At 37.2% G+C, this 144,179-nt stretch overlaps 1 protein-coding gene across 1 annotated transcript; it reads right to left on the reverse strand.

The window, feature by feature from the left end:
* Positions 1-1,672: 1,672 nt before the first annotated feature.
* On the reverse strand, positions 1,673-78,239 carry LOC139725987 (uncharacterized). The gene is made up of 4 exons (XM_071637070.1): positions 77,842-78,239; positions 47,157-48,149; positions 9,310-9,473; positions 1,673-7,298 (listed from the first exon to the last, which is right to left on the reverse strand). Exons 2-4 carry the CDS (start codon positions 47,866-47,868, stop codon positions 6,981-6,983), a joined length of 1,194 nt encoding a protein of 397 aa, XP_071493171.1. The 5' UTR covers positions 47,869-48,149; positions 77,842-78,239; the 3' UTR covers positions 1,673-6,980.
* Positions 78,240-144,179: the final 65,940 nt, after the last annotated feature.

The raw sequence follows: 144,179 nt of genomic DNA on the forward strand, positions 1-144,179 counted from the left end.
TTTCGGTTGACTTGGGAGCAGGTCACGAACAAGTATTTCAGAGTCTGGTATGTCTGCCGAAAAGCTTATTTAAAGCTTGCCCGACATAGCAACAACTGATGCGTGCTGGCTGTAAAGTGATTGGACCGATGCAGATCAAATGTATGAATCTACCAACCATACATAAGTGAGGAAAAGAAAACACACAGTGAAATAGGGTTACATCAGTCATATTTCTATAATCTAAGACGAACTATCACGTCAGATGGTAAGAACATGATAAACTATCAACTCTGGTCTTACAAACAAATTAACAATCAACATGAAATCACATTGGTCTTTCATGTGCTTATATCATTGTGTATTATTCTACCATATCACAATGGAGTCTGCAATCAAGAAATATTACGTAAGTGCAAAGATACTGAACAACCTCTACAAACTGTTGAGTCATGAACATTCATGAACTCGAGCACCTTGAATATACATGACATCAAAATGGTTAAAGTTGCACACTGTGGTCCGGTGGGATATTACTTAGTGTAATTACACACAGCAGAGCAGATGTCGCCTCTTCTTTCTTTCCTTTCTAACATAATAGCCAGCCACACGAAGAAACGTGCAGATCTACTGCTGACATGAAAGAGCAGGAGACAGATGAGAGGTTTCCAGGTGTTAGACCGGATGATGGAAGAATGATGCAAATGTGCATCTACTTCAGCGGCTATCTCGTAGGCTCATGTCACCCCTGAGCTAACGACCCACTTGCTTTATGGATAGCAACACCCCTCTCTGTAATGTGTCGACAATGGCGACCATGTCTTCGTAAGAGCGCGCGGCTTGGCGCTCTTTATAACACTGCACTATGGCGATGGACGCTCGCTGTGTCACGGTGGGTATACATGCTGCCACATTGCATAGCAACGTAATTTTACTCCGATGCGATGGCGTCACGGAGCAAAAACGGAAAGGTCATGCCCTCACAAGCGTTATACTCTCCGAACAAGAAGTCGAGTCATGTCGAAAAGCAAACGAGACTTTATGACACGGCGGTTACGACTTGATTGGACATTCCACGACCCTTTTTCTGGCTCATTTTGTATCATGTAAACGCTAAACACCAAGTCGGAGCACTATGAGTAACACGGCCTTGTGGCGCTCCGATAGCTTCGACTAAAATGAGAACTGTCATACACAAAATACCACTCCTCCTTCCTCCCCCCCCCCTCCATCCCCGTCTCCTTCTCCCACCAGAATGACCGAACATTAGGTTGGGTTGAGTCAGTGGCCAATGTTTCGTGATGAGGCCTTGTGGCCGAGGGAATTCGCCTCCTTCACGACAAATCAAAGTTGAGGGGGGCTATTACAATGACATCAGGAGCAACAGAACATCGCAAATACAACATGTCCGCCTCTCCTTTGTTTCACTGTCACATGTGAGGGTATATTGCGAAAAGATAACACCACCCCTTAGCATCTAAGATGTCCTAATTTTGCTGAGCGCCAAACGTGCTTACAGGACCATGTCCTCTCTCATAAATGTAGCAAAGTTTTAATTCTTTCCATTGACTGATTTTATGGCAAATCTACTGTTGGGCTTTTGCTGAAGTAATATTTTGTTAAACAACAATTGATGAATGTTGGATTATCTAAATTAATTTTCCTCCATAAAAAGAAAAAAAGAAGTTCAGATAACATGAAAACAGATGTTCCTGTCAGCTATCGATTGAATTTACGAATTGATAAAAAGACAGATCACAAAAAAATCTAGACAATGTTATTTATCACATTTTCACGATCCTTTTGGTATCGACACTTCCAACTAACTTAATTGCAGACAAGAAAGTCAGATGATAGTTAAAAGCCAGTGATTAAAGCTATTTTATTTTTAAAACGAGGGCAAGAGCGGTGCCCCAAATGACCTAATGTTACACATTAAGCCAGCCTCTTTATCCCTTATTTCGCGCTGATATGTGTGCGCCCAGAATCGGTTAAGCCAGTGTTTGCATGACAAGACGCACACATAACACATACACGCACACACACACACTCACACACACACACACACACACACACACACACTCACACACACACATGCAAATCCCCGTCCGTTCGAAGTAAGATGAAAGGCGACGATGTCGGCAGACGTGGCGAAGCTGCAAATTTCATTATATTCATATCAATTTATGAGTCAACTTTGGCGGGCATTGACGCTTATTCTACGGTAGACCAGCAGTCTGCGTTGGACCGTGGAAGCGTTGACAGGTCGGCGACAAGCTGGCGGTGCGTATTCAACCAGTGTATAGAAAACGTCAATACCAAGGCCCGAAAATGAGGACGGGCCGACTGAAGGGCTGTTCACACAATCAAAAGTCTAATTCCACCAATACAATCATATCAATGTTCAAAATCACTGCTATAGAATTTGCTGTAAAATATGAAATTTCACAAAAAATAAAAGAAAGAACCTAAAGCCAGAATCACTGCACATCAGTGTCTCCCTGTGTGTGTGTGTGTAATTTTTCTGGTGTATGTTTACATACATTTTTTTTTTTTGTTAAAGGAAGCGGACAAAGCTTGTGCAGTACTGGGAGTTGTTTGGCTGTGGTGGGTTGAATCGTCTTGAACGAGGATACGAGGTGGTCAGTGACCCTCATTACTTGTTCATTTTCGCTCGTTCCTCTGTTTGCCGAGTGCAGCTGTAAGAAAACGAGGGGACAACACGGGAGCTCTCCCTCGCCTTGATTTCGCCCGTCGCCGACCCACTGAGGAGGTAAAGGCTGTCGTAACCCGGGCCTTCTTCCGTCAGATGTTGATTACCATCGACACGTCTGTTCACATTGTCCCGCGCTTAAGCAAATTGTGTTAGGCTCACGGATGGTGGTATGCATTGCCTGCTACGTGTTTATGCCTTGCCTGCAAATGGACCCAAATCGCCTTGCCTGGCATTTTTATTTTCTCTCTCCTTCCCTCTCTCTTTCTGTAACAAGCCTTAGAGAAAGCGATGAAGTCATCGCAATAAAAACCGAGTGTGTGCATGACCAGACATTACCCTCCACTCACCGGGGCGAAAAAGGGCACAAAAACCATAGCAGCACACTACAGTGCGTAGTGTCACGAATAAAACAAGACACTGTCATCTTGTAGTGTGGTGTCAGAAATTGCCTAGCTAGCCGTGACCGCCAAAGCAGACTCATGACCTCAGAATTAAAGGGTAACATATACCAAGAATTATGAGTACGATGCCCTCTGAAAAGTCAAGCAGTTCGGGTATTCCTATCTCAAATGCCCTTCAGCTGTTCAGCATTTGTGATAGGGCTTTCTCAATTCTCTTGTTTTCTTGTCTTTTCACACGTCAGCGTACTGGAGCAAGGCAAGACCGTGATGTTACGGAATTAGCTCAGCTGTGGTGGCGTGAACGAGTGCGCAGTTGTCCGTCCCCCTCTACGGCCAGTAGGATTTCACACCCTCACACCCACTTGAAAACAAACTTGCGTCGTCAGGCATACGCGACGGCATGCGAGGGTGACGGACGATAATTAGTGGGAGCGTTGAACGCGCTTCTTTTTCGTCTGCGGGAAAGGTATGATGCCTCCCGATATTCATATTGTTTTCTCTTCTTTCTTCCATTGTTTAGAGAAAAAGAATGCAAAGATACACTTAAGCAAATTTCGGTACTAGCCAGGTAGGACTAGTCATAATTTCATTGTGACAGTTTATGAAATCTATTTTGATCAGCTTGAAAATATCTCTAATAAAGTTGTCTTTGCAGGTTTAATTACGTTTTGCAGGAATACATAAATGAATGTAGGAATATGTGCATACGTGTAACCATATAGGTGTGTGTGGGCGTATAATTGACCACGTGTGTTTGCATATATATTTGTTTACAGTAGTTGTAAGTCTATTCAAAGTGTGATGATAAATCGATTATGAGTATTATCAACGTTACGTTGAAGCGTATGTTAACCGCTCACTTACGGGAAACTCCTAAAGCCGAACTGCACATAACTACACACACACAAATACATCACGTTTACTGCACAACGCTGGAAGCTATGCCTATACATCCACTGAGACTCGCCGTGGTCGAAACAGCTTCATTTTTGAATGGAGTAAGCATATTAAATGTATTATGCATGAACTCGTTGGCCCAGTGATACTCGCTTCACATACTAATGACTTAACACAATGACCGAAAAAATCTCAACCTTTTCTTTACATTCTGTCTTCATCACGCGACACACTGTGTAGCACAATACGGGTCATTGAGACCATACTATGCCCGAAAAGACAACGTGGGTAAGCATACTTGGCTCTAACATTTTTTTTTTTTTTGTGGTGGCGGGGCTAAAACAGTACACCCTCCCTTTTCACAGTTCATTATGTTTGTTTGTTTTGTGTTTCCCACCAGAAAGTAAATCTGTTAACCTACAAAAGGTACCAATTTGATTATTTCCTATCTTACACATCACATAATCTGAGGATAGGATGTTTTACAGCATGATTTTCTTGCGCTACCTGGAATGAAATACTGGCATGACAACGAAACATCGAAGATGTTGCACACACCGTTTCACATTTCTATTAAGTAAAGTCGCATTCTGCATAGGTAAAGTAATGCAACTTATCATGTGCTTCAACTAAGAACATGGATTATAAAAAGTAAAGTCTGAATCATAATAAACACACTGTTGAATCCGAGGAAATAAAGTATTATTGATATCATGGGGGAAATAGATCAATAATAATGAATTGAGTGATGTACAGTGTATGTTAAAGTATAGAGAGGAGTTACAGAAACTGCACTACAGAACTGCATATTAATTGGTTTGCCACTTTCACTTTGAGCTAACACTTAGGTCTCTCAGTGAACAAAGCTTGGTTTAAACAGGTAAAATACTCTGACGATATTTGGAGGTTAGTGGATATTTAAGAAGCCCAAGTGTAACAATCAATGTAAAATCTTTACAGATAGATTCTCCAAACATGGCAGATGTGTCATCTTAAGTGTATGTGTCTTAAAATGCACGAACAGACCACCATGTGAACACATACTACACTGGATTAAAACAGCTAGCTTTACCTACTTATCAATTGGCCAATCAACCAGAAGTAATCAATCGCTGTACACAATTGCCCAATCGGAATCTAGTTAAAAGGGCCTGCAATACATAGCAAAAATTAGAAATATTGACTTCTATTGTAAGTTTTGAATTACGGCATCCTTGGATAATATTCTCAGGCTTGTAGGAAGAGAATGGAATGTGATATTATCGGCGTATCAGTATCAAATCAATATTGTATCGACAATAAAGTCTGTAATGATAATCTTTTCGGAGAGTCAACCTTAAATCTGCTTTCATTTCTCCTTCATTCATTCCACACTGAATTTAAAAGATAAAAGACGTGCACGAATTTGAAGTCTCGTCACCAAGTTTGTGGCACGCGTTTCGGGTACACGTGCACGACCGCAGTACGAGGTATTTTGGGTCATCACGGTCGCCATACGTACGTTGCCTATAGCTTCACTACGCTCTGGCCGTCGTGAAACGAAATGTAACGATATTGAAAACTTGTGTTTGACCTGCACTGGAGTGGCAAATGTCAGAGACATGCTGGACGGGCAGTTTGCCATGGGTTTTCATTTAGCCCTCGGTTCTCGCCTGTATCACCTTCCCCATCGAAGCTCGGCTGTGACGGTACACGAAGGGGCCGTGAAGCCGGGAAGAACGCAAACAAGCGAGCACGAATTTATTTTCCCGCCATATTATTAAAACGACATTGACTGCCTGTTCAGCGCAGGTGTTTTTCTCCAATGCTTTTTTCTTTGGTTGTGTGGAAGGAGAGGGAGAGAGGGGTGGGAGAGGAGGAGGGTTTTTGATGTAAACGTCTATCGTTTGGGAAGCTGATACTGCTCTTTCATAGGAGATGCTACGCGGGAGATATTAAGAAATGATAATACAGGAGTCAGACAAGAGAATGGCTCTATCGTGCACTGTAGCCAATGTGCTGATGTGAATTGTACCAGCATTAAAAATTCACATCTGTATTCACCCAAGCACTGCCGTGTTCCCGCTTGTTCGGCTTATCATGATTGAAGTGATCCAAATTCTTCCGCAACACGCGCTGCCAATGTATTATTTAATTCTACGGTTCTAATATCTGCATTCATGAATCCGATCGGCATGAAGGAAAAATGTCTTTTTGTTTGTTCTTCTTTAGGAGGTGGGTGTTGGAGCTGACACAGAGTCGGTCTGTGTCTGCAATACAGTTATGAAAAGACAAAATGTACCACAACATTGTTGCTACATTAGACTACGATAATCTGTGCTAGTTTACATTGGTATCCATGCAATAGAAACGACTTAACATGTTAACGCCGAGTTCGCCTGGGGGCTCAACGAAAGATTCACAATCACGTGACCAAACGTCACATTCACGCACAGTGAAGTCCGTAGAGGGGGCGATATGCTCCATCAAGTTCCATATCCCGCTGATATCGTGTTTGAAAACGACGGCACATGGATCAGATTGTCATCTCGTCGCGAAAGTTGAATCCGGCCGAAACGACAGCTTACCGCTTTTGGTTCGACGTTGTTCCCCCGATAATGGCTGCTACGCCAGCGCTTGACTGACATACTTACTGGCTCTGCCCTGGTAGGAAACATCGATTTTAAAACGTGGAATAATCGCAGCATTCCAGTATGAATACACCCTCACTGTACGTGACGCTACGCCTCCGGATGTTCGTAGGCTTGAATGCCATTTCGTTGTTGCCAGGATTAAATGAAGTGGTTTAGCGTTATAGAAAGTCGTTGATATATATATTAAAATCATTATTCCTCATATTTGTACTGTCTGACAATCATAAATAACAACGATGTCTACTATATATAACGCTATCGGTGAGACTTTGCCTCGACATTTGCATTTTGCTTCCTCCACAATAATTGCCTTAAATCTCCAAAAAATGAGTCTCTGTCATCTGCTGTGTCTTCTTAAGTTCCATTTGTAATGACCATCGCCGATCCGCTGTGGCTAAGGTGCCCGTGCCCACAAAAACTACTCGATTTTAACTCGGAGTCGCTGAGAGGTGACCCGCCGGAAAGGATTGTCTGACCCGGAAGTGCTCCGGTGAAGTGTGGCAAGGGCGGCGACGCCTGGTGGTGGACAGATAGTGACGACGGCGTTGTCATGGTGACCGAGGAGTGCATATGGTGAAGGTGTGACATGGAGTGGGACGGATGAGGTGGGGGAATGCATTCCTTCATCTTCTTCTTCTCCTTCATCCGACGGTTTTGGAACCAGATCTTCACCTGAGTCAAGTACAACAGAACAGGACATGAACTGAAACAGTGTACAAAAATGTTAAACGAAAGTTTATCAGTAGCACCCATCCTCCATTTATCCGAACTCCATAAACATAAATGCCATCTGACAAAATAATGCCTGTACACTGGATAATACCTACGTGTCTTTAAAACATTATTATCCTCAGTTCCACACCAAATCTGATGTTTAATCGAAAACCATTTGGTGTTATTGAATACTTCCGATGAGCCTCCAAATACACACACACACACACACACACTAAACAAAAAAAAAAAAACAAAAAAACGCAAACAAACAAACAAACCTCCTATCTTCCAAAACAGTTCTTGTTCAAATTCAATTATGACAGGTGAAATTTCACCCAATTTATGCTTTGTTATTTGGATATTGCATAATTTTATTTTTTTCTGTGCCATTTTCGTGAGAAATATGAAAACAAAAATTGAAAACAAAATGAAATAAAACAGTGAGGTTACGTGTAAATATTAATGACAAAAAATAATTGTGCAATAATTACCATGTATAATGGGAAAAGAATACAAGAGATATAAGAGAATGAATACAAGATGATGATCATTGGAATTTGCTTTGCAACGGTTATACACAAATTTGGAGCACATTGGATATCCTATATCATGATACTATAGATCATTATGCTAAATATTCTACACTAAATAATATTGATATATACATTCATGTAGATTCTTCACAGCGATTTTCTTAAATTGGTGTAATATCGTCATACTTAGACATTGAAGTATTCGTCTATGTCGCCTCTTTGTATGTATATAGTTCAGTATTATACGTCAGCAAGCGTGCGCGTGATGTGTGCGTTTAAATACGTACAGAAATGTATGTATATGAGAACGCATTGGCATATGTGCATGCATATATGTTTCTATCTATCTATCTTCTATCTACCTTTTTATCTTTCAGCTGATTACTTTACTCACTATCTATCTATCTATCTATCTATCTATCTATCTATCTATCTATCTATCTATCTATCTATCTATCTATCTATCTATCTACCTTTTAATCTATATCAGCTGATTACTTTACTCATTAACTTATCCATCCATGTAATTTCTACTTTGAATTTTCATCTGTCTTTTTTTTTTCTGTGTATCTATATCTATCACCCTATACTTAGATATACACACATGTCCACCATTGCTTCGGAATATTGGAATCTGCTTGAAGGGAGACGTATATCCGGACAAAGATATAGAGGAAGAGGAAGAGGAAGAGAATAGAGTGAGGGAGAGACAGCCCGATAGATAAGTAGTGAGGGAGAGTGGAAGAGAGGGAAGGAGGGTTAGGGAGATAGATAGATGGATAGATAGATAGATAGATAGATAGATAGATAGATAGATGGATGGATAGATAGATAGATAGATAGATAGAGAGATAGATAACTAGAGGAAGAAATAGAAAAAGAAGAAGAGAGGGAATATTATAAGTGGATAGAGAAAGCGAAAGAAAGAGAGAGGAAGAGAGTGAGGGAGGAGATAGAAAGATAAATAGATAGATAGAACAGGGATATAGAAGGAGAAATAGAGGGTGGGATATATTATATATATATATATATATATATATATATATATATATATACATATATACATATATATATATATATATATACATATATACATATATATATATATACATATATACATATATATATATATATATATACATATATATATATATATATATATATATATATATATATATATATATACAGAATTATAAATAAGTAAAGAAAGATTTACAGAAATAAGAAGAGAGAAAGGAAGAGAGGGATAGAAAGATAGGTAGAGGAGAGCGAGAGAAGAGATAGAGAAAGAGAAAGAGAAAGAAAGGAACGGAGAGGTAGATGAAAATATAGATAAGAATCAGATAAGATAAGAAAAGAGATAAAGATGGACAGATAGGGTAAGATAGGGAGAGAGAGGAGAGAGAGGGAAGGGGAGAGAAGGAGATGTATCTAACCTGCGTTTCATTCAGCCCCAACATGGCAGCGATTTCTATTCTCCGCGCCCTGGTCAAATATTTATTAAAGTGGAATTCTTTCTCCAGCTCCGTCAGCTGTTTGTTGGTGAAGTTGGTTCGACCATTGTTGTTGGCCGCATTGCTGGCGAAATCACCGGCCTTCACTGCATGTCAAGAGAGAAAAATGCAGAGAGAAAGAGAGACAAAAAGAGCGATTAAATCACCATTTTGAGGCTAAGTCATCTCTTTAAAGGGGAAATCCAGTCGAAATATAAGTTAGTCTGATAAAAAAGAGTAAAATATTAGGAGTTCAACGGTAAAATTCTGATTGAAATCGGGTGAAAAATATGGAAGTTATGGCATTTCGAAGTTTTGCTAATTTTTCAGGAAACATTCAGTTCTTGAACGGTCAATATGAATATGCAAATGGCAAAGTGAGCATGTCATCCCCTCACAACTTACCATATAAATTTAGTTTGTACGTAAAATTTTGAAATTTCCAGTTTTTCATTCAAACGCAATTATGTCCGAAGCTCAAATCCTGGTATATCTAACTGATCACTATTCTGAAGTTATTCAACCAGGAATAACATCATGTTCCACACTTCAGTGACAGAAACATTGAATCTTCATTATTTTTTTGTTTTTTAACACGATCAATGGAAAATTGTGAGGGTATGATATGGTTAGCTCATTCATTTGCATATTCATATCCACTATATAAGAACTGTTTTATAGAAAGAACTAGTAAGATTTTACTCCTTTTTATCAGACTAACTTATATTTGGTATACGCAAACAAACAAACAAACAAACAAACAAACAAACAAACAAATAAACATACATACATACATACATACATACATACATACGTATATATACTATTATACAATCATGTTCCTACATTTTTTTTGTGAACAGTATCCACATATTTTATTTTCGTATAGGGAATAACTATGTAGCTGCAACTCATTTTCAGTACTTCCATGCATATTGCATGCAAATCAATACACACCCATATAAAAAAGAATCCGATATAATATGTTCATACGTCTATACATGAAAAAGGCAACCATTTCTTCAGCAATTCTTCAGAGGGTTCAATCGTACTTTCTTGCCCTTAATGCTTTCAAATCGAAATATTCCGAACACCTTATTTACAAGATCTGCTCGTGTAGTCAACACCGCTGCTCGCAGTGTGTGTGTGTGTGTGTGTGTGTGTGTGTGTGTGTGTGTGTGTGCTCGCAAAATATCCAAACGCGCGCCTCGCCTCCGTCGAAGATAAAAATAGACACCGGGCTTTACTGCAGATTTGATAAATCCATGAAGAAAGAAGACAAGAATGAGACCTGAATTCACCTTGTTTGAGAGAGTTTACGGCGCAACGCTCTCATTCACTGTTGACATTTCTGTCAGGAAGTTGAGTGAACTTTTTTGTTGTTGTCTCTGTTGTCATTGTTTCACTTTCACTTGAGGTCTACGAGCAGAAATCAAACATCTCTCAATGGCGAGATGGAATGGCAGAAAAATCTTGCAAGACGACTGGGAAGAAGACTATCACAAGATTGTATGTATGTTGTAAGAAGTTCGGTGGTACACTCATGAACACATCTAAGAGTTCATAGGAAGGTTCTGAGTTCAGTTCCTCGTTAGGACACTAATTCATCCAAGAGAACCTCCTCCCTATGATATGGATATTGCCACTCTATCTGAAATCTAGATGTAAAATCCATGTGACCTTTGACCCCAACAGCCTGATGGCCACAGGCAGGAAGTTCCCTACAAGATTATGAAGATGGCACACAAATCTGTGCAGGCTTCCAGCGTGTTCAATTATCAGACGTTAAGGTGTTCAGCTACAGGAATGGAGCAGTTTACCACACTTTAATGTACATTTCTTTTATAATGCATACCTATATTTCTTTTCCTGGTTATCTGTATGCATAATAATATACATAAATGCATCTCTCTTTCTTTATATATCTCTCTCTAATATACGTACAAACATACACGCGTATATACACACATACATACAAACATACAATCAAGCATTTGTGTACTCGCGTGCCCTGTAGACAAACAAAAGAAAATGTACAGAAAAACATATTCCTCCGACAGATAAATTACACAGGCTAGGAGAGTACATGCTGCTTTTGAGAAATGGATATGCGTCCGCTTATATTCATATCCAGCCATTAATGATGTGAAAAAGGTATCTATCGTGTCTAAATTACATTGAGCCTAACAGATGGTAAAGTACCACATCTCCCCTTTATGTTTTGTAATGATACTGTTGTAGAAGAGAGCAAGAGGAAGAGATAACTACTGTAATAGATAGACAGACAGATAAATAAAGAGAGAGAGAGAGAGAGAGAGAGAGAGAGAGAGAGAGAGAGAGAGAGGGAGAGACGGGGGGGGGTGAGGGATAAAGCAACACTGAAGAAAGGGGCCGTTTGGTAGGCTACTCAAGTAATGAAATAAGCACGAGTCGTGAAACTGAAGTACAACGTGTAGTCACGGAAGATTCTTACTTTAGATTTACTGATTCTCACGCAACGCGCATGCGCACGTACGGCTACACAAAATGACCCCCTCTCTTTGTGTATCACTGTCTACACGTCATTCCATGTACCCTCACTAATGCTCACTATGTAGCAAATCTGATACTGTGACTTAGCGTGATTAGCAAATTTGATACACTCGTCCTCGCAGGGTACCGTAAGGTGTGTTCTCGGATCTAGTGAAATCTAGTACAACGGTGCGGGATAGTGAGGGCTCAAGTTCCGCCCCAGCTTCGCCCAGTCTGCCCGATGGGAGTGGCCCCGGAATTCCCCGAGAAGGCCGTATACCCACAGTTCACATCTACCTACGACTTCCGGAGAAACATTGGACCATTTTTCTTTCGCACAGTGCATTGAATTTTCGGAGATGATTAAGATGCATGTGGTTTACGCTGACCAACTTTCATTAAAAATAATTAATGTCGTACATTTACTGTTAGAGTCTTGCTAAGATATATCAAATGCCAATATTGCTTACGTAAGAATGACATAAACTCACGTATTTGTGTGTATGTTTTCTTGTATCGATAATCTTGACAGATTTGATGAGCTCGGGAGTTCGAAACTATTTCACAGTTGAATGTTTTTCTTTGGCTGAAACACACAACTTTTCGACATTGTTTTTACACACCTTTGGTGAGGAGTACAGAACGTATTGTTTCATGAAGTGGACATTGATGTACATGTACCTACACTGGCTAGTAATCAGCAAATGTATGTCTCTCTTACCTGAAGTTTTAGTTCTTTTTTTTAACCGATGGGATTGCTTGCCGATGCATTTCAAAATTAAACAAAGATTTGCAATAATGGTCATGTTCGATATCCATGAAATACACACCTTAACTTAATTTGTTGGTAGCATTACTGATTATCATGTTCGAAGCATGCTGCAAACGAGCCATTTATAAATACTAGAAGATAAGAGTAACAACGAGAAGCATACTCTCTCATCAATGAAAGCCGATTATTTTCACCCTCTCTTTCTAGCCACCAAACATTTATTATAACTCTTTTTAGAATCTAAAAGAAGGATTACTACATACTGTGACACAATCCCCCCCCCCCGAAAAAGAAAAGAATTCAAAGCATCTTTGTTGTTCTTCATTAAGCGGAGATTCGAAGTGTCGTGTTATATGCTTTTTAGAATATAAGACCATAGTGAAAGAAAGAGTCCCCCATTCTCTTTAACTGTCTCACCTGCCTCTATGTTTCTACAACCTCTTTGTTTTGGCACATAAATGGTTTCCATTTCTTTTTGTACATCGTAAAGAGAACAAAACTGGAGTACGTGAGATGTTATCGAATTTTGTAAAGCTGTATCAGGCGTGCAAAATGTATGTAAAATGACTTTTATCCGAACAGAAGGGGAAAGAAACAGAAGATATGCTGATAGCTGAGTCTACAACATCTCCCTGAGTGTAATAAAAAGCCCTAAAACAGTGAAAGAAGATACATAGGAACTCGTTTTCCCTTCCTTTTGTTTTGATACGCTATTGAAGCAGCATTCTCTAGTATTCAAATAATCCGCACGATAGTAGCTTTGGATTAATTGTTCAAAAGTTACTGAGTGTGGATAATTTACTAACCCCCGAGCGAGCAATGTACATTATTTGTTTTATAGAATAGTGCCATGATTTGAATTCAGCTACAGCCATTTTAACAAGATCACCAGGCCAGTATCAGCTCCAAGCTATAGCTGCATGCACTCACAGTTAAAGCAAGACATTATTATCTCACAATCTGACTACCTGACTACTTTCCCTATAGGAATACATGTACCTACTGAATTGTAAACAATGTAAATATATGAAACAGTATAATAATGTACATGCACAAAATGGGGATCCATTTGAGTCAACCTATGCTTTTGATGACGGTCTCCTGTATTCTTTAATCCCTTGTTTGCGTATGATCGTTAGTGTACGTGTCACTGCTTTCCTGAGTGCAATATTATCAAGAAAGAGGAAATAACAATTCCTATAATGATTTTTATCTATTACTTTTTTGTCTGCATACATTATATCCGTTTGTTTCTGTACCTGAAGAAAATAAAAGAAGTACAGAAACCACAACAACCCGAACAAACTAAACTAAACCTTTCACACAGACAATGAATTCATCATACACATGCATTGCAGCTGAGCGCAGATGGGCGGTTGAAAGTACAAACTTTGCCAGTCATTAGTGTACTAACGCCCTGTGAAAAGTAAATTTCATTTTTCAAATTTCCATCCAATTATAAAACATAGTATGTAATTGCTCCTCCGTATCAATTCTTAAACATGAAAATGCGTGAGATATACAAAGACCGGCTTGACAATGCAGCAAAATCTATGAAAACGGTTTAAATCAAGTGACTTAAAAAAAAAATGTATGCTTTTTTTTTCAAAGAGAATTTACTTGCATCCGCGCATCAATAATGGAAATACTGGTAGCGTGAATAACTTTACGCCCAACGTCTGCTTATCGTTATTAATAGATTACTCGCCAATGAATATGTTCCTTCTCCTCTTCTACGTCTACCACGAAAAAGATAGAAAGAATACAATATATATACAGTGACGTTTCCACCTGTCTTCTTGTAACGCTTTCCATTGATGAGGCATTTAAACTACGCCGAAATTTAGCGGCAGAAATTAAAATGCTTCCAGCCATGTAGCTAGCATACATGCTCAGCTTTTGATCCGTCAGCTAATTTGGCTTGAGGCTATATATGTATACACCGGGGTAGTATTTTTCTGCTTCTCTCTTCTCTCCCATGTCATATATGTGTGTCTGTCTCCGTCTCTTTCTCTCTTCCTCTATGTTCTCCTCTGTATTTACGTCGGACGGACGCCAAGTACGATACAAAGAAGAGAAAGGAAGAGCGAGGGAGCGCTCGCTCTGGTGCGCAAGTGCGGTATCATCAATTAAGCACGGATATGCATCATTGATGAGCGACTGCTGTACGCCTAACACTTGGTGTGCGCGGACGAGCCACCGCGGCAACATCGTCGCGGGGAAAGAACGGGGGCAAGGAAGAGGAGCGGAGTCCGTGCATGGCCAAACGGGAAGTGCAAAATCGCTGGTGTTGCCGCCAGTATAGCAGGAAGTCTTCCTCTTGGTGGGAGGGACGGATGTGGAGAGAGAGATAGAAAGAAAGAGGGGGAGAGAAAGGAAGGGAGATAGATAGAAGAGACTGAAGGAATCACGCTACAAAACATTGTAAAGATAGGAAACGTTTTTTGTTTTTGTTTTCAAAAAATCGTAAATATTATTATCATATCTATTTACATATATATGTATATATCACATATATATGTGTAATTATATTCATATATACATAGATGCATACATATACGCATATTGTATATATATATATATATATATACGTGTATATACATATATATATATACATATATATATATATATATATATATATATATATATATACGTGTATATATATATATATATATATATATGTATATATATATATATATATATATATATATATATATATATATATATATATATATATATACCAGCACATATTTTTCATTCATGTACTTCATTATCTCTCAATATGTATTATCAGAGGAGGTGCGTCCTTACATCCAGATCGTCACAGGTAGGCCCATATACACACATAGCAAAAACGACAGAGAAAGGGACAGCAAGTGCAGCAAACTGACGAAAGTTATCAAAGACAAGCAAAGTCCATCACTATAGAGATATATGTTCGAGGCATGGGACTTACTCCAGCAGCGGGTATTTACCCTGTCTTTGATCTCTACGGAAGAAGACAGACGGAGAGAAAGACAGAGAGATACGAAGAAAGAGATATACGAAGAAATATAGGATTATAGTAGTAGATGACGGAACAAGAACGTGAGAGACTGCAGGAATAGAGATTAAAGGTACTGGTTACCATTGGGAGCAGTGATTCAAAAAATGTTCGAGTTATCACATTAATGCATATGTGTAGGTCAGTTGTATCACAAAACATCCTACCATATAAAAAATTTGCAATAAAGCCTAAAATATGAGGAGATATCACTATTTTTCTTACTAAACCATAACTGTAGACGGTTTAGTCTAAGAACAATTTTATTATAACTATTGTTCACATTTGTATATTCAACAATACTTAACATTGATCAAACTGATTAACTTTTTTTTTTTACACTGGTTGTTTCTATCATAGCTCACATTTTAGAACTGTTTTGAAGCACTACAGCTAGGGTTTTGTTTCATCTGCAAATGGTAAACAATGCCTTTAAAATAGGAGAGAAATATATCGTTTTGGATAGAAATAATACAGTATACATGAATGGGAAAGAGAGATAGATTAGGAGAGATACAGAGAGAGATAGATATATTTATACAGTTATATATATTTAGAGAGGGATATAGATAGATAGATAGATAGATAGATAGATAGATAGATAGATAGATAGGGGATGGATGGATAGAGAGAGGGAATGGTAGATGGAGGGAGAGAGATAGATAGATAGAGGGAGAGAGAGAAAGAGAGAGAGAGAGAGAGAGAGGGGGGGGGGGGGGGAGAGGAAGAGAGCGGATGGAAGGGACCGATGCATGGATAAAGAGATTTTGCGTGAGAGATGCGCAGAAAGTAAAAGGCTTTTATCGGAACATGTCGCCTTTGGACATTTTGAAAGACTTCGGCAGAACAAAGCTCGTGTGAACAATTTCCGCGAGTAAATCTGTAGCAGTCACTTTTCATCCTCTCGTCAGCTTGCTGTCCGGGGAAAGTCGGAACAGTTTAGGGCTAAGCTCGCCTCTCGGACATAACCTACTCGATTTCTCCTTTTCCATGATTGTATCATTATCAAGCATATAATCACTCCACTTTGAGCTGTGTGTGTGTGTGTGTGAATGATTTTGGTCACACAGGTTTTTATGTGTGGTAATCGTTTCACACGCTGTATTTACTGTATTTACATAATGCGTTGTTTGAAAGTCTGCGTTTACATGATCAAAAGTATACGAGAATAATGCAGTGAGCAAACTGGGGATCATCTAAAGAAAGTATCAGTGACGATCCCCATGCCTCCTCAGGGTTTGATACACTGTGGATAGTCTTGAAAATATTATATCACAAATTCAGAGAGTGTTTGATAAAGGAAAATGACAAATATCGCATTCTTTGAAGAAATCAATGATTTGAGCAAAGATGAAATTCAAGTTTTATAAACAAAATATTAAGAAAAGCAATAACATAGGGCATTCAATCTGGTAGGTAATGATATCATATCGTATGTAAATACAAATAGGACTATATATTTCAAAAGACGTGGGCAAAACATGACATTTATACAGATGCCATAAATATACCTGTAAAAAAAAATATTAATCGCGCAGTTTGCTGCCGAAGACCATGAAAGCGTACTCGGAACCTTGAAATCGATCGGAGAGGCGACATTGCTTGCACAAGCTTCAGTCTATACTCCATCGGACATAGTACCAGGTCGGATATTGACCGAGTACACACGCACACACACACGCACACACACACACACACACACACACACACACACACACACACACACACACACACACACACACACACACACACACACACAAAGATTGCAAGAAGACATAATACACGGACTAAAGTTGAGCGTCACGCTGTCCTCTTATTCAGTCTCGGCTCAACGCACGTGTTCTACACACCCATGAACCCGTAGACGAAATATGGTGGGGAAAAAAATATAGACCAAGAAAAAGTTACCGTGTATTTCAAATATGAATGTCGAAGGTGGGGGATGGAAGAACCCTTACGAACGAATTTTGTTTGCTGGTGACCGAGATCGGACGGCGGGACGCTCCTCGTCAGTCTCGTGTCATCCCATCGTCGAAGGGTTTCTTCTCCGTTTGTCGTATTTGGGTGATTTATTTGATAGGTACGTTCCCGCAGGTAAAAAGGGGGAAAAGAGGAAGAAAAGAGTAGAAAGATAGTAAAAAGGTTACCTTACCCACCAATGACAGTTTCGGTAGAGACGAAAGGGCATTTTTTTTTTTCTGTTTGTTAATGTTCAAGAGCCGGACGCCGTGGGCTGAAGGGATTTGAATTTCAAAGTCAGCACAATATGCAAATTCACTTTTCATGTCTTTGAATGGATATAATAACGAACATATTCTCGATCAATCTTTTCTACTGCTTAATATCATTCTCTCCTTGCTCTGTTTGTCACATCCCCAGTTACTTTTCATCATTTTTTCTTTTCCCTCTTCTGTTCTCCTTTCGTAATATCTTCTCCTGAACTAGACAATGGTCAACACTTAAGAAGAAATACCTAAGCCATTAACACACTGAATAACTCGTTTCGACACTTTGTCATTGATTGCGATAGTGCCGACTCGATCTGGAAGAAAAAAATGTATTCGATAGAGATAGAATCACTCCGAAAAGTTCTCCTTGCACCATCTTGCTCCTTCTTACGCCGCTGTCATCCGCAAAGGAAGACGTCAGCCGTGACCAGTGACTGTTTAACAGGTGCGGAGTCTTCGAGTTGCCATAAAAAACAACTACTAATTCATAGATGTGCTCATAAACAAAAAAAAAATCTAACTGACTGAATTGCAGCGTGCCTCCTCGTGGTAAGAAAGAATAATGATGGTGAAAAAGCCCAGACTGATTAAGAAAGAAAAGGAGAGAGAAAGCAACAGCGAGAGAGAGAGAGAGAGAGAGAGAGAGGGAGAGAGAGAGAGAGAGAGAGGAAGGGATGGGGGGGGGGGGGAATGAAAATATGACCCCCAGTAATCCCCCAAAGAAAGAAAGAACGACAGGAAAAATCAAAGCGAGACGTTGGACGTAAACCCAGGCAAAAAATTAACTGATTGGTTTTCGGACGCTCGGGCGCGTTCTAACACGGCGCAAGCGATCAATCAACAAACGATTAATAGCGTTGATTGCGTACCACACAAATTTGATGAAGTGAAAAGCAGGTGGCATAGATTGGAGCGATCGTCGGTAACCCAAACAATGTGGACGCGGAACTTACACGCGCGTAGAAGGCCTCCTTTCATCTAGTTTCATCGGGCCCAGATAAATTCAGATGAAGATGTTGAAGAAGGAGGAGGAAGAGAAGAAGAAGAAGAAACAGAAGAAGAAGACGAAGAAGAAGAAGAAGAAGAAGAAGAAGAAGAAGAAGAAGAAGAAGAAGGGGAGGAGTAGGAAGAGAAGGAGGAGGAGGAGGAGGAGTAGGAGGAGGAGGAAGAGGAGGAGGAGGAGGAGGAGGAGGAGGCAAAAAATAGAAAAAAGGGCGACGACGAAGCCGACGATGCCGAAGAAAGCATAAGCGAAGAAAAAGCAAACAAATCATCAGATCATCCAGATTTACTGACTAGCTGTCCATATATGAATAATGCCTTTACTGTCATTGGTCTTTATCAGATAGACACAATTTGCTTCAGATGCACTGCGTCGGGTGAAAGCAAAACGACACAAGAAAAGGCAGAGGATGAGAGGTAAGAAGTAGGAAAAAAAGACACGACACATAGTAATCGACTATACCTCTTTTCTCAAAATATTCAGTGAGTGATATAGGAACTCGATGCATTACTGTTTGCCTGCTCAAGTGTCTCTTTTTTGTATTTAGGGAGGAAGGGGAAATGGGTGCGGGAGAGGGGTATTGTCATGAAGGTGTTTTGGATTTTGTTCGGCGAAGGTAAGATAAATCTCCGTCAATCAAACCGTCGCTCTGAGAAACTGGCTCGTACTCGGGATTTTCCGAGTGTAAACTACTTTGGGGCAAATCGCATTTTTCGCTGCACCCCGCTCTCTCTCCCTCCCATTACTGAGTAGGCACCATTTTTTTTTTTTTGGGGGGGGGGGGGGGGCTGGGGTCGGGAATTTTTGTCGGGCTTTGGAAATATTTGGGAGGACATTTTCGGAGATTATCGCTCTGCCTCTACCTGTCTCCCGGCCTGTCTTTACTTGTCTGTCTGTCTGTCTGTCTGTCTCTTTTCTCTCTCTTTGATATTATCTCCATCCGCCTCCTTCCAATTCCTCCTGGCCCCACCCTACTCCGTCTTGCACTCTAGCAAGATGAAATCAGGGAGCTCCCCGACGACATACGCGTCCAGGTGTGACGTTGCATCAGAGACGGATCTGTGATGTGTTTATAACTCACACAAATATTTCACTTAGTCTAAGCCGCACTGGCTTCACCATCAGACATATATATATAGCGAGACAGGCAGAATCGCTGGCTCACGCAAAATACATGATGATGCATTCCGTGAGGTGTATTCTTGGTTAAACTGAGGAGAGGATGAAAACAAACCTTTGAATCACCTCACCCTTCCATTTTTTTTCTTCTTCACGGCTACGCACTGGTAATGACCAATTCGCCCCAGCTAACTTGAATGTCTTCGCTGTCCAGATAACCAAGTGACATGGATTGCGATTAATGATTAAGCTTAGGAAGATGACTCAGTAAGGCCTTGAGTGTACGCAGAGCAAAAAACTGATATCGAAGTGACACGCAAATGCCGGAATCGACTGCATCCCAAAACTTTTTTAATTAATTGGAATCCCCTCCATGGGTAAAACGACGGTGACGAGTTCTCACCTCGTGTAGGCACACAATGACAAAGGCACGGAACTTCGGAAACTCGGAATTAGCGGTTAAGAATTATCTCTTAAATCTATTGCAATGTTTAGATGCTTTATGTTATTGATTTGGGCTGAATTCAATTGTAGCTGAATGATAACTTCATTTGCATTAATAAGAGAGCAAAATGGAACATCGAAAGGGTATGACACACTTTTTCCTGCTGCTATTCGTTTTCCTTTAAATCCAGTGGTTTAGACTTTTATTTTTTTTGACTTTCAGGTCTTGATATCCCTATCAGTACTAATATTAGAGAGGTCTTAAACAAAAAGTTTGCTTTGCCAAGAATGTTTCAACTCATTCTATTTGTTCAATCAGATTCCAGCAAGGGATTAAAGGTACTAAAAGCAGAGAATTTCACTTTCTTGAATATATATTTATATGGATATGTAAATGAATGGAGAAGGTTTAAGTAACTGTTTGTTATCGAAAACATGCACATATATGATATGGGCAAAGAAAAGAGCTTGGTGTATCCGTTAAAACGATATTAAATTCAGTTAATTTTAAAGTTTATTTCATTTTTCAAGAGAATGCAAATTAACATGGAATGGAGATGAGATGATAATTCAGTTACGTCAGTTTGCAAATATAATTCTTTTTAGGTAATATTTTTGCCATCACAATAAAAGGTAAGTTGAAACCATAATCAGCGCAGGAAAAAAACAAACCCTGAAAGATATGCCCGTATCTGTTAAATTACTGCTTTTATGTTTAGAATTCACAGCGATGCAGTTTTGCTGCAAATGAAATTTGTAGCATTTACGTTAACAAACACAAAAGTCTTATGCGAACAAAACTAGACAGTACTAGATATTGTTACTCGACTGTGCAGTTTATATAATGCAGTCACTACAGTGCCCTACATCTGAAAAGGTGAACCAAAGAACTCATGCGTTTGTACAGAGTTGATATTTGATCGTGGCGTCTCAGTTAACATAATATGAATCATGCAGCCCATCACTTTATGATAGAGGTGACAATATTTCATAGCAGACAATCGTGATTCACACTAAAACAAAATTACACACAGAAAGGGGGGGGGGATGGGAGCATGTGGGGCAACATCTTGTCGCTGTCTTTTGCAAACTCTCCTCACGTTCGTCAGTCCCACATGCATTCATTTTATGTAGGGTGCATCTATTTTCTTCCGGCGACTTCTTGCGCAAAGCCTATATTTGTCGTCGTAGTCCTGCCGGAGCTTCATCCATTTTCACCAGCCGTTTCCCCCCATCCACACTCTTGGCTTTCTGATCATTATGCAGGCGGTAAGTAAGGCAAACGACAGATACCCCTAGGACACTTACACACATATGAATTGCAGATTAACGCAGCTTAAGACGAAACTTATCGTCGAGCTAAGTTTTATGGCGGCAGGAGAGACGAAAAAAGACAAAGAAAACCAACGACAACAAGTGAATCCAGAGGGTGAAGGAGAGTAAAAGAGAGAAATAGAGAGAGATGAAGGTAAAGAGAGAGAGGGAAAGGGAAAGGGGGAGAGGAAGAACAAGGAAACGTGCATTGACACATGAAACCTTTAAAGCTCAAAAAGAAGTGTTTTCTCACCCTCGCAGCGATTTTGAACGTAAGTGATTGATATTCAAATACGGTAGGAATAAAATTCAATGAATTATTTCCCCCAAACGCAACCTTCAAGCACATTGTTTAATTACTTGCCAAGAAGAAGCTGAAGAAGTAGAAGAAGAACAAGAAGTAGAAGAAAAAGAAGCGAAAGAAGAAAAAAGAAAGCGAAAAGTGGAAATCGGAGAGAAAAAAAGAAATAGATATCGTCGGCGTAAAAGGGATGAGTGACTGGCAGTCAGATGAAATTGGACGGAACCCCTTCACGCGGAATTCCGCTGCGCTGCCTATGATTGAAAGCTTCAGAGATAATATTAGATCCATTATCAAATGCCATCCAAACCTGTGTGATGTTCTTTAAATAACGAAACTCTTCTCACTAGAAAGAAACAAAACACCAACATTAACCCTCTGAAAGCCAGCGTATTGCATGACTGGAGTCGTACTACTATGCCAGCTATGGCGTATAAATATTATTCAATAATTACTTACAATGAATAGAACCAAGGAATGATTAACTCTTTCATTACCATTGGAAATCTGTCTTTAGGAGATGGCAATCGGGAGAGGGTTAAGTTGCGTCATATTCTCACATTCAATATATTGCATTATGCCCAGCTTTTCTACAGTTTCTAGTATACTGGGACTTGGAAATATTAAAGGGAAATTGTACTGCATGCCAATAGCTCTTCTTGCGCCATATTGCTAGTCGTGTTTAAAGTACATTTCCACATCATTCCAAGAGGACTTCAAAAGATTGGAATTCAATAACAATAATAACAACAACAACAACAACAACAACAATAATGATAATAATAATAATAATAATAATAATAATAATAATAATAATAATAATAATAATAATGATAATAATAATTATGATAATAATAATGATAATAGAAATAGCAATAATAATGATAGACATTAAAGAGATACATGACTAGATCTTATAGATTTTGATCGAATATACATAGTAGACTATAAACAGTAGAACAGACTGGTTAGAGCATCATAAAAGTCGGACCTAAGATAAGAAAGTTGTTGTTTTTGTATTCATGAGACAGGTGAGGTCCGTATCCCTGCAGAGTGTCTCTGTACTTGTTACTAATATCGCCTTTTCGTAAAAATATGTAAAATTATGTGAAGGTACGCAAAGAGATTCACATAGCCTTCAGAACTATGTCCAATTTTGATGAAGAAGCTTTTTAGATTTATTTTACCCTACAAATTGAGTGCAACTTGGACGTACTTTGGAACTGCACTGCAACTCGCTTCAATTATATATATATATATATATATATATATATCCATTCATCCATCCATCCATCCATCCATCCATCCATCTATCAATCCATCCATCCATCCATCCATCCATCCATCCATCAATCAATCAATCAATCAATCGATCTATCTATCTATCTATCTATCTATCTATCTATCTATCTATCTATTTATATATCTATTTATATTTTTACCTATCTGTATATCTGTATACATACATGCATACATACCTTGTACATACATACATACATACATACATACTATACATACATTTACACTGACATCAAATGCTGAGACATCCTATATTCGAACAAGTGTTCAAAGGAAAGCACACTTTTTGTTATAGATGTAGTAATTCACTCATCCCGGTCTGCATGTATAAAACTTATTTCTACGTAAAATTAACTCAGTTGCGTACGTAATGTATCTATATATGTACGTATTTATTCATGTCCAGCTGTATAACATGTATCTGTATATCTATGTATGTAGGCCTTTGTGTGTATGTATGTATGTATGTATGTATGTATGTATATATATATGTATGTATGTATGTATGTATGTTATGTATGTATGTATATGTGTATGTATGTATGTATGTATGTATGTATGTATGTATGTATCTGTCAGTCTATCTATCTATCTACCTATCCATCTATTTATCTATCTACCTATCTATCTATTTATTTATCTATCCCCCTATCTTTCTATTCATACTTCAAAACGGTGGATTCTTTTTTATTTTTGTTGTATGAAATGGCCGAGAATCGAATGTTTTATTCTGTCTCCTCATTCCATGAAAAAGTAATGAAAATGATTTCCAGCCGAAATAATGGTTAACCTGACAACGCATTTACCAACACAGTATAGTTTTTGTGGTGCAATTAATACAATTTAGTACAATTGTTGTTTTCGTTCTGCATCGCAGTGTTTCGCTTAGCCTTGATGTTTTCCTATATTTTGTAAGTGTTCTAAACAAGTGTTCATAACAAAAGTTTAGAAGTGAAGTGTTAAATAAATTATGTTTTGCACGTCAGTATAGTAATGTCCTGAGTTGTTCTCTCCACGAACTCGCAAATATCAGTAACTAAGACTGAAGTGTAATCACAATCAACTGAATCCGCTGATCACCAAAAGAAATATGAAATTACGTTCTCAGTAAGAAAATTCACTTTTTCAACATTTTAAAGAAAAATATTTATCTAGAAGAGCAAAATATAATATGCAACGCGCTCAACTTGATGCGTTAAATAAAGATCCAAAGTTTGCCAAGTCTCTACAGACTCCTTGGTCATTGTTCTATTTATAAAATGCTCGACTGCACTTCTCCTAAATTGGATTTTTGATACCCCAATTTTCCCCTGTCTTCTCCGGCTTTTTCCCCCTCCTTTCCCCCCTTCTCTCTGTTTTCTCTTGCCACGACTCCGCAATCGTTGCCTGGATCTTAATTGCCAGTACATTTAAGTAACTTTCTCGTCTGTGTTTTGTATGTAACGATCCGAGAGCTTGAGAGAAAAAAAAATCTGGAGAGAAGTCATTGTATTTGAAGGGGTATCATGGCAGGCTTAGCTACGTTTCGAGACGTTTTAACAAGCAAATTGACGCGAAAGCACCAAAGCAGCCCCCAAGCAATGTTCGTTTCCTTCTAAATAGAAAATGCGTGACTTTCTCGCCACCCGACGTGCCTCAAAGCAAGAAGAGAGAGGGAGAGAAAATTTCTACCAGAAGAGAGATAGAGAGGGAGAGAGGGGATATCGAGAGAGGGAGAGAGGAAGAGAAAGATATAAAAAGCGATCCGAAAGACAGGGAAAGAGAAAAATAAAGAATACTTTTAAAGAATGATTATTAGCATTATGTGTAATATTATTTAAGTTGTACAAAGCATTCGCTGAGAAAGCAAACTGGAAAGATTTTACAGACAGAAATTTATGTATATATTATGATGTATTTGCACATTTATAAATTAAGGAGTAATTGATGAAAACGATAATCTAAAGAAATGAATAAAATTTATAAGTGAATAAATGAGAGGTAGGCTCAAGTTTTGTTGAAACAGGAGATCATGATTTGTTTATTTCTACATAATAAAATCATCAAAATCCATTTCGCAAGATGGGAAATAATAATCAAAAGAATATCGTTTAAAATAGAATGATTAGAAAAGAAAAGAAAAGAAGAATAAAAAACAAAGAGAAAGACAACAAAGAAGAAAATGAGTAAGGTAGAGAGAAAGAGGGAAAAAGAAAGAGAGGAAGAGAGGGAGAGAGAGAGAGAGAGAGAGAGAGAGAGAGAGAGAGGAATAGGGAGAAGGGGGAGAAGAGAAGGCAACATTTTAGGAGAATTGAAACTGCTGCTGATTGTGAGGACGGTGCGAGGCTTCTTGGCGCGGTCGCTCGACACAGAGGTGATACATCACCCTGCCGAGTCTCTCCGGGCGCTTGGCGCTCGTGTGCCTGATCAACATGTCTGCCCACCTCGGCTGCCTGTAGCCTCGATGCCCACTCTGTCCGCCAGAATAATTCGCTCGCACGTTTCGCCAAATTAGTTTGAATTCGTTCGCGAATTGTTTCTGACTGGAGTGAGAACTTCTATTCAAAACAGAAGGAAGTCGCTGGGATTTAGAGCGAGAGTACGGAGAAGAAGGTTTAGGAGGCGTTAATGGCCAGGTTACGGTGTTTTTTGGGGGGAGAGAAAAAAAGATGAAAAAGAAATTGGGGAAGGAACGATTCGACAGGCAAGAACGTCACACCAAATGTTTCTCTGACACGTTTCCACGCGAAATCAGAGCGATGCAAAAATTGATTTCGACTCGATATAGGGATTTAAGACTGGTTTAAGACTTAGCTTGCGATCAAGCAGAAAGAAAAAAAAAATAATGTCTTCTTTTGTTCCCGCTCCTCAAAATATCATCTTATTAGAATTCTCACACACATCTGCTTGTGAAGGAAATAAAATGAAAGCGTACCAGCGTTTTGCTTTGTTGTTGTTGTTTTTTTTTACAAGGAACTGGATCTTTTGGGTTAGCACATTATTATGAAAAGGACTTTTAAATTACATTCAGTTTTGTGTTCATTGCACCAAAACCTGGCCAAAAATTATTATGCAGCTCACTTAAAACACCGTGTAATAAGGAGTCGATGTACCAAAAAAAAATCTTTACTTTTGTAATAAATGGATAAAGATTGCATCCATCAGCTGTCTGTCCGAAAACCAGGTAAAGACTTCTTAGATCGAAGATAGACTCCCATAGATTAAAAAAAAATCGAAGATGAACTAATCTACCTCATTATGTGTAGATCCACTGCACTCTCAATATTCTTTGGTAGACATTGATATCACATTTGCGATAAAATAGAGTATGTTTTTTGTGTTTATGTGTGTTTGTGTTTGTGTGTGTGTGTGTGTGTGTGTGTGTGTGTGTGTGTGTGTGTGTGTGTGTGTGTGTGTGTGTGTAATAGTGATTTTGCTACTATGATTTTAGAGAAAAGATGTCACAATTATTTCCTCTAAAGAAGAGAACAGGCAATACTTAAAAGAAAGGAAGTAATTCGCAATGAACTTGTACTACCAGAAAGCCAAAATTCCTCCTGTGTTTTTCTCAAAACATAACAATGCAGTTGAAACTCCAAAAGGAAGTATGTGGGCAAAGATGTACCAAACAATCATATTCAAAAGGTGAGATCATGCTCATATATCAAGTTGAAAAGCTGGAGGGAAAACTATTGTAGAAACAAGAGGAATGGATAATACTGAATATAAATATTGTAGCTTTAGAGAAGAATGACATTCTAAACGAGATCTTCAGAGTATAATGAGCGTTATAATGTAATGTGTCCTTAATGAAAGCAACGTTACTATTATGTTGTGTTCGACCACAAGTTTAACATTTTAATCACACTGAGGTGTGATAATTTTAGAGAAGTATACAACTATGTTAAAATGAGTAAACAGGGAATAGTTAAAAAGAATGGAAATGCAATAAAACGAAATTTTATGCTACTTTGACAACAACGTGGCATTTCCAACAAATTTTCTTTCATGTACTACAAATGTTACATTTTATGTCCGCATTTAATTGTATTATGTTTTCTCTCTTCGTGTTAAAGGAGTCTCTTTCATTTTGTATAACTATGTATTAGCAAATATCATGCTACATTTATACTTTGTTGGAAATGAAACAAATGAACTGGACTCAAATGAATTGAAAAAGCAAACACAAATATGTAAAGGGACGTATGAAAAGGCTTATCGTATAAAGATAACATACACAGAGACACACATAAAAAAGAATGAATATACTGCATGATAGATAAAAACATATGTTCACATAGATACGCACATATAAACATATGAAAATATACACATGATACGTGTCTACATACATATATGTATGAAATAAATACAAACAGGAAATAGATGAAGAGAGAGAGAGAGAGAGAGAGAGAGAGAGAGGGAGAGAGGGAAAGAGGAAAAAGAGAATACCATTGTATAACCCTATTATTTTGGAGGTTTTTTCTTTTACGTCATCCATATTTGCATTGGAGTGTGAGTGTGATCTGAGCAGCTCACCAGAAGTGCTTTTCCGTAAAGCTACTAAAAGTAATCTCCTTTCAAAAAAGCAGGGTGGAAAGATCAAGAATAAATCTCAGCTTACCTGAAAATGAAAAATCAGTCATACCACTATATGATCTTTACTTTTTATCTCTTTGCACTATCATTCTTTTTTTCCCTCCGGCCGAAATACCCCAGTTGCTCATTTATATGCAGTCGTTGTAGAATGTGATGGATATGGCTGAGAATGCGATTGGGTCAATGCATATTTTGTAGGTGTTCTTTCCGACTCTCGATTGATGGATGGAAAGAACCGTATTGAATCAGAGAGAAAACCATAACGGCGATTCATGGCGAAACAAACGGCTGTTGTTTTGCAGTTGCGGATGCCTGAGCGAAAACAGTGCGCGGACACGCACGACAAATTAACGAGAATGCGTCGGTCTCGAAGCGTTCGCGCTCATTCCAAATTCATAGCCCGTCTCGCTCACCGATTCGCACCTTGAAATATACGGCGTAAGAAAAAAATGTCAAGTGAATGGAAGGATAACCATAGTAATGTCAACTAATTAGAACACAAAATCGACGTGATTAAGTCTGATGCAACTATAGGTGAATATCTATCACGTGATGAATAGCAAGCTATCTCCGGTCCGCCATTATTCTTTCGTCTGCGAGGTCGATAATCGGGATCTGATAGAACTTTGGCTGTCTGGGATGACAGACAGTCCTGCGTGGTATCAAACTAGGTGGAAATGTTCATAAACAAACGGAACAATACACACACACACGACACATTGGCATACTTTATATGTATATGAATAAACGCAAAAAGATACTAGTATTTTGACTTTCCAGAAAGACACTTTAAGATTTAAGTTTCCTCGTCATTTATTCGAGTTTTGTACAATCTGCGACTCTAGTAGATATTCAAACAATGGTAAAGAACCTCTCAACAGGGCCTTCTTTTCCTCTAGACTATACACAAAAAAGATGTGCTCACTTTAATGCGTTACAGAAATAGAAGTAAACTGAAGAGGTATATCGAAGGGGCTCAAACTTCGAAAGAAACAGGAATCTGGGTTATGCGGCCGGGAAAGACAAGCAACGTATGTCCAACTTTTGTGCAATATCTAGGTCACCTTTTCGGGTTTGCTTTGTTCACGTCACAAAGCTTGTCATCCTCTGCAGGAATTTTTTTGTCAGTGTTTACCTACCTGTTTGTCGCCTCGGATTCCGAGACTTGAATTGAAATCAGCCTCGGTATGAGTGTGCGTGTGTGTGTATGTGGGGGGGGGGGGGGGAGGGCCTGATAATGCACACATTACACCCTTCATTCGATACACCATGTTATACGCCTTGTGTGCAATCGATCGTGAGCGCCTCATGTTTATCTGGCAAATATTTTATGTTCTTTGGCCTCTTTTGAAGTCATAATTGAAATGCAGGATAATCATACGAACAGCGAAAAATCCCCCAGTTGTGGTAAACAAGTCCCAAAGTGCCGTAAATTAAGAGTTTAAATAGAAAAACAACCTTTTTTTTGGAATGGATTCACAGGAGTCGAGAGTGTAACAATTGCTGCATCAATATGATGCTTAATCCATTTGGGAGAATGTCCAAGTTTTAGTTTGAGAGAAAACGGTAAGACTGTTGTTGCATAGTTTATGATAGTGTTTTGATCAAGTATATATTCTAGATAATTCAAATATTCTAAATGTTCTTTTTTTCTGTTATTGCAATATTATTTATGGACTTGTAATCTTAATGCATTCAAATCTATCATATGGTGTCGTATCGCGTATAAATTATTTTTCAGTAAAAAAAAATATCAACGACATAACAGAGTAGAATTTCACTTCCTTATAACTCTAAACGTTTTGTATTTGCAATTTCAAATGGCAACCGCAATAACAACGGCTGCAAAGTATTTTCTTTTGCTCTAGAGATGTCAGTATAAGCATTGATCAAGCAATGACATTCTAGGAATTAGAAGTTGACGAGTAATAAAACGAATTTGAACTAACATTGCATAGTTTTTTTCTCTTTCTTTGATTATTGTTATAATTCTTTTGATAAAATCAATCTATTGCAAGCTGTTATCGCAGGAGTGATTAAAGTGCTAATGTCACTCTCATGGTAATGAAATATTTCATTCAAAAAAATAACAGGATCATCGAAAACACTGAGAGCTGGCAACATTTACAGACAAATGATGAATTACAGGTAATTTATCATCACTACGTCATAATGAAAAAAATTCACTTTCACTTTTGAAGTTCTCCAAAGTTGCACTAAGTGGAAGTGAAACTATAATCCTGCTGACCCAAGCAAAAAACAGACAGTCTATAAGCAGCTCAGTGAGTTTTCGGAGTAATAAAGAGCCCCCTTTTTGAACTAATGTTTCCCTTATAGGTGAAGGTATACAAACGACAATTGTTTCAGAGTTTGATAAATGTGAAGGGAATGTTCAAACCAAAGGATTAAACACTTATTATATATGCACACGCGAAAATGCTATCTATAAAACCTTTATTGTCTTTCCTTTCGATGTTGTTATTATATACCTTTTCTCAAATCCTGTATGATGTAACTATCGTCAGCAGGTCCAGAGGTCCTTTTTCATCTTTCACTTTTGAAAATCAGCCTACGTAGGTTTACATTTTCATCTGTTGTACACTGGTTGAGTTTGTATGTGGGTGAACTGAATCTCAAAAATATACTTTTAACAGGTTTAGCTTTTTTAGGTTACTACGAGTGAAATTTTATTTTAGTTGTTCCACATGTTGACTGGTAGTTGTACCATACATCAAACCATATTTTTGTGACGCAAAGAAAAAAAAAACACGATCTCCTGAAATTAAAGAAAATCTTTTTTTAACATTGTTTCTATTGTTGACACTGCTTATACCTGAGGTTCATCCTCCTGCGAGATTACTGTTGGATCACTGTTCATGAATTTTTGATAATCGATTTCTTTATTTGATATGTAAGTCCATCGTCGTATGCACAGACATTATGCACAAACTAAAATTGCTTTTCTTTTAAAAACTCGACTATTCTACCCTCCAATATGGCTCCACAGAGTGCGTGTCATGTTTACAATTTCTCTTCTTTTTCAATAATTCTGTCACCTTTCCCGGCCGGAAACGCGAGCGAGATTGTTCCCATTTGAATCCAGAAATTAGGAATACGTTCGTCGATTTGCAGTATTCAAAACCGAGAAGAATCGTCGGGCGGATTCGGGGAGCGCGGCGGCTTGATTTATGGGCACATTACGACATGAGGGACGCACCTCGAAACCCGTTAAATCGGGATTTGTGGGTAAACTAGTTTGAATAATGATATTTTTTGTTCGATTATGCGCGTGAAAAAAAGTGACAAAAACGAGGAAATTATGCATCGCCCAGGTTATTACCCAATCTATGCCCTCTCTAAGCCCCTATTCTGTCTCCGGGACGAATCAGCATGTTTCCAATAAAACCGCAGTAACACCAACTGCATATATATTGTCAAAATGCAAACATGGTACGACTATAGAAAAAAAGAAAAGAAAATAATAAAACAACACCAAAATTTTTGATTCAAAAATAAAAACAAAACAAAATAAAGAAGAGTCACCCTTTCATATGTAACTTGAATATTTGAATGTTTTATGTCCCCAGTTTTTACTTGCATGCAAATGCAATTCAATCTATCTAGGAACCAGAATGAGAGAGTTAGATAACGGTTTTAATCTAAATCAAAGTATTTGTACTACAGCAATAAAGCTAAAGACAAAGCAGACGTAGCGTCAACTCTAGTAGTATTGTTGACGCCAAAGGTTAAAGGAGTACCATCATTGGTAATGGTATTATACTATCACCCTCGTTTAAATCATTGTTATCAGTGATGTATTAGAAATGGCTCTGTCTGTAGTAGCAAAGGCAACAGCGACAACTTGCAAAATTTGTGGTATCACTATGCCTAATCTCAGTGGCGGTGGTGGTGTTGATCTTTTACTGGTTCCATTATTAATCATGGTCGTTGATAAAAACAGTTTCTGGTGAGGAACGGTTTGAAATCAGAAGATGATAGTCAAGCAGAGGAACCTCAAACAGATGTGAACACTAGCAGGATAACGGCAATACTGTCAGTGTTGGTAGTCGTCGTTATCTTGCGGTAACCCGATCATAATCAGATCAGTCTACAGGCCTGTTACACTATCTCTTTTGAATGAATGTTAATAATTTCTTTATCGATGTTTTCAGTACCATTCACAGCACAATTTACACGAACCATTTCGCAGACATCTGCATCAAAATCCTATATTTCATTGCCGTTGGTATGGTAACCGTCATTCGAGAGGAATGGAATGTTAGACACGAAACAGCCAAAACAGAAGAAGCTTTTGCAATATCAATATGAGGAACAGTGGTAGTCATAAAGTAGTGACACGGCTATGGTGGCAATTAGTGTTTGCATGGTATTAGTACGTAACTTTATAGAGTAACTAATAAGGGGTAGCAGGAGAGATTGTTGTAGAAGTAATCTTAGCAGACTGGTAGCAGCAGTAGTAGTGGCGTAAGGAGAAGGAATAGTAGTCACAGAAGCAGAAGAAGAAGAGGTAATAGCAATGGAGCAGGGATGCTGGATGCTGCTGGTACGGTCGCCTCCTACGTTGCCCTATAAGCCGTCTGAAGTCTGAGCGTCTTTGCTGCATGTCAGACCGCTCGCTAACGACTGCGCCCCGGCGCCGGCGTGTCATTTGCACACTCGCCGCAGCGATGCGGCCAACAAAGGAATCCACGCCGAAAGGTTAGACTCAGACTAGGGGCTTCAAAGCTTCGTCACTCCTTCGTGGTTCCTCACTTCTGTCTGATAGTTTTCTTCAAAAGAGAATATTGACATCGCAGACTTTGGGGATTGTATATACAGAGTAAAAGGAGAAGGAGAGAGAAAGAGAGATGGTTTGGTAGGGGTGGGGTTGGATTAGGTTATATTGCAACGAACCTTTCGGTGGAGGCGAAACAAGCTGTACCTAGATTTGCCCCCGTAGCTCCTATTTCGTTTTCCTTCCAGGCCCTATTTGCAGATACCCTTGTATTCTCTCTCCCCCTTTTTTTTTTACTTAAGCAAATGGTTATTGTCGGAGAGTGGCGTGCAAACACAATAGCGCAGCCTAGGTGTATTTACAATGAGTTTTGACTTTTGAATCAATGTAGCCACCAGTGAATGTAATACAAAGGCAATAACACAAGGGTTACAACGAATTTTGCGGCTCAGGAGAAAATCTGGATGGCTTGAGACTGCGTGTTTAGGTTGGAAGAGAGGAACAGAAAGAAAGAATGAGAATATGAGAGAAAGAGGGAGAAGGAAACAGAGATGTAGTAAAAGGTGAATACGTTGCAACAAGAAAGAAAGTACTGCCATTGGAAACGGAGAGAGAGAGAGAGAAAAGAAGGCGACTCGCGCCTGCGAGTTTTGACAGGGCTTTCAGCGGGCATCTGCCGGGTCGGGCGGCGCGGTAATCCCTGCCCCGGGGATGGTGAAATCGATACCGCATTGTACACTGTAACAATTTATTGTAGCGGCGAGAATAACACGAAAATAGGTGGTTAAAACACCTCGAAATCTGCCTCGATTGAACATGGGGGAAAAAGAGGAAAAACGGTGTAGGGGTGAGAGCAAAAGAAGGAAACGTTGGTATAGAGAATAGAGCGCGAGAAGGCACGATTTGGTGTGTGACTGTTGGATCAGCTCCATGCCGTAGGGGAATACTTAAACGCGCGATCAAGGCGCTATTCTGTCTTAAATCTGCCTAAATAGGTAAAGCACGTGATCCCCAATACAAGACCTTCGTCCATTCTCCTCTCTGCCAAACACGCTTAACTCTATCAGCAACACCTGAAGTACTAAGCGTGACCGAATCGAGAGAGTGGATGGGGAGGGGGTGGAACAGCGAAAAAAAAATCTGAATTCACCCATTGCAGCAGTGATGGCGCGCTCCAAAGCTGAGAAAATCGTAATCTCGCAAGTTAAAGTACATTGTACATAGCCGATGATTTAATCGTAAGGCATAGATTGTGGAGAATTTCTTTTGAATGTAACATTTTTTTTTTTTTTTTTTGCATAGTCTTTACAGGAGAGAAGCGTATCCCTTTACCTCAGCTTAATGAGCTCGTGAATGATGCGTGGTGATGAATTCCTAGTTGCGCCGGATCGCTGCGCCCGAAATTATTCTAACACCGGTCGATTATTCCTCAGAGAGGTGCCTGCCCTAGCCGTAAATGACAAATATAAAAACACGTAAGCAAATAGTCGGGGAAAAGCGGAGAGAATTCCCCGATTCTCACTGCATTAATCATTTACTTACGCTATCGATGATAGATCGATTGCTCTGCGGTACAATTCAAATATTATTTCGCAAAAGTCATGAATGAAAAAAAAAAAACAATCCGCATGGCTGGTGCTCTGCAGTTGACCATGAATGAAGAGATATCTTTTCGTGTATGCTCACATACCTACTGAATATTCTCTCAATAAGTTAATCGTGTATTCGAAGGTATGAAAACATGTTTTGCCGATGATGATGAATGACTGTCAAAATTGTGATGGACAATGCAGTTGTTATTCTGCTTACTGTTAATTTGGATTTAAACACATATTTTTTTTTCGTTTTTTTTTTGTCCGCCAAAACGCGCACTTAGGTACGAAGATCTACTAAAGACGTATCGTTATGGTTTTGTTTTGTTGTAACAATTAGTATATTGCAAGAGTTGAGTATCTCCCTATGAAAGAGCAAAAATTCTATACCCGCTTTTTTGTCACATTTTCTATGAATTTAGTTGAATATAAATGAACTGTTGACACGAATGTCCTGAAGAGGAAAAGGGGGAGAGAGAGAGAGAGAGAGAGAGAGAGAAAGAGACAGAAATGAGGGGATAAACGTAAATTTTACTTTCTTTTTTTGTGTGATCCTTGGACGGATTATGAGGTTTTGTGAAAAAAAATATAATGTTTAGGGTTGTCTACCGAAGATCTGAAAACAGCCGTGATGTGCCTTCGATGTGTTTCCCCCCTTCACACCCTTCAACAAGGATGAAGAAAAAAGGTTTGAAGTTGACATGAAATAATGCTTCTTAAGCCTCTTCTACAATTCTTTTAATGCCTTCATCACACGAAGAAGTTGGTATAGCATTCATTTTATATGTATTCTTATTACGTGTGTGTGTGTGTGTGTGTGTGTAATATTACTATGTGTACACTAAGAAATTCTACTTATGACTTTATGGGATTGGAGACCTTTGTTTTTATATATATATATATATATATATATATATATATATATTTATATACACACACAAATATATATATACATACAAATATATGCATATATATTTATACACACATTATACATAATATATGTAAATATATATATATATATACACGAATACAGAATCACAGTTTAAATTGCTCTTGAATTAAACAATGTTTAATTTGCTCTCAAGCAATGAATAACACGGTGATTACAATCTGATAACCAACCAAACAACCAACAAAGCAGCCGTCACTTAGTTGTCAACCCCATGGTTGTTTGATTCCACGTGGTGATTAAGGTAGTTCGGGGGGGGGGGGGGGGGGGGTGGGGGGAGGGACAACCAGTGGTCAGAGTCCACGATGTCTGCACGAGTACTGATGCTATACAGACGATAGAGGGTAGACACAGCGCAAGGCGATAGGGGAACCCTAGGCTTATCGCCAGGTTTACTACAGAAGCAGAAGATTGGATGGCTGTATCTTTATTGGGTGCCCCCTTTCTTATATTACTGCATCTCGTGATAAGAGATTAAACACTGCATGCCCGCAGTTTTCATTAGACCTCTGAACTCACAAGCAATAGGGGCAATACTTGAATTGAATAAATTACATACGTGATTATGACAAAGTAAACAGAGATAATGGGTGACAATTACAAATGCTTCCTGAACATTCCTAATACCGAAGAAAGAGAAAGATAGATAGATTATTATAGAGATAGATAGATAGATAGATAGACAGACAGATAGATAGATAGACAGATAGATAGATAGATTGAGAGAGAGAGAGAGAGAGAGAGAGAACTTCACTTTAAACATGATGATATACAATATTACAGATCTGTACTTGGTGTACAATCGTAGTGGCTATTTTGATTGATCAGAGAGTTTAAAATATCTTTCTATTATCATGACACCTGTACAATTTCCTTGTTAACACCTCCTGGTGTAGGAAAGTTTTGGTGTGAAATTGATACACATGTTGAATGGTGCACATATTTTGCTATTCATGACACCAAAAGCACAGAGCGAAATCATATGAAGAAAAATGAAGGACATGATTTTAAGAAGGCGTTTTTGCAAGTTTTTTGTTGTTTTTTATCTCCCTCTCTCTTTTCTTTTTTGTTCGCTTTCTTCTGTTTTAGACATCTGATTGTTCACGGGCTTGCCGCGATGGCATGATAATGATGTGTGTGTGTGTTTTTAACATTCTAACTTTTGAGTACCATTATGAGCACATTTATAGAAGAAAAAAGTGCCACGGAATGGTTTCCAAAACGTCAAGAAAATTGATTTAACTCTTTTTTGGTTTTGTTTATTGTTTCTGTTACAATTTTTCATATCTTTTTTTCGATGTTTAACGCACCATCAGTAATTATGAAGAGAGAGAGAGAGAGAGAGAAAGCAACGTATATGATAAAGCAGGAGAGTGCAGTAAAAAAGAGACGGAGAAAGACCGAAAGAGATAGAAAAGTTGAGATTGAGGTCTGTAATCGGGGGCATGCAGGTAATGAGAAGAAATCATGAAATATGAAGTTTGACCTATCGCCTTCCATTGTGACGTATATCTCCCCAGACAATCAAAAGACCTCTACCATAGCGATAGTGCGATGATATCCGGGGAAAAAAGAGGAGAAAGGAAAATGGCGCATTAAATAGTGATAGCCGCGTAGATGGCGGCGCGAGAACAGTAAGAATTCTCTCACCGGTAGATGCGAATTCTCCCCTCCCCAGACTCCGCGAGTGCCAAAGCGCCGAGGTCTGGATATTGGAAGGTTATTCCGCCGGCCACTGCACTACTTAGCGTCATGCGTGCTATGGGGAAGTGCTTTTCCTACCCATGCAGCGCTCCGAGTAACCAGCGATAGCTGGAGGGGGTCTGTTGACTGCACTTCTACTATGATTGTCGAGCTTTAGCTCATGCGAATTTCCATCCATCTCCCTAACCCCCCTCTCATCTTTAGCCTGGACCCATTGTTATCGAGTACGTGTGCTTAAAAATCGAAGAATTAGTCTAAACTCATGGCTTTATGGAGAAGGTGGAGGATGATTATCTTCTGGTAGGACTTTCTCATGTAGGATATGATTGTACCAAGGATAAGATCAAAGTGCTGCAGTTACAGAAGACGTAAAGGGGAGCTCGTCCCGGTTGCACCTACCAACTATTCTCCACTGTTATTTCAAGCGATTATTGCCCGCAGCAGCGAGACTAAATACATGACCGGATTAGAAATGGGTATAAACCTAGACAAGACGTTCAGAATTGAGAAAAAAAAATAAGTGAAAGTTTGAGCGATGGATAATACAAGAAATTTCGTGTTTGACAATTCATTCAGGTGGTGGTTTGAGCATATTGCTCAAGACATTCGAAATTGTAAAGAATCTTGCCTACAACTGTTGACATCATATTATTAAATAAGAAATAAATGCAAGATAACTACGCAGAGAGTTAATTGTCGGCAACCTTTATACTTCCATGAACCCATGTGCTGGGAATTAGAAACATGTACCTACAAAAAGATGAAGACAACAACTGCCATGTCTGTCACTACATGTGAATCTGTTTTGATTCATTGAACATATTCGTTTTGCATTCTTAGAAGCTTGATTTATTTTGTTGCCAAAAAAAATCACTTTGGTAGCTTCCTTAGCATTGCTTAGATTTAGCTGCGGCAGAATTGTGATATTTCACTGACGGTACATGTAAGAATGCTTACATGAACTACACGAGAACTTGAATCAACTTTCTTTCTTAATGCTGAAGGAATCTATTCATTTCACCATCTTCTTCAAAGCATCGGTAGGCTCAGCCCACTGTCGCCTGAATAGTTCGTATATTATCTAGCAAGAAGTGATATGATCTCATTCCCATACCAATATTCCTTATACTTGTTATTTATCATATACTTGAGGTATTTTAAGAGTTTTTGCTGACATAAGTAAATCCAACTAAACACTTTGTCGACTAGTACAGGCAGGAAGGTAGTAAACACATTATTTTAATCTTTGTTCCTTGCAGATCAGTGTCAAATAAAATGCACTGACACACTGAAGAGTTTCACCTCATAGCACGTTCCTGGTGTACGAGAAACATAATCTTGTAGCGTTGACCGCACTGCGTAATGAGGAAACTGGGAATAATAAAATCATGATGCGCGCTGAAGAACAATCTACTTTGACGTTAAACAAGTGTTTTACCATTTGATACACTTGAAAAAATATAACAAAACAAAACAAAACAAAACAAAACAAAACAAAACAAAGCAAAGCAAAACAACAACAACAACAACGCCGCACAACGAAAACCCCACCAAAACATGTGTGCTTATTTCGGATAATCATTTCGAATTGCATCATATGCATAGATCCAGTTGGATATTGTGTAGTGACTAGTGGAGAGGCTCCTTTCCAAGACACGTTCGAAAGTTTGATGATTAGAAATACGTGACACCTGATTACACTTAGATACAAATAAACGTCATGTTATATCGTATACTAGTAATACCCTGATTATAATTTCATATATAAGAAAAACTAAAACATAACCCGTTTTTATGAGTTGATCATATGGATCGAGAGATGCATTTCGTAAACTTAAAACTACATGTATGTAGAACATAGGTTTACGTTGAACTATGATGTTCCAAAGAGAATTGTTCATTTGGTACAATAAATGATAGAATCCGTCACCAGATGAAATTATTGATGCCTTCTCCAGGTTACAGAGTTTGACTGTACAATAGGTTTGACTACTGAAGAAAATATTGGACTGTGAAGTCATAGTTATCACAAAGAAATCGCACATCCATTGAAATCATTGAGAAGTATGTTCTTTAGTTTATACAAAAGGTACAAATAGCTTTGGAGTAAAGCTCTTGATATAAAATCACTTTCATTGATGTCATGATCAACTCAACAGAAATGCATTCTTAAAGCAAGATATGATATAAATTGAGATGCACTGATAATTATATCAAATACGATAAGACCTTTGAGCAATTAAAATAGTTATGTATGTATGATAATCTATCATCTACGTAAAAGCACCTGTAGCTTGTGACGTGAATCAAATAGTGATTTGGTTTGGTAATTTGGTCAAAAAAACCCCCATTACCATCACTTACGAGAACATGGTCATACCAATAAACATGACTGTAAAGTAAAATATCGAAGTTTGAAGTCCAATTCATAATTGTTTCTTATTTTAGTGAAACTACATGCATGCCTTTGGTTATCTAAGCCATACTTTTCACTGCTTCAGTTTATTAATTCCGATCTATTATCATAGTAATGTAATTTAATGAGATAACATGGTAGAAAATGTAGAAACTTTGTTTATGTTATACATAAGTGCAAAAGAAACGATTAATTTCGTTACATCATCATTGTGATCATGGACTCAATCAAGCGATTATTACATTTAGACACACAATAAAAATGTAAGCCCCTTTGCCTGATACAGAGAAGGTATTACAAAAGTACACTTACATACCCATGTACATACAGTCAAACCCAAGCTTGAGCATACTTACATAACTATTTTCATATTTGTCAACAAACAAGCAAACGAACAAGAAAAACAAACAAACGAACAATCGAACAAAGATAGCTCTTGCAAGACATATTACATGCATATCATTGTCTGCAGTAATCATCAAAATATAATACATACAAATTATATAACCCTGGAGTAATGATCAGTTCCATTACTGTTGTGTATGTGTGTATGTGTGTATGTGTGTATGTGTGTGTGTGTATGTGTGTGTGTGTGTGTGTGTGATACATGCTAGTAACGTTATTGCAGTCTGACTTCATAAAAGCAAAAATGTTTTCTTCCTTTTTTTCTCTCTCTCGCTCTGTTCTATTCATCTCTTGATACCACACTTTTAAATTAGTCAAGCGAACGAGCATGTGGGCCTTTCAGCATATTTATGAATGATCCTCAACCCCCCTTTTCTCATGCTAATGTCCAAAATGAGGGGTGGGGGAACATTGTGGTAGCTGTATGATTTAACCTTGCCGGAGAGAGTGGACCGTAAGTACCATGCACTCTTTCCCACTGGCTGTGATTTTCAGTATTGACATGGTACGTGGTTATACAGTATGTGTGGCCCCGGCGTACCACCTTTGACAAGGACAAGACGCTATATACCAAATACACAGCATTACCTGGCGTACCCGCCATACAATAATATCAAAGCAACAACATGAAAAGAGCGATTATGATTATAGTAGCAACGACCGTAGTGACAAAAACATATTGTTGCTGAAGAGATGATATTTTAATCCTTATAATTGTAAGGAAAGTTTGGCATGGTCATAACATGAGAGACACGGATGGATGGATGACTTTCAGTATCAACTATGAACTCATCATAAAACCATCACTGTATAATTGTTACAGATAAAAACGTGTAGCAGCTTTTGCCGGTAGTAATATCGACAAAAGGCCTCTATGGTAGTTAAGTGGTTGCAACGATGAGAGTTATGGTAGTATAACAGTAGGTAACTGTGATATTTAAGCGGTTATAGTACTGATAGTTATAGCAGTAATAACAGGTACCTGTGGTATCTAGGTGGTCATGATAATGGTGAAAGTTATGGTAGTAACAACAAGTAACTGTGGTATTTAAGTGGTTATAATCGTGATAGTTATGGTAGTAACAACTGGTAACTGGTATTTAAGTGGTTATAATCGTGATGGTTATGGTATTAACAACAGGTAACTGTGGAATTTAAGTGGTTATAATCTTGGTACTGGTAGTTATGGTAGCAACAAGTAACTGTGGTATTTAAGTGGTTATAATCGTGATGCTTATGGCAATAACATGGGGTAACTGTGGTATTAATAAGTGATTATAATCGTGATAGTCATGGTAGTAACAACAGGTAACTTTGATATTTAAATGGCTATAATCATGGTAGTATGGTAATAACAACATGTAGCTGTGGTATTTGAGTGGTTATAATCGTGATAATCATGGTAGTAACAACAGGTAACTGTAGCATTTAAGTGGTTATAATTGTGATAAATATGGTAATAACAACAGGTAACAGGTAAGAGATTACAGAGTAGAAGTAGTTAATGTTGTGTGGTACGCAGAGGAGGTCGTAGTTGTTCAAATATGAATAATTATGATAATGGCAATGACGTACTAGTTGTAATGCTACTTCTGATCATGATTTTTACTTCGTCCTAGTCGGTCTTCTGCTTCGTATAGTCTATTATTTTGTCCCTTACTTCCGTTACCGTTATCCATCTTGAATACTCTTGAATAATCTCGATTTTAAAAGTCTGGCATTAAACCCTGGGAACATAAGTTTTATTCAAAATTTGTAATAATCTCATTGTGTCTTATAAATTACTTCCAAGCATGGACGTCGTACAAAGGTCTCTAAGTGTTCGTTCATAAGCTTCTAAGTTATTGTATCTATTATTGTTTTATTAAGGGAAAAAGGTAAACAATTATCTAGTGCTTTCAAACGCAAGTTCAAGTGTCATAACAGAAATTACAGCCATAATTTACCATCTGCAGATGGAACAAAAACCCAGCATTAGTGCTTCAAAATTGTTCTAAAATGTGAGTTAGGGATAGAAACAACCAATGTAAAAATTTGAACCAGTATAATCGTTGTTAAGTATTGTTAAATATACAAAATGTGAACAATAGTTATACCAAAAATCTTTCCAGACTGAACCGTCTACAGTTAAATATGGTTTAATGAGAAAATAGTGATATCTCCTTATATTTTAAGCTTTATTGCAAAAAATGTATACGGTAGGAAGTTTTGTGATACATCTGACTTACACATTTATGCATCAAAAGTGATATCTTGGACATTTTTAAGAATCACTGCTCCCAAAGGTAAACAGGACCTTTAAAGTAAGACTTACACAAAAGTGAACCATGATCTCACAAATGAGCAGCTCATTTTTTCATGGTTTCAAAGATATTATTGAAATGTAACTTACACGTCAAAATGTACATTGCATTCGACTGGATCTCAATAATTAGGCAAATACAAAATGTCGAAACTGATTGAAAAATGTCTTTAGGCCCTGTCCAAAGTGTAATTGATACAAGAATAATAAAATACAGGCTTCAAAATTGTACATACCTTTGGATACTTTCCTTTTTCCACGATAGGTTTAAGACATTCCCCAATTTTACACAGTGTTGTTCTGTTGTCATAACTATACATGCCACAACATCAGGGTCACGGTGAGAGTTGTAAATCTTCATAAGCAAAATGACACTTAAGATCATGCTGTGATAAATTTCGATGAAATGAAACCCAACATTTTTTACTTCTTAACACAAATCTAGGAAGGAGGTAAACTTTTGAGCAGCATCCTTTGATTTTTTAGAACCCTTTCTTGAAGAAATGTCATAGAAGTTGAAAAGGACTTGGTTTCATTTACCCTGAAAATGATAATAGTATCGAACATGTAATGCCTAAACTGAGTGAAATGGTATTCATTGTTATGCACAGAACACGAATACGCAGACTCCGTGTACAAACAAGAAACATTATCATAACAACGGTCGCGGTGACTACACTGTCGAATGCGCAGGCAGGAAAGGTTAATTTGTCCCAAGTAGCATTGTTTGATAGTGCTATTCATGGTCATCAAACACACATATAATCCATTGTTTGTTAACCGTTTCGATAGTATGTATTAGAATGCTACTCCTTTATTTGCAATTTTGTAATTTTGTACATGACGAAATGACACGCTTTTAATAAAATGTGTTTAAAAGCAAACTGCATTTTCATTACATGTACTACTATTGAAGAATACATGGCTTTACCTATTTCTGAAACATAAAACTTCATAGGAATTCATAGTGTGTTTAATATGTGCAATGCAATCATAATAAAATGTGTACGACAACTAAATGCACATCAGAAAAGCTGACTCTGAAAATGCTCTTGTGACAACAGTTGGGCGACTGTTAGTACAAGCTTCCTCTGTGCCCTTTCTGACCACTTACCTGAGCACCTTAGTCGATTACCACTGTATTCTTTGTGGTTTATTTTCATGAATTGACAAACATTGGAAGTGAACACAAATGTTACTTGCTGTCACTGCTCTGTTGCATATAATTTCTATAGTACTCTTTAATAACCCTTCTTTTCGAGATATTACTTTTTCGTTCTTATAGCCTTTCTGTGTCCATGTATTAGTCAATTCTTCGTCAGACGGCTCTGCACGGCTTACATCATTCGTTCACCACAGTTAGAAAACATTATATCATAGCAACAACAACGACAACAAACACAACAACATCTACTACAATTAACACTAAACTACTATTGCTACTACTACTATTACTACTACTACTACTACTATAATTATTATTACTACCTACTAATATTATTATTATCACTACTACTACCTCTATTACTACTACTACTACTACTGCTACTACTACTACTACTACTGCTACTACTACTACTACTACTACTACTACCACCACTACTACTACTACTACTACTACTACTACTACTATGACGACGACGATGACGACGACGGCGACGATAATCTTACTATCACTTTTCTTAGATTGACCCCTTGTGCTACAACTATTGTTTTCTTGTTTCAAGTAGTCATTCTGAAAAAAAAAATTCCAAAAAGGGTTGAACATGTATTGCCTAAACCTAACCCTAAAACAGAATAATGCATCGGAATATTTCTGTCCTTTCCCGGAATCAGTTGACATAGTTTTACTTTGCGTTATTATATTCATTCCTCATTATCTTATTGTATAGCAATAACTGCTATGATAGCAATGAAAACGTGTGACCACTATGCTGTGGACTCGTTTAGTATACATTTTGTGATACATGCTCAGAAAACAGTGCAAATAACAATGTAACATATGCCATACTTCTTCACAAGTCGGAATATTTTATGATTTCAAGACCTTTTTGCCGTCTGAAATGATTCTATATGATCATTTGGTAAGCAAAATAGCATGCTTATAATCAGGCCGTAGCAAAATCCCAGGAAAACACGTTACCACATCTACAGCTCATATCAAAACTTCAGAGCGCATAGATCAATACAGATCAACGCTGAGCTAATATTCCCGTCAAATCGGAAAGCTTACAGACTGGTTAATCATATTCGCCCCTTCTTAATCTCTTCGTTTGATGTGACCCCATTCAGCCCCTTCCCCACCCCCCTTTCTCTCCCCTCCGTCTCTCTCGCCGTTCCTCTTCAACTACTCAGTCGTGTTTCCATATTTAAACGCACTGTTTGGCGTGGGCTTCGTCTGCAAACACTGTACAGCGCATTCAACTCTGCTGTGTTTTCATTTCAGGCTCAAGCAGCCTGTTTCCCTACCGACTACTACTACACGGAGCTCATGACTTTTTATCTATGAATTTCATTTTGTCTCCCCGCGCAACTTTCGGGTGCAATTTTTCGTTTCACTTGCAGCCGTGAAGCAGTGGCAATGTGCTCTTTTTCTCTCCTTGATATCGCCACACAAACTCACAGCCAAGTCAAGTAGAATCAATGAAGAATTCCTCTCCTTTCTCAAGTCTTCTCTTAACTCTGTAGGGACAAAGGCGACAAACTTCACCTTTGGGGCAAAAACGACTTTCGATGTATTCTTACAGCCGAACAACGAGTATTTAGAGTATTAAACAGCCATTGATCGCGTTCTATCCGACTGGTAAATTGCCGCGAGGTGCGTAGAAATATGAGAGAAAGGAGAGAAGTATACAGATTGAGCAAAAGAGAAGGAGAGAGAGAGAGAGAGAGAGAGAGAGAGAGAGAGAGAGAGATAGGATTTTATTTGCTGACATGGAAATAAAGATGTTGGAGAAACTGTAATGCAGAGGTTAAATACACGAAAATTGTGTGATATTAACATGAAGAAGGCAAAAAGAGGGATAATAAGACTCCCCACAATTTCGGCAGATATAAAATACAGAGTGAAAGGGTAGGAAAGGAATGGAGAGATAGATAGATAGGTAGGTAGATAGATAGAGAGAGAGAGAGAGAAAGGGGAAGAGAGAGAGGAAGGGAGAGAGAAGGAAAGAGAAAGAGGAAGGGGGAAAGAGATGTCAAAGGGACTGAGAGGTTAAGAGGGGGGAGAGCTGAAGCTAACGTTGAATGAATTTCTTTAGATGGTGTTCAAGGGTGACATGGTAAGGCTGCGGTCACACAGCAAGCAGAGTGCGGCGGAGTGAGACGACACGCCCCGACGCTCGCCCGCCAAATACCAGGGACTGCCCGTCGTCTTGGCTCGCCACGACTCGCTGCTCTGCAGACACATTTTTTTTCTTCTCTTTCCTGCCCTGATCAGGGCGATAGTCAAGTGGATACAATATTTTAATCCCGCATAGTAAACATGGTGTCCCTAAAACAATACCAACCTAAAGCCTACTCTAAAGCAAGATCAACGGCATGCTGTTGGATATTAGGGCAAGATAGTGATATTATAAAACCGTGATGCATACTGTCCAATGTACAATTGCTCCCTAAATTATGAAGTATAGCCACTTGACACATCTTAACTACATGCATTGCGCCCTGTTAACATGGCATGTCTCCTCGGAATGGTCCCAAACTTCGTGAATTTTACATAAAGTTATCAGCCAAAAAGCAATAGAATACAAACCAAATCGTTGGAAAATTGTATTCTCTCAGCTTGTCTATTTCGCCCTTGCTTGACTCTGTCAAAACAGCCCACATCGCTGCCAGCGTAATAAGCTTTTGGACATTAAATATTTTGCGAATTACAGAAGTTAGGTAGACATATCTATGTTGAATGCATCTCGTTATGTATATAACCATCACCTTCTTACAAGAAACGGTGTTCTGTTGAGAGGAAATTACGTAATGTCTTAAAATGCATGAAACAAATCTATTACGTAGAAAATTGTGTCAATTATATTGCCAAGAATCGAACAATACATCAATATCTTTGAAACACAGATAACCATAAACATGATAAAAGGACGCAACTGTAGGCACCTCACTTTTCTTTGAAATTCTTTTTTACAACAACAAAGGAATGTGAGTGATTCCGAATTAAATCCTGCCAGTTTAATGGCAGAACTGATGCGATGCATTCATTGCGATACTTCAATCGATTCAGCGACAGTTAGATGATGATGTATGAATTAGCCGTCAACATTAGACGACGAAATCGTCATAATTATCTGCTTTTGTGCGATCCCGTCCTTTCTTCTCTGCCACTCATGACTCACGCAGGACGGCAAGAGAGGGAAAGAGAGCGCGAGAGTAAAAAAAAAAAAATGCCAGCACAAATCGCTGTATTATCATTATTATTGTGGGCCGTTAGCGATGTCATCAGGTCGCGATATCAATTCTGTTGATGTTTTGAAAAAAAGAGAGAGAGAGAGATATCTGTTCTCACTGAGCATAACGACTGGCCCTCGGGACATGTTAGAAGGAAAAATCATCTCATATTTGTTCTCAAAATTTCCGATTATCCCCATGGCGGTGTATTTAGATAGATGCGCCCGTAAGCCGCGATAAGCCCTGACAAGCTTAGCGCAAATCTTTCCCTATGGCGTTTAATATACGGCGTTGTAACACAGACACGTGCACAGTGTCCTCATCTGCCTATCTGTATCTCGCCTCAATTTTTTGCTGTTCTTCCGCTTTTTTTTAAACTTCTAACTTGAGAACACTTTGCTCTCTGGCAGTTTCTTCCAAAGAAATTTGTGTATTGTGTCTAATGAAGACTTAGGTGTTCTTTTTTTTTTTCCTTCACAATTGAACCCAACTGTGAGGGACGGGATCTCCGACACGAGATGGTAGCCATGCGCACCATCGCGTAAACGAGAACACTCCTCCTAAATGTACATGCACAGCGGGTGCGAATTACTATCTACCGTCACGTACATACACTGCCGGCACAACACATGTATGAATTTATTGCAGACATGAGGAATAAATGCAGAGTTGCTTACCTGTTTTGGGCGGATTTCTCTTGATCCTCATCCATTTGTAGAGTCCTGCCTCCCCTGGTGGTGAACCCTCGCCGTTCGAATTCGAGGTCGGCGATCTGCCATTCGTGATGGCATTCGCTCTCGACTCGTCGTCCGCGGCCGCCCCGTTGGAGCCGATGGGTTGCCCGCTGGTGGGCTCCTGCCCCGATCCTAGCGCGCAGGTGGTCGGTGACGGGGAGTCGAGGTTCGTTATCGACGGCGAGTCGCTGTTGAAACCACCATTGAAGTTCACCCCCGACGTCGCGCACGACACCGCTGATGTGGGACTTCGGACGTGTTTGTGGATATGTGGATATTCGGTCTCCGAGTTGCCGTAATGATTCACCGAACCGGGGTAAGCGTATGCCGACCGGTTGTAGACATAGTTCATACTCGACATGGAGTTGCATGTCGACGGCGGGCTGTAGTCGTGCAGTCGATGCCGACCGTCGGTAAGATGAGGGTAGGAGTTGGTGGAACCCTGAACTCCGATGCCTGAGACGAGATGGCCATCGAAGCCCTGTGGGTCGAGTCCCCCGTAAGACTTGGGATGGCCCTGGTAGAGGCCGACCCCCTGCGATACCGCGGCGCTGCAATAATCGAGACCTCGCACGCCGGAGTACATGCTGGTTTGATCTGCCGTGATGTAGTCGGCGTACGGCGCACTAGCTGTCGTTGGCGACGATTTATCCATGGCGCAGTTCTCACGCCCGTCGATTTAGAGTAATGACGGTAAATCCCGACCAGTTCGAAGTGCCAGTCTGGATTTGGTTGCAATGATAAATGACTGTTGGTTTGTCTCTCTCTCTAGGTGGGCGCCGGTACGGGACAAATGTGTATGGATGGAGACCTATCACGTGATGCTGGGTGACCAATCAATGTTGACTCTACGACTAGTGAGTACTTTGGCGCTGGTTTTGCAGCGCACTCAGCATGCGTGGAGTATTTTTTTGAAGCAATGTTTACATCGGGGATCTGAAAAGAGGCAGAAATATTTCCCAAACAGTAGACCTTAGCCACAATCCGGGATCAATGTCTGTGTTGGCCTAGGCACGTGCCGTAGAGAAAACTATAATAATCTTTTTTTTTTCTCTCTCTCACTCTTTTTTTTTTCACACTCAGCAGACTGCCATGCTTTTGCTAAATGATATACACTTGTACTACAAGTGGAATCTTTTTCTTTTTTACGCACAATCAGCACTGGCACACACACAAACACACACTTATATATATATATATATATATATATATATATATGCATTAAGTACACTATATTATGTTATGATATAAAATATAATATGATATGATATAATATAATATAATATAATATAATATAATATAATATAATATAATATAATATAATATAATATAATATAATATAATATAATATAATATAATATAATATTATATTATATTATGATATCCTCTTTCCACGTTTGTCGTATCTCGAGTGGAGATTTGTAGTTTGCAACTTCAAACGCCTAGACTAAAATTTAATGAAAACTTCTCTCCGGCCGACTGATACTCATATGCCGGAAACTACCATGACACCATAGCAGTAATACATCGACAGGTACGTTTATAAACACCTAGTTGTGGGGGTATTTATTACAATTAAACACTTGGGACGCAGTACTCTGAGTGAATGTATAGAAAAGAACATTATTTCACATCAATTGAAGATGTTTGGGTTTTTCTCTTTGGCATTTTTTTTTTCATTCGACGTGCTCTGAAATGATATGGTAATAATGATATCATTTCATAAAGCGGGAAACCTATGTAAACATATTCTTCTGGGCTGGAAGAGCTACTGGTATGCTTCATGATGATGAGTTATGTGTCTCGATTTAAAGACTAGCAGTTCGGAATTTCTTGATCTCTAATGGTAAGTTATTCCACAGTTTGGGAGCTGCGCAGACAAATGCTCGGTCTCATAATGCTAATTTTGTTTTACATGTTGGGCTTTATAGAAGAAAAGTGTCTCTAGAACTGCGCAGGTTATGAGTGTGTTTGTGAAATTTAAATACTAATAGTTAAATAATGTAACCAGGGGCTTGAATAGTACGTGTTGTATACCTTATGTGTTGAAAATACTTAATGACTGTACTGTAATGCGTCTATGTGGATACCAAGGACGTGTAATCACTTACGACTCAAATCTGTTGTGTTTTCCCTCTGAAAAATGAGAGCCTTTTTTCACTGCTTTTAAGATGAGCAGGTGTAGTGAGAGAAAAACATGAACCGTTTGGCTACGGAAACATAATAGCTTCTCTTAGATCTAACACATAGGAGGCCGGCCCTGTCCTCAAATTCATGGTTTAAGTGGATGTTGGATTTTAAAGTAACCATGGTAACCATTGATACCTATATGACGCAGTATATCGTCTGACATTAAGGACATTTAGCTCACCACGTTCTATCATGATAGTATATTTCTGCGTGTCGCCAACTTTCACTCTGGCGGCATCAGCACGTGCATATTGAAGAAAAAGGTATTTTTCCGTGGTCCAGTCTACTTTTTTCCCCCTCCCGTTTTCGCACGGAACCGCGTATGTCAGTGCGTCGAAAGCATCAGCATACGGTAATTGAAAATCACTTTAGGAGCCGCTTCTATTGTCAATTCAGACCCCAGCGAGTATCGCCTGCCACTATTTACCGAGTCCATTCACATCTGATTACCAGTTCAGATGGACTGACCCTTTCCCCCATTCCGGGCATGAATGTAAGAGGGTGAAAGTAAAGCAAAGGGTACAGAGCAAAACAAAAATCACCATGACGATCATCATTATCTCTCGTTGCTCTTTGCTACTTGATTATAATTTTCCAGCATGCAGCTGTATGTATATTGTTAGTCAGAATTCATGTTTCTCGGGGCAGGTGGTTTTATTGCATTTGATACTTTGTCGCATTAACTGATTGCCCAGCATACGACCCTTAAAAAACATGAATTCCAGCTGTTCAAGTATCTACTGACACTTATCGCTTATGGAGTGTAGAATTTATGCTTTTATTCTTTTAGTTATATGCTCTCTAAACTGGGAGCAGGGTAGAACAGTAATACGTAAGATCAAACATTTCACATATACTCTGGACAGGTTATCATAATTATGTCAGTTGACACATTGTCAAATGATCTGAGCACAGCAGTATCAAACATACACTGGGCCCCCTTATGCCCGTGAATTCCAGCTTTTACAGTGTCTACTGACTTATGGAGTGTATAATGTATGCATTCACTCTTATATATACATGGGACCAGATATTTTATCATTACTACTTAAATCTTGATTCCAAATCCAACAGGCTTCTCCTTTTCACCCTCTTCTCTTAACACTACTTTTACTAATTAGCTACTATCTTATAGCTGCTACATATCCACCACTTTGACTCCTTATCTTCCTCCTCCTACTACTACTACTGCAGAATCTAGGTTTAGCATACTGTATGTCCTCAAAAAAATTACAATCAGATTTTCGCGTTGATAACACCCAATATGATTAAACTGTCTAAATGCTACTTCAGGGTCTTGAAATATAACATCTTAGCTCTATTTTGCAGAAAACCCCATTCAATTTGGTTAAGCGGTCACAGAGAAATGTGGATTGTTGTAAAGCATGTCATGAGTCTGATTCTTCCAAGTTTAGCACTTGGATGCTCTTTTGTGTGAACACAATAGACAGAACTTGGAGGGAAGAGATTCCTGACATGCTCTACAAAATTCCTCATTTCTCTGTGACCACTAAAGCAAATCGAATGGGTTTTCTGTAAGATGTGGGAAATGAGTTATAGTTTTGTACCTTGAAATTATATTTGGATTGATTCACTATATTTAAAGTTATCACAACGGAGGGTCCCGTTGTAGTTTTTTTTTGGACATATGGTAGTTAAAAGGCTGCAACTACTACTACTACTCACTATTACTACTACTTCTACTACTACTACTACTACTACTGCTACTACTTCTACTACTACTATTACTTCTACTTCTACTACTACTATTACTACTATGGTAGTTAAAAGGCTGCAACTACTACTACTACTCACTATTACTACTACTTCTACTACTACTACTGCTACTACTACTACTACTACTACTACTACTTCTACTACTACTATTACTTCTACTTCTACTTCTACTTATACTACTACTATTACTACTACTACTACTATTACTTCTACTACTACTACTACTACTTCTACTACTACTACTACTTCTACTTCTACTACTACTTCTACTACTACTTCTACTACTACTATTACTTCAACTACTACTACTACTTCTGCTACTACTACTACTACTACTAATATTACTAACTATTGTTACTACTATACTACTTCTACTACCACTACTACTACTACAACTACTGATACTTGTTATTATTGTCATTATCATTTTTATTGTTATTATCATTATCATTGTCATTATCATCAATACTATTATTATTATCATTATCATCATCATAATCCTAATTATTATTATTACTACTGCTACTACAACTATACTATTACTACTGCTGCTGCTTCGACTACATCTACTAATACTTTTGCAATAACCCACCAACTGCTAAAACGGTCAATATTTTCGCTAACGGAAGAAGGTCTCTAATCGACTGTAAATCATAAGTACCATTTGATCTGACTACACAGCTCTTTTCATTGGCCTTGTTTAGTAAAATGAGCCACTGCTCAAAACCACTTTCAATTGTTATCACCCTCGAGTATGATTTTACTGTACGCTACCTCCCTGTACTTTATCTATGGGAGTATCGTAGTATGGTGGCTAAGGATCTTGATCGTAAATAGCAGGTTATGGGGTCGAATCTCTTCTGTTTTCTTCGTAGGACTAGGTGTGTTACTTACAATATATTAGTACCACTACAAACGGATATCCAGTGATGATGGTTAGTGAAAAAAAACAGGACCCTATTGTAGAATAGTGCAAACTCGAAAGAGGCTATAGCTTGGTTTGATAAGACCACATTATTATCAGTTGATTATGATAACTATCATTCTGTAGTTATCTCTGGAATCTTTTCTTATTTTCAAATTTTTACTCCTGATAATTGTAACATTATCACTGCCCCAAAGCAATCTTCTTTTCCTGGTGAGAACCTGGGTTATATTCATCCTTTTCTATTGCTTCATTTATGTACGTTTTTAAAATTATCTTCCATTTCCAGTTGCTGGTATAGCCTTATACAGTCATGCTTTTGACATCATAACGTAGGTGGATCATTACAATCGGCAGAAGATAAAGTGATATGGCTTGTTTGTGACTGACCGTGGCTAACAATTTAGAAAATAGATTCCGGCCTTTCAGATATGCATCAAATCATATTTTGGAAGGTCGGGATAAAGGCTCCGAGGAGATCCTCCGACTTTGAAGTCGGAAAATATTGGGTAAATGGCACATACACGCGGTAGCGAATCCTTCGTGGTGTTCCAGATACGTGCAAAGTGTTCATCTCCTCGCGCATTTGAAACGTGGCAAACTCGCATTGACGGCACCCGTTCTCGTCCACGCCATTAAGCATGACGTCACCAATTAGATTGACCAATGAGAATGCCATCCTTTCGTCCAGCTTTTATACTTCCACTATGAATCTCTGTATTATTATAAGGAACGACTTGAGAGTTTGGCTCCGGATCATCATCTGAAAACACAAACTCTGATCGAGTTTCGTCGAGCGCAATGCTTGCCATTCTGTTGACCATGCTGCACTGATTGTGTGGACATTTTGTTTGCTCTTTATGAATTTAACATACAGGTTAATAATTCATTCATTGATCTCTACTGGGTGTTTCCATACAGAGTGCAAAGGCTCATGACACAACTTGCTGCCATACGTCAGAGGTCACGATCCTTCTCTACGGAGTGGAAAACGTTCGCACAAAGAGGGCGCGATGCAGGATTTTTCTCCCATTTGTACCTAACCGCGATATATAGGCATTTGGTTTTCACAAGCCGTTTCGGGTATATACTATTAATGCTTTCTCACGTTTTCCCGTCTGTTATAGGCATGCAGATTAAACATACAATATGGACAAACGCTAAACATAACTTTGTATTAAAGAAATGCGTACATCTCACCGACACTGCAATACCAAACTCAAGCATGAGACGTGACTCTTATGTTGTCACCTTAATTTCAATCAGCGGAAAATTTTCAGAAAATAACGAAAAGAAAAAGTACACAACCCTCTCCCCCGAACAAAACAAGCAAAAATATTAAAATTGTGTAAATCAAAAGGAAAATCAACCTTCCATGCCCTAAATACTTTGTTCATCTAATAACGCGATATTGTTATATCTTTGAACAGAAAAGAGAAAGAGGAAAGCTTTCACACACGCGCGCACACACAAAGGGCTTCATGCATTGTCACTCACAAAAGGTCAAACTATACCAGGTCTGACAATATTCACTAGGGGCGACTGGCTCGCTTTCATGGTTCAATTTCGACCCTTTGCTGAATAGGCAACGATTTGATAGGAAGACGTACAAATGTTGCATGTCCCAATTAACTCGAAAGATGGTGCCCATAAGGCGGTCTCCATATCTCGTCACGTTTGCAACGAAGTCCACTCTTGTATTTCTATCCTTAAGATTACTTCTTGTGTTTTTTGTTGCTTTGTATGTGTGTGTGTGGGGGGGGGGGGTTGTGACACTGGGAATTTATTTATCCTTATTGTCAATTCCCCATGTGAAATTTGATCCATAGCGCCGATTAATGTGCCAACGATAAACGGGGCTCGCTAATTTGAAGGGGCTAACGTTAGGTTCACGGACAAGTGGTCGAACTTTAAGGCGGGTTGGGGTATTCATGGCAATACCACCAAGCCCTTGAAAGACAATACCGAAAAAACTATTGTTACGAAGTGACAAAAAAACCCAACCCAACTGCAGAGAGCAAAATTTCTTTGAACACAGATATTTTTAGACCACCAGCTCATATTCCTGCTAATAGATAATGAAATAATGACGGAAATATATACTGAAATTATAATTTCACAAAGGACATCAAAGGTCTCTTTAACTCTTAAAAAATGAGGACATTATAACCAATACCATATTTTTTCCCTTTTTTGGTGAGGGCTTGTAATGGATTTCTAGCTTTTTTCATAAATCAAAAATGCCAAATGGCTCCATTTTTTTTTTTGCTTATTGCAGAGAATATTACACCTATGCTTAGATAAATCATATGCATTACTTTTTGGGTGAATAACAATCATCAAAAAAATGAAAATGTGTTAAGTTTAGAATCCTAACAACTAATAATGCAGTAAGCTTATTCATTTGCGTGGATTTTTGTCGAGAATACTATTGAAGCCTATACAGTCTTTGCTGTGCAAGTAGACCTGGTAATCTTAATCTTTTCCACTGCATACGATGCCCTGTAAAAAAAAAGAACAACAACCCAACACTAATTGTTATTTGCTTTCCTCTGGAGTTGATATTGGCCATGCATTCACGGTACTTTCCTTTTTTTAATCTCTTTTTTTTATGGAATTTTAATTCTGCGTGGGAAGCGACACTAAAAGTTTGCAGGACAATCTAACTAAGATTTCAAAATGGTAACTTAGTTGTCAAACAGTGCATTTAAACTGAAACTTCAACTGAAAGAAAAAGGGGTGGGAAATCCGCGTGATATCGTACTATAGAGAGCAGTATAAGGAGATCATTTATCTCTGGGTTCTACTTCGAAGAGGCAGGATCACTTTCGGAAAGAGTAATTAACTACAACATGATTTATACTCTACGCAAACTTCTTTTCCAAATAAATCTCCTCTCCTCATTCTTTCTCCAACTCGAAATGTTTAATGATCGCCAGACGAATAAACATAATTCAAAGAAAGAATCGGAGAGTAACACGAAATGGCGTGTTTCTTGTTGTACTATATCTATATCTCTATATCTCTCTATATTGTATATTATATATTATATATTATGTGTTATGTATTATATACTATATATTATACATTGTATATTGTATATTATGTATCATATATCATATATAATAGATTATATATTTTATATTATATGTTACATATTATATACTATGTATTACATATCATATATAACATATTATTTTGTTAAACTTTTGTATTAGTTATTGTATTATAAAAGCGTGACACTCTTGTTTGTTCTGCAAAGAGGTGTATTGAAAACAGATTCCCCTCACGCCAATTTCGAGATATTAGTGATATTGCGCCCACTGAATCAACTCCATTCTCATTTGAGAGCATTACGTGTATCTTTACCATCGCATGTTATCGTGGAATCAATTCGCAAATATCATTTAGACATATACGAAGAAATGCATTCATAATCTAATTAAAAACAAAGACTTCCTTTTTTAATTAGAAATTAATCTGAGCTCAGGTTAAAATTGAATTTAATCAAAGAGTTATTGATAATTACTCTTTGTTTTAAGAGACCGGTTTACAAAATATAATTATATCGGAAATTTTGTTTTGGTTGGTATGCTTTCAAGGATACTGTTGCTGCAAACATGCCCCGTGCAGAAACATGCAATGTCAACATCTTTTTTTGGTGTGAATACATTATAATTTTGCTAGTTAACGCGATGATAGCAATATTATACTCATAGTTAGGCACACAAGAACGCTAGCACAGTTTAAACTAGGAATAATGAATCAAAAAATTGTGTTGATTAACTGGTTTACATAATGATTATCTAATGTTTGTGGTTACATATAGTTATTCACAAGGTCCCACACAATCTCTTACTTAGTGAGTGTTATTGGGTTAACTCTCTTTCTGTAAGCATTTACCAAAGGACTCCTTTGAGGCGAGTTTTGCGCAGGGACAAACAGTGACTTCGTTTTTATTGAAGCGACTGGAGCTAGCGAACGTGAAGTGTGTTGGAATAGATACATTTTCGGCGAAGGTAACGTCGGAAAGAATGAATCATCGTCGTATTTTTATCACATTAAATGAGGCTACCTTTGAATAGTGTGGTGATGGATGTAGATTTAGAAAAGGATGGACTAAAGTATTCCTTTGCTTTCAGGGGGTTGATGCAATTAATATGGATCGTGTCACGGCACGACATTGTCCCAAGTTAAAGCGCACGTTTCTTCCTTCTCTTGACGGGCGAGTATGAGGGTGACAGTGCCTGACCGCTGAGCAGCGGCCTTGCTGTAATTGAAAAGTACATGGCGGTCGGTCCTAATGAGAATGACTTTGATACGGGAAGGGGGAAAACTTTGAAATCGTGCCGCACCGTGAACAGCCAATTACAGCCAGCGTCACGTTCGTTGCTGTACAGCTGTATGTGCTCCAAGATGCGATTTGTTTTTGATCATTTCTCGCTCAGAGTCAACTGGATATGAATCTATTAACAAAAAAGAGAGACGGGGGATTCAGGGCGGCACGCCAAAGTGCATAGCCTTGCGGGATTAGGCGCCAAAACTTCTGGGTAGGATGGCGCTCAAGGTGCGCCCAGCAAGGCCGCTGACAAAGCACTCACATCATCGGCCGCCTTTTCGCGCCGGCTTGTCACAGGCTGTGCTCTCTAAGTCAGGCCGTTACACAACACCAGCGAATGGAACTTGTCGGGGGACGGTCAGCGGTGTGATACGAGCCGATAAATTAGCCACTTAAACGATGCCTTTCCCGCCTAGGTCAGCGTGTGATTATTTTACTGCGGTTGATTGATATTAAGAAACTATCGCGGTTACGGCGCATGAAATTGAACGGCACGTACAACCCACCAGTCTCTTCCATGCAGATAGTACTTGCTGTGGATGGAGAAAAATAGCATTGTTGCCATGGAAATATTGCAAAATTTACTCTTTGTCAGCTATCATGTCATCGATCTCATATCAGCGTATTATTTAAAGTATAATCGTCTTTATACATACCACATGCGCTAAGTAAAGGTACAACACCTTCTGATCCCATGACACTATCATTATCTTTAAACATTTTTTTTTTCTCCTTATCGGTATTGTTGGCCAATATCGCGGGGAGGTGAGGACAGTCCTTTGAAAGGAATAATTAAAAAAGAAGAAGAAAGAAACGCAGTCATAGCTCCGCTTGAGTTACGCCATCAACATACACATTTCCATCACTATCACCGACAATCCACAATTCAATGAATACGTCTCTACTCGTGTCAAAGCAAGGCGTTTATCTATCTTTTTCCTGGTTTTTGTATTTCTTCACAGACCCACGATAGGCCATTTGATCGTGCGCTCCGGGGCGAGAAGGCGTTGATGGCAATCTCCAGGTTTAATAGCCTACACTTGACACCCATCGCCCGCCGTTTTTTTTTTCTTCTATATCTTTTTTTTTACGTCTCTGCAGATAAGACAACATATACTCATCGTCGACGGAAAATGTTTGCTGTTGTATGATGCAAGAAAGTAATATGCATTCTGCAGTCATCTGTTTTATGAAGCCAAATAAGTCTTTCGATTTCTTTCCTTCATTCTCTCTTCATTATTGTCTGTAATCTTGCAGAACTATGACGATGACTTTTGCACTCTATTTTCATTAATCGGATGTGCATTTATCAAGCATCTGATGTAACAAAGTGGACATGCTTTTCAATATTACCAATAGAATGAAATCGATTTAAAATTTCTCTTGTATATTTATGAATGACATACTCGTCTTTGTCTTACAATCATAAAACATAAATGTTTTTATGCCAAATTCGTGGATGTGTATAATTATTTTTGTGCTTTCAGTTCCCGAGCTTGCACTACAAAACAAACTAAGTGTGGACAGTAAAAGATGTTAATGTGGTAAAATCATCTCAGGTAATCATTTTTAAAATTATTATGTGAAGCTTGTTACTTTAGTAATTCATTCTACTTTATTCACTCCTCTATCTCTCAATAACTTATATTCTTACTCTGTCTATATACATACAATGAATACATTCTACTACAACATATACACACAATCACTATTTCATGCGTTTGTCTTCTTGCACAAATATAGTTCGCATGGTCCCTATATAAGGATTTTGTTAGATTAGAGTGATATGTTTTCTATCATGCGAAGGCGAGGACATCTGCATACGTTTTATTCAAAAATTCAGTCCCCATGACAGCTTTACGGATTGCACTGCAGTATGCCAAGAGCCATAATAATTGGACGACATATGCATTCGGGCATGCTAAAACATGCAGCCTCTTGGTGGTGATGGGGAAAGATGAGACTGGCATAGAGACAGTACGAAAGAGATAGAGATAGAGAAAGATATATATATATATATATATATATATATATATATATATATATATATATAAACATGTATGTATAATATCTAGACAGAAAGAGAGAAATATAAAAGATAGATAAAGAGATAGAGAGAGATAGAGAGATAGAGAAATATACACATATATAATATATACAGAGAGAAAGAGAGAAATAGAGAAGATAGATAAAGAGATAGAAATAGAGAGATTGAGAATGGAGATTAAATAAGAGAAATAAGAGTCAGAGAATGGGCATGCATGATTTCCTGTTCTACTTAAACTTACATACCCCCATTAAAAAATCTTTAAAAGATACACAATCAATATATTTGCCCTTACTCTATATTTTCCTTTGCCATAATCCCCCCAAAAGGGAAACGATATATACGCATTATATCTTTTACTTGTAATCTGTAAAGAAAAAAGAAAACACTAAATGGGTCTGTGTACTCTCTGTGTTAAGGACGTGCACTGTAAAAACATCGGTGTTAGATTTAACACCATGGGTGTTAAATCTAACACCGATCAAACTTCAATAGAGGACCACACCCACAGGTGTAGAAAATGCGCTGTGATGGTGTTGAAAAGTGTTCACCTGACACTTCGTGGTGTTAATTTGACACTGCACCTGGTGTTATTTTGACACTGTACTGGTGTTAATTAAAGAATGACACCACTTGGTGTTGATTTGATACTTGTTGGTGTTAATATCAATGGTTTAACACCCGTCCAGCTTCAATAAGAGACCACACCAGCTGGTATTACTGTGGTGTAAATTTATTTTCACATTTTTTTCAAAAATCTAGTATTTTAATGTAAAATTCTTGATCGTCTTGTTTTATATATATAGTTTTATATTTGGAAATGACACCCGGAGGTGTAATTTAACACCATAAATGAGCACCGAAAATTTAACACCAGCTCGGTGTTCACTATTTAACACCGGACTTTTTGCAGTGTGGATGTACAGATCTCATTGTTTTCCAGGTATTTATTGATCCTGTGGTTGTGATTTTTAGGATGTAAAAAATTGGAATTACAGTTGAAGTTCTTTGGAGATATAGGAAGTGCTGATAATTTCTATTCAAACTATTTAGGATGGTGCAACAAAATGGCACTAAGGAACTCTTGCAGCGTAGCAGAATATATAGATATAGTTTCTGCGCTCAACAGTCATTATTATGATTATTCAACAATTAAAAGCAAATATCTTATAAACTCTTGTACGGTTGTATACGAGTATTTTTGTTTTTTCGTCCCGCTTTATCTTTCATTAAAAAAAAAAAAATATGGAGAAAGCGATGCTGTTGTCAAATGGAAAATTGTCCAAAGTCCGATTTCACTAATCTAGGACAAATCATACGATTAACCTTGGTTCTTTAATACGAAAATAACATCTCACATTCCTTCGTACAACACCTATTATTGGGTGTGGTCGTGTTGGTATGCATACCATATCTGTCGCCTAGCAACTTCGCGTTTGCTTAGCACACACAGTGACATTTACAAATTCGCCTTCCCGTCATAACCCTTAAAAGCGTAAAAAAAGCCCCAACAACCCTGAAACACTGAACACTGCCACCATGGCCACAGTACGGGATTTGTGTATTTATCTTCAGTACTGTAGAATATAAATGAATACTGAAGAATGATAATGTGAGAGTCATGCCCGTTTGCCAAATGACGTCATACTCTTGTTGCCATGGCGATCATGTTGTAGTTATAGGATGCCAAGATGAATGTGAAATTGGGACCTATCAGATATTCTTTCTCGTGGTTGATTTTTTTTTTTCGGGTGTTTACGCTAAATTGTCTTAATTTACAATCTTTGGTAAACTATTTTGTTTTCAACATCATGTGGATTGTTTGTGTGTGTGTGTGTGTGTGTGCGCGCGCGTGTGTGTAATGCTGTACATTTCCTTCATCTAATAAATAATAAAAACTTTTTTAGAAGACACGTTGGAGAAATTAAACTAAATTTTGAGTTATTTTTATTTTCTTATCACAATGTTGAATTATTTGGAATGCATTTGTAGATCTCGTTCGCAAATATGCAATCATGTAGGCCACTCTTCAATCGTTTAATATCTTTTTATGTTCTTATCCGAAAGAAATTGTAATCCGTATCACCTCTTGCTCACATATTTTCTGACCTATTCGGCTTTGTGAAGATTAACGCCTAACGTTACTTATGCAAGAAAGCCTTCATACTTTTGATATCATTTCTTCAAAAGAAATCATGTCAGCTTATGCTCACAGCTTATTTTGTGGTGCGAAGATTGCCTCTCAGCATTAGTTCTACATTCATTTCTTGTATTCTTCCTCTTTTTCTTTCAGTAAGAGAACAAATACTACAGTAGTCACGTCATGTTAGATAATCCTAATCAATCTTTTTTGAACTTCTTTACAAAAGATACAAATACGGATATAGATGATGTGATTACAAGCCACTTGTTAACTTTAAATAGCATATTTTCCCTGTCCTGATTGCATATATTTCAAAGGATAAAATTGTAACTATAACCCGATAACTGTCATTAAAAGTGTTCTGCATGTATATGCTGAACTCAATAGGACTTTTGCAGTGTGAAAAAAGTAAAATTTTTGCAATTTTCAACGAAAGACAAGCACAAATCAGAAAGTATTCTATGTTTGTGTTATAATAGAATAATGAAGTTACATGATACAGACTATCACCACGAAGTAGCCGATCCGATTTTATGATTTCAGTATTCTTTTTTTAATTTCTCCAAACACTAAGCTTGCCAGTCACACATTGTTCCACTTTACTGCAAATAAATGGGAAATTTCATGCAAATAATCACTGACCACAATTTGATAAACACACCGGTTTTTTTTTCTTTTAGCAGATGAATCTTTGTTTTCGTTCTTTTATCTAGGGAACTTATTGATTGTACAGGCTCTGTCTTCTTCTTTTTTTGGCAAGTTCTCTTCCGATTCCTTACTTTACTGCTACTTAGTGTTATTCCAACTCACAGTGATTTCATGAAGATCAAAATGTTTGTATGTTATGATTGTGTATCCGTATGTGCATGTCATTTTATTGTTATACTATTGTCTTTACTTCATGTTATTTCACCTTTTTGTACAAATCGTCAATGTTACTTTGCAACAATTTTATATTTTTTATTTTATACAATTTTATATTTGTTTATACTATGAAATCAAATCAAATAAATTAAATTAAATGAAACTTGGATGCGGTCTGCAGTTGACGTGAGTTGATGTTTGTCGTGAATAATTTGCTGTAGAATATACTTCCTTTATAGTGATTCAATGCATATTTGCATTAAATTTGTTTATTGCATATTTGCATTAAATTTGTTTATTCAACAAGAAATCAGTGTGCATCAATAATGCTGCAAACATGAAGCGTGAACAACTTACTACTTCAGTTAGACCTATCTATCATGTCAATGGGACAAAAAGTGCGTATTAGTCATTTATTTCAATTCAATTCAATTCAAACTTTAATTTCACAGAGAATATGCAAAGAAATGTGTGATATTTGACATGCATTTTATCAAATGATACACAGGCAGCAAAGAATAACAACATGTTCATGTAATCATGGTAGTAAGACATATCTATACAATTACTAGAGGAGACATACTTTGAAAAAAAAGAGCTATTCATTGTTGTTTCTCTCAAGTTTAAGGTTGCATAACGCTATACGACTTAGCACAGTTTTTTTTGTGATTTGCTTTTCATAAAAATATGCCTGTAGCACAAGCGCGGGCCGCGATTTGGTTTGCGGTGAGTTGTGAGGGAGAGAGGCACAGCTCTCCCGGTCGGTCCAACATACCCGGTATAGAAGCGCCAAGCCCCCACAGGGCATTTGACAACTGGCTTCTGTCTGTAGTCCATACACCCATCTATCACGCTCGTCGTCGACCAGGAACGAAGACGCGGAACAGCGTCTCCTCCCCCCCCCCCCCCAATTTTCTTCTTCATCTTTTTATCCGCGCTCGAATTCGTGTAAGAGGAGAAGCGTAGAAAGCACAATATACGAAGAGAAATAAGAAAGTGAGGAATAAAAAAAAAGAGAGATAGAAGAACTTAAACAGTTGCCTTCCGTGGATCATGCACAGTTATCCTTTTTTTTTAATCCCGCTCACGACATTCTCTCTCAAACAAGCCCCACGGACTGTTTCGGAGGGGGAGAGAGAACGAGGGAGATATTTTAACGCAATGAACATAAATCATCATAAATCTTTCCTTAACGTATATGTTCGAGCGACCTTAATTTGATATTACAATATGAATGTTCCATCAATCTAGTGCACTCAGTGGTAGGTATTTGTGTTCATATATAGCTAAACGCACACACACACACACACACACACACACTAACACACACAACACACTCAAATATAGACGTATTTATGTCTTTGCATATTTGTTTCATAAACTGGTCCCTTTGTAAAAGAAAGATTGGAAGATTGGGTTTAGTGGAATAAAGCGAAACAAGCATTGAAAGAAATACGAAAAATCGACAGAAAAGTGTATATACATAATTATGTATATATATATATCTATATATACATATATATATATATATATATCTTTTTATTCATTTCATTAAGTAGTAGTCATTAACAAAAAGAAAGGTATAAACAAGGGAGTTATTATGTAAAAAATGAAAGCAAAGAAAATCTGTTTTGTAAACTACTTAGTAGTCTGTTTGTGAGAGAAGACTTCGAAAGTAAGGTCAAGGAGAGAGAGAGAGAGAGAGAGAGAGAGAGAGAGAGATTGAAAGAGATATGACAGATAGATAGAAAGATAGATATATATAGAAAGGTAGATGTATAGAAAGCAGAATTTATATAAGAGAGAGAAATTGGGCAGACGGGTGGGAGAGGAAGATAAATAGCGTCGCTGATGACGGAAAGACTGATGATCTTGGAATTACGAGAAGCTCTGCTTAGTTTGTTGTTCGGTGTTGGATCTGCGAGTTCGTCGGGTTGCCGAGAAGAGTGACGCCACGAGTTTTCGATTTTAGACAGAAATCTTGACAGAAAAAAAAAAGAAAGTCAAAATGGAAGTCACGCGTAATCATAGCAACTGGATAGGAGTGTAAAAGAGCAAATATGCCTTTCGAAGCTGAGAAATAAGAATATTTGAGATATAACATTTGTGTTATATATCAACGCGACAATGGTGATGTAAACGTTATCACGGATCACAGCGATACTTCGGATATTCTGCAAAGTGAACCAAGTACCTTGTTATGTAGATTACCTAGCTAAATGCCTTTGATGAGCTAATTCCTTTTTCTCCCTTTTCTTTTCCTGTATCATGCTGTATATTCATTTCAATTATCATGCGTGCTTAGAGTAAAAAGTCATGCATAAACAGTTTTACTAACTTTATACTTAAATGGATCTAATGATCGAAATATAAGCACAATTGAAAAGGTACCTAAGTCTGTTCGTCTGATAGACATGTTTGAAAGTGTTGAATACATAATGAATTTTCTTTTGATTATTTTAAAATATCGATGACAATTTGTCGATTTGATGACAAGTATATTTGTTAGTCAAATAATTGATAGCTTGAGAGCACCCTGAGCAGTAACGGGAACCTATGACATTTCTGAATTGAAGTGAGGTATCTCAGATGTTGTTGATACTCAGTTCAAGAAATTTCCCGAATTCTTTCTTTTTTCCTTGAAACAAGTAAGATCTCTTTGATTAACTTTTGAGATAACCCTTACGTAAATTCGTTGCTTTGTGATTTGTACCTGCCAACAACACCTGTAAGGTACGGAAAAAATATATAGGAGTATGTAGAAATAATTGGATGAGGAATTGCCCGGGGTTTCGGGGATGATAATTGTTTTAGAGGAGACGCACGTGCCCCTTGATTACAGCGTTCTAAACGTTGATACCGTTCTTTTCCTTTCGGCTCAGGATCCAAGGTATTTATCAACTCCTTGTAATGGAAAAATTGCAAGTTGTAAGTGGATATGCGACCCTCGGAACAAACACATCTCGGACGGGAACTCTCTCCCGTAGCCAGACCGCCGAAATATCCAACGGGGGTGCAATGATATCCCAGGTCCATGCATCATTCTGCTGTCGCTTTGATTGCCAATTTGCGGTGAAATCTCACGTTTCTACCACCCACAAGCCTGGCATGCTATTACTGCAACTCGGGCGCGAAGTTTGAAACTCGAGCGTCTTTTTTTACGCAATGCCCTCTGCGTGAAGACGATTTTGTCTCTTACGGGCGTGTATATTTTCGTATATAGACAAAATGGGGGTAGGTAAGTGCGCAGGAGTGTTTGTTAGTGTGCATCGTTTCTTTCAGGCACATTTATTTTGATACTACAAAACTTTTGATCAAGGATTAACCCGAAGGTTTTGTATCAGGGAAACGGTTTCGGTAACCTAACAAATCTTCACAATTCAGCGAGCAAACCCATTTACAACGCCAATCGGCTTGACTGTATTTCAGAGGAGTTCAATTAAGATGTTGTCCTCGAAAGTTGTAATATCGCATGGCAGGTCTGATCTCTCGACAATCGTGCTGGATAGGTGAAGCGTGTGCACTGGGTCTTCTACAGCAATTTGTATAGGCCTATATACTTATTCGATCCTCATGATGATGATTTCTTTTTCTTTGGTGTTTTTAAAGATTTAACTCTCTTTGCACAGCAAGAATCTGTCTAATACCATTTTGGGTTTCCGTCTCTTGAATACTATCCGTGACTATTGCATACAGTCATCTTGTCAGAGGTATTTTTTATTTCTAGAAAGTCATCACATCACAAAAGGAATTGAGAATGCAGTAGTTTAATTCTCCATAAACAACTTATCAGAAATCGACAATGTTACCTTCTAAATAGCACTTACAAATTAAATTATTACATCACGAAGGTTTCATGACTAAGGTGTGTCTTGATCTAAAAGAAGCATTACAGTGGTGTGATTCAGGACCATTCAGGAAAATGCAAATGTATACCCATTAAAAACAAACAAACATCATCTTCACTCTTCCAGCAAGGGTTGCTAAAGAATCCTCGACGGTTTCTATTGATGCGTGGTTGTACATCGCGCCATATTTGTTTTATAGTTAATCACACCACGTCTCGTCATTTTGATGGCTGTAATGGTAATGAGCGCACCTCTGAGGGGTCGTCTGCTGTCTGTTCATGACAACACATCGGTAACATTTGCCTGTTGCTAAGGTAAATTTCTCTCCAGGTTTCGATCCTCATCCATTAACTTGATTAAGATACTTTCCTGTCACTTATTATTCACTGGTTACCGGTTGAGAAACAAGCGATATTCATAGAAATTCATATGCCTCAGAGCACCAAACAATCGCCCAACTAAATCTCCAACCTAATTATCAGAAATTGTTAACCAAAAATTCTCTAACATACAGCTTTCGACCTATATATTTTCATCATCTTTTGTCGACCTATTCTTTTTACATGCACGCGCATATAGCAACCGATTGTTGGTAGCCTGAGGTCCGAAGCTTTGAAATTAATTAATTCTGATATACACTTCGTCCTACTTGGACAACTTTAAAAGAGCTCTAAAGACTTGTTTGATATCGCTGTATAATCAGTTTATGTATACCTCATGTTGACAATTGAATAATCAAAACACTCCCAAGTTACCAGTAACTTTGTAAAACAAATAACAGCGGCATTTTTCTCCATGCTATACTAACTTCTACACGAACCATAGTCCTTATGTTTTACTCGAAGACATGAGGACATTACCTGTTTTTTATTCTATTTTTTAGTTCAAGATTGAAAAAAGAAAATATTGCTCATTTTTTCTCATCCTTGTGGTTAGGTTCGACGCATGGCTAGGGTATCCTTCGTGTATTATATTCTAACCACTCTCTATCCAGAATCACTCGTATAAATATCGCAGTTTTAGAAAAAACCTGATTAATGTCTTTAAATATATAGTACATCACTACGTTGGAAGAAACAAGGCACTTTTTTTTTGGAAGAGCAAGCACAGCTGAGGACAGGATGAATCTCGCCTATCAATGTTCGTTTTCTTTTTGACAGAGGTAATTATGTTACTGACTTTGAGACATAAAACTACTTTTCGTCATTTCAAAATAAAAATGCCGCATGCATCGCATGTCCTCTAAAAAAAAAAATTGTACAAGTCTTTGGTCATATGTACAACAGGGTAATGTCATAGATCACTGAATACAAGCCGGCAGAAATGTCTCATCTTGTCGCAGTTTTTAACATTCAAAAGACTACTGGAAAGAGATAATCCAGTGTTGTGTGACCTAAAAACATATGGATGATGCTAAATAACAAGTTGGTCAGTACAGTGAGGTTTTCAGGTACTGCCGTAACACGTGCCTATCAGCAGTAGGATTAACTACCTAAGATCTTGACATGTTGCTCCCTCAATTCCATGCCCTTATGTTGACCGAAGAGTTCAGTGATTCTTGCGGAATACTGCCATATGTTATCCACTTTCAAACTACAGCTGCATTTTGTGTCTTTATTCGTCATCGTCAACATCATCACCATTATCGTTTTTCATTTTCCTTCAGATCGCGGTTGAATCAGACGATTTCCTCTTTGTTTCTTTGCTTGGGGAACGATGAGGTAAGTCAGTGTTTGCAGTCGAACGATTTCTCTTCGTCCCCTGACCTTTCCCGCGCGAACTCGTGGCAATGGCGGGAAACGAACGCCCTCAAACACCAATGAAAACGACAATACACCATAGCAACGATAGTCTTAGATGATGTCGTTGTCTTTGTATAAAAGCATTTAAATTTTCCCTTCACTGAAATGAAATTCAATATTGATCGTAGTAAATTGATAATAACAAACGCATTGCTAAAGTGTTTGTGTGTGTGTGTGTGTGTGTGTGTGTGTGTGTGTGTGTGTGTGTTTTGAAGCTTTTAATCAAGTATTTCAAAAATCACCAAGTTGAGTGAAGTTACTTTTCGAAGATTTAATATGATCGTTCTAAGATACGGATGTTTAGAATAACAGACACGAGTATGCGTTCTTGCACTCTAAATTCCATGTCGCTTCTTATATTAAAAAAAATCAAATGAGACTGTTAAAATAAACCAAAATCTGTATAAAATCATAAAGGCACTTCAACAAATGTGTCAATTTCCGATAAAAAAAGAGAACTTTAGTCCAAATCGTGTTGCAAATTTAAGAATCATCTTAAAGTCAGTTATAAGAGACATTTTAAGATTCTTGAACATCACATAATATTGGCATAAAAAGGTTCAAATAGATATAAAGGTTTACTCCAAGTTATACAACACAATTGATATCAAAAGTAGATAATAGCATAAGGTATATAATATAGAATAGACATGTGTTTTGGGGGACTGGATGAGTTAACGTATAGAATGATAAGCATAACATTTTTTATTGTTTTGATATAGATATATTAGTCAGATTGAAATAGACAGGGATAAAAAAAGTAGGAACTTTCATAGCAAATAATTTCTCACGACTATGACCTGGGTGATGAAACTGTTCGATGTCTCAGAGTCTACTACAGTCTTCGTCATCAGGATTTTAAGGTATTACTTAATCTGATCGCATATTAGAAACATCACAATATTTGCAATTCAATGAAATGGGTTATTTTTCTACCTGGTATTTTCAAACACAAAACAAAAAAGCCACTTGGTGATGTTCAATGACATGTGAGTGTCGCAGCATTTCCTCCTGAAATCTTATAGACATACAATTCTGTATGAATTCACGTAGTATTTTTTTTTCTTTTTAGATTGACATCAGATACCCCCCCCCCCCATATTGAATTGAAACGTGATGTGCAATGGACTGGAAATTTCTGTCATGTGCATGTAGCAACGAGAATGATGCAATATCTATTTTATATTTAGCATTATTGTTATCATCATAGCTTCGAGTATGAGTTCGTGGTAGCGAGTATCACCATAATGTGGGTGTAGTTGATAGCACACATTGGCTTCCTTTTAGTCATTCCTCTTCAAACATAGCATATAGAACTATGCATTTCTACTATTTTCATCGAAATGAGCTAGGTAAGTTATATGACCCTGTGACACGTCATAATCATTTTGGTCTTGCAGTTTTTATTATCATCTTGCTACTTTTATTTTCCCACTTGCGACTTGTCATTGAATTCTTCTTTTTTCCCCTTCCTAAGTTAATTTCATGTCAGTTGACATTGGTTTCTTTGACTTTGTGTACGTATTTTTTGAGGGTCCCATACCCTACAAGCTTTGCTTTTTAAGTGGGACCCCCATTTCCATTCTAATCTTTGTATTAGGTATATACCTTAGAAACGAAATTCTGTTGTTACTCGTGACCACTTGTACGTTTTCTTTGAAATTGTTATAAATTTGTTCTGTAAATGTATTGTATATATTTTTTCTGTTTATTCAATGGAAATGGAAATAAAATTGAATTGAATTGAATTGAATTGAATTGAATTGAATTGAATTGCAACAACTCCCGAGCTGATTCGAATATATCCTGCACAAGCCAGTCACGTACGCCACCAATTGGCGCACTCAAATGTATTAGGGCACTATAATTTATTAGTTTAATGGGCATGACTGCCAGATTGCATGTAGTTTATTCACCATTGTAGATTTTCATATGGGAATTTTTTTCTGCTTTTTATGATCGTGGGCTTGTTGATTCAAGTGCATTTATTGACAACTATTTCACTTTCGTTACCTCAGCAACTATTGTAATGTATTGCTACTGTTAGTTTTTTTCTATTATTGTTGTTTTCTCTGTACAATAGTATGCATTGTTCCTTTCACTCAAGAAAGCGAGATTTATGTTTGTATATTGTGGAAAATAGGAATAAATTTGAACTTGAACTTGAAGTTCTTACTGGTAGAGTTTTTAAACTCCTTTTGTACACCAAATGGTTTGATTGTGTATATAATCTTGCATCATTTTATTCGCTGTTTTGATATATCCTTTTCTATCAGATTGTTTTGTCATATCGTACATTGATCTGGTTACTACTGATTTTAACTAGACGTTTTGCTCCTTTCAACTCTGATTGCTTGTTTGTAGTGTTTTTTATGCTTATATCTATGTAACATGATTTTATATCTATATAATTGGATTGTACAGGACCTTGATGTAAAACAGCACTCATCTGCTGATCTTGTTATCCTGTCAAAATATGTTGAAATAAATGAATAAATGAATGAATAAATAAATAAATAAATAATTCTGTTTAGACATGCAATAAAAACATGATTAGTTAATATAATCCTTCAGCTGATACGTATGGCAGGAAAATACAAACATACAGATATATGGGTGTACAGCTACTGTGAGTTTGTTGTAGAGACACTTGTGAGTTTGGAATATTTTTTTTTCACTCAGCGGTAGATGTGTTTATTCAAATCGGAAAGCACGCCTTTTGAACTTCCTTGATAAAATCAGCAATTACCGATATTGTATTTACATAACGATAATCATTCATCGCCTATCGGCGAGGCGTAGACAATTTTACACCTACTCAATCACGGCTAATATCGGAATGATAATCCCAGGCAATTCAAATTGTGCCATTGTTACCTCTCACCTGGGCATTTTGCTACGAGAGTTTCTGCTTCAATTAGAATGAAATGAACTCTAATGTTGTGTTTGTGATTACCAAACAGTTAGTAAGATGGTAAATCAAGATGCCTAGCTGTACTGTGCAACTGCTGGCATAATTCTTTATGTAGGCGGAGTGTAAAGTGACTAGCTATAGCATGCTAATTTTCTCATTCTAAATTATCAATATAATGAATAAAATGTACGACCTGAAATGATTGGCGCGTGACAAGAACTCTGTATATTGTCCCTGAAAGAACCAAGGCAAAGCGACTCTTTTTTTTTTAAAAATTCTAAATATACTCCATCAACCAGTCTAGATCGGTAAGTGGTTAAATTCATCAGACCTCTTCTTGCGGTCACATTTTATGTATTTTGTTTTCTCTTTGTGGCCATGCAATTAATATTCCGATTAATATTCAGCATAGGGGGCCTATCTGCGATATTTTTACATCGTTGATTGATGAGTGTATTACGCATAAAACGAAAGATAAGCTAAAACGAAATCGATATGCATGTAGATACATAGTTCAGTTAATTCATGACAGTAGGTGTTATGAATGAAAGCACCATTCCCGAAGTAAAGTGCGTGTCAAAAAAAAGTTCACATTGCTAAAGGGTTGAAAACATTACAAAATGTGTTCGAAAAACAAAAACAGCAAATCACGGAAGGAAAAACAAGTTACCACACATACACAGCAACGCCTGACATGCGGGAGAAACGGCACAGCCAAAAAAGGTGCAAAAAATGCAGAGATACGGGGAAAAATCGGCCGGAATAGCGCAAGAAAGGAATTAAGGGCGGGCAGCGGAGGCAGCGTGGGGTGAGGAGGTACCAGCCGGCGCCTTGTAACCATGTAACCCGACGAATCCCCGAGGATTTGGTCCCTGCGACGGCCCGTCCACCACTTAACACCCGAATTTGCATGCCACGGGACTGAGGCCATTGATCAAAACCCTCTTCCTTATCAATCACGAGCCAACAACTTGCTTCACACCTCTTCTGCTGTGTTCACTTTTTCCCCCTTCTCTTCTTCCTCTTTGGTTAACACTTGCTTCATCCGATGTTTTCTGGGCTCCGAACGGAACAGATTTCTTGTTTCTGCGTCGAATTGGCACCGCGCGCAGCGAAACGCAACACGGGATGATAACGCCAAAGATCAGATGGTGAGAAAGAGGGTAGAAATCTCGGATGGAATTTCAGCTCTTTAACGAGTTCGGGAAATTGCTGTTTCTCTTGTCGAAGGAAGGATTCTACGTTCGAGTACCCCCTGCCCTTCATACAGCGTGTTTTTAGATAACACAGACCTCTTGCCTTCTGCACGAACGTGACACCAAAATATCATCAACACAATCTTACGACTTGGACGCACTTGTAAAAAGAGAGCGAAGAAAAATCCAGCATTTATTTGGACGTAACGTTTTCCTCCTTCGCGTATGATTAATGTTTTGATATCTAATGGATCTTGAGATTGCTCTGCTCCGAACCGTTCTAAAAAGCTACAAGCAGACACAGAGAAGACGATTTACGCCAAGGAAAAATGCCTTATTTTGACACTCTTCTTTCACCGTCAAATTTAGATATTTCGCCAAAGTATCTGTTGAACCCACTTAGTCGTCTAGAAAGATATTGATAATTGGAGAATGAGGTGAAAACGAAATGTCCAGGTAGCAATTTGCGGCAACAATTTAATCTTGTCCCCCAAATTGTTAAAATGCAAAAAACAAGTTCAAAGAAGCAAATTACCTCACAGATTGTGTTTCGGATTATTGTATGGGATGAACAATTTTCTTCCTCCGCAAATTTTCTCTGATTTCGTTACATTGATAACGCGATCTTCAGGGGAATTAAATAAGTTTTGAATTAGAAACTGAAATGACCTCTCGTATGACACCAAATTTTGCTATGCTTTTGTACAGGATCTGCAACAATGAAGTAAGAAAAAAAATCAATTAACGGTTGCTGCAACTACAGCAAAGACTGAAATAAACCTTGCGGTAGTGGCACACAACGTTATACAACAGCTGCGTTAATGACGTCATGAGCAATAGTAAGGAAAAAAAAAACAGTTACAACAACAACTATGACAAGTGACACGAACTTTCTTTGACCCCGAAGAAAACGGTACAATTTCCTCCCTGAAATCATCTTTGAGACTGCTCTTACGCTATTTTCAAAGATTGTGCCAAAATAAGACTCAGTCTGGGGAGGGGGATATGTCCTTCCTTTTGCTATATCATGGGGAATGCTAATTTTGTCTCTTCAGAATTTTGAATCCATCTCTCAGTAATCTATCGTGCATACTCTCTAAGGATTTTGTCATGGTCTAAGTATTTACATACCGGCAGACATAGACACAGGAAGACTGACACACAGACAAATAGACTGACATACAGACAAACAGACGACTTGATAGACAGATGTATACGTAGCCAATATAACTTATAGGATAGCGACAAGCAAGATCCTTAAACCGACTGTGCTTTTCAAATCTTTCCCCTTAATCTTTTCAAGGAGCCATACGCTCTACAGGCCATGGTAATTTCTCAAAACCATTTGGTCTGACCTATTCTTCCTTAAACAGTGCAGTCAGTCAAATTTGGCTTCAAGATCTAAAGCCAGGGCGCTTGCTTGATATGCCACCTGAGGTTATGATGATGATGATGATGATGACGAGGACGATGATAACATGGTCCCATCTACCGAGCCCTAGCTTCTTAAATCTTATCCAGTCGTGTGGTTTGTTTTTACACTTATCTTGTGGACAAAACACGTTGTATGACCTCAAATGTTTAGGCAGGCAAAATTCCATCTTTGGCTCCCCTGTGCAAGAGATCCGTCTTGAGTTGTTCTCTGCAATACATACCATTTCCGATTAGTGAATACTTGCAAAGGGAAAAATTTCACCCTGATACTATGTTTGTTTGTGCGCATACGGAAAAGTCCGAGAAGTACTTTAGTGAAAATTTGGAAAAATATCTGACACATAAAATAGTTACAAATTATTGTTCAAGTTTAGAGAGCAAGACAATTTGGCAACTCTGTGTGATATAGACATTAAGCAGCTCCCTTTTCTACACATTTTCCCTAATTTTTGCATATCTCGGTATTTTGGCACAGACAGAACATATCCGCAATTTGTACAAATAGCATGTCTGAAGAAATTTTTCTCGGAAGAAATATGAACATTGATAAAGTTTTGTGCACAGGCAAAATGGAGACCTGCTCAACACCTAGATCACACAGATTTTCTAATTTGTCTTACTCTTTATACTTTTACAATTCTTAAGTTTATTTCCGTGCCCGATGCTTGCACTGATCTATGAGTAAGTTTTCACTGTTCTATCTTTATACACGTTTTGTTTTCGTATCAAGCAACATGATATCAGAATGAAATTTCCATTTTAGAGCAAGCATATGAATTCAGAGAACTCAATTTGATCAGAGATTTGGTTTTACTCGTGAAAGTAGTTGTCCAATTATGTTTATATAAATGGATGTGAGCATTCTTACTGGTAACAATTCAATACAATGCTCCTTTGGTGACCCTTCCCCAAAAGTCATTCTTGAGGTCAGCTTAAAATTTTTTTTGCAAACAATATTCTTGTCGTTAAAAGCACGTTCATATGATCTTTGCAGTACAGTCAAGATTTCAAGATGCACAGACATTGTTTCTGAATCAATATTACAGGCTGGCGATGTAATCAGAGTCACTCAATAATCATGCTATACATCTTGACGATATCTTTTCATTTGGATTTTTTCTTTTCAATTTCCGACAGAATCCTCCATGAATGAAAATGGTAACTAGTATTGTCTGCGTACCGAAGACATATCTGTTCTCCTACCAATAGATGTTCCTTACTTTCATGACGATCCCCGTAATGCCACTTTGCTCTCCCATTTCATAAAATAAAATGTCACATTCAAACGTTAAAACATGTGTGCTCCCTTGGAGGATCCCCAATAATGAATATACTTTGCAATAATGAACTTTCTTATCCTTGCATACATGAAATTGCCATTGCAGCTTATGGAAGACGACGGTTTTGCACGTGTGGTGGTATGAAATTTATTCATACGACCTCAAGAAATAAAAGCGCACATCGTGTTAAGAAATCATCCGTCACGGACTACTACTATGTCTCGCCTTCTGAAGAGTCTCTCGTCTTTGATTCGTAAAGATGGAGGATTTACAACCATCGCCACATATTTTATCCGAGTGTGATCTAACCCCAATACAGTCAGGGGCTAATACCTCGTCTGAAAAATGCACACTTCTTATTTTGTTCCGGGGGTATAATCTGGCATCGCGTGGATCCAAACAAGGAAAGAGAAAGAAAATAAAAGGAGAAAAGAAGAATATTCGATCAGGTATAGCATGTAAGGCGGGGAAATCAGCAAAGATTCTTCAGTTAATGCCGTTATAATGAAGTCGATCTATCAAGGGTTTTACAGATAACATCAATCATTGTTAACACTCCGGGATGAGTTATTCACGGATTCACGCTTTTCGGCCGAGACGAGAAACGGCCCGTCTCTCCCGGCCTTAGTCCTCCACTACCGGGCTCATCTGGCGTAACTTGCCTGTACAAATCGTATGCGTCGTTGCTCTAGATTGTGTCTTTTTCGGAGTAGGAATGACATCTACACTAGCGAGAGGAAAGGGGGTGGGGTAGGAGTTATCAAATAAACATAAATGTAGTCTATAATGGCTTTTTCAAAGTATTCATTTCCTACCAGGAAGCGTAATGTCTCAAGTCACCACATTTAGTTGCACGGAGTGAAGGATATACGATTATGGGCCATCGATTAAAATGCCTCAAACAACAGATTTGTAAGCTAACCTTGAGAACAAAGAGAGACAATATCAACTTCCACGCATTGATAGTCCTTACACAGAAAATTCCTCCTGCAAGCGAGCTGAGAAGTGTTTACATTCATTAACATAGATTAGCGTTTGAAAAAAAAAATTGTCTGTAAACATAAACAAAATTGCAACTGATTGACAAATTGCCCTACATCGACATTAATAAGTACTGACTTGATTAGTGTTTAAATTGCACTATAACAATTTACAACCCATAATCTATGAATACCCCACTGCGAATGTGCATGGAACACATACTCATTCTACTTCGTTTTATGCATGTACAGACGTTTGATGTTTGATTTTGTTAAAATGATAAATGGTCGTATTCAATTTGTACCAGAAAATATATGAAAGCCTTTGTATGGCTTGACCTTTGGAACCATTTTAGTAACAGAGGCACAAAGGGTTCATGCACGTTAACTAGTTTTATGACAACACTTTGATTATAACATCTAAATACACTGGTCCATTGCCCATTGTACCCTTCTACCATAGAAATTCCCTTTCTCCCCCCTCATAAGCCTTTCAATCGTCTGTTTTAAGTTTTGATTTATGAATCTTTAGATATTGCGAAATTTGGATCAGGATGATACAGTTATAGACTTGTACATACATTGTTATTAACAATGATGATGACATCTTTAGAGAACGCGCGTTTGAAGGTCCGGTAGGAATAAATTATGATACCTCTATCTATACAAAAAAATGTTTAAACATCTCATTTCTTGTATGTAGTTATTTGTGTCCAAGAATTTTGTTTAGAATAAACATTGAAACTATGCCCTATTTGTAAATAGACTTAACTCCACAAACAACTTTTATCACTAGATTTTAAAAGAAAGCTTCCTTTCAAACAACTATCTTAAGCTTTAAGAATCTTCAGTTACCTGACATGATATGTGTGAAAAAACAACAACAACCAATGTTTTTCAGCTTTGCAATTGAGTTGTTTGGACTGTGGTCACTTTAGTGTACCAACAATTTTCTTGTAGTTTATCATACATTGGTGTCATAAATGGCACTTTACTTATTAAAAACATGAAATTACTTAGAAATATATCAATGTTACATCATTTTATTCATTCATTCATTCAGGTTTTCTTTAAAAAATACAGAGTATAGGCAGATTCAGTTTGCGAACTGCTTTACAATGGCGTCATGTATGTTCACAAACTAAAATGACAAATACGTTTGTAGTGATATGATTCACACCATACAGAACAGTGATCGCATTAACAAAAGAAATAAACTTAACTACATTTTTGTTACATGCTGTACAATACCGTATACATCAAAGGTAGGGCTTAAGCAATTTGGAAAAGGGGAGAGTAACCATAAGAATGTCTAGTAAGTGTGACAACGAAAAACATAATTTTGGATTCACGGGAGAAAAATTAAAGCACGCGGATAAATCTTAAACAATCTGTTTTGAATATATTCAGAGATAAAGTCAGTTGTACTGCAATGGGGAGTTTGTTGAAAAGAGAGCTATCGGTGTATGAAGAGGAACATTTCTGATATTCGGTTATCGGGGTAGGTATTTATAGCGTACTATTCTGAGAGTATCGTGTTTTGTAGTAATTGGTGGAATAAAAAGTAATCAAAGGTGTTAAATAAGTAGGTACCAGATTATGAAGGATTTTGAAGTTGAGGGTGTAATATTGTAGCTTGATTCTGTCTTCAGTGGAGAGCCAGTTTAATGTGGTAAGCGGAGAGCACTGGAGGTGTATAGCAATCAGCATCAATCACTAATCGCGCATACTTATTCTGCATCCTTTGTAAGTTTTGCACATTGGTTTTAGAGCAACATTAAAGGCATAATTTGAAGAGTTTGTTCGCAAAAACCGATAAGCCCATTTTTGAAGATTTTGAAGTACGGTCTCTGTCATAAAGTCCAAAATTATACCTTTTGAATGATATATTGGTCACTACATACAAAGGTACATTTTTGAAGTTATGGTCAAAATAAGCAAACAGTTTCTTATTATTCTCTTTATTTTTCTTGACATTTCATCGCAAATATCTCCATTTGGCAAATATGGACTTATCGGTTTTTGCGAACAAACTCTTCATTTACTATTGCAGATGAAACAAAAACTCAGCTTTAGTGCTTCAAAATAGTTCTAAAATGTGAGTTAGGGATAGAAACAACCAATGTAAAAATTTGAATCAGTATAATTGATTTTAAGTACTGTTTAATATACAAAATGTGAACAATAGTTATGATAAAAATGTTTCTATACTAAACCGTCTACAGTTATGGTTTATTGGGCAAAATAGTGATATCTCCTTATGTTTTAGACTTTATTGCAAAATTTTCACATGGTATATAATGTTTTGTGATACAACTGACCTACACATTTGCATCAAATGTGATAACTCGAACATTTTAAAGTCACTTCTCTCAATGGTAAACAGTACCTTTAAAAGTCTGCACATAATATGAAATGAGAGAAACAGCACATTTTACACTGAGCCTTGCATACAGAGATTCACGATTAAAAAAAAAACCACCAAACAAATCCCACCTTAAACAAGTATAACCTGTCATATATAGTTCACGATAACTGCTTTCATGGCAAGCATTCAGTAGTTGTTAAAAATGTGAAAAATGCTATTTCACCAGCCTTCAGTACTTGATTCAATAAAGTCTGAATATTTGTCACTTTATTCATTTTCATTTACATTTGTTTGATCTTTTAATTCAAGTATCTAAGTACTTTTAATCTAATCCCATACATTCATAATGACACGGAGATATAAAAGAATTAACAAAAAAACGACAAACACGCACACACACAGACACACACCAGCTGACAAAGGAATTTTACGCTCTCACTTAATCTTGCCACAATGTTAAACAGATACAGAATTACAGCATGTAATTCCACCTCCAACAAGTAGAATATTTTGTTCACACCTGTGTCGTCACAATTAGCCACACAACAGCGTACTACCCACCTTTGATTCACCTAATAATGCTAGACACCAACCGTGTATTCCTCGTATTTCAATCGGGCTCCCTTGAGCAGCTCGGCCCAGTTCAAGTTTAACCTTTGTTACAAGGCAACGAGAAGTCGCACCGTCTGTTCTGCAGAAACGCCGTGTGATAAAACCGCCAGTGGAATGTTGCTGCTTGTTCTTCCCTACGTTTGGCTCTTAAGGCCTGTTCATTAGCTGCCGGTTGTTAAAAACTTGGTAAATAAACATGGCGTCGCAGACCATCGAAACCCTCAATCATCAGTTCTACAGCAAATTCTCTGTTGTTATTGTTGTTTTCTTTTTAAGTCTTCCATTCCCAGTGAACACAACCACAAGCATTCAACCCAAGTAGTGAGGTAATTAATGACTGCGATGAAACATTGGAAGATATCGCTTTCTACTTTGATCCATCATTATTCTATCATTCTAGTCGCATACAAAAATGTGCAATCTACATTAGCACAACAGCGTGGCAAACAAATTCAGAAAAAAAATCCCTAATTTGAGTAATTATGCAAATAAATGTTTGCATAACTTTGTATATATACGTATTGTCATAAGTATATTGATATCATTAAAAACAAACATCAGTTTCATATACAGCTGTATACATATTCAGATATATTCAGTTTATCAAGTTGAAACATTCATATTAAAATAAACGGTTATTTTTCTCGTTACTGAAGAAGATCCACAATGACTGATGTGTGATATTTAGTTTAATCTTGATTGAATTCATATAATACTACGCAATGCTGCAGCGAATTTCTGTTTATTTAAAAGCAAGGAATGTACCATAAACTTATTTTGACTTTTCTCTCTCGCTCTAGATGTTTACAAATCATCATGCACGATTCTTTTGTGGTAGTCTTGGAATATTTGAATTTTAGAATCGACCCATTCGGCTCCGCCAGGTGAATCAACAAAGCAAAGATCAAACGGAAGCCGAGCCTAATAAGGCCCTAAATTACCATTGTTATAATTTGATGAATTGCTCTGAATAAAGACTGCTGAAGTCGAGACGTATGATGGCAGAAAAAAACATGTGAAGGTTACGAAAACAAGTGTGTTTGATGAAACACTTCACCTTTTGCCGAGGCCATGGGCTAGTTCAAGGACAAATTTGTGTTTGGAGGTCGTGAAGAAATATTGATCTTTCTGGTTTAGGCTACAGCGCTGGATGACGTCAAACTCTCTGAATATGCCGAGTTTGAAAGAAAACTGTTCATGGAGTACATTATTTACTTCTTGTATCATAAATATAGATTCGAACATTTTGTAGTTTTGTCTATTCCAAGTGTGTGTGTGTGTGTGTGTGTGTGTGTGTGTGTGTGTGTGTGTGTGTGTGTGTGTGTGTGTTTTAATAGTGTTTGGAAGACTCATTCGCCAATTACAGTTTGTCAGGTCATCTATCAATACCAGTTCACTCGTTTCGGTAACTATCGCAGTACGGTGTTCTTGGATATGATATCAAGAATGGTTGTGTTGCAGTGATTTTGATTATCAAAGAACTCCTAAGTATGTATCAAATATGTCCAAACTTAAAATCCATTCACCTGTAAGAGTATACTGTAAGGATCAGCACATATATTTTTACATGCATACATTGCACATAGGCTACATATAACATACATACATAAATACATACATACATACATACATAAATACATACATACATACATTCATGCATATACCTACATAAATACATACATACATATTACATGTATTACTAGTATGCATATATACACACTTGCAAAAAAAAAAATAATATTGTTGGAATCTTGGTAAATCATATGTAGAGGGAAAGATACCTGGATTACTTTCTTTGTTTTCTTTTCTTTTCTTGCTTCAACCTTAGTCAAAAGTCCCTTAAATGGATATAATTTCTCAGTGAATCTAGTTTGTCTTGATATTGTGTCAGCGTTTATCTATTCATTCACTTGTCTTATGTAAACAAAAAATGAGATGCAAAACGTAACATTGAATATTTCATCAATTTCATAGTGTTTGATATATGAATTATATCAATTCAACAAGGATATGAAAGACCTGTTGAAGAACAAAATACACAGGCTATCATCATGTATTCAATTCAATTCATTTATTTTCATACTTCTCCTTTATGAATATTACAATAGAAATAATAATACAAGTTATTTTACCTTGTAAACAATGTGCAAAACACAAACAATATACATGGTGATAACACAGAAATTGTAATGATAACTGGTCGAAATCGAAATGGGGTTGAACAAAGAGAAGTATGACGAGACCCACATGAATGCTAACTTGTTTAGCTGTAAGCCCCAAGTATTCAGTGTTTGTGAAAAAGAAACGGAGAACGGATAGAAGATAAGACCAGGCGATTTAGTGGTACCAAATAAGAAAAGCAGGGTATGCCTATGTGATAAAAAAGAAAGAAAAAAAAACCTATGCTAAAATGTGATCCATTACTGTGACCGAGCTATCTTTGGTTTCCGAAGTAGAACATGATTTGCATGTAAAGCCTACTTTGGTGTATACACTATAAACTGTTGTTGCATTAAAACTATCACAAGGTTATGATCAAAGTGTAAATGTAAGTGGAAGAAGTGAAAAAGAAATACACAAGACTGCCTGCAAAGACAACCTTCGAGTGGGACTTAAATTGGCAAATACATCACCATGCAGGAACTACACGTTCATCGACTCAATTTCTTTGTCTAGGTAATGCGTATATGAATGTGTACGTACGTATGTATGTATGTATGTATGTATGTATGTATGTATGTATGTTTGTATATTGTACGTATGTTTCTTTTCCCACCTACCGATTGCTGTTAATCACATAGTCTTTTACAAACTTTCATATGACCGCTTATCTTGGATTGATTCTCCCAATCCTATAGACAATCTACTCGTAGTAGTGTATGCACGTCATACTGTGGATACGTTGACTTGACAAATTAAACAAAATTGTCCTTGAACTCAGACTTCTGACTAAATACGACTGATTTATGTCGAAGGCAGAATCATATACATATTGTATATGAGTGTGGATAATTATCTATGCCCCGAGTTCGTCTATATTTTTTTAGCAGACATTTGAAGAAGTTGTTTTGCAAAGTAAATTCCATCATGAAAAATGCTTGAACGGAAAGTAAAATCAAAACAAACTCAGTGTAAAGCTTCCTACTCGAGTGAGAGAAGAGGAAAGTAGTGGAAGATCATGACAGTAATGAAAAGATAAAGTAATTCATAAAGGAAATATGTAAGAGAGCAGACAGAGTATGAGAGAGTATATAGAAGAGACAGAGAGAAGACAGGGGGATTTACAAATCATAGTAAAAAAAAAAAGAGGAATGGATTAAGTCAAGTATGAGAATAAGGAGTTAAAAGGCCTGATGGGTAAAATGAGAGAGAAGAGAGAGAATAATAATGAGATTATGTAGAGGTGCAGCTGAAGGGAGAGAAAGAAATGGTAGTGGGAATATTGTAGAAATGTAGATAAATAGATTATAGAAACATAAAAAGGTAGACCAATAGATTATTGATTCATAAAAAGTTAGACAAATAAATTGTAGATATATAAAAAAGATAGATAAAATAATAGATTACAGATACATAAAAAGACAGACCGAAAGATGAATACACAGAATAACAGAGAGATGGATAGACGACAGAAGTGAAGACAAAGATTGGTAGGGAGTACACATAAATGAGCATAGTACTGATCAAAAACAGAATGTAGACATAAAATATATATAGACAAACATAGACATAAAACCGACAGGTAATGAAATGAAGAAATGGATAGAGGACTTAGGAGGGGGTACGAAGGAACGGATATATGGAAAGAGAAAGAGACAGTAATTAGTAGGGAGTGGATATGTGTTAGCAAAACGCAGACTGAGAGAAAGATCGACAGGGAGTGAGTATGGAAGAATATGAGTTAGATGGAAAGAAAGAGATAGAAAGATAAGGAGACATATGGAAGAATAGACGGGCAGAAAGAGAGAAAGAGATAGAACACAGGAAGATAGAGAGAGGGGGGAGGGAGACATTGGAGAGGTGGAGGAAGAGGAGAGCCAACCCGACAGAGAATGGGAGGCGAGTGAGAATGGGACTCGTGCACTTTTCAATGCCCCTTATTTTAGCACAATGAATCACCAAATGAAGCGTCATTACAGATGACACAGCGACTATCATTGCCAATGAATATTCATCATGATGTTAATGGATCGCTCGCAATTGCACCTAGTCCTCTATTTAGCTGCTGGGATTGAACCAAGAGTGCAAGAAATTTACCAAACATTGCAATGCACTAAATGCAGATATTTCCTTCCAGAAGTGGGAATGATGAAAAATAAAGAGCTTCCGTCAGATATGGCCAAATTATTTCTTTGGAGACATGCAGATTTCCTCGCCCTCGGCTGGACAGGAACAAAAGAGGACGTCCTTGGCATATTAATATCAGAATAATGATAAAATCACCCTCCTGAATTTGTTTGCGCAACTGTTGCTAGGTGTGCGATACATGTTTAGATGTAGACACTTTAGCAAGAAGTGCGTTGGCATGGTCAGACAAAAAAAGGAGAGAGAAAATAGTCATGCGGGATACAAAAGGGAAAACAAGACAAAACAAAAACATGCAGACAACTATGACTTGAAGTGCTTCGTTCACCTGATGATTGTATCGTTTAATTTTGATCAGGCCGTCGCGTTAAGATAATAACGGGAATGGCGTATTCATTCAGCCCTATTCCAGGACAAATCGGGCCCGAATGAGTGTTTGGATTGCCTGAAAAAGGGTCGCAATTCACGAAGATGACATGCGATTTTCTCCCGCTCAATCAGCGAGTAAGCGGTCACTGCGCCTTTGAAAGCTAGCCGCTGCCTCCTCGCACTCATCTACCGTAGCTAGGCGACCGTCCCAACTTCCAAGCACGTTTGCGCCCGTGCAAGGGTCGAGAAGGATATTCAGCAATGAGTGTGCGTGTGTATATTCCATCATTTTTTTTCCTGACATGCATTATATTCATCATCTTCCTAATGCCGCCACTTTCATGTGCTGCATAGGTATTTTGATACAAGGAACATCTGAAAGACCATCAATGTCAGGTAAGCCTTTAAAGCTCTTGGTTTTTGACCTTGCGATCTTACCTCTTTATTCAGTCACAGATGAAAATCCACCAAACAATTCAGTAGGACTAGGAAATCGATAAGATAAATCTAGCAGTGCATCGCCTTTACTCTCATTTCTCCTTCCGTCTTCACATTGATCAATACAGCCATCAATCCAACCAAACAAGATTGGATAAAAAACAAAACAAACCAAAAAACCCTGCGCAGGAAATGCCATCATTTTGTCGACCATTTCACATCTTATTATCAAACGATTGCAATCAGTCAGTGCAGTTAGATTTATCAGTTTTATTGACCTGGTGTAGCCTTCAAACAAATTTGTTTGTCAAATTTTTCTACAAAATGCATAAATAGCAGGTTACCGGGGAATATACGCGTGACCCGACCTCAAGTTCGTCTCCGCGTAACCTTTCTCATATTCAATTGGCAACACTCCGTTTCTTCATCCGTTAATTTCCCGCAGACCTTACCCCGGTCGCGATCTCGTCGATCACCGATTGTTCGGCTGATCGATCACCGAACTGCAAGAATCAATTTGCAATTTCTTCCACCGCCTGGTCAGTTGTTTTATGTTGTTGAAGCCGCACACTGCGTGCACTGCTTTCTCCCAAGCTTGCCAAGGGAAAAAAAAAAGGGGGGGGGGGGTGTGTGAGAAAACTGATTTGGAACAATGCTGTGATGTTCAATGGACATTCGAAGCCAAAAAACCAAAACAAAACCAAAAATTGAACCATGACTCTTCGTGAAGCCTCAACTTTTGTTTTGATATTGGTACTTAAAATTCGGATTTTATTCTTCTATTTTGATGCCGTGACAGCACTCAGCTTATAAAAGCCTTAGAAAACAAGACAAAAACCAGAAAAGCTTGAAGCCTCCACTACTGTTTTGATAACATTCATACTTCGTTTTCTGAAATCCAGATTGTATTCTTGTATTCAGATAACACGACAGCATTCAGTTTTTAAAAAGCTTTAGAAAACAAGATAGAAACTAGGAAAGCACCCAGAGAGCGCAGTACTCCGGCAAGAGCTCATTTCACCTATACTATGATTGTAACCCTATATTATAGTCCAATATTAACTCATATCATCCGCACTATTAGATTCCTTGACAATCAAAAAATATCCGTAGCATATGGAATCTCATTGGGAATCGCATCATTACTATAGTAGCTATTTACAAATGACCCTATTTCCCTTTATTAAAGAATCCCCCAATACATAATGCAATCTTATATAATGACGGTGATCCGGATAAATACCAAATTTCATCGTCTGGTTCTTGTGTTATTATCAACTTCTCCCAAAAAAACTATCCAAATCCGTTCATTACTTTTTACATAATTTTGCAAACGAACAAATCAACGACGGCAAAAACATGGCATCCTTGGCGGAGGTATACTGTAATAACGTACATACGGTGTACATGGTGTAAGCACTATTCTGCTATGATATACTAACTACATTCTTGTTCATTTCATATTCACGTGTTTGTTCATTATCAACATTCCTTAATCTTGCAATTTTTTTTTTCCAGAATTTTTCCCTGGATCAAACAATTATATTTTGCACAAATTCAGTCAAATGCACTATTTCGTTTCTTTGTTTCGATGGTGTGACTGTTTTAACTTTTCTTTTTTTTTCTGTGTATATCTTACTCGTAAAATGGTTACTTGTCATAATATGCATGGAATATTCCCTGCAGTGATGACATAGTTTAACTGAACATTTCTATATTGATATCAAATCTCAGAAAGACAAAAACAGAAGCCCCACCACCAACAAAAGTAACGTCTCCTATAAGAAGCTCAGTTCAATCGCTAGTTGTTTGCTGTCTTAGTACTAGCAGTCACAACCCAATCGTAAACTCCGTATGGCCATTGTGTGTGTAAAAAAAAAAGCAGAATAGAAAGCAACAGGACAACTGAGGGGCGCATTGATATTTTAACTGCGAAACATTTTTCATGTGTGTTATCGGTGCTTTGCCTTCTTTAGATATCATCGTGGAGAATTTTTAAGGTAAATGATTTCTGAATTATTCAATCCTTAATTTCCAGACTCAAGTGAAGCAAGGTCCGATGTTACATGAAATAATGAGCGTATTCTCATGAATGTTACTCGTCCTCGTATGTCGTACACCATAGAATTAACGTGTAACATTCGTTATCATGATGCTGAAAGTAAAGACGTAATTATTACATTTTGTGAGTAGAAATGGAATGTAGTAAGTCTTCTATGTAAAGTTTTATGTACTACATGTACTTGTTTGCGTGTGTGCAATCATGGCAATGATGCGTATGTGATGACACGACATTTGCTCCTGCGACAATTACTCCAGTCTTATTTTCTACAAGGACTTAGGGTTAGGGTTGTCATAGGGTTTCAGGAGGATTAGGATTAGGGTTAGGTTATAGGTTCATGTTTGTCGGTATAGAATCTACGCTTGGCTTAGCGTTCAGATATTTCATGGGAGCAATTGCCGCAGGAGCAAATATCATGGAACTGCGTATGATTGTGTATGCGTACCTCCGTAGTGTGTATCATTATGTTGGTATTATGCGCCTGTGTGATTATTCAGGTGCATAATTATTATGACAGGGAGAATGTATGTACGATGTCAGATTGCATGCTTTTATACCCGGAAATATGTAACTATAGGTATGAGTGTGTGCATGTTCGTGTATCTAAAATTATTATGGATTGTATACTGCAACTTATTCTTGTTTCTTAAAATGAGAAAGCTGTAAAGAATCTATGCAACAGACGTCATGTGAACAAGTTTGTGCGCGAGATCTACTCCAGTATTAGTCTTCACCCCTTTATGACCTTACAAGAGTTTTCTCTTTCCATCATATTTTGGAAAAACACAAACACGGCAGCGTGTATATAGATATGGTGTATATACACATGTGGCTACAATTTACCTGGGTAGCCTGTGATAAATAGAATCAAATTTGGCACAAAATATGAAAAGATTTTCTTCAAGTCCATTAAGGCCTTGAATTCCATCACCGGGCTGTAAAGCTACTGGTAATGATACTAATAATAACTATAATCAGGATGATAGTGATGATAATGATGTTGACGAGTATGACAACGATGATGATGATGATGATGATGATGATGATGATGATGATGATAATGATGATAACCATAATGATTAGGATGGTAATGATAATGATGATAATGATGTTAACGGGTATGACAATGATGATTAATCGATGATAGGTTTATTACAACGACAATGATAATTACAGTAGAATGACAGCGGTGAAGATAATGACAAAAACAAACAAAATATCCTGCCAGGAATGAGTCCACGTCGCATACCTCAATCAGCTACTACAATGAAATGACGATAAAAAGTCCGAGTTTGTCTGATATGATACCTCCACTTGACAAGACGAACATGTCATGCCCATCACGAACTAGGGACACCCCGGACGACGAGAGGTCTCCGATTATGATAGCTGCTCAGCTTGAAAACGTCAAATTGACATCCTCGAGCCCCTATAGGATGAAGGGGGAAAAAAACCCAGAATGGTAACACAGGAGAAATCCTGCGATTGGAAACATACAATGCGGATCTAGCGGAGAATATCCGACAAAGATGAGAGTCAAAGAATTACCACTGTTGACTCAACAAAGACAATAGCTCGGTCGGAATGCTCGCACTTGAAAGAAAGCTCTTATAGTATGAATTTGAGGTAGAACGATAAAGAGGGTGAGGCAAGGGAAAACTGAAATGAGAATAAAGTGAAAACTTAGATAAAGGGGAAAAACTGGAAGGAAGGAAGGAGGAGAGAAAAAAAAGGCGGCGGAAATATTGAGATTTAGATAAGTAGGTGGTCTTTAGTGTGCGATTTGGCGAGGCGAAGATGCAGCCGAGAGCCGGTTGGATGGGGGTAGGGATTCTGAGCGGACCGCACGTCGCAACCGTAGAGTGGGCCCTGGCGCCGGCTTCGTGTACCGTGCAGTTCATTTGAGCTTCCGGTGGTCGACCGGCGGGGGAAAGGAGCAGGCGTGAGTTAAAGGCACGGTTAGCTCGGAATCCGTGATTGCGTACTATGATTGTCATTGCATTTTAGTATGAGAATGTATATAGATACAGTGTGAAAACACGTGATTAAATAACATTAGTTCCTCTTTGTATGTGTATATCCATGCATATTATGTATGTGTGTATATGTGTGTGTGTATGTGTGTAAATGTATGTATGCATAATCATATTCCTATGCATTCCCATACATATAGATATTTTCTCATAAGCATGATTACAGCTAATACTATTCACTTACCTAGTTATCAAAGCACACCTCTTTGTTAACCAGCATTTTTTAAAATCTACTTACTGTTTTTTTTATCTGACTTTAGAAATCAGTAATCAACACCAACAGCAGTCGATACTGGGATGTTGCTTTCTGGAAGATACCCTTTGATTGTCTAAAATCAAACACAGATTGAAGCATATTAATCAGTCTTAAATTAAACTTGATTTTGCAATGCATCAGAAATGCAAAGTCAGTAATACATGGAATAAGAAATGAAATCATGAAATGATGCGTCGATATCTCTTTTTTTAAACAATCCAGTACGCAACAGAAGACAAAGTCATACCAATTTGACGATTTTCCACAAATAAAACTAACTTGACATTTGACATTTCCGTTAATCATTAATCACTGCATTTTTGACCCACTTCTCTCGCTGGTTTGATTAGCACAATCTTTATGCTATGGTTTATAGGACACAAGAGAACAATTTGTCCCCCCCCCCCGCCTGCAGATGTCAAAACGATCTAATAGCGCTCCTTTAAATTTGTGATATTCTGTGAGTGATACAGGGGCTCAAGTGGCGCGCTCTCCCAAGCCTCTTCAGCCGATGTCGTGACGGCCTACGGCGGTCCGAGACCCTTTTCGTGATGTCATCGGCCAAAACCGCGGTCAGCATATTATCGAATAAAAAAAAATCAGCTATTAGCGTTCAAAGAGAAGTACTCAGATACGTCACATCATGAGAACCACCATGTAATGGTATACAACTAAAAAAATTGAAAAGTATGTTCATTGTTTTGTACTCTGGAGGTAAGAGAGGTATGTCTATGGACAACCAATCCCTTTTGAATGGTGGATTCCATTGTTTACTTGAAACCGCGCAAGGAATTAAATATACACTTTGCAAAGGCAAGGTTTCGTGTTTTTGCGTCCTAATTTGAACTGTGCATCTGTATTTGAGTTTGCAAAGAGTCAATACTCGTCTGCCCAACATATTTCTTTTATCTCACTTTCATTTTCTACATTACCTTTGGTGGAGTTCATTCTTTTCTTGCACAATGAAATTAAATATATTCTTTGCAAAGGCAAGTTATGATGTTAGAATCCTCCATTTTTGCATCCTAATTTGCACTGCACATCTTTATTTGTATTTCTAAAGAGTCAATACTCGTTTGTCATACATGTCGCCTTTATCATGTCTAAACCTCACTTTCGTTTTCTAATTACCTTCGGTGGGGTCTATTGTTTTCTTAAAATTGCACAAGGAAATGAAATGTTCATTTTGCAAAGGCATGCTTTGATGTTAAGTCCAGTCCTATATTCCTGCGTCTTTTGTACTGTGCATCTGTATATGAGTTTGCAAAGAGTCAATACTCGTTTGTCCAACATAATTGTTTAATCTCACTTTCATTTTCTACAATATACCTTTAGTGGAGTTCAGTGTTTTTATTGAAATCACACAAGGAAACGAATATTAATGTACACTGTGCAAAGGCCAGTTTTGATGTATACTGTGCATCTGTATTTGTGTTTGCTGAGTCAATACTCCTCAGTCTATATCCCCTTATCTCACTTTCATCTTCTACCTTACATTTGCATGATTTTTAGACCACATGTACATGTATGAACATGATTTTGCAGACGATAGAAAGGTTGGAGAAAAAAAAAGGATAATGTGAACTTTCAAATGTGTCTTGCTGAAATCAAAGGTATTGTTCAAGAAAATTCTACAGAAATGCGAAAAAAATTTAAACAATTGTCCAAAGATCTTTGTAAACTATAGGGTGCCTGTAACCTCGTTTACCTATTACACTCTGGACCTACGACGTGTTCTATAATTTCATCTTAAGTTCAGAAATATTCTTAAAACTGCGAAGACTTTTATCCAATTGTCATTTCGATCTGAAGAGATCGTCGGTGTAGTATTTTGAACGTTCACTGGAATATTGACATTCACGGGATAACTGGATGATCATCAGAAAATCAAAAAAATCTTAGAAACCGAAGAATAGGCGATGATGTTTTGATGAGCTCAATACAATGAAGAGCAAACTACCATTCATCGAAAGTGACAGTGTAAATTCGACTGGGTGCGATTCGTTTCCGATAACACACAATAAAAGGCTTGTTGACTTGTGTACGCAGAAGCCTGTTGGTCTGTTTATATGTACATATATCCTCAGAAATCACAGTTTAATGAGCTGAAAACGGGCGCAAATTTGAAGTGATTCATTTGAGTCCCATCAGCCGATTAATAAATAACCGAAGGTCAATCGAACTGCTAAGGCGGCTCCCCTTCTCCTGTCAATTCGAGCGGGCAGTCTTCTCTTACCGGTTCCGGTTCTCTCCCTGGAAGGACGCCACACTCCCGCCTTTAAGTGGCCGTCCGATGGCCTCTTTCAAACTGGCCACTTCATAGGGACCTTTCTGTAGCTTTGGCGAACCAAATGCGACGATATAGATAGGAAAATAGACACATATATAGATATAGTTAGAAAGAGAGTCAAAGGTAAGAAGGGAGAGGGAGAGAGAGAAAAGCGAGTTTGATAGAACAAGAAATATGGAGACAGATAGACAAATAGCTAGATAGATAATAATAAAGAGAGGGAGAGAGAGAGAGAGAGAGAGAGAGAGAGAGAGAGAGAGGGAGAGACGGAGCACACGAGTGGGGTGTGAAGGAGAGTGAGTGCTGATTGGAGAGACTAGGGAAAAGTACAAAGAATCTTTGGTATTGTGTGCAGCTGGTTACAAAAGGTGGACCAGCCGGTGTATGCGAATAGTAATTCATCTCATCGTATCTGATACTTCATAAGGTGTAGGAGCTTTTGTCAGCACGTTTGGATCTGAAGATAAATACTTGCACTAATTGTTACCATGTTCGATGCAGACTACAATTAACGTCATATCAAATAACAGTGCACTTCTATTGTCTATAACGTATTTCATATCGGTGTGTCTTTGTGTACTATGTCTGTATGCTGGTCATCCAATCTCCGCTCTTCACAAACATTTATGAAACATAAAGGCCCGAATTCACAACGGTGGTTTCGCTCGAAACCATGGTTTCAAACCTAAGTATCGTTTCAACTTGCGATTCACAAAGGTGGTTTCGGCAGAAACCACGGTTTCTAGAAACCGTGGTTTCATTTGAAACCATCTTTGTGAATTCGGGCCAAAATGTGTATATTATGAACTACGTTCATGGTAATATGTTTTTATTATGAAACATAAAATGCTCTTATGAACTATTATGCGTGATGCATACATCCGATCGATGTTAAAGGAATTTTATTTAGCTATCGATCTATCCACATATTTATATTATGATTATAATGTATATATATATATATATATATATATATATATATATATGTATATATATATATATACACATACATATATATATATATAATTATGATATAAATATGATATAATTATAACATAATTATAATCATAATCATATATATATATATCATATGTTTGTAGAGAGAGAATCAGAGAGAGAAAGACAGGGAGATAGAGAGAGAGAGAGAGATTCATATTTTCATCTATTCTTCTATAGTTAGTAGAATGTACATGACAAACGTTCAAGTTTGAACGGAAGGACTGACGTCCTATAGTCCTATACTACAAGAAAATAGTTCCGGTAGAACATTTATGGCACTGCTTTGGAAGTAGATAGTCTTTTCGTACACGTGATGTTTACCAAGTGACATCTTTTTTTTTTTTTTGATTCGCAAGCCTTACATATGATTGCAAGCCTTACAAATGATTACGCATATGAAATGACTCAATTCAAACGTTGAGTTTGATCTACTGTTGGGCTGCATTTAGCAGTTTCCTTGTACTCTGTGGTCTGAAAATTGCACGTTACCACTTCTCAACTTGTAATCGTAGAACAGTTATGCATGTCCATGTCGAATATCACTGAAATTCCATATGAAACAAAAATGAAACCAATAAAATTTGTAAGGATGATCGTTACGTTTCCTGATGATGATAACGCAAATGAAGATTATCAAACTGCTAGCAATTACACAAAGTCAATTCCATAAATACCTTGTGTAATTGAAAGTTCTTCAGATTCAGTAATTCATATACATATATTGAAAGTGACTCTCCATTCAGACCGGTGCGTAATAATGAACAATTTGAATCAGTGCATCGGTATGGTGAAAGGCAATGCTATTAAAAAGCAGCCTCACATGCAACCAAATCAAGACCAGATTTATTAAATGATGAACAAAATATACATACGACGTTTATCATGAATAGAACTGGATTTCATTTGTCCTTTAAGGAAGATATTAAGCTCTTGGAGGGGGATAAAACCCACAATCACAACTCATATGCGATTTGCATTACGAACACAACTAAGTTTAGTGTTGTGAAATTCGAACAGTAAGAAATTCTAACTAAAGCTCTAGAAAGGAGATGAAAATCCACAATCTCTGCTCATGCGACATGCATTACGAACACAACTAAGTCTAGTGGTGTGAAATTCTAACTAAAGATTCTGTCACTTAGATCAGGTTTGCATTTGAATTGAGGAAATTTACATGTGTCACCCTCCTTGCCGATAACGCAACTGGAAAGGGAGAGGGTCAGAGAGAGAGAGAAAAAAGAAAGAAGAAGAAAGAATGAGAGGAGAGATAAATGGAAAGAGAGGGAGAAAGAAGAAGAACAGAAAGCGGAAAGAGAGGGAAAAAATATCGTATGCAATTCTCCGTCGCCTATCCTCAGGCCTAGAATAAGATATACGTCTGCGTAGACATACGGCGATCTGGAAGTCTGGTATCGGAACCATGGAAAGCCCAGTAGCAAGAAAGGGTACCAGACGCTCAGAGGGCAACCGATACTTCGGCGAGGGATGGTGGCGGGATGCTTGTAATTGGCGCTCTCTCGCGCACCGGTAACATTATCCGCTCGCAGTTTGTTTAAAAATAGCGCCTGGGAATGATACCAGTGCGGTTTTACATCTCTCCGAATTGAATAAAATACAAGGAGGGTAAGAATGACGGGGGAAAAATAAATGAAGTATGTTCTTAGCAGGTTTCTTGTCACAAATCCAATTATCACTTACAATTAGGGAAGTGTATGGCTACGCTTAACTTGCGAAGTCATGTTGCATTACAATTCAAGAGAGAAAGGGGGAAAAACTCACACAAAAAATACAAGGAAGAAAAGGAGAGCGAGAGAAGAAAAAATGAGAAAAAAACTGAAGAGGGAGAAGAGCCTTGAGTGGATGTAAATGAGAAAGAGCAGGTAAAACAGCAGAATATCAAGAATGCCCGCGGGGAATAGTAACAAGCTGTCAACGTGTAACCTTTATTGGGCAAATGCTCTCTACTTTGCTTGCGTGCAGCCTTATTCCTTCAAACTTAATTCTCCAGTTCTTGCGGCCTGCTATCCCACCAAAGTGATCCTTTCCAAGGTATGCCTTGGAAGACGTTAACCTTGGCATACTTGAACAATATGAATTAGTATGAGCTGCGCGGCGAATAATATATAAGGGCCTTTTATATTTTTACTGAAAATAATACATCAATTGGGTGATGCTATTGCCATCATTAGTAATCAATTATCTATCATCAAGTTTTACTCGCGCCAAGAAGTTGTTAGTGAGTTTTCCTACCTTTTTTATATTCTTACTAAAAGAAAACATACGGTAAAATACTGTTCAATGTGCGGGGTAGAGTGGGAAAGTAAGAGAAAAAAAAAACCAAGGCAGAAGGCACATCAATCAAAGTAACAATAAATGGTGAGATAATCTGATAATGACAAAATCGTGCAAAGCGCTAACATGATAATGAACTGCAGATCAAACAGAAAGTAGGAATAACACTAATATAGAATCATATGAATAAAATGGAATATACATACATACATTATATATATACATATATATATATATATGTGTGTGTGTGTATATATATATATATATATATATATATATATATATATACAGATATATGAATATCATCATATGACTATATATATGAAGAAAGATAAAGAAACATATAGGGAGATAAAGAAAGATAGAGGAGTGAGAAATACGCAATGTGCAATTCACAGTATGAATAAGCTTAACCACACAATTGTATATGTCACTTTACAGATAGAAAACGAGTAATTCTTTTTCACTCTTTCTCATTTTATAAAATGTATAAAGAAGAATAAGTATGTACAAAGTTTAGGCGTTATAAAGGAATAGAACACTTGCATTTACATCAAAATTAAACAATACTTTACACTTTATCATTTGAAATTTCAGATTCGATATGAAATGAAAGAAAATGATACTAAATGGCAACGACTGGATATCTAAGAGCGGGAATAGGTACGAGTTGAAGATAAACAACAACAACAACAACAGCGATAAGAAAGAAGAGATGGAGAATAAATATACTCTAGAAACAGAAAAAAAAACACCAACTCAGGCAGATATGGGGGGAGGGGAGTGAAAAGGACGGGAAGAGGGAGACTTAAAATATAATATCTATATAAACATATGTATGTGTGAGTGAGTGAAGAGACACGGAAACAGTGGGAGTTGATGTTAAGTCCCGCCGCGGCCGAGCGACCTACAGGGGTTGTCAATTGACTCCCAAGAGAGGAGCGAGGGAGACAAAAGGGTCACTGGACCCCAACGGGTGTCGCCGATGCACCCCCAAGCTTACACCGCTCCCGTTGAATCCATATCCACGTCTGGTCGGTTGGTGAGGGACAGAAACTGAAGAAGAAGAAGAAAAAAAAAAAGAATAGCTGACGCAAATTAGTAGGGTACATTTTGCAGTGGAGTCGTTTACTAGAAGGTATATAAGTCTTTAAATACCTGGGATGTAGAAAAAATATGAATAAAGACCTCAAGCGGATATAAAAAGAGAATTGAACAGAAACGTTACATGTATTCGACGAACAATCTACGATGGCTGGTTCCAGCTGGTGATTGTGGACTTGAATAGAAAAAAAAATGAAAAAATGTATTCTTTTGCTTTGCTTGCCCGTGTGATATTTTACCATAATCTCGTGAAAAGGGGAAGCCTGGTAGTACTTCTGTTCCCCCAGGCATAGATTCCAGTTCATAAAAGGAGCTCCCACAATGGAACTGTCACGTGGAATAGTTGGATAATGCCCTTCCATTGCCGGCAACGCAATTATGGCCATATATCTTGTTGATACAAAATTTATCAAAGAAAATATGAACCACGTGTTATCGGCGGATTAACCACGCACTTCAATGCGCAACGCTTTGGTGTGATATTAGAAACTGTAATTTATTTTTAACCGTTTTTGCCCACGGGGCTAGATCCCTTTTTTGGATTGCTGCCTTTGTGTCCGTGTAGTGCTCCTCCGTCTTATGATTAATACCAGCGGCTCTTGACTCCCCCCCCCCCCCCCAAAAAAAAAAAAAAAAAAAAAAAAAGAGAGAAAAAATGTTTGGGAGCGATCAAGCTCCATTATAATACAGGCATACCCTATACCATGAAGTTTGAAGATAGGGCGTTGATTACATCTAAAATATTATCGGGCTTTTTGACACTACAGCTGTATTAAAAATCAAGCCATGCGGCCTTTGAAGTAGTGAAAATGAGATGTAATGTGAGAGTTGGAGAATGAGAGAGAAAAATCTATGTTTTTTTCTTTTTTTCTTTTTTTAGATGACAGATGTTAGTAGCCTGGTCAATGAGATTAAATATGACAAGTTAGACTAGGACAGACTAATGCTTTTCTGAACAAAATGTGTTTTCCTTTTTTTTTCTTTTGTGACTTCTCAAAAGGACTAAAGAAAACGTTTCGTAGTATTAAATAGACTTTTCGCAGAATTTGATTCTTTATGTTATGATAAATTGATGTGTATAAAGCAATTGTTAGATGAACTCATACATCAAAACTTTGTCGGGAGGCTTGTAAAGAAGCCCAAGATTACGATAATAATTTGTATTCATTTTCAAAAAAAAAAAGGAAAACCAGATGTTCACCATTATTATAGTTGTTTGGGTTTGATGGTGGACTAAAAGTGATGCACACCTACTATTACGTCATCATGACAGTAAGAGAATCAAATACAGAGATGACATGTGAAATTTAAAGTGATGATAAATTTTGGTTGGGATGGGAATTCAGATTTTAACTTTTTGCGAGATGGGGCTTCAGGTCTCCAACTTTTTTTGTGATATAATTCGAAACCACTTATGAAATATCAGAGAGCATACAATTCTATATAAAGAGGAATTGAACGTTTATTTGATGAAAATAAGTTTTGAAATAGCTGAGATATCCAAAAACAAAGTCAAACAAAGTGGTCCTAATAAAAGGTGGGTCTCACCTTTTATTAAAACCTTTTTGTTTCTGGATATCTCAGCCATATCAAAACCAGTTTTCAGATAAAAAACTTTGAATTCTCTTAGGATTGTATGCTCTTTCATATTTCATATGAGGTTTTCTATTATCTCACAAAAAAGTTAGAAACCCGAAGCCCCATCTCAACGAAAACTATTCCATCCCTTTAAGAGTGTTTGTCTTTGTGTTATTTTTGTGTATGTGGAAGTGTGTGTGTTTGTGTGTGTGTGCGTGTATGTGTGTCCAGTGTATATACATGTGCATTTACTATCGCAGAAATTTTGATTATTTGAGATAAATAAAAACATAGATTACTGCTGCCATTTGATGTAAATCAAATTTACGTTTTTGAAATTTAATCTCATTAGAATAATTTCATTGTCTTCAGAAAAGGAAAAAACAATTTACTAACAGTTTCCCAAAATACTTCACTTTTTTATTTCTGTATACATAATACCACTACAGCCCATTTACCATAACTCTTTGCCAACGGCTTTTGGCAACTATTTGGTATATTGCTATAGCATTAACACGGATCACACGAATTCAATTGCGGACGTTCTTATGACAAACCCCTTATATTATTTTGAGCTTAACGAAAGAGACGAGAAATCTACCAAACTCTCAATAAAACATTGGCCACATAATTAAGAAAATTAACGAATTGTTTCTCAATAATTGGGTCTTTTTTTATTCATTGTAGACTCATTTTATTTTGTCTAGAGCAAAATATGCAATTTAAAAAGGTTATTCCATTTTATTTATTTTTTCCATTTCTTTTAGTTGAATCGTCATTTAATGCGTTATATACTCTTCACAAGAATAATGTTATTGACACAACTTTTTTCCATACTGCTTTATTGCATTGGCTGCTGTTAAAAAATACTTTTTTTTGTTGGAATTGAAGTTGATATTTAGATTACGATTTCTTCTTTGAATTAAGGACGTAAACAAATGAAGCTTTAAGACTTAGTTTATTATTCTAGAATGAAATGCGTGATGTCAGTTTACATAGCGCTTGATAAATTTGAATTTAAATTAACGTCCAAAAATCGCATCTTTGTTTTAGTCTAACCATACTAAATAATAACAAGTGAATCCATGCTGTTTAAGCAGAGACTTCAGACAAGTATTTTAAAAATCATATATATATATATATATATATATATATATATATATATATATATATTTCTGTGTGTGTGTGTGTGTGTGTGTATGTGTGTATGAAAACATTCCCCCCCCCCCCAGCTCATACCTACGAAATGAAAACCAGACTTATGATCTATACAAGAGTAAAAAAAAAATACATACTAAACTTTCAGGATAAGGGGTTGAACATTCAGAGACAACAACTCTGTTACTTTCTTATCCACTTTGAAATGCATCTTTCTTGATATTTTCTTTAATTTTCTTGTGGGACGTCGTTTCTAAATGATGCATTTGAACGCAAAGCTGTGATCTAACCTAATTCATTTTACGCGCGCGTGTGTGCATAGATGGCCTGCTGATAAACACCATGAAATATCTTGCTTAGCTCTACGCTTGATAAGTAGTTTATAACGACTTTTCAAGACTTGTCAACAGTAAAATACGAGTTACTTACTGTATACTTGCTTGACCAACCATCTCATAAACTAAAGAGATGAGGTAGGGAGAAATAAGTGGGGCGATTCCCCAACCCCCGTCATGGCCAATGGATCGACAAAAATACACATACACATCCTCAAACCCGCGCCCAGTTATTACATCATCTACTAGTATTTTCCATATCTCTTCTATATCTCTCTATCTTTTTCATCTTGGGTTCTTTCATTTCATACTTCAAAGAAATAAATGAATATAATATAGTATATAAACAAAAGTTGCAAGACGCACAGACTGTCTTAGAAAAGGTATACATACCCATCAAAACCACCCACACAAATTGATTTAAACGTGGGTGCCCCACGTACCTCCCACCACATTCCGCATACATTGTGCTTTCAACTTATACCCCAAGCGCCACACTTGGAATGAGCTGAAATGGAGAATGCGACGATGCAGTCAAGTCCGAAGGGAAGCCAGCTATGCGAATCAGTTCCCACGTAGCTTGACTGGACATGAACCTGTCTCCTCCCTCCCCCCCCCTCCTCCTTCTGCTCCTCCTACTTCTCAACCCATTGAGCAATTCATGTATCGCGGGATTAATTATCCTCCGGCCTTGACCGGCGTGTCCAAACTCCGCGACAATACATCATGACCGACTTCTGCCTACTCCGAGACCAGCGCCACCAACAACTGGGCCTCTGCGTTTAATTATCATTATATATATATATATATATATATATATATATATATATATATATATATATATATAAATAGCAATGAAATAGCAAACCATTATTCCAAAAAGTATGGCATACAATACTGGAATGATAGCAAAATGAAACAAAGCAAAACAGCAGCAGCAGCAACAACAGTATAACATTAACAGCAAAATGATTATTCTCCACCATAAAAGCAAACAGCATCCAAAGCGTGTGATTGCTTTTCTGGTTTTGTTTTGTTTTATTCCGTGATTTAATCATCTATTTAACTATATTGGGGGAAACGGAGGATTTTGATGAGAATGTCGGATGGATGTGCTAATGATCTACGTTCTTACCTCTGTTCAACCTCACACCCCTTCAGCTTGAGAGTATCATGTATATGAAGGTCCAGCATACCCTCCTTCTAAAGATAAATAAGTACTAGCGGGAGTAAAAAATAATGATGATAATATTAATGTTATTACATGGTAAAAATGATAATATCGGAAAGACGTAATAATGACTATAATAACGAAAATAATAAGAATACTAACAACAATGATAATAAGAGTAACATATGTATAAGAATGATGGTTAATATTAGTAGTTAAACGAATAAACACATGAGTAAAATAATGGGTACATACGTACACAAATGCATTCATGCATACATCTATACATACATACATACATACATACATACATACATACATACAAATAGACAGACAGGCAAACATATAGAAATTTTTTTATTATTATACGCATAGCTTAGCAGAATTTGCCCTTGAAGGGCCTGACATCAATAAGAAAATGTGACGTACACATCAACCCACTTATGCGTAAACTTGAGATACGAACAAAGTTCTGCGGTTGTGTGTAAGTTATTTCTTAGACAACCATGATCAATCATTGTACACTGCTCTTCCCACCTATATACGTTTCCAAGTTTTGCAGTCTATTCAAATATAATGAGTGAATGTAAGAGGCTACCACCAACGAGCTAATCTTTTCAGCTTAAACCCATAGAACAATCTAAAATATAGATACTGATATTTGGGTTATCAGTAACCAGGACGAAACGTTTGCTGTATAGTAATTTTCTATTATTCAACAGCCAGAAATACAGCATGAAAAGAAGTGGAACAGGGACAGAACGATTATCGCCATTTTGGAATTTAAAATAGTTAGAGAGGACGTACTCTCTCTAGCTGTTCCCGCTCCTAGTCTTACTGTATTGTAGATTATATACATTATACTTTGAACTACTGTCACGACCTTTTCAATGTTTCTTAGTACTTTTCCTTGCTCTCTAAAGGCGTCATTTTTTTTTAAACTATGGACAGCAAACTTTGGTTATTCCGTCTGATGTCTCGAGGTTGTAACAAAGGAATCTCAAACCCTGTCCAGTCAGTCTGATATACCAGGGCCCCGATTTATCAAAAGATATAATCGCTGGTAAATTTCCTTACCACACAGGCTGCCATAGATCTATGATAGAAATCAACTATATAATCAATTATAACTCTTCATGGAGCTTAGGACCCCGTTTTATCAAAAGATATAATCGATTATAAATTTCCTTACCACACAGGCTGCCATAGACTTACGGTATGATATTATAATCAAGTCTAACTCTTCATAAAACAGGGCCCAGGTCTTGTAGTTCGTATTTTGGATTATCTGGCTAACTCGATCATGTAAATAAAAGTTACTGTAATAAGTAAATAATGATATGTAAATAAAACTTACTGAAATTTATTGAAACTGATGTACGGCTCTAGAGACACCAGCGTCCTGTTCGAGCGACCACTTGTCCTGTCCTTAAAGTCTATACTAGTTAATACAGACCACTGACTGTGTGTGGTTATATCTCTGTAGAGCATTTATACTTGGTTTAAATGACATGGAAGGGATTTACAGTACGATTGAATATTATGTATCTGGATGTGGATTTATGTAATTTACGTAAAACGTATAATTTCATTTGAATAAGTTGATGAGATAAGTTTTGATGGAGAGAATTGTGATTTCACAGATAAAGGAAATTATGATCATTTTTATTCAAAGATTGTAATTGTATTTTATGTATTATAATCTATATGTATAAAATATATAAAACTTTTCGAAGAGTAGATTTTAGTTGATAAGTTAAGAGTGACAATTAATACTAATTCTTTTTAGTTAGTTTATTGATAAATATTTTTGTGTAACATATTCAATTAGTTATTTCACTATTGATAGTTTTCTATTATGTTATTTCAATTATGATATTGGGAATAATAACTATTTACTTTTAATAATGCAGAAAATTTTTATGTTGTTCTTGTAATGATCATGTATGTTATGTTTGTTATTTATATACTTGTATTTCGTTATATTATGTTAATTCTCAATGCTACATGTAATGGGTTAGCATGTTTCCGAGCAACAGCAGTTCATACTATTCCTTTTGGCAGGTCAGACCAGCAGATAGCATTTTTCTTTCTTTATTCTCATGTGTCATTCTTATCTGCAATGTAAACGTATTGTACTTGTAGTGGTATACTGTATAGTTTCTTGGCCAAATAAATGGATAAATAACTAATAACTAATGAGATAAATATATAAAATTATAATGAATATAATGATAGTAATAGTATCAGTAGTAGTAGTAGTAATGAGAATGATAATAATGGTAATAATAAATAAACAAATAATCAAATAGATACATGAATAAAATGATAATGAATATAATGATAGAAATTGTATCAGTAATAATAATAATAATAATAATAATAATAGTAATAATAACAATAAAAAATATAAAGATTTAAACTCCCTACAAGTTAAAAACTAATTTTTACTATACCTAAAATTGTTCTGTATTGCAGTTTCACGATCTTGCCCCTTGAAGAGTTAGAAGCCAGAATTGAAAAGAATGCAGTCGTTATTTTATATTTGTCTCCTTTGAAGTTGTAACCAATTGTGCAAGTCAGTGGACGTTCTTGTCCCAATAGGCTGATCGCAAGAAGGACATACATGAACCTGTTATCACAGCCGTTAGGAGAAATAGAGAAATATTCCCTTATGTTTCTTAAATCAGTCAAAGTTCAATCGTACAATAGTACTTTTGTCGCACAATTAAGGACTTTTGGACATTGGCAGTATCAATACAAGCTGGCTTTTTTGACCGGCTATAGAAGTTCTTGGGAGCTTTAATTTCATCCATGTCACATTGTTCGGATTATCTCCTACTGGGAAAGAGTAATGTTTTTCTTTTAAACCGGCTTGGAAAATGTCTTCTTTTTTTGTTCTTTGTTGTCTTTTTTTTTTTACAGTAATCCCCTGTGTAGGAATCCGTACAATGTCCATACATAACTATAGCTCTATAGTTTTATTCTGCATAATTATGTTTAAATGAATAAATGAATAGATAGAAAGATAAATAGACAGATAGATAAATAAACAAATGAATAAATAGATAAATGAATAAATAAATAGATAGAAAGATAAATAGACAGATAGATAAATAAACAAATGAATAAATAGATAAATGAATAAATAAATAAATAAATAAATAAATAAACAAATAAATACATTTTGTTCGCGAAACTTCACAGCTTTACACAGACTCGAGTCACTCTTTACAGGCAAAATCAACACTGGTATAGTGTGAGCGCCATTTTGCTTTGATACTCTCTTTTTACATTTTTTTTTTCGCTTCCTTAGGTTTTAAATTTTCTGCCATGTGAACAAAGACTTCTGCACCTGGTTGCGGCAAGTTCCTTGCTTGCAGGATGGAATCAGAAAAAAAACACCAAAAACTACTTCCTCAGAATTCAAAGCTTTCAAAGTACACGAAGGAAATATTTGTCGCACAAAGCGTGACTTTTACACTGTTTTTTTTTTTTGGTCGCATTGATCGAGAATGCCGACTGACACTGTTTGGTGGTGATGCTATGAGAGAAAGGAAAACACGCAAAAGATAATAACCGCGAAGACGTAATTTCTCATTTGGTGCGGTACGCGCACAACATTTGTGCAATCCATCATTTTAGCAAAATGTTTTCCCTACTTACTTCGTCATCCGCTTGATGAAGGTGCTTGAGAGTTTATTTTTAACTCAACAAACCGGGCTTGCATTGAAACGTTCATAGAGTTTACCTCCACATTTAATAATTTTGCATCAGTTGCCAGGTAAAATTTTTATTTTGTGAATAAATGTGACTTGATTTTTTTTTCTTCTATTGTTGTTGGATGGTCTTTTTATTTTGCGGGACCTTGAATTGTTTAAATAAAAGAGAAAAAAAAAGCTCTGGGTGAAAGCAGTGTGAGAAGGGTGGAGGTGTGCACACATTGGGAAGAGGAGAGAGAAAAAAAAGGCTAGAGATCAAACACGAAAGTAAATTGATTTTGGGTCGACCACGTCCTCTGAAGCCAAGCAGGTGCAAACTGTCTCCATGGCAACGTAAAAACAAAAGGCCTTTGCCCCTTTCCGACTTGTTTTGGAATACTCCAAATGACGAATGCCTTGACACACAACTGACTGCGAATAAACCAAACAACACTGCTCAGATCAAACAAGCAAGATATATATGTATATCGTTAGGCATACAACATAGTGCAATTCTTCTTATGGGTCACATTTGGTGTACTCGAACAGAACAGCAGCTATGCGCCAAAACTTGTGAGACTGTTACGGCGAGTTTATTACATGGCATCAGGGTTGTGGCGTTCATGTTAGAAACATGTATATTAGAAACATGTAGGGAAGCTAAAGTCACTCCATTCCGCTAATACTCGTTTACGAAAGTTCGGTTGCTGATCCTTCCTAGCTTCAAGTATATAGGTGTATGTGTATACATAAATTCATGGAAATGTTATTCATAAACATTGATATAAGACATTGATAGGTCCACTATACACTGGCCGCTAGACCGATGTAATGTAATGCCAACTTACTCTTTATTATAAGAATGGTCTATTTCAAAAAATGAAAATCGTAGCCCGAAGGCTAAAATACATTGCAATGACATATGAACACCTCCAAATTAAATAGAACACATTGAGCTGTCATACATGATGCCCAATAATGCCCAACCTAACAATAAATCATCGAGATATTTTCTTTATTGTTCATTGCAACAAAGTCGAGGTAGAATATGAGCGGTAATGCCGTAGTATTCAATTCAAATCAATTCAATTCAATAGTTTATTTATTTCCATCATCAAAAAGAAAAAAAAAAAGAAAAACATGATCCAAAGTGGTACAAGTTTTCAATTTGTCTTTCATTCGTCCGATAATGGCATTTTTTTTCCAAATACAATGTAAAGCATATGCACAAATGGTGTCATAAAAAAAGAAACAATGCACTTTGCCATGGCAACAAAAATAGTAAATAATCATAACGATGGAAAACAGTGTTCCACTTAAAAGCCAAGCTTGTAAGACATGGAACAAGTTCACAATGTTAAACATGGAAGCTGGAATATGAAAAATGAATAATGCTGTACTGCGATTACACTTCTGTAGAGGGCTCTTTTTTCACAAAGTAAACCATCATCCTTTTCTGATCCCTTGTGGTGAAATGCATCATATGCACGAATTCTCGCGTGGCGCTAAATCTATGTCACAGCCTTTAGAATCAGTATGGATTAATGCATATAATTATATTTATAATGTTTCATTTTGAAAGCTTTCTGTCTGTGTTTTAATGAGGTTAATTCTCTCTCCCTTTTGATCTCGATCTCCCTCCCTCCCTCCCCCTCTTTCTCTCCTGGCCTGTCTCTCTCTGTATATATTTCTCAAATCAAGTTGCGTCAACGATCTTACAGAAGCTAGAGAAATTATTTCAAAACTGTTGATATATTTTTCTTTGTATTGTGTTGTTGTTGTTATCTTGCTATTTTTCTCACTCTTCCCTCTCTTGCAAAACCAGGCTCACATACTCTCTCACACACACGCACATACATACACACGCACACCCTCACACACACGTACGCATAACACACACACACACACACACACACACACACACACACACGCACACATTCAATCACACACTTTTTATGATATTCTTTATTTAGATTTCTTTCAATATCAAGCTCATTTTCACAATTAAATTTGTTTGAACAAGAATACAGTAAGCACATTCTTCTCATTCGTGCTGCTGAATCACATTCTTTCTATTTCTATACATATACTATTTCTTTTTCAAAATCGAACCTTGTACACAAAAGTGATATAAAAACTCAGCATAAATCTCAGAAAAGGCTATCTTGATCAACCCGATTAAAGTAATCAATATCTGCTTCATAACACTAACACTTGTGGTGCAGAATCACATTTCTTTTAAATATATTATGATACAACTTTTTTTTTTCAAATCATACACAGGCACACACGCACACGCACACTTGTACACATACACGGGCACACACACCCACGTGCATGCAAGCACATCGACATCAGCAAACTGAAAGGCTGTAACGGACACGCATCGCGTGGATGCTCATTCAAGGCTGTTCCTGTCTCCGTAACAGATACCATGGCGCATCGTGTCCTCCAGGCGCCCTCCCAGACACTAACCTTCACCACGTCCAGGGAGAGAATGGCCATGATATTATCTATGAATCCGGTTACCAAATATGGTCGTCGAATTCCATGCAGGAAATGTGTCCAATGGGCCCACTTTTCGAGAATTTATTTTTCGAATGATCTATCGGGATGATTCTTGGAAACGTACGATTTCATTTCATCACGCCCATGAATTGAATTACAGGAAAGTATATATCATGACATACAACATTTATTTCTTGTCTCTCTTAGGGACGATTTGAAGTAAAGACAACAATGTATTCAATTAAATTTTCATCTATTTCCATCCAACAAAAGGTACAAAGTACAAAGCATACATTACACAAATCATATTGTTTTATTGATTTGTAAGAATTCTATATGATTGTGTAATTCCTGCAGCATACCATTATGGATCATACAATGGCGCAATGAGCTGCAAAGTTATTTGATTGATGTTCTATAGGCGTCATCAATTTACTATGCAAATCAGGTTACTCATATTTCGTGCATTCTCCCTGTACAGATAGGAAAACAAAAAGGTGTACTGTATTCAAGCAATAAGATCAAACTCACTGAAAGACAACTATCACACTATTTCACGACTGAGCGATATTCTATTTGATGTACTGGGCGTCACCAATTTACTGTGGACATAATTCTTTTTATTTTTTCTGCACATTCCCTGTAGATTTTTCACCCTCACTGACAAACAAAATTAATGTCACAGTAGTGCATAACCGTGTACTTTGATAAAATCGATGGATGTTGCACCTTGCACATTCAACCAAATCATGTTATGTTTACAGTATGAGCCTATCATTAATACGTTGCATTTCTTGGCCACCCGTATTCATGTACTTGGGTTGGGTCACAGGGTGTAGGGCGCCACACTTGGAAAAATGCCATCGTCTCAAGGTCGCCAATTGAGCCATTGATACAGAGGAGGGAGGAATTTCTCAACAAGACACGGAAAGCAAGTTTCAGTGCACCAGACCCCGCTCAATATAAGAAGTTATGTATTTGCTCTATGGAATGTTTTAGTATTCAACCGCCAGATTATAACTATTATTTCGCGAAATCTTCTTATGTTTTTAGGGGACTTGGGATTTCTAAAAACATCTCGACACTAACTCCAAGATTTTTTTTTTCAAACCAGCGTAATCAGTAATAATCATTTGTATAATGACACTTTGACTGGGATGACCTTGTTCATTTGTTGAACAGGTGTGCCCATTATGGTGCTTTTAACATACTTGTCGTAATATATGTCTGGTTATTAAATGGCGGAATGTTTGTGATTTAGATAATATTTATGAACATGATTTTTTACAAAATGGTGTATTCACACTTACTTTTATATCACAAATAGTACATTTAACAGCTATAACAACTGATTTCCTCTTAGATTTGTACATAAATTCTTTAAAATGTGCTATCAATAATGTAAAAAAAGTAATATGTGTAAACAGAATATTTGGAATCTGAAATTACGGAAATTCACTACTTAATCTTCTCGTGACTAAGCAGTTGCGCTCGTTTTGTTCCCTTTTTGTTGAAGAATTGATTTATGCATGAAATTATGCATAACCGGAAAAGAATTGAATTATTCCGATAAGTTGAAATGAACTTAATGTCTAAAGGACCATTGATTATACGGCAAAATGAAGCGAGTTCCAGTAACATTATTCAAAATTGTCAAGACAGTTGCTAGCAGGCAGAATCTTACTTGGTTCTTCGGAATTGTTGGAAGTGTTGTTGATGTGGTTTTTCTCTCATTTGCACAATACATATAACTTGAGTACATTTCTTTCTAATTGAAAAAAAAATCGTTATTAAAAGCTTTGTGGCGTCTCAATGAAAACTCTACAAAAAGCAAGAAGTTTAGATTGCTAACTTGAACGAGAATAACGAATATTTTCCATGCATAAGCCAATGAGTAGTGAAATTATAAAATTATTGCCCAACTTGATTTGCATATCACTGTTACGGGAAAAATTTAATGGTTAATTTTGTTAAACGTTTTTTTTATGCCCTATTCAATCTATCAAAATTAGCGTGATCGTGAACGGGAGTTTCTTTTCAAGCACTTTGGTCAAGTTGATTTCTAAGCCACTTTACAATGGTAATTATCTGTAGAGAGAGACTTTCTTCGTGGAGTGAAAATGCGCAATTTCTGAGCTGTACGCAAAAGCTTATAGATGGTGAGTACAGTTGAAATCCTCAAAGCTTTATTCCTCTGGAGCTCTGCCGCATTGAGAGCAGTCTAGCGCCATCATCGTCAGTGTGGTGAACTTGCCGAACTTAACGTTTCACAAGCGAGCTCGTAGATCAGACGCAATGCACAAGTCGTAGTAAATATTGCAATTAGAGTATAATTCTTTAACCTCTTTCTTGTCGGTAGTCTTTTCTCACAAATTACCTTTTATTTCTTTTGTAATCCTTTGCAGTTATATTACTTATCACAAAAATCATAAGCGACTACAACATTATGCTAATTAATCATTGACAATAAAAAAAAAGATAACTGCTTTGCAAACGCATTTTGTAATAATTCGAATAGCGGACAGAGAGAGAGGAAGAGAGAGAGAGAGAGAGAGAGAGAGAGAGAGAGAGAAAAAGTGAAAAAAAAGACACAGTAAATTCCTGTCTGTAAAAATCACTGTTATCTAAATAGTCTACATCCTTGTTCTTAGGATCCATTCCGATCTTTTGATTAATGTGTTGATAGAGCGACATGTTTAACCAAAACAATCGAACACGTATCCATGGATGCTCTTTACGATTATTATTGAATGAATGAAAATGAAACAAGGGCCCCAACCCCTGGAGAGACATAACGGAACCTAATTTCACGACCGTGATAAATTTCAGTTGTACGATATAAATTGCACCATTGCCTGTTTGAAGTATAATATGTGAGGGCACTTATTAATTTTACATAGACATTTACTACAAAATAATGATATTATAAGTGACAACCGGCGTTTCGGATTTCCTTCAAAGAATGCTTTCATAAATTCTAGCATTGTGAGGTCTTGGAAAAAAAAAGATGAAGAAGAAACAAGGTAAATCATAATCATTGTTGTTTATTGAATTAATTCAGTTGATTTTTTTTCACAGCTCTTGTGATTGAAGATGAAAGGAGATAACGCAGGACAGATAAATAGAGAGAGAGAGAGAGAGAGAGAGAGGGAGAGAGAGAGGATTTACGTTATGTAGTGCTTCACTATAAATTGAGAAATGTTGAGGGTTAATCCGTGTGTGTCTATGTTTGTTGAGATAGAACTTATTATTGTCATAGTCGTAGTTCCCTCCCCATTGGAGTACTAACACATCCCGCAATAAAAGTCATATCAATTTTGTATTATAATCATGTTTGAATCAGTCATTTTTTTTCACATTTATTCATGACAGAGACTGATTTGTTTATAATCCGAGTGTTTCATTGATGATTACATCATGGCGCGCATTTGAACATGTGCATTTAAAATGCGCAATAAAGATTCGTTATCATTATTAATGTTCTTATCATTACTTTTTATTATTATTATTATTATTATCATTATTATCATTATCATTACTATTATTATTATTATTATTATTATTATTATTATTATCATTATTATTATCATAATTATTATTATTATTACTTTTATTATTATTATTATTATTGTAACCATTGCTATTATTATTATCATCATTATGTTTATTATTATCATGACTAGTATTATCATTATCTGACTTATTTATCAATCTATTAATTGTTATCATTATGTAGTTACTGATTCATTTATTAATAATTCACTTTATTTCGGAAACGTATAATGTATGACTGGGTTAAGAGTCAAGCAAGGTGTAGGCCTGCTAGTCAGTATAAACGATGCAACGTGCATCCAAATAGGTTCACACTTAAATCACTGGAAGTGGACGCAGGACCTGAAAGACAGTCATTCTGGTCCTACCAAGAGGGAAAATCAAGGGGCTCCTAATTGTGATGGGTAAGACCATAGAAGAGATAGCGAGCTGTGGTATGGTCAACTTAAAGCTGTGCTAGCGATAACTGCCTTGCAGACCACTAGGGACAGCCAGCCCAACGGGTTCGTTACGTGGCCACTCTGGTAATCGCATTGCAGCGTGCGGCGCGAAATTTCATGCCTCGCGTAAGCGGCAAAAGTCGCCAGGCAAAAGTCGCCAGAAATCGTCGACTAGATTCGCTGTTACTTTCTTGCAAGCTGAAGAGGAGCAAGCACCGAAAAGAATTACAGAAAGAGGGCAGGAAGCTCGACGTTTCTTTCTGCTTTTTGTTAAAAGCAGACGAGCAGTAAATTGACTGCGGTGGAAAATGCAGCCGTGCGTGACGGAGTGCTAGCGCCACGTGTGGTGGCCAAACGGGTCGTGCATTCCCGAAGGAGAACGGTCGTAGTCACAGCGGTGTATCACTTACTAGCAGGCATGCGCCTGTTCACTCTATATATCAACGAACACACGCCCACGTGCGTCTCTCCACAGCATACTAGTATTTGGAACCCAAATTGGCGTCGCATACACAAATCCAGACGTTGGTGGCGTTTGGGTAATTCTGAAATGGAAGTCTGACGCTTTCTAGGGTGGCGCCATTTTGGAAGGTGTTCATGCCAATGATACGAAATCAGAGTTTGTGGACATGTCATCACATATAATATGTATATAACTACGGTGAGCTATCACCGTAGCATTCCAGCCATTTTCGCAGATGGAAATGAAGCAACCCCCCCCCCCCCAAAAAAAAAAGAACCGCACGCACGCACACAACCACACACACACACACACACACACACATACACATAAGGATGTCAACATCTTATTACGATATACATAAAGGAGAGTGCAAGGGTCATAGATGTTGTTACATATTTGTTGTTGTTTTTTTTTTAGACATATGCACCGGCTTTAAACTTGTCTTTTATGACTACCTATATTTTGTTTCTGTCCAGAGCGGTCTCTCTACGCAGGTTTGAATGTGTATACGTACATAATGCATAATTATGCATACACACAAACTTGTAATTGTGTGCTTTATGTGCATTCAGTTCTGTTTATGAAACTGACCTAATAGAAGTCAACCACTCTCTTTTAATACTGGCAGACATTGTTTACAAAGAACAAATTTTAGACACCATGTTGTATTATTAATGCTTATTTCTTTAGTTACATGATTTTTCCCCTTCAGGTTAATTGATTGATTGATTTTATTTCCGCAAAATAAAATATGTACATCACTTCTTATTGAATAATACAAAGAAATCCAAAGAAATAATACAAAGTTTGTATAGCCATGACACCACAATATATGTAATGACGATAACACTCCTGAAATTATCTGAAGTGCTGAAATTTTCTTGTTTAACATCATATTAATGTTTATCAACTTCTATCTATCTATATCTATCTATATCTAATATCTATCTATCTATCTATCTATCTATCTATCTATCTATCTATCTATCTATCTATCTATCTATTATCTATTATCTATCTGTCTACCTATTTATTTACCTATCTATTCAAATAACTGTTATCTATCTGTTCATCTATTTATTTATCTATTTATCTATCTATCTTTCTATCAATCAATCAATCAATCAATCAATCAATCAATCAATCAATCAATCACTCTCTCTATGTAGGATATTACACAGCTGCCTTCATCTCCTTATCAAAGCAGCAGTTCGAATGAATTTGGTCGTTCTTATAAATACCATCATTAAACTTTGTCGCACACAATATACGGTAATATCCGTTGAATGAAGGTTTCTAGGAGCACCTAGATTCCACTAGCTCATCCTTATTGGTGGATATCACTCCAATTTTCCTTTATCGTGATAGATACATTGCTGACGGTAATGGTTCTGTGAATTTGTGTCGTGCCAAGGAAATGAAGAGACCGCAACTTAAGACTCCCCACTTCTTCTCATATTGCTTTCGATAGAATCCAAACAATGTTTCTTCCGGAGTACACAATCGCCACGATCCATAGAACACTAGCGATACTTTGTTTACATTGGACTGTTGGAGGCGCTTTATTCATATTCCGTAATATCTAACTTGTTCTCAACATGGCACAAAAAGGTCACACACATAAAAACGGTGCCATGGACGTAGGTTGAATAATTCTTGATTTAGAAAGTTACCAAAAGCGAAACAGGAAAACAAACCAACAAGCAAGCAAACAAACAAACAAACAAACAAGCAATAAACGAACAAAGACAAAATTCAAGCGAAAGTAACATACCGGTAAGGAAACTACAAATTCTTGTTATTATTCAGAGCACCGTTTGGGGAATGTTACTGGGGAAAAAATGATGTATATAATGGAAGAGACAAGGGGGAGAGAGAAACAAACAAAGCAATCTAACAGGTAATATCAGGAGACGCGGGCCTGAATTGGATGTAAGAATCATGGGGGAGATGTATTGCGCGGCTTGTCAAGAAATTATAATTCCTACGAGGTCGCAGACCTTGGAGACCCACGTTGACCTCCCTTCCCCCCTTTTGGATTATTTTGCCCCCTTTCTTTTCTTTCTACCCTGATCCCGTGGCAGTCACGTCTTCTTTCCCCTCGCGACCCCTCGGCGGGTTGGCATTCCCCGAGTCCCGTGGGTCCTGAGCTACCATGGCCTTAGCGTTCTAAAGCCCCGCCGATATGGATGGGTCGACAACTGCGTTCTGACGGCGGACAGCTGGCGTACTGAGTCGGCCCAGGGAACGCAGCGTTCGATGATGACGAAATTCTGCGAGGGGGCAAAACTGTTCTTCTGGTGCTGGGGACGGGTCATGTATGTTGCTTCCAGTAACTTACATAGTTTTCTCTCTTTCTTGTACACCCTGAAATTCACGTTCCTCCATTTCTAATGTTTACCTTGCTTTGATTTCAATTCTTCCTGCCTTGCAAAAATCCTTTACCCTCCCCAGCACTTGTATGCTAATCAGTGTTTTAGATTTGTTCATTAATGTATTCATTATGTATGCAAAGTGTCTGCAAATATGCATGATATGCATAAAATTATTTTGAAACAGATGTTACTTACTAAAGTTTGCTTATAACCTCATTACGAGTTTTCATATCAGCCCGATGTTTCGAAATAGCGCGCTATTTTCTGACTTGGGAAATTGGAAAATATCTCGAGCTTGGATTTTTATCGGGCTGATGTGAAAACGCCTAATGTGATGCACTGAGGTAAACATTCTGACTATCATCAAACAACAACAACGACAACAACAACAACAACAAAAAAACACAATTCTATTAGGTATGCCCAAACGTTTCGGCAAAACATTATTTTCAAATGATTCTCATGAATACGTCATGTTACAGAAGCACAAGTCAGCTGGTACTATGAAAACAGTTTTCAATTTCAGTAGATATATTTCTTTACTAAGGGCTTGATGCCCCTCTTATACACACACACTCGGGTACACACACACACATTTACATGTACATACACACACATAAAATTTATTATATCGGTAAAATTATTGTTATGAGTAATGTGTGTTTGTGTGTTGAAATGATATCATCTATTAATAAAGATGGGTGTAATTACAGAGCATTTCAGACTTATTAATGATCACTGTTTTCGACAGAACTATTCCTGAGAGTGTCACTGAATGGGAAGATAAAATCATTAAATTTAGTATACTTATAATAACTTAAATTAGTTTGGTAAGGTTTTATTACTGTGCCATTTTCTTCCAGGTATAGCTTAAGTATGCAAGGATAGTAAGAGAGACTAATGAATAACAGTATTGTCAATTTCTTGACACAGTAGTCATTGTTATGATAATGACATAACATAATGATAGCAAAATTGCATATCATAATTTCAGTGCAATATTTGATAATGGAATTGATATATACATTTATTCTCTTTCTTCCTATCATGAACTTTATAATCCGTATATTGATGTTGGGCACAATGATATTGTGGGGGCACTGTGGCATAGTGGATAAGACTCCCGACTCCCGATCGGAGGACCCGAGTTCGAATCCCGCCCAGTGCTTACGTCCTTGGACAAGATGTTTTTACCCACTGTGTCCCTCTCGGCCCAGGTGTATAAATGGGTACCTGGCCACGCTAGGGTAATAATAATAGCAGGGCCCTCTGGTAGAGCAGTGGTAACACTGAAGAGGCTACCCTGGGTAAATAAGACCTTATTATCATATTACTATTATTATTATTATTATTATTGTTATCATTATTATTGTTGTTATTATTATTATTATTGTTATTATTATTATTATTACTATTATTATTATTATTGTTGTTATTATTGTTATTATTACTATTATTATTGTTATTATTATTATTATTATTATTATTATTATTATTATTATTATCATTATTATTATTATTATTATTATTATTATTATTTCTGTGGTATTACTAAAAAGAAATTTCATTTATGTAATATGATATCTGACATAATGTTGAAAAAATGTAATCAAACAAACAAAATAGAATAAATTGGAAGCAAAGGACCAAATACGATACAGGTGACCACCATCGTCATTGTTAGAGCTTGACGGGTATAGTGGCGCCAAAAGTCATACATGTATGTGCATGTATATGCCTTCCATCACATTTAAATGCAAATCCTACTTTATTACTAAATCATCCAACTGTATACTTTTATTTGGCTTATCTGCTATGCAAGCCCAGTCTTACAACAACCTTTAGTTACAATTGCAGAGTACGAAAACTGAAGGGTGAAGTGAATTTGGCAGTGTTTATGTTTGTGTATACATCATGATTTCGGGTGTGTGTGTGTGTGTGTGTATGCTTGTGTTTGTGTGTTTTATTTTTGTACATGAGCGTTTGTTTATATTTGTATAAGAGACATATGTTATTTTCATTACGCGTCAGAAGAGTTTGGATTGTTTGAATTCGACGACAAACTTTCTTAGGCGCGAGAAAGGATGTGCGAAAAGCAATATCGGGGAAACTAGCTCTTGCCCTTGCGCTGAAAGATGCTGATCTTAAGCGCATATCAATGCATGAAATGGACTAAAGTGCACACGACTCCAAACTTCCCCTTTAGTAATCTTAAGATTACACACATCTGTAATAGTGCATGTGTCGAACGTGCCAAAAAAATTGCGGTAGACATGTAGACGCAGTTATTGTTGTGTTGACGTCCACTTCTCACCACGTTGCCAATTCACGGCATGGTCGCACTGCTAACTTCTGATACACACTTCCGTCAACCAAGTGTGTTTTTTCGCGATAAATCCATGGTTTTGTCATAAAAGAGAACCTTTGTATTTCTTTTCTTTAATTTACGCATGCTTTATATTACATCAGTTTATTTCACTCCTTGCTGGATAACAAAAATGAACTGAAACTGAACTGAACCTAATTTAACCTCTTTTGACACTTTCAAATATTGTTTATATGCCCTTTCCTACTTATTCGCATTTTGCATGTTTACATATTCATGATGCTTTGATGAAGAACAAAACACACCAGTGTAAAGGTTTACTTAAATGTTATCAACTTATTCCACGTGAAATGTTATAACAAGATGTGGATTAAAATTGGATTGATTGAAAAAAATGTTCGTTTTGTAATGTAGATGTCGAAACTACAATGTATCTATACAGTGAATATCAATACGTTGATACATATTTTCGACTGAACTATATAGGTTATAGGACCTACGGACTTATAATCTATATCTTCAACGAAAAATTGATTATTTGGTTTGATTGGTGTCAGTAATTCGACGTTACATTGTATTGCTATGATTGCAAAAAGGAAACCTATGACTGTAAATGAAGAAAAATAGTACCTCGTTGTCACTGATTCAAAGATAGCATCAGGGAATATCATGATAATGAAATATATCATTGCAAGACGTAATTGTACGCTGCAAGTGTTTCAGAAAACATGGTGTCTGCTTAGACACTCTTGTGTATTATAAAGTAGCATGTCACAGTACAATAGCCTTTACTACATAGTAGTTACCAAGTTGGCGCAATTTTTCTTGCATATTAACATATAATATGCATTTATTTCACTGCTTGATACTCAGGTGATGTACTCCTGATTAAAGATGTCATTGTCTTTAATTCCCTCGTCAACTTTTGTGTACACTTGCACTTTGTATGCAAACTGAAATTTCTTTTTTTGAAATGTTCAGTGTTACCCCCAAGATCACGGTATTAGTGATATAATTATTGTACCGCTGATACTGTGATCTTGGGTGTAGCACTGAACATTTCAAAAATGTGAAAAAAAGTATATGTATGTATATTTTACTTTATTATACGACTATACATGTCTTTTTATCTTGCGCTACTGTTTTGTAAATCATGTATGCAAATAAATCATATAATTTCATATGTGACATCACGCAAATCCTTCTAACCATCTAAAAACTGTGCATGTGTGTGTGTGTGTGTGTGGGGCGGGGTCGCAGTCGACAATGAAATATGGTGGAAAGCCATATGAAACGTCATTCTCTGGGGGAAATGATTGGCAGAAATCCAGAATGCGTGGGATATTTTTGTTTTACACCGTTCCCCCCAAAACCATACACTGCCATACAGATATTGTATTGTATTTCAATTACGCCTTAACCACTCACCGTAAAACAAATATTAGTCTGTCCCTTGACTACGTGCAAGAGACTGTCTCCCTTCCGCAGCGCCAGACATTGTCGTCCATGGAACTAGGGCTGTTGCGAGAAGTCTATGCAAAGTTTCAGCAAAACCAATGAAAATATCATTTCATATCACGGAAAGTGATGATAACCTGTCATAGACTAACTTTACACTTTATTGTTCTTTGAATATGAAGTGTAACGGATCAAAAGCTTTCCAAAAAGATGAGATAACGAGACACAGCGAAAGAACAGGCGAAACTGTAATGATTGCATGCATGAACCGGCCCAGATCCAATAGCTGTGTTTTGGCTCTTTGTTCAAACAAACTCAAGCGATTGTGACTCCTGTGAAACGTTAAACAAACTGTAGAAAGAGGAAAAGCCGCAGCGAACATTGGACATTATAATGTGTGAAGCGACCATCTGGAGTTAAACTTCTCTACTTGAAGACACTTTTTTTTGCAGTAAGATGAAATCTTCCAATTATAAGACATCATAATCATTACAATCATTGCTTTTAGTTGGTCCTGTTTACCTTTGGGAACAGTGATTTAAAAAATGATCAAGATATCACTTTTGATGCATATGTGTAGGTCAGTTGTTTCACAAAACATCCTACCATATAAAATGTTTGCAATAAAGCCTAAAATATAAGGAGATATCAGGATTTTTCGCAATAAACCATAACTGTAGACTGTTTAGTCAGGAAACATTTTTATTATAAATATTGTTCACATTTTGTATATTTAACAATACTTGTACATCGATTATACTTGTTGAAATCTTTACATTGGTTATTTCTATCCCTAACTCACATTTTAGAACTATTTTGAAGCACTAGTGCTGAGTATTTGTTTCATCTGCAAATGGTAAATATCCATGCCTTTCCAATCATTAAGACATCATAATTAATACAAGCATTGCTTTTAGTTGGTTCCATTATATTTGGTTCCGTCATGTACTCACAGATAACCTTGTGTTGTCGATTCGCCTTGATATCACTGCATTTAGTTTTGTAGCAATACCTTTTTTTTTTCTCTCTCTTTTTTCCCCGCAGGAAATGGCGGCTAAAATGATTATAGTTATGATTTCTTTTTTTTTCCCTTGGTCAATCAGAGTCAATGTCTTTATCATTTTTATTGTTTTCACGTCAGCTAAGGGTTGAAGTAACGTTTCAAATAGTCTTCTTTCTTTACTATTTTCAGTTTTTTTACCCTAATTGAAATGATGAACTTTATAGAATAAAGGATAAAAACTCTCTGTGATATATAAAATGATTTTGCCCAAGAATAACGTGATATACAAGAATAACACATAATATCCATAACTAGGCCCATGTGCAATATAATGTAGTATAAACATATGTTCATATACGTATGTATATGTATATACATTATACACATATATCTATATACTTATATTGATAGACATATAAGAGTACATTTATATATATATATATATATATATATATATATATATATATATATATATATATATATATATTCAGGTATATATATTTATCGATCATTTGCTTATTCATTCATTTATTTATCTATATACATTTCTGTGTATGCAATGTGGTTGAAGTGTGTGTAGGAAGACAATCTACTTTAGATGAGGCCCATGCAATTTGCGAAAAACTAGGGCAGTGGGACATTTTGTTTGATTCGTGACAAACCATGCACCAGGGTCCTCGGACACATGATTTAAAGATCAAAGATATTACATAATGAACGCAATTTGGCGGCAACGCGTGCTTATAAGTGGCGTGGGATGAACAATACACTACTTTGGCGCTGTAATATACTCCTACGTAAGCATCTATGGCGGCGTACCGAAATTGAAGATGCATAAAACGCTTTGCCTAAAGACTGACGCAATAAAACAGCAATTCAATTTTTATGATTTGCTCGACACTGTTCCACCGCAAAAACCTTCTGGGACGTGGTATGTTGATTGTAGTTTTGGCAGCCGCGCATTTTAAAAATTTAATCTCCAATAACCCTCGTCAGATTTCACCTGGTGTTTACGACATAATGACGGAATAAAAACACTCAGTTCTTTCTTCCAGTCCAGAACGTTTGTTGACCAACGGCGATACAAATAGATAAAAGAAAGTGATGCTGGAAAAAAAAGAGTGATTAATACTCTCCAACGTGTTATGAAATATTGATAAAGCCGAGGGGTGGTGAGCGAGCGAGCGTACGCGCTGCGGCGATCATCGGGGCTTTATAGGGGCTGAAAACTCCGGCGGGAGCGCAGCCGTGCGTGGCCCTAGCGGTGGCGCCGGGCGAGCAGCTGAAAAAGTCATCAACAGCCCAACACGAATTACTGCGGCCCGCGCAGCGCCGGCTGAATTCCTCGCTGTCAAGTCCATGCCTCGCTCTGATGTGCAAGGGGAGAACGTAATTTGTACAAACGGAATTCTTCCCCATGATAGCTTTTCCTTAAGCCCCTCATCTGCATATCATTTAAACCGTCAAGAGTTGTTCTAATGGGAGAGAAAGCGTAGAAGACGAATCTTCGCTGGAGAGAGAGAGGGGGGGGGGGGGGGGGGGGGGGGGGGAGAGAGAAAGAGAGTGGGGAACGTAGAAAATGCTGTAGATGATTATCCAGAGGAAGAGAGGCCAGTAAGAACAATACACTAAAAATGGAGGAAAAGGAAGGTACATTGAGTGGTGCATGTAAAATTCGAAATGTCTAAAAAACTCTCAAAAAAAAAAACTGAACCAAAAAAAAAAAAACCAGTTGTAAAACTACGTATAAAAAAAGATTCTGCGTGAGTACCACTCACTTATGAATAAATATAAATGACAAGCAAACAAGAGCATGAGGTACTGATGAATAGAAAATATGGGGACACATACACAAACAGACAAACAGATAAACACACACACAGACATGAGAAAAAAAGGAGAGAATCAACTACCAACCGAAATTAGCATTAGAGAAAAACGAAATAAAAACAAACAAACATTTAAACAAAGAATGAAGCGGCCTTCTTTTCGACAGGACAAAAAAAAAACAAGAATAAACTGCAAGACATGTAAAGTGATTTATTTGAAAGTATGTATAGAATAGCTTGAATATAAGGAACGAAAATCATGAGAACCGACATATCATGTCAGTGAAAAATACCTTTATTATGATTATACGACTTTGGCTCAAATTTTAGGATTTCTGAATGAAATGAATGAAAAGAGTGTTGCTCAAGATGACACTGACAATAATTCGTTTTCTTCTTTATTCATCTTTCTGTTTTTCATTTCTTCCCCCTATCTATGTCTGACTCTTTATCTATCTATCTATCTATCTATCTATCTATCTATCTATCTGTCTATCTATCTATCTATCTATCTATCTATCTATCTATCTATCTATCTATCTATAATTATATGCAAACATAAATCAAAGAGGAGAAGAGAGAGAAAGAAGACAGATAGATAAACAGAAAAAGAGAGATGAAATGACATCCATAGGTGTTGGAAGCCAGTTTCTGAACAGTGTTAATCCGGAAACATAAGAGATGAATGGAAGAAACAAGATAGCTTGGACTGTCTTCATCTTTTTTTTTTCTCCATCTCCGCTGGAGCTTGGTGGATGACACCACATAGCCTTCTTCCTGTATCCCTTCTTCATTATCTTTCATTCCCTCGCTCCTGTTTTCTTAATGGCTCTACCTGTTTTCCTTTCCAACTCCTCGACTAGCTGACTCATATCATCTTCGTGGTCATCCTATGCCTTGAGCAGCCAGCGATCATTACATTTTCTTTCCCCCCTATCCTTTCCCCCCCTCGAGCTCTAAAAGAAGAAAACACATGTCGAGCGATTAATATTGCAATTATTTAATAACCGGCCCTGGATCCCCCTGCGCCGGCTACCCCCGGTAGACCAGCCACGTTTTTATTGCTTGTGGGAGTTTGCGGCGCTAGCAGGGGAAGCTGAGGAGAGAAAAGGAGCCCCTACCAGCTCGGCCCGGCAAATTTTATGTAATGTAATCCAGGACGGGGTGATGCTGAGAAGAGAACGAGAAAAAGAAATAGGAAGATGATTAGAGAAAGATAAAGAAGAGATATAGAGTGAAGAGAAAGAAAGGGAGATGGAGATAGGAGAGGGAGAGAGGGAGATAGGAGAGGGAAGGAGGAAGATGATGAGTGCGCGTCGAAAAAACAACAACGACCCGAAACATTGATAATTAGAGCAAACTTTTACATATTGATATAACAAGATGGGAGTGGATGGTTAATAGGCTAAACATTAGCCAAATTGAGTTGGAGGGACATGATGTTGATAATTACATCATGCACCCGCAGCATCATATTCCCATTTCCCATGTTAAAGTGATGTAGCGCATATATAAACACGTTATCGAGTACTGCTTTGAAATGGTGATAATTAAAAATGGAAAACTAGTAGGACATAATCACTGGAGTTATTTTACGATGCTACAAGGGGTCATTTTTTTCTTATTCATAATGCTCTGAGACAAAAGAAATTGATATTTGATATCATTCTTGTGTGAATCTATGATAATATAACATTTATGGCAGTAAACATTATTGTTATCCTACTATCTCAGCAATGATGTAAATTGTTAACATTGTCATCCTAATCATAATTCCTCTAGGCATTGTCATTGTAATCAACTTTGACCTTAATGGCTATGTTTTGATCCATGTCAATTATTTGCGCTTCGCACAGGGTATCTCAAATTCTTTAATTGTCACACTGTCGTGCTAATGGCGATTGTTATCATTATTTTTATGAAAACAGAACAATAAAATATGATTCAAAATTGATCAAAGTCTCCAGAATTTTATTTGAATGGCTCTGATACATTCACTACACACATGCATACACACAAATTACATACATACACACATACACACACACACACACATACTGACATACATTCACACATACAGACATGTATACACACAAACACACACATGCATGCATACAAACACAATTATATTACACCTACAAGTATCATCCCTGCAATTCACTTTTATACTCATGAGCACATTAATAATACCTGTATTAAAATACATTAGACAATTAAGATACTTCATCCACGTCGTCATTACAATTAGAAAAGAAATAACAACACACGTAAAATATTGTATTCATTTAATGCATTGGTTTTTTTTTTCTTTTTGATATCACCACGAAATGACATTGGAGAAATCTGATCCCATTAATAAAGCATAATACGATCTCTCCTTTTCTATATCCAGTCTAAAATAATGTTCGAAGTTTTCCATTCTAACTCTTTTAACAGCTTTGTAAAAAGTCCATCACGTTAATTCACTAGGACCTTCTTGTTACGGTTATATATATATCAAGAACAAACAGACCAGTATTTAAAGAAATATGAAATGTCATGCCACACTTGCACATTACCTTTTCACATATTTTTTTTTTTCATTTAGGATCTTTCAATTGGGCAACATTATGTCGAATTTGGTCACGTATTAAACAGTTGCATGGAAAGCAGCATTACAAACCAACCCCATTAATGGTGAAAACGCTCTGTTCCATTGGTGTAACTTCCCAACGACATAGTATCAGCACAAACTTTGAATTCTTTCAAGAACAAATTAAAATCATTTCTATTGAAATCTTAGAATATACAACCGAATTAGGTTCGTTTTGATTGTCTCAATTAAGTCATCTTTTTTTACAAGCATTAAGAAATCATACAGAAATCACTTCTAAAGAAAAATAATCTGTTAAACATAAGTTTTCCTCAGATATTACTTTTATTGTACCATATAACAGTGTGTCTATTTTCTTTCTCTCTCTTTTTTTATATCCGTTCTTCTGCATTCATACCAGTATATGTACCCAATCCTTCGCAATATCAATCCAGGGAGCGTTTTATCATTACACTTACATCATAAAGTCCAGTGTGCTTGTGTCCACGATGGCGCGCGTTGTACCATAGTCTCATTTTCTCCCTTTTTTCTTCTTTTTCTTTCTTTTTTTCCCTTCCTAAGTTAATTTCATGTCAGTTGACATTGGTTTCTTTGATTTTGTGTATGTATTTTCCGAGGGTCTCATACCCTACAAGCTTTGCTTTTTTAGTGGGACCCTCCATTTCCAATCTAATCCTTGTATTACGCATATGTATATACCTTAGAAAATGAATTTATGTTGTTACTCTTGATCACATGTACGTTATCCTTGAAATAGTTACAAATATGTTCTGTTAATGCATTGTATATAATTTTCCCTGTTTATTCAGTGGAAATGAAAATAAAGTTGAAAGTTGAAAGTTGAAGCGCGCATGCCTTGGCAAGACGATAACACAGTATGCATTCATGATTGACTTTGTTCTGTATCCCATGATATATTGACTTTAAAGATCATATCACATTGCAAATTTCTTTTCAATACTTTCCATGACAATCCCTCTTTCCAGCCTATCTTTGTCATGTTCGGAGGTCATATTTTCACAAGATAAGCGTTTAATCTTCCGTCTCGGCAGCATAACGGTGTTTGTCTTATTTCCCCAACTTTTATCTTAATTTCATTACACGTCATTGCTAGATTATTCCGAGAGGAATTAAATGGTGCAGGTGAAAGAGAGGTCAACTTCCGTGCTTGTCATGCGAACACATGCCAACAACCAAGTCATCATAATTCCCTCTGACAGCTGAGGTGATGGCTTTTACAACCGGCGTTTGAGGAGCTCCGGTAAACTGAGGAGTGACGTTTTGCCCACTCGGATGTTGGTGTACCTAGCTCCCCGATTCATCTCGTCCTGGTATAAGCCATGTAACAGTCTTTTATCCAACGTGATAGTTCAAAACCTCTATCGAAGGATTAAATTTTCTACTGGACGTTACAGATATTTGCCCATAATCAAATAGCGTCCTTTTTCATCAAAACTTCTTTTAAATACAGGTTGGATTAAGGATAATCCTAGTCTGGTTTAACATTGTTAATAATATTGGAGGTCACCATGGTATACATTAGTGTGTGTGTGTGTGTGTGTAAGCAACCAAATTAAAGTACCTTCAAGATGAAATTTAGGAAAGTTTACTTTATTCAGAATTTGGCTCTTCCAATTCAATCCAATGCTTCGTCATCAGATCTTGCTACTATGTTCATGTCTACTTGTGATGACGTAATAATGGCGGGAATATGTGAATTTGCATTCACTCATGAAACCAATTAAGGTAAATAGAAATGTATGTGAACAAATTGTACGTCACTTACAATCAAAGTAAATTACCAGCATACTACAAACGATAGGAGTCGTGATTTGCATTAGAGAAAATGTAATTTCAGTATTGTTAGTCAAATCCATTTTAAATTGCAGAGAAAGGACATGCTGAAGCCATAAAGATCCAATCAAATTTGCTTGCACTGAAGTAGGTTAATGGGAAATGTAGATTTACACCTTAAAGCCACTGTTTACCCTTGGGAGAAGTGATTAAAAAATGTTCGAGCTATCACATTTGATGCATATGTATTATAGTTTAGTTGTACACTGTATTACAAAATATCCTACCGTATAAAACATTTCGCAAGAAAGCTGCAAATATAGGGAGATGTCACTAATTTTTTCAATAAACCATAACTATAAAAGGTTTATTCTAGAAACAATTTTAAAGTGAGGCAGTCCTCACGAATTTCAAAAAAAAATGTTGTTGTTGGTACCTCCAATGAACTACTTTCACCAAAAAAATCATCAAATAAGCTCGTAAATTTTGATTGAAAAAGTGTGAAACTGCATGGTGAATATGCTAATGAGCAAGTCTTGGCGGAGAGTCAGACGTCACCGAGGCACAACTCTTCCCAGCCGTGTTCTGCTCGTCATGTGTACGCTCCCTAGTTATTTATAAATTCATTTTTACTATTTATTTTTATATTAATTATATGTACAAATAAGCTTGAAATATATTGTTTGAAATAATAAAACCACATATTGTCACATTTTATGACAAAATCAGATATGATCATTTTAACACTTAAATTGGTTTTCTGAGGCACGGCTGTCAACTTAGTGAGTTGGGCATTAATGACGTTGCACCTTTTTGCAGGCTCTTACACGATCGCTTCCAGGAATTATTTAAAAAAAAATCGCGCACAGAGAGAGTGTTTGCTTTCCACGTGTATAAATTGGTGAAAGGTTATATTTTTTACTCTCCTTAATTATCATACAGTGAAAATTCTCAGGACTGCCTCCTTTTAATAAAACTATCGTTCATATTTTTCATATTTAAAGGCATTGTTAACCATTTGCAAATGAAACAAAAACCCAGCTTTACTGCTTCAAAATAGTTCTAAAATGTGAGTTAAGGATAGAAACGAATAATGTAAAAATGTTAATCAGTTTAATCAATGTTAAGTATTGTTAAATGTCCAAAATGTGAACAATAGCTGTAATAAAAAAAATGTTTCAAGACTAAACCGTCTACAGTTATGGTTTATTGAGAAAAATAGTGAGATATCCTTATATTTTAGACTTTAATGCAACACGTTTATGTGGTTAGGTGTTTTGTGATACAACTGGCCTACATGCATTTATCAAATGCGATAACATTTTTGAAATCAGTGCTCCAAATGGTGACAGTACCTTTAACATGAATATACTGCTTTACATTTTTACATTGGTTGATTCTATTCCTAACTCACGTTTAAAAACTATTTTGAAGCACTAAAATTGTTTTTTTTATCTACCAATAGTAAATAGTGGCTTTAGGATCGATGACGGATCTACATCATCCTATTGCGTTAATCTCAGTGTCGGGAAACAAATCGGATCAAGCTGACGTTTACCATGTTTACTATAATGAGCGACCACGATGACAAGGCAGAACAAAGTTACATAGCAGTAACACTAAGTGCCATTGGCTTAGCGTAATGACATGCTCACAGTTGGATTTAGAAAGACAGTATCACTGCATGATTTTAGCGTACGTTATTTTCATATTTCTTTTTTACACTTGAGGTGATCGTGCCAAGTGAGCGCTGATACTGAGTGAACAATAGATATAATAATAATAATAATACATGCAATTATAATAAACCCCATTTTGTTTAAGGAAAGTATGAAATTGCAGATATGACACCTTATCACTTAGATGCCAAGGTAACGTTCATTAGCCTTGACACGTCATATTCAAATGGAGGTTTCTTTATAGAAACAGAACAGCAATGGACTGGGAAGTCATATTGTTGACGTTCAGGTCAGTTCATTAGAAGCATATCTTTGTTGTTGTTATTTTTTTCGTTGTTTGCAGATGAATAACATAGTCGAAGACAATTTTAATACTTTCCCATCGGCACTAATACCTCAAGGTGATCACAAACATGGATCCTGCTTTAACGTCAATAGCATCATCATACGATGAAGATGATGTATTCGCTTTGTTGGTATGAAATGAAGATTCGAATGATATTATCTTTTGTAGAGCTTGGAAAACACAAACCACTAATTTCATCACGCCAATATTGTCCTCGCTATTGTTCTCATCACTTCTCTAAACTTTGATATTCATATTTGCTGTAGTTATGATCATCGTTGTCATCATTACCAGATCATCAATACTGCAAATCTGAAAACTGAAGTAACTTTAGATTTCGACAATGATAAATAGTGCCGTTATGACTCTCTGGAGTGATTGATGTCATTCAAGTCCAAAGAGTTGGCAAAAAAGGACGAAAAACACATCTATGAAATAACAATACACCACGGGGTAAAATAGTACACCCAACATACTATATGGAATATACGATATACAAAGATTAATCTCTCCCTGTTGTTCTGTGATGGAATCGGGAGTTCCGTTTTACGAACCGAAGTTTTCGTGAACCACCTGCCTGTCCAGAAGCCAAACATCTGGCTTTTTGTTATCATTCAGCGTTCCGCGTAGAAAGTCGGTCTCGATAAAAAGATCACAGTGCTACTGGGTCAACCCACCGGACTCACCCTTTTTTTTGTCCACTTTTCTAGTTTTCTCAGAGGTGTATCCAAGGTCAGTCGAGTTGGAGACTGATGAGTGGTCACACTTTCGTCCAATTGGATCCATCGCTGTTTAGTGCGCATTACTTTTTTCTCACTTTACCCGCGTTCCTGGTTGGTTGCATTTTCTCGGTCGTCGTATTGGTCCCCGGTCGCCCGGGATGCGAGGAGGAAGGGGGTGACGAAGAATTGGTTGTTCCGCTTCCGGGGCTCTTGATCTCCAATCTCCGCTGTTTCATGCGTCGGTTCTGGAACCATATCTTGACCTGGCGTTCGGAGAGCTCGAGAAAGTCAGCGATTTCGATTCGGCGGGGCCTGCAGAGATAGCGGTTGAGGCGGAACTCGCGCTCGAGTTCGAGCAGCTGGGTTGTCGTGAATGCAGTCCGCACTCGACGATGTCGAACGGTCTGTCCTGAGAAAATATGCAAAGGAGGAGAAGAATTACAAATTTTGCCGGCTTGAGAATTATGCTAACTGTAAACACAGTAAATACGTTTCAATTTTCACTCACATCCACGCTTATCGATCATTGATTGTCCTACACAAAATCTTAATTTGTCTCATGACATCTCTTGGGCTAACATTTCTTTATAACAAGTATGACTATCTGAATGACCTGATGGCAACTGAAATTGATCTAAACTAGTAAGTCGATAAATGAATAGGTCATGACATGAGCTGACGATCTGAATGGGATGGTATGAAAATAGCAGAGGACATTTGGTGTCATATTTTTATCCCAGGGGAAACGTTAACCAGTCTATAATCTTTGGAGCTTTCTACCACAGTTACATGACAATCAGTTGGCAAAACTCGTGAATAGTGTGGTCTCATGCTCATATAATAGTGTTTTGATGTTTGAAATGTTTGCTGTGGGATCGTAGTAACCGACCTGTTGTTCGCTCTTGTTCGACCCTTCGCTCCAGGCGCCATCGGCATAAGCGCACGAGGATATTTCGCCCAAAGACGGAGATGAATCAGGGGTAGAGGATGACGTAACAGGTGGGTCCCACAAGGCCGGTGATGACGTTGACGACGTCAATGGAGGTATGGAAGGGAGAGCGTCTGGAGTGGACGGGATTGCGACCGCTGCTCTAGGAGAGAGATCGCAAGGGAGAGCGGGCCATGTAGCGAACATGGCATCACAGGTTTTTTTTCGGGAAAGGTGATGGAGGTGCGTTATCGGAGGGAGACCTTTTGATGGATCGGTGCGACGCACCTGCCCGATGGGGCCTGGCTTCGATGTCTCGCAAGAGGGGGTCAAGGGCTACCCCTCTGGCGGATCGGCTGCGGCTGACATCAAAGGGAGCGCGATATACAAGGCGGAGCAAACGAGGAGACAGGCAACGAACACACCTGTAACTCCTGCCTACTCCTTTAATGGTGGCTACTTCACAGGTCAAAATGTTAGTGGTCCTACCGAAATAAAAGTTGGACCTTGCCTTCAACGACAGGGACATCTATGAAAATTCTGCAAACAAGATGCTGCTTATAAACCTCAAAAAATGCACATACTGCACCCTCGACAGGGCAATGCATTAATATTCATTAAAATACAGACCCTTTATTTATTGGTGTCATTTGTCCGGTTTTGTCAGTCCCGCCTCACGGTTTTTGTAATTCCCATACCGGACACTGCGACGTGAAAAGGTGACACTTAATATGGAGTGAAATACAGACAGACAGAGAGAAACAGAAAGAAAGAGGAAAAGAAAAAGAGAGAAATGGGGGGGGGGGGTATGAACATCAACAAAAAGGGGGTAGAGAATGGCAGAGAGAGAAAAAAAGGAGACCATCTATGGAGACGAAACTGTAAAGCTACGCGGGATTCGCTAAGAGCGATCGGCTTGCTGAAATTTGCCGTCATATTCTCAGGGAGGTGTGAACAGTCGGTAACCGGGGGATTTCTCCAGTATCATGGCTGGCGCTTGCCTCCCTTCACCCCATGTCCATTTCTAGCTATAGGACAGGATGTCTTAGTTTCCTCTCCCTCTATCTTTTCTTTGTTTTCTTTGGTTGGAGTACTCCCTTACCCTTTCTCTCTCCCTATATTTCTCTCTTTAACTCTCTGTCTACCCTTCTCAGCCTATATGCTTCCTATTCTTTATGCTTTTTTCCCCCCATTCGGTTCAATTCCCTGAGACGCAGCAGTGATTGAGCGCCGAGGTCAGCCTGATGAAAGCATGCGTCTTGTGGCGCAACTACTTTACACAGCCAGTCACACGCACACACACACACACACACACACACACACACACACACACACACACACACACACAAACACACCCACACACATACGATCCCTTTTCCCCTCTCTCAGTTTAAAAAAAAATCTTTAATGAGTACTAATTTGAAGGAAACAAAAACAGACGAAATCCATTTTCAAAAACTTATTCTTTGTTTAAAGCGAGATTATCATCAAATAGACAAAAGTTAAAGCTTTTCAGAGATACTGCACGCGTGACACAACAAGACATATATTTTGTTTAAGACACTATTGAATTATTACATATATTTCATGTATTTTCCTTGTTCAAATCTCAAATCTCTCAAAATGATAACAATGGACATAATTCATTATTTCTTTTTGTACTGAAAATCTTCTGTTACATTCATATATGATATTATCTAGTGAAAGGGAACATATTGGCCGTAATTTCTTGTTCGTATACCGTGTATTTAGCCACAGCATAGCTTCCCTTTTCTCAAGCAAGTAGGTAAAATCTAATACTTGACATGTTTTGTTTTGTTTTTGTTTTGTTTGTGCTTTACTTGTCTCACAACATCAAACAAATACACAGAAGCCCGTGTCTTGCATAGTCGCATTTAGTTGATTTGGTTGGAAAGTATGAGCTGCCTATTCACAAGCATGATTACTCCTTTGTCCAATAGCGTTTGTTGCGACATTCGCAGATATAACTAGGGAAATTACTCCAGAACAATCACTTGATTCAATTCAATTCAATTCAATTGTCAGTTACTTCCATCCGACAAAAGGGTGAAACAAAATACAAGTATACATTACACAAATGATAATATTGTTTTATCAATTTGTAAAACTACATAATGCAGTGTGGATCATAAAGTATGTGATGAAGTTAACATGTGGAATTAAAAAGAATAATGAAGAACAGCAATACATTATACTTTGAAAAGTTTACAAAAAGGTGAGTATAACGATGGAAAAGTGTGATCCACTGAAATCAAGATCATTGAATATTTATTATCTTCGGCAGAGAACCACAGGGGCGCTATCACGTCCTAAGATTTGATAAAATAAAAACGAAGCAATGAATTTTCATGAAATAACAAGTTTATTTGATCAAAAGTGGGTAGATTTATTAGCATTGCTCCAAATATTGGGTAAAATACTGCCCTTGTGGTTTTGAGTTTCAACGTTTTACTGAAAATAAAAATGATTTAAAATTGACACCACAATTTAGAGATCGAGCTCTACAACGTGATACCTGACTCAATACCCCCAAAAGTGAGATAAATCCCTTCTAGGTCTCAGCGGACGATATTTAAGTATCTGGAATCTACAGCTAGCAGGTGCTTTTATCATTATAAATTGAAATCATTTCAAAGTCCAATGAAATCACTGACCCATGCATCCGTCTTGTGCTCTTACTCCTGATTAAACGAATACACAGCATGTGACGTAATCTACTGGTTATGTAAGACACGTGTACACATCATGATAGCCTGTCAAATGGGCAGTAATGCTGCGTTTTATGACTTTAAATTTGCAGTAAAACAATTACCGGTATTCATTGTATTACCATGTATACGAGTGATGTTCGAGTGATAAAACTGCACGATATCAAAACGGGAAGAGGGTGCCAAGTGAGTATACACAAAAGTAACAACAAAGCTAAGTAATCAGTTCAGGGCATTTTTTGTTTTCGTGTTTTCCTTGCTCTCTTGGCGATTATTTTTCGCCAAAAGGTTTGCATGTCGTTTAGGATGTCTGCTGCCATCTACGATGATATTAAGGATTTTGCAAGAGGCTGGGGTCTGTGACGTTTTAACTCTTATAATGAACCACCTCTTTAACAAAATGCTTGCCTGGCCAAATGGGCTGTGAATTGACTCAATTAATTCATGTCGATACACAATCAGTGATAAAACACAAATTGTGTCTTTGTTTTATGGTATCGGGGCTTATCGTCCACTGACTTGTTATAATTATTGCTAAAACAGTTGGATTAATGAAATTTCAGCAAAAGGAAGCAAACATTTTAATGAGCAGCATAAAACTCCAATAATTAGTACTGTAGTGTCAAAGGGATAGTGTAGTATTGGTGGAGATTAGAATTGGACTGTTACCTTTTTGGAGATACCGATAAACCACTTATGAAATAGTACAGAACATACCATTCTCAGAGGAATTCAAAATTTATTTGATGAAAATCGGGTTTGGAATCACTGAGGTATCCAAAAACAAAGTAAAACAAAACGATCGTAATAAAAGGTGGGTCCCACCTTTTATTAAGATTACTCTTTTTTGGATATCTCAGCCATTTCAAAACTAATTTTCATCAAAAAACGTTGAACTACTCTTGGAATTACATGCTCTTTCATATTTCATAAGATGTTTCTCATTATCTCACCAAAAAAATGTTAAGAAACCTGAAATTTGGTCTTACCCAAAACTATACGATCCCTTCATAAGACATCAGGTTTTCGGCATTTCAATTTAGATCATAAATTAGCGTACTGGTAATCTTCTGCCTGTGTGTGTCCAATTGAACTGATGAAAGTATTACATAAAGCATATAAAACTGCTTCAACCTCCTTTTGATAAGACACCTCGTCTGACGCAGATGACAATTCGTAGTTACAACTTTGTCAAATATTTTCGAATTGTGGGGTAATTCCTCGCCACAATTTCAATGATAACAGCAACAACATGAAAAGAAAAATCTGTTCTGTGATAATGCAAACATAATATTCCGGTCTCTGTAACATTTTTTTTTTCAATTTGTCTTATTATCATCCTTTTTTCGGGATAATTTACTGTAATGTATGTTCTCTATGAAGAGAGATGTTCCTGATGCCTGTTGAAAGCAATAAAGACGGTTCCTCTTTGAACGCAAAAGCAAAGTCTATTCGACCCGAAGGACAAGCCGTCTTTCATGTTCCATAAATCCGTATAACATTAATTAAAAAAAAGGGAGAACTATAAGGGTACATCAAGTAAGAGTCAAGTGTTCAACTGAATAATCCAATATGTTTTCCTTTTAGATCAACTGCGTTTTTTCCACCCATCTGTTCACTGATGGAGCGGAGTGATAACGGTCTGAAGGTTGAGAGATGCTTTAAAAGCGTCAGAAGAAAAAGTCAGCAAAAGCTCAAACCCCGCATAATTTATTCTTTCTCCGTTCATGTGAATTATATGAATTTTCTTCTTCTTCTTTTTTACCCTCCGTTCATATGATTTATATGAATTTTATTTTCCTTTTTTTTCTTTTACATGTCACATCGAACATTAACTAATTTCAATGTTGGAGTAAGTTTGTTTAAGGGACTCCATAATTAAGTCTCATGAGGGGATATTGTTTGTTATTAACAGGCACAATCGATACGAGAGAGCTGGAGTAGAGAAAAAAAGACTGAAAAAAGAAGCCCATCTGCATTTTTCTTCCCTTTTCAAATGTATGATGCTGGGATGCAATCCGTCTTCCTGGCATTCCTTAAAATTGATCAGCGACAGTGATGAATAATCTTTGGACAAAGAAAGACGAGAGGAGTAAGATCTTGGAGGGGGAAAAAAACATCATCACCATCACCAGAAAGATGTGTCGATTTTATCTTTATATTTTTTCTCTTCTCCTTCCTCCCACCTCACTCTCTCGCTTTAATGTATGTTTTTGTTTTTATGTTTTTTAAACCTTAAAGAAAAAAAAAACCACAAATGTGTCGACGGGATCTTTGTACGGGTGAGATACGCGGTGCTGGTGAGTGGCCGAGGTGGTGAGTTTATTTAGTCATCCCTCAAAAACTGCCAGCGACCGTCAGCGGTTCGTTGATTCACCTGGTTTTCTACCTTATGGCCTGAGATCAAAACATTGTTGGCCCGCCGGAATATGGCAAACCATTATTTACCGAGTCAACGATGGCACGGCTATTCCTCCGTCGTCCGTTCTTAGTTTTTTTTTTCTTTTTCTTTAGGAGGGGGGGGGGGGGGAGGGTGCATGTGTATAGTATTTCCCTGTCTTTTTTTTCACTTTTGTTTTTGAAATGGTGAACTTTGATATCGTCGGTCCGCAGTCAAGCTCTCAACCGACGAGGGAATCGTATTTAAGGCTTGATGGCGAGCTCCTGACAAACATTCAATGAAGATGAAAGGAAGCAATTATGATGTTCTTGGAAACTAAAATGGCTATGAATAAAGCGGGGAACGCAAAATACCTGTACATGATCAAGTAAGTAAGCCTTATATGCTATCATTGATAAAGCGTGCAGAAAATGCGAGGTAACTATCGGTGCCTCAATATCGATAGCTTCCCGCGCGATATTGGCTACTTATTGGAGGATCGATCGCATTTTAGATCATACGTAATCGGTAGGATGCGAAATTGCCGTCATTATGTACAATCTGGAATATATGAACAGGCCATGGATTGTTCATTTTAAGTCGAAGGAACTAGTCCCCTTATTTCAGACGCAAATTATAGTAAGTGATTCAGTAAGCAATCGAAGGAAAGAGTCTAAATTCAAAGGCAGCCTTAGTTATCAATCACGTGACGAGAATGGTTTCCTAAGATATTCGGGCTGTTTTTCCATTTTCCACATCGTTCCTTTTAATATTTCTGGTTGATCTTATAGCTGCACTTGATTTTTGAAGGAGAAGATGGAAGTATTTGTCGTTAACATTTGCCAGAATGATACATGGTAACCCTATGACCGCTCCATCAAACCCGGCTTGTTTTGACGCTCAAGCTCTCTGTGAAACTGCGCCTGCGCGCTTGCAAAGTCACTGTCTCTGGCATTGCTCCTCTCTCCCCCCCCCCCCCTGCTTTGTAGCAGGACTTTATGTTTAAATATAGCGCCCCCATAGGTTCTGCATATCAAAGTGCCTAATTAAGGTCAGATCATGACTGAGGTATTACAGTCCTATTCGGTGTTTCAACACTGTAACGTATTTCTTCCATAACTTGGGGGCTTCTAAAATAAGACGAAAAGATGACTCAGGTGTATTGCTATGTCAGTGCAAAAATTAACTATTGTTAGACAGACTGAAGCTCCCCCAAATCTATATCTGAAATAGATTTTAACATAAAATAAGCTCTCAAACCGGACAGGTCAATAAAACTAGTCAGGAGAAGTGTGTTTTTATTGCAACTGATTGACAAATTACCCTACATCGACGTAAATAATTAGTTGCAATGAAGACATCTCGACGGAAGAATTTCATAAATTTGAATAAGTGTGCTTTTTATGTGTATGTATGTGTTGTGTGTGCACGGATATGTGTGCGTGTTAGTGCGTGATTTTAAGACGTGAAATATGGGCAAGTATTTCTATTAAAGATGTAGAGGATAACATTGTCAAGAGGATAATGGAGAGAATGACAATTGGAACACATGCGAAAAATGGGAGAGAGAAGAATATATTACTCACTTCGTTTTTTGTTTATGAAGATTTGGTAAAATGAAACTGACGATTGCTTTTTGTATGTCTGATTCAAAGATGAAAAGACAATAGCAAGGAAAAGAGTAGAAGGACACATCTAGTTGATGTATAATACATCAGTCATCACCTTTGTGATATTTTCAAATTTTCACATGAAAACATGACAACATTAAATTTTGCGTACAATTTGATTGTCACCGTCAGAAATCAGTTGAACTGTGCCAAGTCGTCGCGCACTGTTTCTCCAAAAGCAAGCAATCAAGCAAATAAACAACCAACCAAAAACAAGGACACATAAACGAACTAAATGAAAAAGAAAACGAGCACATGAAGGAAGGAAGATTGCAGTTGGAATTTCTCAGCGATGAAGAAAGGGAGCACGAGGCCAACCATAGAGGGCGCTATACATCTTGAGATAGCGAGCGATTTTTAACATTTTTTTTCCCTGCAGGGGGAGTAGAAGAGTACTCTAGAAAATCTTTTTTTTTTCAGTCGTTTGCTTTGCATCTTTGAGATTATTCCATGCAATATGAAATATTAATGTATGATATCGATAATAAGATTAGCTACACGCACAAACCAAAAACTTTCAATATCCTAGTAGCCAAGATAAATAAATGGCTTGTCATAAAAATCTACTTATCGGAATTATTTTCAACAACTTTACCATCCTAGTATGTGGATCAACTTCAAATAATATCATAAAGAGTTTTTTTTTTTTAACTTAAAGCGTGGCATGACATGTCTAGGATTTAGAAAGATATTAAACTCATGTTTTTTTTTTTTTCGTTGAAAAGTTGAAAATAAATGCAATTTGTCATGTAATTATTTTATATCTTTCATGCACTGATTTTTATCAAATAAGTAAAATCAACGCACACACATTCTTACACACAAACATACTTACACTCATACGCACAAACGCACACACACACACACACACACACATTATATGTATCTACTGGTAGGTAACTACAACAAAAAATATCATGATAAACCCTAGTCAAACTGTTTACATTTTATTGAAATGAGAGTTGAAACATCCTGTTTTATATCAAATAAGTAATGGATTAAAGATAAATGCTCAAGATGAGAAAGAGATTGTTTATCATGAATCATTATCAAAGTCTCACTTTAGAAAAGAAGACTAGAATAGCAAAGCATATCTATATAACTTCCACATTCTCAGTACGCTGTACTTTTTAGTGCAGATAATCATAATATCCATTTCGAACTTGGAATCTTAATCAATACATTATTTGTCGTCGACTTCTCACTTCTCAAATTAGGGCACCCTACTGTAATTTGAAACGGCTACACATTGCGTCGTAGAAGGAAAAAAACATATCTTGATTAACACAGAAACCAGCCACGCCCACTTTCTCCATTCTTTCATCCGTCCATTAGGCACGCAACATTACAACGCTGATAGATAATGGCGGACTCCGTAGCGCCGTGTTTGCTGATACACGCCTGATTTCCTAGCAGACTCCAGGCAGTGCGTTGACTACTCACGCCATACCGTGAGTCGAGTTAATAACTTTAACCGATAACTTTCCCGAGTACGCATGGCGTCTCTCCACGTCGACATCCTTGTCAACGCATTCAAATCGCTTGGTTTGTACATCTTATTTTACAATAACGAAATCACTCACATACAACCCCCACGTCTATGATTCTATTTATAGCTTACGAATGACCTCGTTATCGAATGACTGAGCAGAGACTGATTTACATAACACGACTAGGTAGAACAGCATGCATGAGATCAGACCTGAACCACAATGACCTTACCAGACTTTCAGAGGTCACGACCCTTGACCTGCGCGCGAGGACGTTCAGTCTCTCCTGCAGACCTTGACCATGTTACGGGGGATGATGTTAACAGCTGTTTGACAGGAATCTGGCCTCCACTTCGGCATGTCTTCCAAGAGCCGGTGATCGCATCAGCCAACACTCTCGCTTGAACTCGAGACGCAGCTTGGAATCTCCGATCGTTTCGCCTCTGAGCTTGTAGAACATTATCGAACATATTATGCTTGTGATTACTAGTAATATGATGTATATCTTTAACTATGAACTTCACATAGATGCCTATTTTGATAAATGACCACCTTTCCAGTGTCTTTTGATTACGTGTTAACCCCTAGAGAACAGGTATCATACACAACGAGCTGATAATGTGTAATCCTTAAGGAGATGATTTTGTGATCTCTCCGGAAGATAATTGATATGATGGACATTTCCTGAAAATGATACGTAGAATTTTGAGGGAAAACACGGCCAAAAAAAAAAAGAAAGAAAGAGAAAAAAGGAGACTAGCATGCAACCTGTCACTTGCCATCACATCTCCTGCACTCATGTAAAGATATGCAATGTGGTCTCTACCTTTAAACCAGGGCAGCCTTTTCTTCTCTAACGCTGCATGTTCTACCACAGGACCTTGCCATTTTCATCACCCAAGCATTGGGAGGTACTCTTCGAAACAATTGGATGAAGAGAATATGGTTGATAAAAGCATCTTGTCAGAGGACGTAAGTACTTGGTAGAATTCAAACTTCTTTTTTTATGCACAATACATGAAGATACAGTGAAATCATACACACACACACACATACACACACACACACACACACACACACACACACACACACACACACACACACACACACACACACACACATATATATATATATATATATATATAATACAAAGAGAGAGTTACAGAAAGAGAGAGAGAAGAGAGAAAGAAAACAAAAGAAAGGGCAAGGAGGGAGAGGGGATTTATAATAATCTTGACAATAATATACAAAATAATGTTTTTGTATGTATTTGAGACAGTTTTATCTGAAAGTGTAATTGTTGCTTTTGATATATCAGTATGAACATCGATGCTTTGTTCCTGTCTTTATTCTGAAGAGTGAAAGACACATTTCTGTGATAGAGTGGGCGAGAATTAACCCGCCATTTGTAGTGAAATTGTATCGCAACTCCTCAAGTCATTCTACGACACTGTGGAGTGCTCTATGTTTCGTCGCAGAGGGAGCTATATCGCTTTTCTTCTGCCTCTTTACTTCCCATAGCACGTCCTTGTACTAATAATGACAGTGTGTCTATTTCCCCTCTTTTTAATCTGTTGAAAAACAATGACGAGAATATTTGAGATTGCAAATAAGAGAAATAATTAGCGACGGATAAAATAGTGAAGTGGCAGACCTTGCTTGTAGCACATTAAAGGGGTCGAGGAAGAAGGAATATTGACTTTCCATGTGGAAAATGCAAATATGATAAAGCATTTAGTGCATAGGTACCCTGTGTAATTATTATACAGATCAATATCATACAGATCAGAATGCTAGAAGAGACAAATAGAAAGAATAACAACAACATTAAATTATCAGGTGAGTATTTTTATTTCGTACTGTCCAGTAAGATCATAATCAGAATTACTTGTTTAGCTTAGACGAATCTAATACTGATATTGACTAACATGATAATATTATGTTAGTCAATATCATATGAATAGTAAGCATCCAAATGAGGTTTGGGACCCTTTCACCTGGCAGGGATCAAAATCCGGAAAAATGCTAGAGAATGAAAATGTGCAATATTTCCCTTGTAAAGTAAGTGTTTCTGACACAGTTCAAGAAAACGAGAAAACGACGGCTAGCTGATAGGCTTTTATCATCATCATCATGGTCCTTGAGGATGCGGGACAAATATCTATTTCCATGTATCAACAGAACAAAAATCTGACATAAAATAAAAAACATCTGATATAAGCTGATCTGAAATAAGAGCAATAATTCTACATTCACGTACTCTACACCTGGGACAATAAAAAACAAGTGATTACTTCTAATATCATTATCATCACCAATTAGGTTAAGTGGTTGGTGGAGGATCTCGAACAAAAAAACAACAACAAACAAACAACAGAACAAAAACAAAAGCAGGAGAAGAGTTCCGGCTCTTTTTGGTAATTTTCAAGAACAAATTAACCGTTTACTATTTATATAGTCTTGTCGTTGTTGTTTTTGTAGACTTTTTGTTATCAGTCAGTGTGCGTTAGAAGAAGGAAACGCTCCAGAGAATGGAGTTTTAGAGAGAGAACTTTAGGAAAGAACTTAAAACAAATGACGTAAATCGGTGAAACGTCAGAGGATTGGACTCCTATTAAGAAAATGTTTATATCACGATAGTTTTAATCACAATGAAGCAATAAACACTGGTGAAATAATTATTCTATACCTTATTACACACATAAACGTAGCTTTTTGCATAATGCATCACTGACGTAAACGATATTTGTTTAAGTTCATAACACTTGTAAATTCACGTCCTTTTTATTATTGTAGGTAGATTCAGGGGTTTTTAGTTATTATTGTTGTCTTATCCTTTCTATTGTTTTGTTTTGCTTTTAAGTTGAGTTTATTACATAATAATAATAATGTGTAATTATATGTAATCATTAGTACAACGGCATCGTCCTTTGTTTGGTAACGATTTTATAGCACGTTTTCTTCCCCCACTGAAGGAAATAGTGTCAGGCACACAGTAATCACTAATCAGTGCGACAATTTCGATTGTACAATAAAGTCCAAGCTGCATGTAATATTCTATGTTGATGACAATAATCATTATCACGAAAAGATACCGTAACTACTGTATTTCTGTATGAAAATAAAGCTTACGAAAACGAAATCTGACTTATGATACCAACCATCCAAACGGAGTAACTCCTCACGCAGTCAGAAAGTTTAACTTTGCGTGTGGGTTTGCGAAAAGGGCGCATGTCTGTTTTTGTGATTGTGGAAAGAGTCCGAACACTGGGTGTCCCTTGCGCAGCTTTCCTCAGGGACTAGTCAAAGACTTTCTGGTCCTTTTCTGTCGTCACCTTCAAATTTTCCTGAAAACCTGCTCAACAATATACCAAACTGATCTGATCACAGATATATTACATACAGTAGGGTACCTACATTTTTTTTTTGGCCTCTTTCTCAAACCTCGAATTACTCTATCTTAGGTCTTTCTTGCCTTTGATTATACTTTATTAGGTTACATGATAGAAACACTACTGAATTATAAAGGGAATTGCTTATCATTAATCGTAATGGACTAAAACTTTTATAAATCCTGGAATATGCCATCCTACAAACTACAACTAAAATTAATACTCGTCTATTTTTTAGGCCTAATGTAACGCTTTCATATCCTGTTTTGTATCAATAAAATCTTTGTTGTATTGCTTAATGTACTGTATTTTACCATAAATCTCCGAAAATTTAGTTCATCCAACTAACAATGTACGTGACCTGAATTTTCAGTGGATGTTTTGTATAAATTTGCAGGACCAAAAGGATCTTGAAATCTTTGTGACCTCATCTCAAATGAAATGTAGTTTAGAATATTGAATCGGACAGCACAGTTTTCTTAAAATACTCTGAATCACTGAAGGTGTCTCCTACTATATGGCATGTCTAATTATGTATATTTGTTTTCCTTCCATTAAATACTGTCAAAGCATACTCAGTATTTCAAATGTATCGTGGTGTTTACTCCACCGTATTACCCCTGTTCCTGGGATCATCTATAGCAAGGGTGCATTTGCACTCCTCACCCTGGGGAAAGTCTGTCCACCCAGAGGGTAGCTTTTACCGGTGCCAAATCCAATTCTCCCCGTGACCATTCTCAAGTCTACACACACGAACAGGGCATACAGGGCGTTGCCGGTACCTTAGCGTCTTGATCTGATTGGACACTTAGTGTCGTGGTGGAATTCGAACCCAGGACTCACTTATTCTTAAGCAAAGTACACGAGATACTAAAGTAAGAAACACGTCAAGCTATAATACAAGAAAAGATTAAAGATGACTGGAAGTCATGTCGATGAGATCTTTAGAGATTCTATTAGATGGAAAGTCAAGCAAGGGGGGACGATTCACGTGGAAACATTAGAAGTCACAACATTAAATGGTCAGTTTTAAAACTCCGTGGTACCTAGTCAAAACATTGACATTTTCATTTTATTACCAAACAGACAAAACATCCGATCAAATATTCATCAGAGGCGATTCTTCCCCAAACAATATGATTTGTGAATGTCCTAGTGTTTGCTTTCGAATTGACCAAGATTGATGGTGTTCATGTTTTGGAACGAAGAATTTTTCCCTATCGTCTGTGACTCAAGGCACACGATGCTCTTCCCGCCAGACGGAGTAGGATAAGAAGATAATTACCCTTCCCATGGGTGTTGTGTATCTCCCCTCAGTGCACACCATAGATCAACGGCGCGCGCCCTAAATGGGCTGTAAAATTTACCTGTCGCACTGTCAGCCGCTGAGTGAAGTCTTAATCATTCCGAATGCCGATTTACCATTACACGCCGCGACAGCTAGCAGCATCCACGGCAACAAGAATCGTTCGTCACCGTTTACGTCTAGGAGGAGCGTAACGTTATTACGTTGAAGAACTACTCATGCTGAATCTGCCACGCCCACATTTATCATTCAGTCGCAACATGGAATCATGTACACACTTCACGTTACTTAGATTGGGCGGGAGGGGGGGGGGTGGGGTAGTCAGGTGAAGAAGAAAAAAAACGAACAGATTTACCGAGAATGATTCAGGTGCATAATACATTGTTGTTATATCCTTTTATTTCTATCCGCTGCTTATTTCTCTTTCTCTGCTGTTGTAGTTGACACAAGAAGCTGATTAGGGATACATACCAAGAGTAGGTTTAGAGCGCTAAAATTCTCCCATAAGCGTCCCTAAGTCTCCGCTAAGTCTGCGCTGTCAACACGCCGAGCCCCTCGACGCTGCCGGAGGAAAAACACAAAACAAATGGTGAATATAAAGCGGCCGCAAGTTGAGAGAGTTGCTTCGAGCCCCAGAAACGTCGGCCAGGAGCATTCGGGCTTAGCCCGGGATAAAGCGAGGGTCAAAGGGGACAGGAGAAGGATGGAATGAATGAGACGCGATAGAGGGGCAAACCTCAGTCTGTAGAACGTAAATATTATCACAATTAAAAAAGATAAAGCATTGTGACACTATACATTTATTGTGAAATCTCTTCCGGTTTTCACTCTCATTTCCTAATATTTACTTATGCAATATGATATAATATAATACATGTATAACATAGTATAACATAATATAATATAATACAATATAATATCATGTACATCATTTTATGTCTTTCGAACTTACATTCCATCTCGCTCTTCATATATAAAGATATATTTAGTAATAAAAATCAAATACCCATTCACGGTGCCTTGGTTTGTATTCGCATTCTCTCTCTCTCTCTCTCTTCTGTTCATTTGAGTTTAAGTCCAGATGGACAAAATTCAAGCAAGTAAAAGCAAATTAATGAAGTGATTAAAAAAGTAATAGTATGTGTGTGACGACAAGTTTGATCGATAAAGGACGCACATAACGTTGCAGAGACATAGCTTCAATGACAACAACAACAACAACAATAACAACAAGAGGGTAATGAACGATAATTATGCTTTCTCGGCAGTCTTCACGTGATCATTATAAATTTTAAGATTATCATGCATTGAGTATCTCGGTGAAAGGACAAAAAAGTCCCTACCCCCTCCCCCCCCCAAAAAAAAAGGACGCTTAAGACTTTAAAACAGCAGTGCTTTTGACAATAACCCTTTGAAATATTGCCGTATGAAGTAAGAACTTTTGAAGAACCCTGATTTGGTTACATGTCTTTCGGGATAATAATAATAATAATAATGATAATAATAATGATAATAATGATAATAATGATTACTACTACTATTATTATTATTATTATTATTATGCTTCTACTACTACTTACTAATAATAATGATAATGATAATGATAGTACTACTAGGCCTAGTACTAAAACTGCTGCTACTAATAACAATATTAACGCCATATATGTATACAACGCATTTTTCATAATTACACACACATGCTCAAATGCACTTTACAATGGAATCATTACTATATAAAAACAAGTGATTTTTTTAATTTGCTTTGAAAATGACGATGGATTGCTGGTGGCAGAGATTTTGTGGTAGTTGATTCCACAGCTTGGGAGCAGGAAATGAAAATGCTGTATTACTAAGTGTGACCAGCATCCTGGAAGTGGGATGGTTCAGTGAGTTACCTCGTGAGGAGCGAATGGTGTACCGGGCAGTTGACCGATGGTTATGAGTTCAGATAAGTGAGGAGGACAGAAACCGTAGATAAATTTGAAAGTGAGCAGAAAAAAAAAATCAATCTGGAATGAAGAAAAAAAGAACAAAAAAACCCGACAATGTACTGTATCATTGTTGTGTTGTTGTATTGTGTATATTTTCCGCATAAAATCAACATAAAAAATACAAAAAGAATAACCAAACGTCTTAACTGATGGGATACGGCCGGATTGCCCTGCTCAGCTGTGCCTACACAAGACACTGCTGTTCTACCGAGGGGTCCAGAAAACTATATGAATAGCAATAGTATACATACAAAGTAAATGAATTTCAGAAAAAAATATACGACTGTAATCATTAAAAATAAAAAAAGTACATGTACATACAATTAAAATGAATAAGAAACACTACGCCCCCCCACCACCGACCTACCGAAACTAAAGTAAAATAAAAATAAAACGTCAGTGGATTGTGCAGTCATTGATGAAAATGATATGATTGTTGGAGTAATTGAAGCCACAGACTAGATAATAGAGTGAAGTTAGTAAGTAATCTATCCAAAAACAAAAACAAAAACAAAAACAAAAACAAAAACAAAAACAGTTAGATTTGGTCATTACAATTTATTGATACTGGATCATTTCATAACGTTAGATATAAAGGCGATCAATAATAGCCAATGTATTATTGCTATGAGAATGATAACATTAATAAAGGCAACAAAATAACTTTGGATACCGACAGATTGTGGATAATCATACCAAAATATAATAATGGTACGGAAAGATAAAGAAAATCTCTAATCCATGAATATGGAAGAAAGAATTTGAATCTACGCTTAAATGAATTAAGAGTTGGTGATTGTATTATTTCGCTATCCAAATCATTCCAGAAAATTGTTTAATGTGGAAGTTATTGTTTTCATAACAGATACAATTCGTTCGTGAGAGAGAAAAATGATTCATTGGTTTTCTTTTAGTATAAGAATGTACAAGAGCATCGATAAAACACATGTGGAAGGTTACCTTTCATCAACTAATACTGAAGTAATACAAATCCTTGACCTATACGGTATTCAACTGGAGAAACATAAAGCACTAATGTGTTCAAAAATGGTATACACTTTATTGTCCATAAGGCACAGAATTTAATCTTATTTTACAACGGATTCCCCATCCACAATCCCATATCAATTTAACGATGAAAGAGTGGAATGCGATGAATATAAAAATGTGTTTGGAGAAGTATTGTTTTAGCGTGTATATAACACCGAGATTTTATTGATAGTATAATTAATCACTCTGAAAAATCAATATGGACATTTCACTTTAACTTACAATCAATGTAAAGACCAAGAAATCTCATGACTTTAACTTATTTTAATACCAGACCGTTTACAAATAATTTGGGAAATAGAATATATGTTCGTTGTGTTACTTTGTTTCTAAAAACCATAATGACATAGTTTAGTCAAGTTAAGTAACAATTTATCAGCTTTTGTCTATTTAATCACGGTCTTTAATTCATCATTTATTATGTTTAAAAGAAATTGAAGGTTTCAGTACGAGAAGAAGATGCCAGTGCCATCAGCAAAGAGTATAAAATAGAACAGACCTTCCCATGAATCCCATGTAGAACCATGAATTAATAGTATTTTATTACTTTATCGTGTCAAAGGCCCTGGAGTAGTCTAGAAAGATACCAATCACAAGCCAATTGTGTGGCATTTAGCATCAATCGCTTTGGTTATTAAATACAGATTATAAAACTGAAATTATGAAAATATAATATACGTATATATAATGAAATAAAATTAGATTTTTATCAATAAATAATAATGTGGTATGTAAAATAGAATGTTGTGTCTGTGGTTTTTTTAAAGAAAACCAAATTGATGGTTTTCCAGTACATTTCAGTCATTAAGAAATTGAATAAGGCGCGTATAGTAAACAATAACCCTTACAAGTAATTTAGGAAATGATGTTAATAACAATACAATGTATTGGGTGATAGTTTCCCAATTTATTCTCCCTGCCCTCTTGTGTGTAAGTACGACTTTCGCAATTTTAATTTGATTAATGACAAGTTGAAATGCGTGTGTTGTCTTCTTGTGTCTGTGTTTGTGCGCGTGTTTGCACGCGCGAGCAAACTTTTTCATTGTGTAAGTGTAATATGAACTGTGGTATTTTTTTAAAGCCATATATATATATAAATACATAGAGAAATAAATTTTGCTTTGTAAGTTAGATGAAGTTTCACTGTTTGTCAGCATAGTATAGAAGAATCTGAATCAAATATCAGGGTAACGTAACATCAACATTTAAGTGTACACTAAATTCTAGATAAAAAGACAATTCTATATTCGATTGTCAAATACACAACGAAATGAAATCAATTTTTTGTTCTTGTAAGTGACAACAACAACAAAATTATCATGATCTGTAGGAAGAAAATGTGTCTTGGAATTTGTTAGAAGTTTAAAAATTGTTAGGAGTCAACTTGCTTCCCTCTCAACAACCTCATTATGTCAGTATAAAAATTTGAGTGACATATTTTCCCAGCATAGCAATACATTAACTCTCACTTCGATATTGTATAAAAATGCCTGGTTAAGACGGCACGTATGTTACAGCCATCCACTGCCATTAGTAAATTATCTTGAGATAATCTGTTTCTTAAATGTCGTTTTTCATGTTCGGGCGAGAATGATACACTTTCCATTGGCATGTCCGGCAGAGCGTCAATTGCAAACACATACAAGTATTGCTTCTACAGCCTCATTCGTTATGAATTTTAATGCCGACCAGTACACCCAGACACATGAAAACAAAGTGCGGAGATCGCGACAGCGAGAAGCTCCATAATCAACGCGTTGAAGGTGGCGCCAAATGCGTAGTCTGTCTCCTCAGACTCGAAATTGCTCAATTGCTCACATCGAGCGATTGTTGTTCATCAACCAGTGTCTTGGGTGGGTGGGTGGGGGTGGGGGGGGGGGGGTAGTTTTCCTAACGCTGAGCGGCTTCAGTGTAAGCCTCACCTGTTTTTGTTTTTATCACACCCATCAAGCAAGATTTTGAGGCTTCTTTTAAAGATAAGAAAAATGAGATGAGAAAAATATTGAAAATTTCAGAAAATCCACGCTTTCTGATTTATGTGTGAGGTTGTCTTTCCTGAGACTATCCCAGGCATGTGGAGAAACTGCCTAATGACAGTGAAGGCACTACAATTACCCCACTGGCAGATATAGGTTAGACGAATTGGAGCGCAGGTTGAATTCAGTGTACAAT

Source organism: Diadema antillarum, unplaced genomic scaffold (genome assembly GCF_040938485.1).
Source record: "Diadema antillarum isolate AM-2024a unplaced genomic scaffold, OU_Dant_1.0 seq00000069_RagTag, whole genome shotgun sequence".
Taxonomy (NCBI): Eukaryota; Metazoa; Echinodermata; class Echinoidea; order Diadematoida; family Diadematidae; genus Diadema; species Diadema antillarum.

Excerpts from the sequence above, each read along its gene's own strand:
- LOC139725987 (XM_071637070.1), bottom strand. The coding sequence starts at position 47,868 with ATGGATAAATCGTCGCCAACGACAGCTAGTGCGCCGTACGCCGACTAC. Across the intron at positions 9,474-47,156 it reads GAGAAATCCGCCCAAAACAG|TGAAGGCCGGTGATTTCGCC; the intron begins GTAAGCAACTCT and ends CTTGACATGCAG. Across the intron at positions 7,299-9,309 it reads TGGGGCTGAATGAAACGCAG|GTGAAGATCTGGTTCCAAAA; the intron begins GTTAGATACATC and ends TACTTGACTCAG.